Genomic DNA, 126,613 nt, shown 5'->3' on the forward strand with positions numbered 1-126,613 from the left:
GGGGAGTGAAGAGGACGTGAAACTTTGATGAATTTACCTGAGAGTCGCGTGTTAATGCGTGCGCATATTTTTTACGGGAATTAAAAATGGCGTCCACCCCGCAGCGAATGCGTCGCTACCCGTTGCCAGGGGCAACCGCCGTGGAAAACCAAACGGACCAATCGTGTCTCGCAAATCCCTCACATTTCGTCCAATGAAACTGCGTATGGTCCGGCGACACACAGACACACACACAGACAGACAGACAGATTTGCGATTTTATATATATAGATAAGGATCTAACCCACGACCTCCTTGCATTCCAGGCGACGGAGTTAACACATTCCTGCGGAGGGAGCTGGTAGGAACGTTGGGTTGCTCGGTCAATGGCCAGGGTCAACGGCGGCGTGGTGTATTCCGCAAATATGCCCGACTGTGAGGGCGGGCACAAGCCGGCGTGAGTAGGTTAAACGTTGAGTTTTATAAGGGCACCACGGAGTGACCAGCCCCTCCCCACCCAGCCCCTCCCCACCCTCCCCACCCAGCTCCTCCCCACCCAGCCCCTCACCACCCAGCCCCTCCCTCCCCACCCAGCACCTCCCTTCACGACGGACGGACACAATAATCCCCTGTGGGCTGGTGTAACCAGGAGGTTCCTACCAGTAACATTTCTCAGCCACGGCTTTAATACCATTGCAGAATTACATTGCGTCCCACCCCTCTCCCAACCTCACACCACGGGCAATTTCAGAAAATAAAACGGAGTAATTACGGGTCCACTGGTCGTGCTCGTCTCTTGAGGAAGTACAATTCAAATTAATGTACCGCTTAAGGGGTTTATGTATAAAGGGGGGGAGGGGTGGAGGGGGAAGGGGTGGGGGTGGGAGGGAAGGGGTGGGGTGGGGAAGAAGGTGGGGGGGAAGGGGTGGGGGGGAAGGGGGTGGGGAAGGTGGGGGGGGAAGGGGTGGAGGGGGGGAAGGGGTGGGGGTGGGAGTCCAAAGGCGTAGCTAGGGGGGGGCAGGGGGTTACATATGTCCCCGGGCGCCAAGGTAAAGGGGCACCAAAATGAGGCTTACAACGTTACATGATAACTTAAAAGTTTATATATCTCCCCACACACAGCCTACATGTCATGTAATTACATTTTGGTACGCGCGCCTATTAAGAACTTACATGGAAGAACGTCCCAAACAACAGACAGGCGCAGTCTTTCAGCCTTAGTCACTGGCCTGTTTCTTGGTGGCGGAAACTACGATGGCCTGAAACACGCTGGAGTGCACGATGAGAAGCTGTTAAAGCTATCTATGAAGGACTGGATGAACTAGTAGGGCTACTAGACAAATTATCGGAGAACGTAACTATGACGCCTGAAACCAGAAGTGATGCAGAACAGTTACAGGCATGCGTATTAAATTTAAACTTCATAGTTTTATTACATTTTCTGGAATGTCATTCTTGGAAAAATTGATCGTGTTCAGAAGCACGTACAGGATCCTACGATGAATTTCAAGGAAGCAGAAACTGATCTTGAATCTTTGGAGCATGAATTTGTCAAGCTTCGTGATGATTTGAGCCAAGTTGCTGTAGAAAACGCCAAAACAAGATGCACAGCCTGGGGGATCGATGTGGACAGAAGAATTAGGCGAAGTCGGAAAATGCCAGGAGAACTGGCAAGAGATGCAGGACTTTCAGCAGAAGAAGAAATTGTGCGCGTTATGAAGAGCGTATTTTATCGACTTCAACAGGAGATGTCAACACGGTTTTTACGACTAAAAGACCTGAACACAAAATTTGGATTTCTGCTGGACGTCAAAACTCTTCTATCCGACACAGATGTCGATGCAATTCGTCGAAATTGCACAGATTTTGGAAATTTCTATGACACCGACATCAATGGCCACGAACTTTTCACAGAAATTGGAGATTGCAAAATGCTGCTCAGTAACCGGAATGAAGTTCTACCAGAAACTCCTTTGGATATTCTTGGTTTTATTGTGTTTTATGGAGACGACATATTTCCGAATTTGCGAATTTCACTGCAAAGTGTATTGACAATAACAGTTTCAATTGCAAGCTGTGAGCGGTCGTTCAGCAAATTGAAACTTATTTTGTCGTATTAGCGTGCTTCAATGGGACAAGATCGTCTCAGCGATCTTGCTCTTCTTAGCGTAGAAAGATAAACATTGGAAAAAACTGATTTTGATTACGTGATTGACCAGTTTGCGACAGTGAAATCAAGAAAAATGTATCTTAGGTAGACTATGTCCACCAATCTACGACAGTGACTGAGTGAGCCATGTAATATAATTTTTCTAAATTTACTTCTTTAAATACAATGTTTCATTAAAATTGTTATTCCTTATTCGATGTAATAGGAAAATGTGATTAAACGGTGGGAGGCGCCAATTTTATAGTTCGTTCCCGGGCGCAAAATATCCTAGCTACGCCTCTGGGTGGGAGGGAAGGGGTGGGGAAGAAGGTGGGGGGTGGGGGGGAAAGGGGTGGGGAAGAAGGTGGGGGAAGGGGGTGGGGGGGGAAGGGGGTGGGGGAGGAAGAATGTGGGGGGGGAAGGGGTGGGGGGTGGGAAAGAAGGGGTGGGGAAGAAGGTGGGGGGTGGGGGGGAAAGGGGTGGGGAAGAAGGTGGGGGAAGGGGGTGGGGGGGGAAGGGGGTGGGGGGGGAAGAATGTGGGGGGGGAAGGGGTGGGGGGTGGGAAAGAAGGGGTGGGGAAGAAGGTGGGGGGTGGGGGGGAAAGGGGTGGGGAAGAAGGTGGGGGAAGGGGGTGGGGGGGGGAAGGGGGTGGGGGGGGAAGGGGGTGGGGGGGGAAGGGGGTGGGGGGGGAAGGGGGTGGGGGGGGGAAGGGGGTGGGGGGTCACCACCCGTACCCGGCTACGGGTAGCCGGGTAGGGAATCAAAACCCGTTTGCGACCTCTGCCTGACGGAAGCGGGCGAAGCCACTTCGCCGAGTTGGAATCGCGCCCGGACTTTTGACAATAATTAAAGCGAGACAACAAGAATACATCTACAATTAAACGCACGTTATAGGTTCCGCTATAAGGTGGTCAGTTACACATTGAAGGATATTTCATTGCTGGTGACGTAACACCTCGTTATAATGGGAGATACGCAGGTGAGATCAACCCCAATGGGCTTACTCGCCCTTATCGTGGCCGCAACGCAAATGTTGAGTTGTTTTCTTTTTTTAAAGTGAAGTACCGTGTTTGTGGGAATGTACAATAATTTAAACCCGTGATAGGCAAGTTGCCGCTTGTTTGATGTCGCAGTAACGACGCGAGTAATGTGTTTAGTTTACAAGTTGCAGGCCAAAATGCAGTGAATGTACATCGACCACAGCTGTAGCGCCCAGTTAAGAGAACATCCATGAATGACAACCCATCTTAGCAAAGGTGCTCACGGCTGTAAAGTTACACAAGTTTCAGACAACCACAGACACTCATGGGGCTTTCTCGTCATTCACAGTCGTAATTTTTAGCAAAGCTGATGGAAACCATACTCTGGTTCTTTCGGTAAAGTCACGTAGGTATAAAATCAATTAAATTTAATCACAAAGCTGATGGAACCCCAGGGGGCAGACTTTGCAGTGAGCATTTTGGTGACTTTGGTCCTCGTGAGGACGAAACCGATCGACATTAGTACCTTTTGGCGGTACTCCTGTACAAATGTTAAATGATGGGTGCTTCATCGGTCATGGAGCTAAGGGGATATAGGGTTTAATGTAGGTTACAGCCACTTGTAATTTAACTGGGTTCTCAAGTGCATTTGATGGTCTAAGCCCAGTCACCAATGACTTTATTAAAAATTGCAGGGAAAATGTTCTATTTCATTTGGCTGAATAGCAGATCTGTCATGATAAAAATACTATCTCATGGCTGCACACAACACCCATACACAAAACACACTCATTTGGTTTTCACTTACTTTGCCTATATTCCAGCATTGAAAGCTTAAACATCGGTTTGACTTTCATGGGAACTCATCGCAGGGTGCATGCAGGATGTCTCACAAACTCGACCACGAGTTTGTGAGACATCCTGCATAAAATAATGTTAACAATTCTACTGTGAGACTTCCAAATGGCTTCGTCTCATCATATGGCGCCACGACCTTTAAATAAATTGGACGGAACAAAAGATCATTTTTTTACCGTTTCACACGCACACTTTATGGTAAACAGGCAGCGATTCTCACTCATCTTCCAAAGGGCATTTAGCGACGCTCTTGCAACGCTGTAGCCCACGGTCCATCCGAACAAAATCACTATCCTCAGGGAGTGGAACGATTAACTCCACTGCCCGAAAAAAAAGTGTCCCAAATATAGTTATGGGACACTTTTAGGAGTATTTAATTGCCCCGGCTATTTTATGATTTCGTTCCCCGGGGTACCCCCAAAATAATCCTTTGTCATTGACGGGAACACTGTCGTCGGCCTCTCGGTCACATTTGCTCAAATTAATTTTGATGGTGACCAACGTCAATAAGCACCACAATGAAATTATTCAGGAACCGCCGATGTGTTTTTGCATAATTGCATAGAGGCTGTGTGCTTTTGTTCCACGTGCACTAAGTCCGCTTAAGCTGCAGTGACCCACCAACACGACGCACAGAACAAACAACTCTGTTTTTGTGCAGTCTTCTGTAGAGCTCTTTAAAACACAAGCGATTGTTTCCCTCATTAAGGAAATACAATCCTAAAAGGTAGCCATGTACCTGCCTTGCCCAAGTGCAGGGTCGGTCAGTTCATTGTAACAATACGTGAACAAGTAAACAACTAAACAACTGCATCTCTTGTACGTTTTTTATACGTGTAGTTTTGTTATGTGTGATTCACTTAAAAAGACGTGGCATGTGAGATGTATGAAACAAAGTAAATATTACCAGATTAAAACTGGGTTTCTATACATTACTGTATGCCTGTTATATTAAATCCCATAAGATATACAGTATATGTATGGCCAAAACGAGTGCCTTGCTATTTCTCGAAACCGCATATATCACCTCTTTGTCCTGTGAAAGTAATACATGAAGGCGATGTCTTGTGGCTTACCTGATTCTACTTGTCCTAAAGGGAAATGATCTGTTTGGATTGGATGAAAACATGGAGCATCTGCTGCAATTGGAGGCAGTTAGACTGGAGATGGAGGCAATGAGCCAGATGGTATCAACTCTCTCTGGTATGGCATTGTTTTGATTATAAACCATACGTAGCTTCACTCACTCTGCTGTTTGAATACAAGGTGGAATTGCTGATTTTTGCAGACTGTTGTAATATTTTTTTTCTCCCAAACAGAGCAAGCCCACCGTCTGATGATAAACATAACATTTATGGATTCTGATCCGTTTGGGATGGACTCCATGGAAGAACATAAAAACATATGCAACGACTGCAAGGAAAAGATGGAGCAGGACTGGTTGAAGGTCATCCAATCCTGCGATGTTGCCACAGTTGCCATTCCACCTCCGGAGAAGTGAATACATTTGCCTTTGTACACATTTGTGTGTTGTTTAAAACTTCTGGAGCTATAAAAAAATGTTTGGTTAGTTGGTAACCAAAATGGTTATGTAAAAGTTTATTCTGCATGTGGTATAAGGGGCCGTCCTTAAATAACGTCACGCGATTTTGGACGATTTTTGACCCCCCCCCCCTCATCACACGGCGTCACAAAAAGTCAGACCCCCCCTCAAATGACGTCACGAAGCTCTGTCCCCCCCAAAAAAAACATGCTTCAAATCGCTTTAAACTATTGTCATTGTCGTGCGTATTTAATGTGGCGCTGCACTCTGATGTTGTAGGCGAAAACATATATTAAAAGTCTATTTAATTAAGTAGAACGTGTTGTCTATATTGATTTAAAGTTGCGCATTTTGATGTGACGTCACATTTCTCAACCCCCCCCCCCAGGTGCGTGACGTCATTTATGGACGGCCCCTAATAGAAGTGTTTCATCATTTTAATAAGTACAGTATGTGATGTATTTCCTTCTGACACCCTAAAGCTCTATCCACCCCTTGTATCTCCTAATTTTTCTAGCAATTAACAAGCACACATTTCCAGGCATTTGGTGTCAACACAAATGTTTTCCGTGGACATTTTATTTTAATCGGTTTAAAAATAACATGGTATTTTGGTCACCATAAAATATTGCACTTAAAATGTCTTCAACCACAAAAAAAAATATCCAAAGCCTCAAAATAATTTAATTTACAGGTTTCACAAAAGGACATTGCTCTGGATTTAACCTATAACTCATAAAAAATTACATTTAAAACTTTATATTTAAAAGACAGACCAAAATACAAACCATTGATTTGAAACATTTTTACAGTTTGTGCACGTCAAACATTGCAATACTGTAAAATAAAAAATATAAATGGTTTTCGTTACTTTGTTGAATACAAGCCCTTGTTCTTGCTTTCATAAATCATTCACACCTTGTTACATTCATTTTTGTTCAAGTTACCATCCAGGCAAAGTTCAACCATTTTGTGGTTCCTGGAGGAACCATTACCTCATTATTAGGCTTCTCTGTGCCTATTAACTGTTATGCACTGTTGTTAGGAGTTACTTAAATTTGTTCATTTGCTGTGCCGGTTCATTTTTTCTTTGAAAATACTTCATCACCAACAACAGCAACTCCATGTAGAAGACTGTGATTAGTTTCTAGCCCATCCTTCAATATATGCGCTTTGGATTTTGCACGACTTTTTTGCATTATATTGGACATTTCTTTAACAGTACCTCCGAGATTTACATAGCCCATTTACATTTACCAATGCTTAGGACGTTTTGTGCTATTGTCATACGGACTGAAAAACTATGTTAAGTCAGGTCTTGAAATGGGTATATAGTTGGAACTGTATAAATTATTGTATGTTATTTCCTGCAGCTTTAACCAAATGATATGCCATATGTACAAGTTGTCATCCCCAAATCAAATGGTTTACTTTGATCGTACACTTGTCACACCTATTTATGCTTAAGACTTTATTATTTAGTATAGGTGGTGACAATTAGTGGAGCATTCCATTAATTTAGAGGTATCCATATAGTTAAGGTGTTCTGAAAGGTAGCCTTAGAAAAGTTAACATTGAACAAAATAGTATTATTGTACAGGTCTCCATAATGAGCATGTAATGTATTCGTTTTGGTAACATACTGGTTGGGAAAAAAATATTTTAAAGAAAAATTGTAAACAGACAAGCTGCCAGTATTTAGAAACGGTCCTGGCCTATTAACAGCAAAAGATTCAAGTAAAATGTTAACATTTATCAGGAAACTAAGCAGTGAAACATTAAGATAATTTGATTTGTTGTAACTCAATGTAACCAGAAAAAAGCACAGACAAAATTCTGCATGTATGAATTTGTATTATTATACACAATGTACAAAATCTAACCAACCCCAGGTCAACATAGAACAACCAAAAGCGCTTATGTACTAGAAAATGAGTTGGAACGCAATCTTATGCCGGAGAGGCTGTGTGTTCGGGAATGCTGGCGAATGACGGGGATTATGGGGGGATCGAGTTCTGCAAACAGTGCAGCCTGGGCTATCTCCTCCGCCTCCGGCCTGAGTGACGGGTCTTGAGCCAGCAACCTCTCAACCAGCTGGTGCTGAAAGCGCAAAAGAACACGAGTGAACGTGTTGCGTATTTTCAATACGGTGCAAGTTCTTGAGTGTAAAATGCATGCGTAGAATTGTGCGTGTGAGAATTGTAATGAATGCAAATGTTACGCTAATACATTGCATACTTAGGCAAATTTAATTAAGGCAGACAATACAAATGCAACAAATAGATGATTGAATTGTCAAAATTCCAGAGCGTGGGGGTTAGGAAGGGTGAACAACAACATTGTTTTACCAGTAATTACCCCACTGTAAAACCTTACAAATACACAATTATTTGTATAGATTACACTTTGCAACAATGGGGCACATTAAATTCAAGGAACTATCTTCACACAATTCATTCACAACACTTACCTCATCCACATTGCTCGTCACAAAAGGATCAGGGAATATGCGATTTCTGGCGGCAGAAAGTGTCTGCAATGACAAAAAGGAATGATTTAATTCCCAACGTGTATACATGTTTATTTATTAAAAATCCAACGCATATGCATGTGGCAGTAGCCAGAATCCAGGACTTAAAGTAAGAATTGCACATGCTCACCTTGATTCTTTCCATTTGTGTGCCAAAAGGACACAGCAGCTCAAACAGAATGAGGCCCAAAGAAAATATGTCCACCTTATGAGAGTATGCTCTGCCAGCAAGCTGTAACAAAAAATAAATATGACTTTAAAGCATAAATCAAACGGTGTACAGAAATACACAGCACTTAATAGTAAACTGACAAGACATTAAATATGAAACCCTGACAAATCGGTTGTAGCCAAAACAAAATTGTTCTAACAATGTTGCACAAGTTTACTCTATTGTTTCATGCCATATGTTCAGAACTTCAATAATAAACAACAGTTCAAAGGTCATGCATGATTGATGTTGGCAAGTTTTATTTGTGTTTGCCCGTTTGAAATAAAAAAAAGAAACTCCATGTTGGTAGTGCTGTGTCTCTACAATACAAAACACTTTACTCTTAAACAGATACTCTATGGTTTGTAAGGATCTTTATTCTCAACAGCCATAGACACACAGTTGTGGCATTCGGGTATGTCAACGATTCAATAATGGGTAAAATGTCTTCTATAGTTTCTATGCTGCTTTAACATGAACACAATAAGCTTTTTCACGTAGACTGGACCAGGCTGTTGTGCATTTGCATGCTCTTTGCAGAGGCCTGAAATCTATTTTGTTTTCCACTGTCAATACCAAAGTCTCCATTACATTACAACACAAGCCAACTTGGATTGTTTGAAGTGTCCTTAATATGTCCGTCGGTATATTATGCCGTAGCAAAATAACGTCAAGTACAGCAAGGGTAGATTGGTAAAATTACACATCTATATTATTTAACGTTATGCTTGTAGGAGTTTGTAATTACATAGGAAGTAGGATAAATAAAAAAACAAGGCATACAAAATACTCAAATAGGTGATGGAGAAGATATGGCTGTAGTTTGGATTTCAACTCGGAAACTTCAATTTGTTTTCAGATCGCACCACGTGTTTGGCACAATAATATGTTTTGCTCCATATGCTGGGAATCTTCTTGAGGAATTAAAATTGAGAAGCTCTCTTTCGCACGCTGTATAGCATTGCTTGCCGATACAGAGGCACAGAGTGAACTGCTTAAATAAGTTTGTGAAGAAGCTCCAATATCGTATTAAACAACACGTGGTGAAACCCAAAAAAACATCAGATAGCACTCCATCAAAACCTACCCACTAACAAGATCAGTTAAATAGATGAATGGGGGGGATAACAGTTTGACAATTGAACCTTATGGCGGTACCCCGGCTCTCGCATAATGTCCGTGATGCAGTCATTTTTAGTCTGTTTGATGGTCGGCGATGCGGTAATCGACTCTTCTCGACGAGCTGTACACGATGCACTATGGTGCATACGAACGTCCAGGGTTTCAGCACAACCGTCCTCGCTGCGTTTCGACATCGCGGAGTAGCACCGATTTCGGATTGATTGGTACCCCAGTTGGAGTTAGATACATCCCTGGAAAAAATAGTGTCCCAGAAATAAAATATTTAATTGCCTTGGCCATTTTGTATTATTCGGTACCCTGGGGTACCGCCATAAGGATCAGTTGGAGAGCGTAGGAACACACTGCCTATAACACAGCGAATGTGGGAAGTAGTTGCAGGTGTGAAGATGTCACGAGCGGAAAGGGTTGTTGTCACAGGTGTGAAAGAGTCTTACGGATAGTGATCGTGTTCACTTGCACACACCTGCTCAGGGCTCATGTAGAGCTTGGTGCCGACCTGGCCAGTGTGGTGAATATGACCCGGCATGGGAGTCAGCACCGCCCCTTCCTCCTCGTGCTCCGTGCCCGTTACCAACCCAAAATCTCCGATCTTCACAACTCCATCCAGCGAGAAAAAGATGTTTGATGGCTTTGAATGCAGAAATAAAGAACACACAAACCAAAGTTATACATTAAGGTTAGATCGCAATGCTTAATAGTTCAGAAGATGTAAATTACCTCACCCCACAACACGCAATCTACCGATTAACTTTTACGAACGCAATCTTGCCAAGTCGCTTCAACCACCACTCCATTTGTGTGAAGCTGACAATTAGCACATTTAAGCTGATGTGGTTTTGTACCCAGTGTTGTATGTTTAATTTGAGGGCAAAGTCCGTGCGGCACCTTCAGGTCACGGTGCATGAGGCCGGAGACGTGCAGGAACTGCACGGCGTTGACAATCTGCTGGAAGATGGTCAGGCACTCAGTGCGGCTGCGATCGGCGGCATTTGTCCTGCTGTTGAGCCACTCCTTGAGGCTGTCCTTACGGCACAGCTGCATCTGGATGTAGAGGAAGAGCCGGGGTACCGGCCCTGTCTCCGTGCTCGCGTCCACGTGCGTCCTCGCCGGCATCGGCGCCGTGTGCGTTTCGCTCAGCAACAGCGACGTGGGCCTGTTGGGCTGGGTGGCCGTGGAGCTTGCGCTGGTGCTCGCGGTTTCGACCGGAGGAGTCGCCGCTTTGTTGGAGTCTGTCGAAGAGCTGGAAATAAAAATGTGAAAAGAACCAAGTTTGCAAATGTTCCAACAAGGAATGGCAACCTCTCACAACCATTTTCATAATTTGGTCAAGTGGTGGTACACAGTGGTGAGTGGTTTGCCACCTGGCATCAACTCCTGACTACGGCTAATACCAATGGCGAATGATATGCGAACTGGTCGGTGTCCCTGCCTCCCACCCTTTTACCAGCGACCAGTGTTATGATAAGTGGTCAACTAGCCCTACGACTGATATGGTCATTGCGGATTGGTGAAGCAGGGGGGGGGGATCAGGACTGGTTTCGATATCACTCACCACTGATGTTAGCCGTGCAATGCCCCCACCACTCCTCATGAATCTTTGTAAAGGGGGCAGGGTTAACAAACTCACCCATCGGTGGAGGTGCTGCGCATGTGGGACTCTTCTGGGTTCCCCACTGCACCAGAATTCGTCTTCCTGCTGGGCTTCTCCCCACACCCCGAGTCCTCAAATACAATGTCCAGCGAGTCGTCCATGTGCTGCGCACCCCTCACAAGGCTCGTATCCTGCGATGTGGGCCCGGATTCCTCGCACTCTGTGAGGAGGCTGTCGTCCTGACGCTCTAGTGGTTCGGGCGACTTCTCAGTGATGAACGAGAGGTCGGAGGACAGCAGCGAGCCCTGCGTGTCGACCGCTGATGAATTCACGAGGAAGGAGATGGAAGGCAAGTCGAAATCACTCCACGAGCGCGACAGCGTAGTGCTCTCCCGTGGTATGGGCCTCAGTGGCAGATGGGAAGGGAACTTCTCCGATTCCACCGGGCTTTGAGAACTGAGCACCCATTCACTGCTAAACGAGAAACAACATTAGTAGCGAGTGATGTATTAGAAAATAGAAAGTTTTCAACGAGTCGAGTTTTGCAACTACAAGAGAATACTATTACTACAAAGACATACAAATTCGGTAAGTTATAAACAGAATTCTGACCTTTAATCATGAAGTAACAAATGTTATTTAGATGCGATGGAAGATAGTATAAAAATATTTTAAAAGAATTCAACTTGTTACATAATAGAAAATGTTCACCTAAACACAACAACGTATGACATTCTTATGAAAGCACAAAAACTAACCCATAAAACTGCCCGATTGTATTAAGCTTATTCTCTACTGGGATTCGAGCAGAGCCATCAACTCACGTTATTGACATTAATAGAAAATAGTGGTCGAGTGGTGGTGCAGTGATTAGCAGTCTGTGCTAGTACTTGTCGACCTGAGTCCGATTCCCAGTCATGGCTTACAGCAATCCAGAGTTACATGAACCGGTCCTGGGGTATAAGCCCCCTCATTACCCTTCACCAACCAGTACTGACCAGGAGAGTAAAGCAAGGCTCCACAACCCTGATGACCAACATGTTCACTCAGCAGTGAATTGACAAAGGCCTGTAAATTAAAAATGTATTAATGGTGGGGAACATATGATGAATGGCTGCAAAGCAATAAATTAATTAACTCGCCTGCAGTCACTGATCCACTGCTTGTCCTTCTCCTCCTGCCAGTCCTGTGGCGGCATCTCGAGCCACGCGTTGAAGTATCGAACTACGCCCTGGTGTTCCAGCTTGGCCAGAGCCTTCACCTCACGCATCACCTTCTCACGTGCTTGTATCCTGGGCGAGACAACGAGCACGACAAGGTACAGTGTATTTGTAAACAGTAGGCACTCAACGACGTGTGGATTCAATCGAGTAAAATATCTGTGCCTGTTGCGGCTGTACAGAGCTACAGCTGATCCAAAAAAGAGGCGCCGGTGTGGGCAATTTCCCATCACCGGGTCGGCCTCTCTTCTCCGAGTCGCCAGTTATCGTGCGTGTGGATTTACAAAACAATACATCTTTGTTATTAAAGTTTTTCTGCTTTCTGTGCCAAACCCTGGCACGACATAGCAATGACTGTATGGTGGCATCTGAATGTGTAATTATAATAGTCCGTTTATATAAAGTAGGCATTTAACAACACTCATTCATCAATTAAAATCGATTCTTATGAAACAAGCATAAAATAGCGCATCTAAGAATTAATTGACAATGGATGAAAATAATATATTAATATTATGTTAACGCTTAACGAGCGGATGAAAGTGCACTATCAAGACAAAAAACAACAAAAAATATAAATGGGACTCGAAACGAAATGGTCACTTAACGGTGTCAATGTGGAGGTTCGTGTAAAGGAACACTCGGCACTTACAGTTTGCTAAGGGGATGGGGTGGGGGGGTGAGGGGCTAAGAAAGACCAGTTCACCCGAATAACATCAGATAACAATCACTGGAATGAAGATAAGGGTGAAGGTTCCCTAAGGCGAGGATCAAACCAAATTCAATTTAACGTGGTTAACTTCACGTTTATCTGATGCACTTGGAGCTCTATGCAGCTCCCAATGTCAATGATCTTTCCAAGAGTAAAAGAAGCACTATTTCAAGCGCATCCTCCTACACAACTGGGATGTTTCACGCGCTTTCTCTAAGTTGGCCTCATTTCGGACGACACATGCATTACCGAGATGGGTTTCTATCTATGGACAGGGTCCTAATTATGCTTCAACATTACTGATTTAAGAAGTTAAAGCTTACTCCTGACATTTACTGCTGGCCACCATGCATGCTCGGTTGTTACAGGCTGTGGGCTATGCGGTGGCCAGCAGAGGTGGTGCAGCAAAATGCATAGTTGTACTACACCGATTCTTACAAGTCTATGCTCCTTCGCGCGTTCACCAGCATGGTAAAGTTTGGTAAAATAACGCTCACGCATCGTTCAGACGTGAGGGTTGGTGGTTTATATGTTGTATACAGTGCAACGCCCTCGTGTACATGGTAATGAAATCTTTCTTTGATTTATTTTAAAAGCGGTGGTCATCTTCCACTCTCCTCAATGGCCCATACAGTTACTGTCTCAATAAGCCCACTCCTATTCCTCACATTGAAGGCACTGCCAATTTATCGGTGTCACAGGGATCTTGGTGTAACGGCACAGGGCGTATCAATAGGTTCTTCCATTTTCAAGGGACTCGGCCTGGCTTCACCCATGTAATTGGCGATTCAAATCACACCTTTTTGCTTCAGGTTTTAAAGGGGTTTTTAATATTTGTATCCCCTATGCCAGCGTACACGCACGGTCCTTTGTCGGTCTACTACTGTATCGGAGGGTGGTTGTTTGACCACACCTCACCATGCCGGTCAGTGTGGGTTGGTGAAGGCAATGAGCATAGACATGGGAAAAGATAAGAAGAGCACAAACATGTATTTTGCTGCACTTCTCTATGCTGCCCACTGCATTTCCTCGCAGCAGCCTACGACAACCAAGAGTGAATGTGGTCATGCATTCAGGCACATCCAGGCTTAACCCTACTGAGCTTGAGGCCTGATGAGATTTGGTCATAGGCTCTGACCTAAAGACACACACTAAACATATGCTTTAGCCATGTAAATGTGCCCTCCCTTGTGATTTGATGAATGTTACAACTCGATTCAAGAAAGTAATGTTTTTGTTTGCTTTTCACCATCTCGTTTTTAGCATTTCTCATTTTCTGTTTCATTTGTACATCAGCATAGAAAAAAGACAATTAAGTAGGATGATGCTAATAATGTGAAGGGCCTGGCTGGTACCGGTTGGGCAAGCGGATCCTCTTGATGGCATAGTGGCAATCGTCGACTTTGTTCCTGGCCTCGAAAACGACGCCGAACCCTCCGCGCCCCAGACACTGCACGTGCTCGAAGTCGGTGAGGTACCTGCGGGAGCAGAGAAGTATATAAGGGGATGTGTAAAGGAATTCGGAGCCTTTGGCCACTGCCTTAAAACTGCCCTTCGGCGGTTCGTGTTTTCAAGACAGAAACCTGATCAAGACTCTAGCTGTGTGCTGGAACGCCTCTACATGAGCATTCTAACAGTGTGCTCGGTTTAAGATGCATATTTTCACAAGGAGCTATAATTAAGTGATCCTATATGATAAAACTGCTGCTAAACTGTGAAAAGGCTGTCGTGTAGAAAAATGAGTTACTAGAGCTAAATTATGTTTTGGCTAAACTGCTAGATCATGGCCGATGATCTATAACAGTCTTTCTCAACTCGAGTTCTGACGACCCCCATGGTACACAGCTTTTGGTGATTACAAACCATCAGGTGCATGCAGTGCGCACTGGTATAGTTTGCATATGAATAGAAAAAGATGTAATCAAGAAACAGCCATGCCAGTAGGGATTATGCCCACTGCAGTTGAGATACACGGAGCAAAAATATCATATTCACACAGACGACAATGACTGATAATATGAAGATGGTAATGGTCGATTGCCACTGATTGTAAGTCTTTTGCAAATATTGTTGAGAACTTTCAAGTTATGTTGAGGAAACATCCAAAAGTTAAGGAAATTATACCGTACGCAGAGACTCGCAATATTCCTTTAATTCCGCATCACACAAACCCCTAAAAACCGTTGCACGTATTCCAGTAACGTACCCGAGCTGTAGAGAGATGTTAGTTACGTTAAAACACGTCTTAATTTCCAGAAATTAACTGCCAAGTGTATGCAAGGAACCGGCTCAAAATACCTGCTGACGTAGGTGGTAAGATTGTCTTCCGCTTGGGCTGGGTGGTTTGGCATCTTTGTCAGGATGTCACACACACTGTCGGTCTGCGCCTCACTCTCCGACGACTGACGTTTCTGCAGCGCGCACAGGGAACCCCAGGGGGCAGTCAAACCTACCTAACTGCTGCGTCCAATTGCACTTTTTCTACATATATTTATGTAAATGTTCAAGTAACTAATGTATTGGTTTCATGAGCATCTTTTCAATTAAGACAGGAAACGTTGCTCCTCTAGGAACGAAATAACTAATGTACGTACCAGATATGAATACTCAACTTTATGCATAAGACATATTTTAATTAAAAAAAAAACTATTTTGGGACAGTTTAAACCGACAGAAATTAAAATAAATGTATTCCCTTAAGACCCTTCTAACTCCTCCCAAAACACTGGTGAGGCTACACGCAATACTATTATCATGAGTTCCAAAAGGGAAGATGACACCGCAACATATAGCTCTTATCTTGTAGATATGTATTTGGGCTTTGCATCATGGACTGTGAGATAAGAACGTCAAGCTATGTTATTGAAAAAAAAGGACTTTGAATTATGGTTAGGTATTATATTATAGCATAATATTAAGATTACTGCATTGAAATATCAAACTGTATCTGTCAGATGCCACTTAAGTGATACAGTAGTGCCCCTGATCAAAACTTCAAGTGCCTTTTCTCCATTAGTGAAATTTTATTGAGTGCGACAGATCCAGGTACAATGCCTAGGAATGTATCTATAAGATAGCATCTATTTGCTTTTCAGAATTGCATCTTCTTGCAATGGCGCTTAAGTGCCCCACCATGACCAGGGTACGGAGCGCACATGCTGTCTTTTAACAAACCGAACGTACTTTGTAGGTTTTCACAGTTGAGCTGTATAGCTCACCAAAATGTTTCAGGTTATACCACCCGTTGTTAAGTGCTATGTCTAAAATTCTCTCCAAGCACATGCAGCAAAAGATTGAACATCACGCCGAACAAACGCACGGGTACAACACACCGAAGAGCATTAACTCCCCTTCCAATGTAGAAGCCACTTTGGTGACTGCGTGTGCACACGTGAGCGAGCGAGCAAACGTACCCGTCTGATAGTGGAAAACGAATTCCGGCAGTATACGATAATGACGCAGGTAGCCAGCACGACGGTGAGCACCAACGAGGTGAGCACCTCCATGGGACGGAGCGACGCCTCGAGCGGCTCCGGCTTCACCTCGAAGTCGATGAGGGCGGGCGGCGGGCGCAGGACACTGCGGCCTGGCACAGGGTCGGGACCGTCGGCCACCAGTCCCGCTGCCGCTCCCTGGTCCATGGCCTCGTAAGTGTGCAGGAAGTAGAAGCCGTCATCTGCACAAGCAAAAAACCGAAGAGATATGATGATGGGTGCCGAGAGGCAACGGATGCTTTCTTTTGTTGGCGAGAAATGCGGTGATATTTTTGACAGCAAAAAAGAGCGCCGTAAGATGTGGTCGTCAATGGTGAAACGGTAAAATCAACAAGTCTGTAGTTTTATTTCGTATATTATCACAGAACTTACGTAACATAGAAGTGTTTTTTTTATGTTTTACTAGGCCAAACACATTGTCAATGTTTGTTGGATTATTTTTGGTGCAACAAATATCAAACTTATTATATAAAAGTGTGTACACATTACTGTTAATGCACAAGAGTATTTATTTGAGTGGTAGAGCAGACTCACATCCAGTGGTGAAAACTACATGCAATCCCACAGCGCCCCCTAGTAGAGAGAGAAAGGTAGAACATGAAGAAAATATTTACAGAGGCACCGAAAAGTTGGAAAAGCCTTCCTGTAATTGAGCACAGACGCGAAGTAAAGCAATGGAAGAAAGATAAGCAAGCTTGCAGGCCCCTGTAACAACATCATCATTAGCTTTTCAAATGCACGAATTTACAGCTCACAGTCACATTCAAATGGACTATTTTTTTCAACCGCTTAAAGGACCAACAAATGATGTTGCTGGCGTGTGCAGATAAAGAGCGGTGAAGAGAACCATCGGACCTTCCCCCACACCTTCGATTAGCACGGTTGGCTACGTACAGTGCGAAAGAAGTCCAACATACATACACAATGGTGAAAGGGGGGCGAAGTGAGCAGGGCATTCACGACTCACTATTGGACGAGGCGATGACCGAGAGGGCACCAGCTGCCGACTCGCCGCTCGTGTCGGCACCGCCCCCATTCATGCGTCGCTCCAGCTCGTTAAAAGGCACGTTGGCGGGGGTCAGGGACGGGGCCGTGGCTGCGGGTTACACAAACCACAGCACCAGAGAGCAGCACAAGAAAGCCAGCGGCTTAAAAGTATTTACAGACCAATCAAACGAATTCAGTTTTTTTTTTATCCAACAAATATTTATTTCACAATATTTATTCCAAGCCGAGTTGCAAAAGGAGGTTTTAGTGATTCATGATCCTTGAGAACGTACGATAAATGCCAAGGAAAGACAAGCAGCAAAGGCACACCCCCCCCCCCTACATGAGTGGGAAACAACCAGGAAGATTAATTTGCCAATACCATTTAGAATTCTAGATAAAATACTACACACTCATATAACACAGATGGCATTGTGCATTTATACATTTCTTGTGCATTTTTTTCAAGTGTTTACTTTCAGCTGTGCACAATTTGCAGTTTGCATAAGTTAGGTTGGTGCTTGGAAATTATTGCCACCTAGGAACCATACTTGAAACCTTGTACATTCTCCCAATATGAATCAGAATGAATCAAGTAAAATAAGGGCAGCAGCTGGATAATCTGGCCAGCCAAAACGGTCAAATATCCCTTCTGGTAGAAATATCCCCAAATAGTTCAAACTATAAAATCCTTTCCCTTCTACTCACTCACTCAACATTAGCTTACAATAAATGCACTTTGAAGGTGCTCAGGAAAGATGTTGTTTTTATCATGATGGCTGGGCTTGGCTCCTCACAACTCACCCAGCAATGGTTTCCACTTGACCCTAGGCACAGAGATGACAGCGTTGGAGTTGCGGTCTCCGTCCCAGGCGTACTTCTGGGCCACCCGTGATATCTTCTGCGCCATGGTCAGTGAAGACTGGATGTACATCTGTCCCCTGTACATGCCTGTAAAAGGGAAAAGTGCAGCCTTGCAACTCCACTCTCAAGCCATTGCCAGAAAAAGGGCCACCACGAGAGAGAGCTCTAGAGAGCCCCTACAGAGTATATTTGGCCTACTCTTCCATGCTGACCAGACGTCTTGGAAGGGGTGGGCATACCCACACACGACCCACAGACCGGCTAACTGTGGTGAACCATTTTGCTGCTGGGTGGACAGGGGCGGAGAGACACAAAAAAAAACTTGGCCATTATTTGAAAATGCTGAGCCAGGATATACAATCAAACCAGTGACCTCTGGATTCCAAGTAGTGTGTTTTAACCATGGCAGCATCCTTGTAATGCCTGTTGAACGGCATAACAAATTTGTAAGCACGAATTCTGACCCGGTGAGTGCAGAAGGATGCGAAAGGGTTGCATCGTCACCGCGTGTCATACCAAGGTAGACACTGGGTTCGGCCACGCCACGTGCTGCCTCCACCATGTCCTCTTCCTCATCATCCTCCTCGTCCTCCTCACGCTCGTCCGGCTCCAGAGCCGGCACCACCTCACGGTCGAAAAGACTGACGGGCAGCACCTGGCCATCTTTGAGAAGCCACGCTGCCGCCACGGGACTTGAAAACTGCAAAAGGTACCACAGTAGAAAAAAAACACACACATAAAGCTACTGGGCCGCATTCGTCAACAAAACGTCAACATGGGACTCTGACATAATTCGAGTAGTCACGTCACAATATCCGTAAGGTATTACTGCAGTATGGTTTTATTTGTATTATTGCTTCATACGTATATTCAATATGTAAACAAGTGTGAAGTCATAAGCAGTCACGACAAAAAGCAGATAAACAGTATATACACACACACATGCCAAATGGTGCAACAGCGCACAAAGCCAGAAGGCACCTTTAATGGTAGCATGTTAAGGCTAGAAACTCAGAAATCCAAGATGAGGAGTGGCAGAACCAGGAGGAAGTCAACTGGTACTCTTTTGTACTTACAAGCACGCGCAGCACAATGCTGCCACCGTGCGCTGGAGTGAAAGTCTGTATTCACAATGGCGAGTGATTGGTGCCATGGCAGTGGCGCCGTTACCTTGTGCTCCCAGACCACCTCGCCGGCACCCGCCTTGCGGAAGGCCAGCACCTTGCCATCCGGCACAGACACCTTGAGGGCCACGTCCATGGTCTGCAGCAGCTTCACTGGGTCAGGGCTCTCATCCTCCTCCTTCTGGAAGTTCCCCTCGTTGCCACGGTAGAACATGATGTCGTACTGTCCCACGCTGAAATTCCACCTGGAAGAGATGACAGAAATGCCACGTTCATTCATTTACTTCAGACGTGGACTTTTTCCTTTCATTAAAGGTGCCGAAAGCGAGCCCTGGATCTACTCACTTGACAGCTATACGTCAAATATCTAAGTAAATAAAGTTAATGCAAAGTCCTCTGTCAATCCACTGCAAGATGACGAATCACCACACTGTCAGTTGTGGGGGCCTTTTAACAATACTTCACCATGGTCAGTACAGGTTCGTTAAGTCGAACAATGCTACAACAAAATAGCAAGTAATGAATGGGACATTACTCAAAATGTCCCATTCATTACTTGCATAGTTACAATTGTACTTTTTGCTTGTTGGACTTTGTATTTGTTTAGTAATTTACTGTAGTTAATTTCAGCTAAAAAATTACTTCAAATATTTGAGAATAATGCTGCGAGGACTGCACCAAAATGTTGAAGCTTAAATCAACTTTCGTCCCAAATATCATTTAGATTTTATTTTATTCATTGTGATATGTATTTTTTTTATATAAAATTAATTATGCTTTCATCTCCACTGTATACCACGACAAGAGCCTAATGAAAGACACAAGCAAAGTCCCAATTCATTCTTACATAGAGAGGAGAAGTAGCTGTGCATCCCAGGTTGTTTGACATAAGTTTGAGGCTTTATTGGTGGGATAAAGTACCGATGGCACTAGTGATGTTATCGTCAGCAGGAACGTGAAACAGAACCATGATTTTTTTTTCTTTAAATGTCTCCTTCAGGAAGCTTCAAACTTGTATCGGACAGTCTGGGACACGCAACCTCAGAACCCACCTACATTATTAGAGCTATTAGTTCTCAAAAGCTACATCCCTATTGAAAGTCTAGTCATCTCACTGTCAACAGAATTATCTTGCACCTGACCATGATTTTAAATACATTTTTTTCCCTCATTAATAACGCTTAGAACTTGTGTCCGACAGCCCGGAGATACCCAGCCTAAAGACAATGATGCCAAGCGATAAGAGCTCCGTTTTTTTTTCTTATTCGTATTTTGCAACGTACTTCTCGGCGCCACTGCGTGGGGCGACGGCGCGCACGGTCTTCTGCACGCGCTGCACCAACACTAGGTCGTCCGCATCCACCTGCTCGTCCTCCTTCCATGGGCGGCAGCCGGCTGACGTGCAGCTGTACTTCAACTACAGCACGGTGTGCAACACGGCCAAGCATTTGCGTAAACAACTGTACCAAAACGCACACAGCAGCAGCACACACTAGGTAGTTTTTGGAAGAAACGTATTGTGTAACGTCCACTATGGCACGACACAAAGACAAATGTCCCCGCGAAGCTTTTCAGACTGTTTACCATTATCATTATTATGATAATGTATTACTTATATTGCACCTCCCGCAAAGTGCATTTCCAGATGCCAGAATGAAGGTCTATTTGAGACAACAAGAAAATCTGCAAATACAATGCGGGATATAAAATACACTTCAAAATATGTAGATAAACATAAGCGACTGTTGGGGCAAGTTCTGTTAGCGAGCACCTATGAAGACCGCCATGGCACACAAAGGGGTGGAGGCGGTCATTACCACGTCCGGCCAACTTTGTCTCCTCAGTGATGATGTTTACATAGTGTACCAGGTACTGTACTCATGTGAGGTCGAGTCCACCTAAGGGAGACCCAGTACTGGTTCAGCTATGACTTTCCACACGCAACCACACAAATGCATCCGCATGTTCACTCATGGCAGGCGGTTGCACGAAGATGCCAAGGAGAAAGGACACAGCAGCAGCCGCCCCCCCTGTACCTTGCCCGTGTCAGCCAGGATGCCGTAGGTGCTGATGACCTTGCCGCCCATGAGCACGACATCGTCACCGAGACGGGATGACGAGTCGAGCAGAGACTCCACGGTGAAGGGCAGCGCCTTCATGCTGTCGCCGTCCCACTGGAACAAACTACCGTCCAGCGACGGGATGATGAGCTGCCCATTGCGGAAATCCTTCAGTGGAACCGGGGGAGGGGAGGGGGGATAGTAGGGGAAGAGTGGCAGACAATGCGGATGAAACACCCGTAGCACAGTAAAGCGGGACTTAATACAAATGTATAATTCAGTCAACTCTCCATGCTCCATGGTCGTGGATGGAGGTAAGAGGGGTGGCCCAGTTGAAACAAAAACACGGATATTTAAAACCACGTGAACATTTTTGTTTACACTCTGTAGAATGTGTCATCTATTCGCAGTTACGTGGGCAATGAGTGGAACTGCTAATAATTAAGCCAGAGCAATGTTATAAAATGTTATCACAACTATGCTCAAGCCGCAAGCTGTAAAAAAATTGTCCTTTTCAAGCCACCTCAAGATGAAGGCTTCCTCATGCTGTCATTTCTAAGTCAACACTTCACCACACTGGTCAGTGGAAATTGACAAAGGGGATGAGGAGGGGAAGCAGAACCAGTACAGATTTTACTCACCACTGATGTTAGCCAAGGCCAGAAACCAAACTCACTTAAGTTTAGAGTGCAATGCACCCTGGACTCTACTTGATTACTGTGACATCGTATATAAATCAGCCCCCAGTACTTTACTGAAGAAGTTTGACTCAATGTATCACTCGGCCTTAACATTTGCATTGAACTGCCCATGTAGGACTCACCACTGCGATCTCTACATTGGGTCAAACTTAACATATCTTAATGATCGACGGCTTGTGCAGATCGTATTTATTCACGATGTACTTACAAAAAAATCAGCAGACTACCTTCTGGATCTCCTCACTGTTTCGAAGAACAAATGTGACATAAGGTCTTCGCTCATTAACCAGCTTCACATTCCTTATTGCCGTACAAATACTGGAGGAAGGGCCTTTTGTATTGATGCCCCCAGGGTCTGGAATGCTATCGCCAATAAACTGCAACTTGGATCACTACCTGTGAGATCTTCACTCAAAACTGCTCGAGAGGAGTTGTACACCCCTCGCTGCCACTGCTATTCAGAATGGCCTGAAATCAAATGTATCATTCCGGATGACCGCTGCAAAGTATGATCTTGAGTTTTGATCTTTAAAGGTGTATTGGAAAATCTTGATTCTGCTACTGATACTCCTGCTGTTATGGAGTGACTCATGTAGCCAACTATGGCTGCAAAGTTTGGTCGTACATGTTATGTATATATCGTTTATTGTTAAATTTGAATCACAGTTCCTATGATCACTGTTACATTGTTTTTATAGCTTTATTTTGGTGATTTTGAAAACGTTTTGGTTTAGCCATGTTTGTTTGTTGTAGTACAGAGTAAGCCTGATAACTTTAATCTACATTGTCTTATAATTGTTATTGTTTGACTTGCATCCCACTGGGATTTTTGCACACAGCGTTGAAATACGATGCTTTTTCTGGAAGACTTTGCTGTTTTTTCCATGATCTTTATGTTGCGTGTAGTCACTTTAAGATGTTTCTTGTTCATGTTTTTGTTCTGTTGCAGTTGCACCCGAGTCAAGAGCCGCATGGCTCACAGAATTATCTCTAGAAATATAAAAAGGAAATTTGTGATTATTTGTGTCTGTTCAAAATGTTTAACGTACTTCTCGAAATGCAACAAACTCGAAATTTGCCATGTGGGTACTTTCCAGACTGTACACCATGCAAAACATTATAAAAATACACTTTTGTATTTTTTTTTGGGGGGGGGGGGCTCAATAATGCATATATTTTTTGCACGGCAAGTGAGCTGTGACGTCACATCTGTCATGTGACCCGTATGCGGAAGCGAAACGGAGTGTGCCTGCTGATCGCGGGTAAAGTGCCATACAAATGTGTTGCAGGTCTAAGGCGTTCTTCGCGCAGCATTGCTTTATTATTTCAGTCGTTTACTACCGTACGCACCCTGAAAATTGTGTGTGTCTGCAGCAAGCGCGTGTATGTGTACATATGGTTAGCGCGCTGCGCTACGAACCCGGCGACCCGAGTTCGATTCCCGCTCACGGCCACCACCCGTGACGATTATTTGAACCTGGCCTCCCCTAGGTCGACTCAGCCTCAAACGAGTAACTAGTGTGGAGTAACTAGTGTGGTGTGTGAACATCGCCACTGGGGAGACAAAGGCGGCCGGCCGTGGTGAATCCAAGTCCCGGGCAAAGCCGGGTAGTAAAGCTAGTACCTAATAAATGAAAATGAAACTGAAACCACTGCACGACCACTCCCCCATTTACTACTATATTGACCCAAGAATATCAGTGTGTAACGTGCGTGACGTCACTCCACGTCAACCAGCCCCCTTCATGAATAATCATGAACAGGTGACGTCCTCCAAATGGACACCCCCCCTCCCCTCCATTAATAATAATTCGCGGCTGACGTCACTCCCCATGGGGGGGGGGCGAGGGGCCTCCTCCCCCCTCCTCAGAGTCAACTTACAAACCCTCACTACAAAGGCAGAACCCTCACGTCACGCGATCTTCATAACGCTATTGAGACAGAAGTAATAAGGACGTCATGATGAACAAGGGATTATAACCTTTAAATTAAATAGGTCCGTGTCACCGCTGCCTTACAAATTGCACACGAATGGATGCAATGAATATCACGTCGCGGTCTGCTTTTTCGCTTACAAGTTTCAGATTTCCTGAAATACACCCCGTCCTTGGACGGGCAAAAGTAGAGTCCTTCTGAAGATGCATTGACCAATTCATTAATGATTAATATTTTCGTAAAATGTGTTTAATTCAAACGAGTTTAAGCTCAAACACCCAGTCCAGAGATATGCTCAGACACCACAGGACAATAGCCTTACCTTCATATGTTAACCCCTGGGTCAGCCAAAGGATATTAACAGGTAAGTAAACAGTAGAACTCTGCTCATCCGCTCTCATAATTACGCAAAGCCTAAAAAGTCGCGGCACCACTGCGCAACAACTCCCGTAATACAGAGGGGCAGGGATCCTTTTGCCGTGGAATTTTGGATCTCTTCCGGAAGAACATAATTCCACCCATAATGTGGGGCACACCGTCATGGTGAAATATATTGGTTTTTTTCCCCGTGTGCCGTGGACTTCCGGATCTGCGAGTTATAACATTGTTAGGAGGGGGTGTAAAACAATGCATGCATTCATAGATTAATATCGATTGTTAATACAGTATATGCATCAACTAATGTGTTTAAGAAACAATGTAGTTCGATTTGTGCTGCAAAAAGTCGATGTTACCTCTGCAGCCAACAGTAGCCACTACATCATCACAATGTTTTAAATGTTTGAATCAAATCTCGACCTTGAATCGTCAAAGTTCATCGAATCATCAACAATATAGAAATAAAATTAGAGTAAAAGGACATAGGTTGTTTGCTCATCTTCGTGGAATTATTGAAAGAAAATAACATTTAATTCTTCGAACAATAGGGCCTTGATGTTATGTTTTCAAACGGATTTTGTTTAAGCAAGGCAATATTGATGCAGTTTCAACTTCAATGAGTCTCACCAACATGGTTTTATTCGTATAATGCTGAACCATTATTGTAAAGCATAATTTTCTGATGAAATTACAAGCCCAGCTACCACAGGTAATATGTTGTTTAATAGACTACTTTACAATCGGTTCCATCACTTCCTTTGATTACAACCATCGTGTAGAATAGCAAATAGAACAATTAATCTATTTACGAGGGAGACCCGAGATGAAAGTGCCATGTAAAAAAATATTTTTTTATTCTACAACGCAGTATTTAAGGCAATATAAATTAATATAATTCGTTATAGAAAATATCATTGTAAATAGAATAGCCTCAGTAAAATGTATATTTTATATATAACAGAATAAAAATAAAATACTAAATTAAATGAATAATATACAAATCAAAGGTGTAGCTAAAAACCTTTACAGTCTACAACTTCAATGTAATGGTTCATACAGGGGGACAGCACTTTTTCATGGTTTAAACGTCCTGCACAAAGCACAAAGCGACGAATATGGCACTGTAAATTCTGCACTTGGATGCTTACATTTCCGAACTGAATGATGATCAAACTCCATCTGCATTTCCCCACTTAAAGCAACCAAACACACACACAATTCGGTGGTTTATATGTCTTAAGAGAAACAAACAAACACATTTACGTTCGGGAGCCACATTCCTGACGGCTCAATTAACTAGCGGCAGCAAGGCTTGTTTCAAACGCACCATTACATTCGAGGTGTCCGCACCTCGGCAATACAATTATAAACATTTTTAAATGGGGAGGCCAAAGGGTTGCCGGTGGGGGGTGGTGGGGGGCAATGTGTCTACTCATTTACAGCCCTCTTCCTGTCCACAAGCGTTGGTGCAGTCGGCGTGAGTGGCGGCGTGGTGCCACAACAAACAGCTTGGGAGTGGATTAGGTAGGGGACCGGAGCGAGTCATCGCCTAAAGGGGGACGCATTACCTCATTGCTCCTGCTGGGGGGGGGGGAGACTGGCACGTGATGTCACCCTGAGCATGACATCACCCCTCCTCGGGCGCCAGCCGCCGGGCGGAATCGCTGATCAACCGTGGCCGCCACCGATTTTTTTTCTAAATGGGTTATTGGGATGTATGTCGGTCGGTCGGTCTACCCCCCCCCCCCCATCATCTCCCCCCACTGAGAGTGTTTAATATTTCATTCGTTACTATGTAGGTCGTGGATAAAAGCATGTTTTTGCAATGGTTGAGAATGCTTACATTTGATATTGACTGAAAATTGCTGTTGAATGAGATGTCTATTAAGCAGTGAGTGAGCGAGTTTTCTTACGTTTGACACTTGGAAAGTATTTGACTGATGTACTTTTTTTCCAAAAGCATAAAATGTAATTAGCCTCCAAATGGATCGTTTAACATCGTGGCCAATGAAATATATAAATATTTTTTGGTTATTTTTGTTCATTTACTTAGGTCAGGGGTCGGCAACCTACGGCTCCGGAGCCGCATGCGGCTCTTTACGGGCTGCTTCTTGACAATATGTACGTATGTACAGTATGTACTCAGATGCATTGCGGCTCTTGAAATACTGAATTTTGTACCGAATTGGAAAGAAATGGCTCTTCTTGTTATTTTGGTTGCCGACCCCTGACTTAGGTGAATAGGCCAACTAGTACCCTACAAGTGTACATGTATAACCTTTATAACAAGGGTAAGAAAGGTTAACTTTATTTACAACGTATTGATAGGGCAGTCTCTATACGATTGTGCAATCAGACCTGTGCGCATCGTCACCCTGTCAAAATAAAAGCCCCGTGCATTCGCTCTTGCTCAGCAGAACCACCCTTGAATGAACGCATCAATAACCGGAGGCAACAACGTGCTTTGAAATGGCATGTTTGGCCAAGTGAGTCATCGACATGACATCTTCGGCAAAAGGTGACCAGAACAAAGCACAACAAGTCAGCACCACTTAAACATGGTTTCTGATGAGAAAATAACTACAATAAAAACATAACATGTTCAGTATTGAGCCATCTAGATCGCCAATAGCGCTTGTGTTCTCTAACATTACGAGGGAAATGAATATTGCATACAGATTATGTGGATTCTGATCGATTGGACACGATGTCATCTTGATAAGCAATCAGGAAGCATGACGTAATACGTCTTCCTATGGAGTCTCCCCAGTGCACTGGGGAAGGCATTTTCTTTGATAGCCAAGGAACAATTTGAGGCAGGAGGTCACGGCACTGCCATACTGATGACCTCTAACAGTGGTAAAACGTGAATTTCCACAGCATGTTTCTCCAGGTACTGCTCTTTCCTCACAAACACACAAACAATCCTTGCCAAGAATCTCCACTCAGGACTCTCCAGAAAAATAGTCGTATGACTCATTGATGATTCTTCATAAATAAATTACACAGTAACCTACTACTGCAGCAAAGTAAAAAAAACATCACACATCCAGGGCCCAATCCACATGTTGCTTTTAATATTTTTTTCCCGACTAAAAGGTTCCAATGTCTCCATTACCAATCATGTGGAAAATTACCAAGGCAGTGTGATTCAGCTGTTAAGTCGAGTTGTGAAACTGGCCCTAAAAGCTGGCTTTTCTAAGACCCAAGCTGTTATGCACCGACAAGCCAACAGAGGGCATGCAGGATGCCCCGTCAGCTGCTGTCACATTCACTGGAGCCAACATCTTGGTGTGCATTAAATTAGAAAAGAAACACGACTTCCATCCATTTGTCAATCCTACTGGATGAAAGCCTCCCCATGCTACATCGGTTATGCGGGTTGTTTCATCAAAATATTTCACCACGCCGGTCAGTGCGGTTTGTGAAGCGTGGACCCAGGACCCATTCAGCTGTCACCATAGATATTAGCCATGGCCAGAAATCAAACAAGGGTTGGTGCGTTCATAGCGCAGTGTAAAAACTATTGTGCCACCACTCCCCCCCCCCTCGTGAAAATTAAGGCACAGTAGACTGTACAGTCGTAGGATTTTGCCGTAATTTATCTCTCGGCGATGAGACAAATTGTTATCATTCAGAATGCAACTGAATTGGACCTATTTTACAAACACGTTTATATTGTCTTGCTTCGTCCATCTGGTTTGTATCCTGTTATTTATTGCATTATCCTAGAGTTAACATCATTTCATTTGCATGCCATTTACATAAATTATAGGCAAACAATTTGTACATGCTTGATTCCATTTACGTACTCTTATAACAGAAAAAAGCCATTTAAAGATATTAACCGTTTCACAATTACATGCCCAAAACGCAGCTGTGACGAGTGTTGAACTATTTAACTACAATGGAGGTTACCTGTGAAGTTAAAATGTGCACGATTCCCTTTATATTTACAACATATTAGGCAAAACAATAAAAATCGAAATGCTTTCTCTGATTTACCACCATTTATATTCACTAAATAAACCCAAAATACAGAATATATAAAATAAATCGTGTATTTCTCGAACTTGATTTTCATCTGTTAAATGTTGAATGTTCAAGCTGGCCAATAAAAGTAATAAATTACAGTAGTCACAATGCACATTTTAAGTTCACTGTTATACCACGTACAAGCATACTGAATACATACCCAAAAAGATGTGTAGTCTGGTGTTTCGTGTTTACAGTAACAATTATAAGAGTGACAAACATACACAGTTGAGCTCAATGTTGAATATCTTTACATTGGGTAGATTTGAAGAATAATTTCGTTTTTCTGATTGCAAGTGCTAACTTGATACACTGGTGGATAATTGCTTATTTTTCAAAAGCGACACTGGAGATGATTAATCTGATTTCCAGCACCTGGTGCCAAATTATATAATACCTCAAGGTTATGCATGACGTTTTGAGCCTAAGCATGGAACACTGCTTGCTATTGTATTGCCCACTCGAGGTGGTGTGTCTTGTCTTGAAACCGTGACACCATTCTAGATTTGAAGCTTTCGTGACTGCAAGGATCCATAATCTTTGGTTTTTCTGCTTGCTATTGTATTGCCCACTCGAGGTGGTGTGTCTTGTCTTGAAACCGTGACACCATTCTAGATTTGAAGCTTTCGTGACTGCAAGGATCCATAATCTTTGGTTTTTCGGCAAAGTCACGTAGATGAAAAAAAATGAAAACTAAATAAAATCATTTTTATTTTATTTTCATCTACGTGACTTTTCCGAAAAAACCAAAGAGTACCGTGACACCACTGGAGGAAGTTTTTTCCCCACTCTTGTTAAGTGTTTGTGAAACATCTCTTAACATGGGCCACAGTCTAGTGCAGACTCAGGCAAAATCTCATTTACTTTGAACGTGTCCTCTTATACTTGGGCATTCATTCGAATGCGTAAATAAATATACACCTTGCGATAGTGTGGCTGCCTCTGACAAAGTTTTTTAACCCCATGCGTGTGCCCGATTCCCACGAGATCTTGGTATCTATACAAATATAAATGATCACCATGTGGGACTAGATTATGGGCAGCAACGGGAACTTGCACTTGAACTTCTTTCTCACCGTTACATCGCCAACCGTGCTAATTGGATATGCGGGTGAAAGACAACAAACTAAACACTAAAATAAGTTCTAAAGAAATTAGTGTTCAATTTAGATTGAGAGTGCATAGCAAAGGTTCAGTGGCTACCTAATAGTGCACCAGAATGCATTGTTGTTCCTTATTTCTATGCTCCTAAGTCACCACCTTCACGAACCCGCACAACTTGCACGGTGGTGGAGGGAAGACCTCATCCAGTCGTGGATTGACAAAAAGGCTGGGCATGATTATGCAATTAAAGCCACAGAGAAAGCTCCAACCTCAAAACGGGTCTGCTTATCTGAGAAAATGTTAAGTGAATCATTGTCAATGGATAAATGTGGGATAAAAGCCATAACAATAACCTACTTGTGTAAATATAATATACAGACAATAACCGACTGGTGTAAAAAGCAACGAGTTATGTTTAACCCACATGACAAAGCAAATGAGTTTATGCCAAGAAATATTACTTGCCTTACCAGCAAGTACATCAACCATTTAGCTGGTTGGCAAGGCCATGCATAGGTACCGGTGACTCATTGCTCAAAAAGGAGCCAAGCTGTTCTTCTTATCTGCTTAGAAATGGCTTCTCTCTACCTTGAAACTAATCCGATTACAGTATTAAATACAGTTTGTATTCCACCCTAGCATCTGCATAACTCCCAACATACAAAATATTTACCTTCTCCCTTATGACTCATTGAATGTATTTAACACATGTTTAACTATTAAAAAAATATTAGTATAATTCTCTTGTTCACAGTTATTTTTAGACGATTTGGAGTTGCAATTAGATTCAATAATCAACTCCTTTAATATAGTTTATCCCATCTCATATACCTGTTTTATTGTTTTAGCCGTCTCATTTGTACAATTTAGTTTGCTACATTCGCCTAAATGTAACCTGAGCATATCATTTGCATAAATCGTAACTTATCCATTCTGAGTGTGTCCCGAGCATAATAATCAATTTCTGTTGACAAATCAATCGGTGCCTCGGTATGTGCCGTTTTTACGGCACTTTGAGCTCAAACTATATTTATAATGTCTATGAATCCAAAGTGAGCTGCAATATATTGTAAATATATAAGCTATGGATTATGACCAAACAATGTGCCCGATATCAACAAATCTCAAAAGCTAAGCAGCCGAGCTTGGAATGTGCACAAAACAAGAGTCATTGATTGTTCCGAATCTACGCTGCCAGCAGAAGGCAGTGCAGAAAAATCTATTGTTGTGCTCAACCATGCTCCCAACTGTCATGTTCCCCCCAACATTAAGTATGGATAAATAACCTCAGCGAGACAGAATCAGAATCTCTATTTATACTGGAGGAATCCGCTGAGCTATGAAGCTCTTTTACACAGATGTCCAGTAGAGGCGGGTCAGAAAGTTACAACAAACTATACAAACACACCATAGAGGTGCAACGTATAAGAAAGGTAAGCAAATCACGAAAAATTTATTTTTATTTTACCAGATAAAACCCACTGAGCTATTAGCTTCGGTTTCAGAAGCAACCTGGTCACAAATAATATCTCAATAAAGTGGCTTATCACGTGGACATCTACAGCAGCCAAATAATCTACATAATCTAAAACGCACGTTTCACGTGGGGAGCCCCTAATCCAGCAGCGGACAAACGAAAAGGCCGTGTACAATTAAGAGCGTATGCGTTCTCATCAAGGGCTCGCGATCGCACTCTCACCTGGTTGGTGCTGATGCTCGATGCGAGCAAGGAGCCGGCACCGGCATCGAGACGCCAGCGCAGCGCACCGCCACTCTCCGCATCCAGCGCCGTCAGCTGCCCGTCCAGTGTGCTGATGATCACCAACGAGCTGCGAAGCCCCACAGCATACAACAGGTTAACCGCCGCCGCCATCGACCGCCATCGCCGTGTCCAGGAGCACAGAACTTTTTGCTGCTTTTATTTACACGTGTTGGTGCCGGGCTAGATTGCAGGCAGCAACGGGGCACTGTGGAAAAGTCCACTCTTGTACTGTACTTCTATGTCCCCACATCTATTCTCCACGCCGTCCCTAACCTACACTGATAAGCGTAGTTAAGTGTTGTAAAAAAAACATCACCCGCATGCTGTGGGAAAGCCCTCATCCGGCTGTGGATTGACCAAATGGTTAAAATGTCTGTTCGTGTACATGCCTTAACTTCAGCAAACTTCTCACAAGGAGGTTCCGAGTTTTAATGTTTCCATGTAAAGACATGCAGAGGCAAAATGCTTTTGCGTGTCCAACAACGGCAAAACAATCGTATTGTTACACTAGCCTCGGTGGCACATTTGGCACTCTCACTGCCACAGCCGTGCCTACAGTTGTCAATTATTCCCTGGAATATATGGATGATGGATGAGTGGCACGTAAGCCCCACTCTCTCTTCAACTCATTCAAACATGCACTGTTGCACAATCTCTGTGAAGTCACTCAAGACATTGCATATCTAGACACCCTACTGATTTACAAGGGCCCTCTTATTTTCTTCTCAATTGGTGCTTGAATATTGTGAAGGCAATGGATGGATGGCTTCATATCCTAGAGGAAGAGTGTTGTAAAATATTAAATAGGAATATTGAGATTGGTGGCAGACATGTAGAGGCTTTGAAATAAGATGTATTCCCCCTATCATTTTAGTCGGGTATTTTCTACATGCATCGTGCGCTGTATATTGCTTTGCGACTTGCAGATGGAATTGAGGTTGTAGTCAGTCATACAGTTGCTATTTATTTCTGTTAAAATAATTAAAAGTGCGGGTCAAATTTTCTCCAAAAAATATATATATATTGCATGCTGGAAAGGAGACTTTTTTGCTTGCCTTAAGGCTGCCAACACAGGAATTTTAGGTTCTCGCGTTAAGCGGAATGACAAACTTATTTCAATAAAATCAGTATTGAGTGTGACTATAGTTTTCCAACATGCACCATTTCAATTTGTAAAACACATTGCATTGGAAAGCAGATTTTTTTTTCATAGCGCTTGTTGGTGTATTGCTTATCCTAGTATATATAGTGTCTTATCACGTGGAAATGTATAGCAGCCAAATTCTCTAAACGCATGTTTCTAAATGTGGATTGAAAAACCGGAGGCCACGGAGAAAAATCCACGCGAGAACATGTAAACTCCAAATATACGGGCATCAGGGTCAGAATTGAACCAACGACCTTCTGTATACCAAGCGAGGTAGTTAACATCTCGCCACCGTGGCACCCCAGTCACAACTGTTGTTTCTCGACTTTTGAAGCAAATGGCCAGATGTATTTGAATATGTCTACAGCAGTAGGAATATGAGATGTGTGTACACGATAGGTCCACCCATGGAATAGATCACATGACTGTGAGAGATGGCTATAGCATAGAAAAGGCTTTCATCTAACAGTGGATTTGTCATGGCTGATGACATTGTCAGTGATATTGGACAAGGTTAGTTTGATTTATTTCATACAAAAGTCAAATCCAAATTAATGGAGCCAAGTCATCAGGTGAAAGAAAATGCCTTATCGGAAATACGCAATATCAGCAGAACATGACATGAATGAAAGGCCAAGTGGATAACACAAAAACATTTCGATCTTGTAAGTAAATAAAACAGATGGGATAATCGTTCCATAGTTTGGACCCACAAAAATGTAAATATTTTACATGTAAAAAAAAGGAAAGCCAATTTATGGCAACTACAAAATTGTATAGTGAAACATTCAATCGGCAGTAATGCCGTGTTATTTTTTGACCATTTTAATTTCTGTATGAGAAGCAGACATATTTTAGACACCTTATGTTCACTAAACATCTCCTTAGACTGAATTTAGGTTTTTTTTAAACAAATCTGCTCAACATGTACAATCTTGACTTAAAGCTTTCGTGACTGCAGGAATTCATATTCTTTGGTCTTTCGGTAAAGTCACGTAGATAGGTTCCAACTAATAAAATAAACAAAAACTACGACGTTTCGATCACAACACAAGCGATTGGTCTTTTTTCCTCCTGATGACGATCGCTTGTGTTGTGATCGAAACGTCGTAGTTTGTTTATTTTATTAATTTGAAACTATCTACGTGACTTTACCGAAAGAGCCAAAGAATATGCTCAGCATTTAGTTCATCTTCTTTCACTTCAAGTTGTTTTCTTCTTTCCAGAGTCCATGGTATTTACGGTTTCATTCCAGAACACGTTTGAGACATGACACAATAAGCCATGCTTCTTAACCCCGAAGCGACACGTCCCCCTTTCTTACAGGAACCACGCAAACAGTGACGCATGTTGACACTGTACTCGTCAACAGCACGGGAGAGTCAAACAAAGCATAAGCCAGTTGTCTAAAACTACGAACAACTTATGAAATACTGCCAGGAATTTTTAACAAGGCATATCATCATAAAAATTGCTGAAATGCAGCAGGTAGACAAACGTTTTTTACGGACATACTAGTTGGAAGGAAAGGAACTTGAGCTAAAACAAACATCTCTGGGTGTAAAACTGACAGTCGACAATACAGATACCTTTAGCCCTTTGTCATAACCAATCCTGAACACAAGTCTCCCCATGGGGGCTGTGTGACGATACTTCACCATGCTGGTAGTGAGGGTTGGTGAAGGGGAGGTTCAAGCCTGGTTCCGCTATCTGATAACTCGCCACCGATGTTATCCGTGGCCAGGAATCGAACCGAGGTCACTGGGTTCCAAGGGATTTGCGCAAAACCACTGTCACCGTTCCCCAAAGAAATACATTCATATTTGGAAGGACAATGCCCAAGCATCTTCAAGTCAAGACTGTGGCCTAACCCAGGAGAACACACATTTACACACTATACTCGGCTTACATGCGCTGTAACGTGTGGGTTAATGGACGAGTGGGTCACTTGATGAGGCTGAACAGGTTAGAATAAATACGAGACACCACTGCATCAATGGCTCTATTTTAAAAACTATGAAAGTGAGAGCAAATTCAATAAAGTGGAATACTAAACGTAATAATCATCACTTTAATCTGTGATTTATTTTAGACAGAGCAACACCAATGTCGTCAGTGATCACGTGTCAGTTAGCCAAATATCACGGGATGGATACAAGTTACTCAAAATGTCAATAATACAAGCATGCCTGGAAAAAAGCGATGGGGTTTTCTTTTTTTCTTCAAACTAAATTAAACCAATCGTATGTCCGAAAAGACAAACATCACCCACACGTAGATCCTGAATTAAATGCAAACAAAAAACTGTAACTTCTGACTTTTCAGATGCTGTAATTTTCTTTAAACATAACTGGGTTTTGTTTGTTATTAAGAACGGCAGATTTTAAATAGACAATGCTTGTTAAAAGTGCACATCTAGTCATGTGTCAATATGCACTTAGTCAATGTCAAGCCGTCAGGCCTTATAAAATATCACAATTTGTTTTTTTGGGGGTTTAGCTGAGACACGATTCAATTTCACTTGTAGCGATGCAAAACTAATTATTTGGTGACCCTGCATTGGCAGTGGTGCACAAGCACAATTAACAATCTTGAGCACATTCGTCAAGAACAGTTCTAAAATAAATACGAGTTTCTTCACAAAAGGCTCTTCTTCATAGCAGAAATGTCTCAAACATGAGCCGAATCATGTTCACTCTGTGATAACCACATGTGTAATGCTGATTAATAAGTGATGATCTTGAGTTATGAATACTCACAAATCTAATATATTTTATCTTAATCACCCGACTTGGGCCTGATCTTTGTGGTCTTTAAGAAGCTATGCAGAGTTGAGCCTGGTTAATACTTTCATGGGAAACTGCTTGGAAATACTGCACCAGGTGTTCTAGGTTTGGGTTGCGAGCTCTAATCAATCTGTGCAGAACTCGGAGTGTTATCCCAAAGTATATTTCAGTTTCATCTCAGATACAAAATATTAATTGAACGTTCATTCTAGTGTATTGCCATCCTAGAAAAAAAGTATTGAGACTCGGCGAAGGTTTACTTAGTTTATACAGCATTAAAGTATGATTACTATTATATATTCTTTGGTTCTTTCGGTAAAGTCACGTAGGTATAAACATTATTAAATAAAGTGCATACAAATATCTACTTTTTTTTTAAAACCCACTAATGTAGACTGTAGCCTGGTTCTTAATCGGAGTGTACTACGGCAGTGGATAATGTAGACTGGTTATTAAGTTTGGTGAGTGTACTGGCAGTCTGTAATGTAGACTGTAACAATGGTTAAGCTGGGTGAGTGTACTGGCAGTCTATAATGTAGACTGTAGCCTGGTTCTAAACCTGAGTGAGCATACTGCCAGTCTATAATATAGACTTATTCTTGGTTCTTTCTGTTTTATATATTTATTGTATTTTATTCCCGAAAGAACCAAGAATAAGTCTACATTATAGACTGCCGGTACGCTCACTCAGGTTAAGTTAAGGCAGCCACGAAAGTTAAGTCAAAATACTATTCTATATTTAACAACCCAAACCAAACCCCCAATCTTATCCATAACCCTGTAAGACTTCTAAAGTAGCAACATCCACTCCAATTACTGTACTACATGAATTGAAAACTCAAGAAGTGTGATCTGGAAAGGGCAGCTAACAGACAAAATGCACCCCAAGTACGGTATGTGATTGACCAAAAATTAATCTGTTTTTTTTTACATAAGCTCTGGAAAATAATGCTCATAGAGTCGAAACCACTTGTCAATTTCCACTGCAGGCATGTAATGCACAGGGAGCTGAACATAAGAATGTAACAATCACCCTCCCAAAAGTAAATTGAAAGGTAATGTACAAACAACAGGAGGATTTGCGTGTGCATCCCATTGGGAGGTTCATGTTATGCAGCTAGTTTAACATCAGATTTAACAAGCACAAACATCAGCACAATGTTTAACCCCACTTGGCAAATGCAACAATAAGTACCATGTTACATTCGATAGTGCGCACACAGACTCTATGCTGCGCTGTGCCAAAGTGTAAGAAAACATGTGCCAACCCCAACACCACAAGGCCATGTGACTGTGCACATGGCCTTACAGTTTGATTAAATTACTGCACATTGCATGACTAATACTGTACCCTACACAGTATTCGGGGTTACTAGCGTTATTTAAACCAGGTGGGGGAATCCAATGGAATAACATCTCATTTTGTAAACAAGGCCTAACACCAGAAAATAACAGTGTGTGTGGTTATAGTGTTGCACAAGACACTTGAGTACAGTAACTAAGTCTTTAACGTCATAAAATGAACTTTTATAAACGGGAACATTAAAAAAAAATAGTTAACTAGTTAAACATTTTTATTCCCTTTTGAATTATCTCGCCTTACTCCGAGATCGTGGTATACACCGACTAATACAGTATTACCACAGTGCGTGTCTTCAACAATTATCTTCAGGGTACATTCAAAGACGTTTAAAAGTTCCTCAATTGTGTATGTCTGGCCAAATTGTTTTTCTTCATGTTTTAGTTGTTACAGAGTGCCTGTCCCCGTTGTCTTTGGGAAAACGCCGGGTGGCATCAGGCGCGAAGATCCAACTTACTGCTCACTCCTTATATATTGAAAAAAAGGTATTTGCAATCGTGAAGTTTTGCTCGTTTCACAAATCTGTGATCTGCCAACACTTGTACAGGGAGAGCTGTTGGATTAGAACCGCGGATAATTCACGGGGTCACCCCCACCCCCCCAGGGTCCCATTACATTCGCTCAACTCGCTCGCATGGCTCAACCGCGTGTTATAATAAATAATACACGTGGACAATAAACACACACGGGGCACGGTATCTATATTTTTAAAGTCTGGTCAAATTTTTGTATTAATGAGTACGCAAACGAGCGAATGTTAAATGTTCGCGTTTCGTTGTACGGTTAACGAAACTGCGTTGCGGTGTGCGTGCAGACGACGGCGTTCCGAACAATGATGGTCGGTGGTCTTCCCCCCCAAATTAACTCTCTCTCGAGAAAGGAGATGAGAGAGAGACGACCTCGACTGACCTGGAGCTCGGCGTCTTGCCCCCAGCGAGGATCCCAACTCCACCACGGCCCGAGTCAGTCGGTCCTGGCCCCAGATCTTGGTCCGGTGCATAGCCAAATACCAGCGGTGGCAGCAGCAGCAGCAACGATAGGGCCCATACACACAGGGCCCATGTACACAGGGCTCCCATGAGCAATTATTCACTTGCTCATAACAAGGGGGGTGAAACGAGGCGGATGGTGGTGGCACTCCACAAGCACCGCTAACTATAGCACCTATCAAAACGTGAAAGCACCAATGGCAGATTTTTTTTTTAAAGCACCAATTTTCACTACAAACAACGATGATCAACTCTTAACCAGCTACCAACACTATCCGTAAACGCCTCCAAACAAGGGCAACCACAAGTGATGTGCATGTGCTCAAGCCAATTCACACACGATGCCACCTATTACAATCAACAACACACACGAAGTGCAAAGACGAATCGATAATTACTGTGCCATTCCAAACCGAGTGTACAATCCCACTACAAGCCACGATACGCAATCACAAAGCAAAGGCGACACACAACGCCAGTTACACCGACCATCATCTAACAGTGCTTCACTAACACACGTGTTCCACCACAACCACCTGCAGCTACGAAATGGCTCACAGAGCACTTAATATCCACAACTTTCCACCACTTAACTGCACCACCATCGCCTGTTACCCACTAAACTGCACTACCGCCACCACTTGAAACAAAACTGGGTTTCAACTTCATAAACAACTCAAGAATTCTCGCCTCCCCCTCCCAGCAAAATCAAAACGGAGGACCCGAACCGCAACTCATCCCAGCCACACCCCTCTAACGTTAGCCGCTGTTGTTGCTTGCTACTGTTGCTGCCGCTGTTGTTGCTTGCGACTGCTGCTGCTGTTGTTGTTGCTGCTTCCCCCAGCGATTGTCATCAAGGTGGCAACTGCAAGCGCGAGTCAAGTCCAGACGCGTGTCGCGCGGCGCTTGGTTGCCTCTTCCACACGCAACGTGACGACAGCTCAAGCCACGCCCATCACGCGGGTAGACACGCCCACTACGAGCCCTCCCTCCCCTCCCTCCATCACCGACTTCCCATCCCTCCCCTCCCCTCGCCCCCCCCTCTCCTCCCTCCCCCTCGCCTTCCTCCCCCTCTCCTTCCTCACCCCTCTCCTTGCTCCCCCATCCCCCCTCTCCTCCCTCCCCCCTCCCCTCCCCCTCTCCTCTCCTCCCCCTCCCTCCCCCCTCTCCTTCCTCCCCCTCCCTCCCCCCTCTCCTTCCTCCCCCTCCCCTCCCTCCCCCCTCTCCTTCCTCCCCCCCTCTCCTTCCTCCCCCCCTCTCCTTCCTCCCCCTCCCCTCCCTCCCCCCTCTCCTTCCTCCCCCCCTCTCCTTCCTCCCCCTCTCCTTCCTCACCCCTCTCTTTCCTCCCCCCTCTCCTCCTACCCCCCTCCCCTTCCTCCCCCCTCTCCTCCCTCCCCCCTCCCCTCCCTCCCCCCTCTCCTCCCCTCCCCCCTCTCCTCCCTCCCCTCCTCCCCTTCCTCCCCCCCTCCCCTTCCTCCCCCTTCTCCTCCCCCCCCTCTCCATCCTCCCCCCTCCCCCCAGAACGTGTTAAAGGGTCCCAAAACACTGCACCGGTAAACAGCACTGTATCGACTTTTAGGTAACTATTCATGTACCGGTTAAAAAATATAAAAAACTGTTCCATCAGGAAACATTTCTGAAATGTCATTCTTATCAGGACCCATGGTGTAAAATGTGCAGTCTCCAAACTCTTATTATCCGCTCTATCTCTCTGCGATGAGGGTCATTGCCCGAAACGTCCAATTGTGTTTTTTAATTCCCGTCTCTCTCTTTAAAAGGCCAGGCAGCGCGTTCTTGACGAACGCGTTGAGTCTCTACCTGTTGTTATCTTCTCCGAATGATGGGGCCACTTTGTTGAGCTATCATTTGTGGCCAGGTCGCTTCTGAAAAATAAGTTAACACCTCAGTGGGCTTCGTCTCGTAGCATTGGGGGATGGTTGAGTGTTGTATTTGTCAGTGTTTGGGTGATTTATTTACATTTCTTGTACTTTGCACTCCTATAATGTTTTTTTGTACTGTTTGTTGTCGTAACGTTCTTATCCGCCCGACTGGACGTCCGTGAGAAAGAGCTTTACAGCTCTTCCGATTCCTCGTGTCCAATGCATTCTCATTCACACGTGCGGGCCAATCAGCGAACGCTCTCGCCACCGGAAGTCTTCATGAGGCCCCGCCCCCCCATTAAACCCCGCCCTCTTTGAACACCACCACGCCTCCTCCCTGCTGTAAGCCCCTCCCCCTTGAAAGGGCTGACGTCATTTGCTTGTACGTGGCTCGGAACACATGGCCAGAAGTGAGTTGGAGCGGGTGGGAGGGCACTGGTGGTGATTGGTGGCTTTGTTCATTTTCCGTGCGCTGCAGATTTTACCTCTTCTCTGCCACCACTCCCCCTCCAGCCTCAGTTTCTACGCACACAGCCCCGGTTATCTCATGCGTGAGAGAAGTGGGGAGTGGAGGGAGGGGGTGTGAGTGAGGTCAAGGCGGTGTCCCCCCGTTGCTCTTTTACGCTCCGTTAATTGGTTCGCCATTAACAGCCGACGGTGGTCACGCAATGGGGTCGATAGAGCGAGTGGTGTTTACTGCCGGGTGATTGCGAAATACGTCTCAGACATAGAATACTGGATGAATCCGGTGAGCTGCAAAGCTATTTGTGACAGAGGTCCATTACAGTGGCTCGTCGTAAATTCATTAATTTGGATAACGTACAGCTCAAATATAAAATGTACTTTACCTTGTAGACACGAATTTGGCAGTGTGTTCAGGGCCGTCCGACGCCAGTTTTGGAACTTGGTGAATGAGAAAACATTCCAATGATCTTGTTATGGGGCTTTTATATAACAATGTACAGCGACTGTCAGTCACTTCTAGGATGTGAAGGCTTCCCATTCCCCAGCCTTCGGGGCTTGTTCGACCACGATGGCCATGCCGATTTTGGTGAAACGTGAGAAGCCCACGGGGTCGCATCTCCCACTATCAACTTCGTCACGTTCAGCCAGGGCCAGGACTCAAACTTGGGTGGGCCAATTTCGATTTAACGCTTTCGTGACTGCAGGGATTCATCTTCTTGGTTCTTTCGGTAAAGTCACATAGAAGGGAAAAAATAAAATAATTAAAATAAAACATAATAAAGTAAAATTTTCACGACGTTTCGGCAACAACGCAAGCAGCCGTCCTCAGGTGACAGCGTCATTCAGACGCTGTCTTTCCGACAGACCTGTTCTTCACCTGAGGACGGCTGCTTGCGTTGTGGCCGAAACGTCGTGAGAATTGTATTTTATTATGTTTTATTTTATTATTCCCCTTCTACGTGACTTTACCGAAAGAACCAATAAGTTGGGTGGGCCAGTTCATGGGCGGAAGTTGCTCCAACGGTTGAGCCATCCGTAACAGCACGAATGTGACTGAAAACGCGTCCGGCGTCTTTAACGACGCTCTAGTATCGTTTTAAATGGGTCACGTATGTTCTCAAAGCGGTTACCGGTTTTAGTTTTAACGAGCCGAGTTAAAAAGTCACTCTTCACCGACACATTCTGGGTGATGGGGAATCCCCCACACCTCTGTATGGCCACATAACAACAACACGTTGTAGGTTACGTGGATCTTGACTTACAATTACGTCGACGGCAACATTTGTTGAACTCGGCAAAAATCTGAACCGCTTTAAAACCGGTATCCACAACAGTAACAATATTTGTTTTTTTACATGCATATCTTTAAATTCGCTCATTTCATAAGCCATGTGCTCGAGTTCAAGTGCAGACATATCCTTGCCTTATACGTGCATTGTCAAATACATCATTAACTTCATTTTCGGTATATTACCAGCCCTATGTCACTGTACGATCACACACTGCTGTATACCACACAACCTTGTCCAAGACTGACCTAACCACGCCAAACCTGCACATCACCTACCACAGCAACTCGATCGGGTTACCTCTTGCCACGGCCGTAATTATAATACATTGGGGGGGACACATACAGATATGCTCAAAATGCCCCCCCCCAATATATTGCTATAAAAATTAATATTTTTTTAATCATTGCAATGCTATGTAAATAAAAACAACAATTTGCTAAACCTTGGCCACAATATCTGGACTTGTCTTCATATAACAATGCATAGATTTCTGTTAATATGATTGTGGTTGTACTTTATTAATCCCTAATCTCTGCCATTACATACAATGAAACAAGAAAAGGTAAAAAAGCAATGTAATACATTCTAGATTTGAAGCTTTCGTGACTGCAAGGAATCATATTCTTAGGTTTTTTCGGTAAAGTCACGTAGGTAAAACATCAAAATTAATGAAAATAAAATAAAACAAAAATCACGACGTTTCGGAGGCAACACAAGTCTCCGTCATCAGGTGGGACCGTCACAGCCAGATTAGCTGCATCAAGTGAGGCAATGATTCAAGATGTAATCCCTTATCAGCAAGTTGGAGGGGGGAGGAGAGGGGGGGGGGAGCTCATCAGAATGGCTACCACATTCTGATGAGCTCCCCCCCCCCCCTCCTCCCCCCTCCAACTTGCTTATAAGAGATTACATCTTGAATCATTGCCTCACTTGATGCAGCTAATCTGGCTGTGACGGTCCCACCTGATGACGGAGACTTGTGTTGCCTCCGAAACGTCGTGATTTTTGTTATATTTTATTTTCATTAATTTTGATGTTTTACCTACGTGACTTTACCGAAAAAACCTAAGAATACAATGTAATACAATACACTATGAGGCATTGTCAAAAATAAATAAAAAGTCCATCCCATGTGTTAGTGAATTTTTAAATATTTTAGGCAGGAAATGTTTTAAAATTAAGATTTTTTTTCTGGGGGTGACCCCCATACCACCTGGAAGATTTGGTCCCTCCCAATGTTGACTCAATGGCTACGGCCTTGCCTCTTGCTGAAAAAAATCGAGCAACGGTGCAGCACAGAAATACGATTATTTATAAATGATCTATTAAAAATATTTACACTCACAATTTCTCATTTATCTGTCCAAGGGCAGAATATCTATGGCTGAAGGTCCCTCCATCATAACCAAACCCACCCTCTCACCCCGTAACACAGGTTCTTGAGCAGAAACGAGAGGACATTTGAGTTGCTTTACCATTGCCTTCAACACTCAGCAGGCAGTTTAGCGTGTAATCATCAGTATCACGCGCTTAAAGTGATAGCTCAACACATTTTACAATAACTGTGCCCTGAAAGGAAAACAATACGTAGTGTTAGGTTTATTTTGATTTGTTAAACGGATGATCCCGTTTAGCCAGTTGCCCGTGGTGCGTTTGAGCAGCAGCAGCAGCAACAAAACAAAAACGTGAATATTGCAGAGAATGCGATTAGCCACCGATGGCTACGAACGGTGCGAAAGAAGTTCAACACACAGAGCACAAAGATAAATGGCGCAGAATGTGCCCTATTGTGTACGTGTATTTGTTTTGCCCATTGTGCCTGTGCATCTCTGCCAACGGAACATCGGCATCGCAAATTATTTCCGTTGAAGCTTCAAGTGGAATTGTTGTGTGCAACGTCCCTATTGGACAATGTTGCATACTACATACACAGCAGAAGGGCGCCGAGTGTAATGTGATCCCAATTGCTTTGAACCTCTTTGCCGATACCGATTTGTACTACTTCGTGGTTTTACCGCAAGGGAAAAATATCACGTGATTTCCAGACCTCAATCATCAAGATAGGGTTCACCAGCGATTAGGAAAACACGTGCGATCACGTATGGCCCTGCAAGTGTATACATTGTACTTGATGAAACTCTTTACGAAGCTCTATCTACTTCTGGATGGTGCTGTGTTGACTTTGTTCCCAGACAGATATGATTGGTTTTGGGAATAAATACCAGTTAAGCTTTCCCATTAAAAATATATTCCATTAACTTTTGGGTTTTTATTAGTGGAGCATATACGAGCCCTGGATAATGATGGATTGGTGACCACGATGCACAATACTGTACAGTTATGTGGAGGGCACCAGAGGCCTGGGCAGCAAAATCCATTGTTGTAATGTACTATGCTCTCACGTCTTTGCTTCTTGCCTTTAGCCCGCACTGACCAGCGCTGTAAGGTTATGGTTAAATAACCCCAAAAACTCGCATGGGCAGTGGTTTGACGAAAGGGCTGGACATGTACAATGCATCACTAACAGCAACCTTTAGTGCCAATGCAAAATAATTTGAAGGTATTGGAAATGTAATGATTCCCAAACACGTGGCCTCTTGCTGCAGTTCTGATCATATATTTTGTTACTACTTAAAAAACAAAAAATTGCAAGGTTATTCTTGACAAAATGAACAACACTGCCTCTTACTTTTACGGAGTTATGTTAAGCAACGTTAAAAAACCACCTGGTTCCAACATACGTGGCTTTGCACACCCATCGCACCCCACGCACCACTTCATACGACTTCAAAACAGTTGCACACAGACGCTCTTAACCACTTCTCCAAACAAAAATGAGAAGTTAAATATTTATAAATACCCAAATCATTCCACAGTAATTGTTTACATGTGATAGTTATCAGAGAAGAGTAGATTTATATATCATTGCATCAGCCAATGAATCATTTTAGTTTGTACTGTCCACAATAATTGTAAGTTAGAAGTTAAGTTTCCGAGTCAAGCCAATTGAGCTATACAGATCTTTTTCAAGGGCGACTCCCCCGGCAAACAGCAGCAGCATCGCGTTACAAATGACCAATTGCGCATACTTTTCCAAAATAAAGAATTATTTTCATAATACTGTACAGAGACTCCTCTACTTACAAACATTCGACTTACGATCTTTCAGAGATACGGACCTGTCCGTATGTCCAGTTGCCTGTTCGAACAGAGTCGTAAGTTAAACTGCCGCGCAATAGATAGCGGAGGTGGAAACTACACCTGCAGAACATGAAGAACCAGTGGCGTCTACATCTAAAGGAGATTATACAACTTGTAAAACCATTCCCCGTGTTTAGTGCCATACAACGGGTTTGCAATCAACAGGAGTCAAGTTGAGCTTACGAACAAATCGACTTACGAATAGACCTCTGGAACCTACCTCTTTGTAAATAGAGGAGTCCCTGTATTACCTTAAACACAATTAAGCACATTCACATTTGAAAATGTGTGATGTCAATTGGGTCTGTTTAAAAGAGTACTTTACATAGATGGCAAAATGGATATACCAATAGAAGACGCCAGATGGTTTCAAAATTTTTGGAGCAGCTACACTTTTAAACCATGGCGAGGACTTATGTAACTGCTGCCGTGCAAGGCTCCTCCCGCTCTGTGGACATCTGTGAAAGGGCTCCCACTCTGTGCTCCTGGACATCTGAAAAAGGTTTATAGCTCACCGGATTCCTCCAGTATAAATATTCCGTTTATATCCCGCGCGCATTGAGATCGGATTGCAGCCCGAACTCCGTGGGTGAGGGCCTTAGGCAGCAGGGAGAGCAAAGAGGCCCAGGACAGGACAGTGTGACGAGGGGATCCATCCCTCCCCATCACCACGTGCAAAATAAAAGCCAATCACAACAGTAGGTCCAAGGTCAAGATCGAGGCGAAGGGTGCCGAAAAGATCTTCAGACGTGGACATTCAGAGCTTTGTGTAGAAGCACTCATTCGATTAGAGGAAATATATTGCTGGAAGGATTTTAAAATCTGACAACGCTCTTCTGTCTGAAAATTTTATATTAGTTTTACCACAGCACAGGCGGGAGGGCATGAGGCTAGAATGAGAGCATTGGAGAAGAGTTGCCAAAGTTTGGGGTATTGTGTCAGAAGAGGTTAGCGTTTTTATCACTCAATTGGAATTACACATAGCGATGATCAACCAAATACTGGCAGCCTAATGTCTGACTGCAGGCCAGGTGCCACATTGTGCCCACAGGGACGAGCTTGCCAATGTTTGAGACCCAGATAAACTGTAAAGCGCTCCAAGAAACTATTGTTCATCATTATTACTAAATATTTTCAGGGACAAAACCAATCGACGTGTGCTATTAAGGGCCGTTGGCCAAAATGTCACCTTTTATATCTATTCATTTTTAGGCAGTGTTATGATCACATATACAATAAGTGTATTGTTTTATAAATCCGCCTCACAAACATAAAAGCAGCACACACACACACACATCTTTCCTGCCTTAATTACTACTCAGGAAATTCGGATTAATCAAGTGCACATTTATTATGTCATTTCTGTAACAGCACACAAAAATTACACTCGCCAAACTCGCAGATGAAAACGAGAATGTAATATGCTACAATTTCTCACATTTATCTCCAGCTACCAGTGTCCCACACTTCCCCCTCCTTGATAGCTTTGAATAGCCACCCAGGACTCTCGGGTGGCTAGAGTTTGTGGCACGGCATTGTAGGGACTTAATTTAATTTGCGTTTACACTCAACAGACTGCCCCAAATGCAATCCATCCACTTATATTCACACCAGTCAACATCTTCTCCAGCTGTGACCTCAAACACATATTGGCCATTATAAAGTCGCATAAACAAACACACATTTTGAAAGCAATTCATATTTTTCTGAGCAGGGCTGACAAAAAAAGCCCTCAATTGGTCCAGTATATCGGTGGCGCGCGAGTATGAATTAGTCGACAATATTTTAATGCAACCACTTTTTAACAGAATCGAAGGCAACCCGGGCCAGCCTGGTCAGATTTGGTGGACGGATCTCTCCCCGTGGGGGGTGTTCAATTGGATGTGTGGTGGGCGAGTCGGGCGGCGAGCTCCACCAGAGTGCGTGTGGGACGCCCCGCCATGCCCTTGCTCAGGTACGGCACCTCGTCCTTGTTATCCATCACACCGGCGATGTCCAGGTGGGCCCAGTGCTTGGCCGTCACGAACTCCCGCAGGAAGGCAGCGGCCGTGCAAGCGCCACCGGCCCTGCGCTCGCACAAACACCCACGGCGGCAGCACCTTGTATGTGGACGCGAGGATCGAGTACAAACCAGGCATATCGGCGATTCACCCTAAACAAGCATTTAAATGAAATGTCATGATTCTGAGTAGCGATTCGATTGAATAATCTACCTTTTGTCTGGTTTGTTCTGCCTCACTGTCTCGTAATGTTTTTGTCTGGTATCATCTGCCTCCTTTGTTTTAATATCCTAATGCGATATAAGCATGGAATTGGCCTATCATCATGAATAATAAATCAATGATTTATACTCTTTGGGTCTTTCGGTAAAGTCACATAGATAGAAAATTACAGATCAACCCGTAGCAACTCAATCTGCAAATCCTGCAGTACCGGTTGCGGAGCAGGCGTCCACACTCCATGAAACACACAAGAGGGGTGCACGCATGCACACGCGCATGCACGCGTGTGCGAGCTCTCACCGGCTGTACTTGCCAACGTTGTTGATGTCAGCGAGTTGCGAATCGGCGATTTGTTTGGTGTAGTGCTGGAAGAGAGGCATCCTCCACACGCGGTCCCCCGTCTGCACACTCGCCTGCCAAAGCATTTCCACATCACACGCAGACAGCAGGTGGTGAGAGGCGTCATTGGCTATTGCCAAGATACCTCTCCAATGAAGATAGCATTATGAAAAATCAGAGGGTATGATGTGGCCATCGGTTCAAATATACCATACTTGCCAAACACCATCCTATATAGTAGGCCGATTCATTCGATTCACCCCCATCATGATTCGATGGATTCATGGTCATAATTCAAGAATAGGAGTCATGTGAACCGTTTACATCAATTATACAAATCTAAAATAATGGTTTCACAAAGAAGATTTGATGCATGTACTGACAGCATAAATAGTACATTTGCTACAGAAACAGCTGGATCATTACACGCCTACTATTCAAAGAATTGTCGCAAATCAGGGCTTCGATTTGATTCAAGAATGAATTATATTTCGTCTCATTGTTATCATCATATTGGTATTATGTCTCATTTGTTCAGTTTTGCGTTCTCCAAAGAACCTTAAGAGTTAATATTAGTCGATGGATATATATATTGTTACAACCATACTATTTAGTATTTATAGCAGATGTGGAATTATGAACCTCTCTTTCAGTAGATGAGCCAGTAACCTTACTACACTGAAATATGAAAGAAAGTTCAGGGAACAAAATTGCGTTGATAGGGAATTCATCCTCAGTGTTAGACAGGTGATTGGAGCAAGAGTAATATCTCACTTTAGAGGTCAATCAATGGCACTTTAAAAAATAAATTAAGCCTCTAGCCTTTGAATACAGATGCACGTGGGGGGTGCGAGGAATTCCGTGGAATGATAGGCAACTTAGAAAACATGAATATATTGTAACAAGAGAGCATTGCAGATGGAATTTAGAGGAGATGGTTGCAATGGATGGGATACGTGTGCAGCAGGGTGGAAGAGGCCAGGTTAGCGAGAGGAATCAGAGTGGCACCCCCCGAGATCGGTGACCAAGAAGAAGCCCTAAAGCCACATGGTGGGGGCATAGTGCAAGCAAGCACAGACTTTGGGAGGTCACGCGTTGACTCTGGAAGCTGTAGGAGCTAGCAGAAGCCATAGGGAGGTGTACACGCGTCAGTGGTATTTCCCCTGCACACACCCCTTGACCCCCATCTTTGCTTGTATTTACTCATGAAGCTGCTGGATCCTTACCTCCATCAAGTGTGCCCACAGCCAGTCCGAGTTGGTGAAGACACCGGTTGCTGCAGAACCTAATGCAACGCTCATTGCTCCTGCGCAGAGAACAAAGTCGCACGCCACCACCATCATTCACCACTGAGTAGCGGTGGTGATGTCACCAAAGTGTTTGTGCCAAGCTAGGCGCACTTTGTGTCCATATGCCTACTTGCATACAAAATGTAATACAATATAATTCGTTCTTAAATAACTCTGTTCATGTAGAGCATCCCAGAGAATGTTATAGCAAAAAGACAACTGAAAAAGCAATTGGTCAAGAAATCCGGCAAAAAAAACTGAAACTGAACAATCTCAATCCAGCCTTAAAGTTTAGTTACTAATCAAACAAATAATAAACTATTTAATAAAATTAAGAGGATGCATTGTCCCAACCCCTGAAATTTCCCTGAATAAAAAGAAAGATTTATTTTATCTACAATGGCTTAAATTTTCTGTTGCAAAACATGAACAGTCAGCTCCACTCTAACTCCTAATTTCTAAACTAATGACCTGAACACTCAGCAGTTCAGCAACACTGCCCGACTGCCAAATATACAAGACTAAATTGGAAAAACACTTATCAAACCTGTCTCTGTGGCCACAGACGTTCATGAGGTGTGGTTGACCAGGCATCAGAGGTGAGCTGTGTACCGGTAAGTGTGGCCGCATCCAGCACTGCCCGTGGCTGGAACGTATCCGCGTAGCACAGTGCGTCCGCCAATATCAAACGTCCCTCTGCATCCGTGTTGTCAACCTGCAATGTAAAAAAATGAAAAGCCAATGCACCGTGTTCAACACTATCAATCAATTGCTAATATTGAATAAGCAGCCAACCTGCTGAAACTCTGCACAACAGAAGACTAAGTTAAAGCTCCGACCTGAATGGTCTTGCCATTTTTCGCCACGACAACATCTCCGGGTTTCGTGGCCTTTCCACTTGGCATGTTCTCACACAGCGGCACCAAACCTGCCAAACAATTAACCCAATCAACCCTTGGGTACAGCAGAAAGGAACGCCACCCACAATGGTGCATGAAAGAGTTGAGCATCGTAAGGATGAATGAGACAGTTTATTTTCTATTTGCAGCAACATTTGTAAGTAGCTCTAAAGATAAACAGTGAAAGTCGAGCAATATTCTTCCCAAAACAATGTCCGTGTGGCTCCTTTAAAAAGGCATCTATGAGTTAAAAAATTCATATTTTTGTGAAACTTTCTAATTTATTCAAACTCAAAAAATGAAATGTGGTGTTGTTGCTGCACACGCAAAACAAGCACTGATTGGCTGGCTTTGGTCACATGGTCCTCCTGGCAACCTGGTTCAATATGGCTGAATTATGCATATAGGGGCATGAAGATTTTAAAATAATACTGGTCCAATATTTGTGAATGTATATAGCACACGAGAAAACACATTTCTTACATTTTCATGTTATTGCCTTATTTATTTCTATAAAATGCCTGGTCATTTTTTTTTTAAGCCAACCCAGTGGCTTTTCTTGCCTAGATTCCCTGCCTGATGCCCTAGGCTGAGCTGCCCAGGCAAGGGGTGAGGGCAGGGGTCAGGCCTCTCACATATACTTGAACAACAATCATAGACATCAGCCGTTATTAAATCTAATGGCTTGGTAACACGAAACTGTGTTGCCAAAACCAAGAAACAAAGACGAATAGTTTAACATGACATGGCTCAATAATTGAAGAATGCAACAAAGTAATGTGCAGAAAAGTTGCAGCATTTAACCTTGGCTTTAGAGCAAAGCATAATGGATAGTTACGTGTAGCGGAGGGTGAGGTTAATACCGATTATGTGAATTGGCAGTTGCAGTTTGGCAGCTGTGGCAATGGCTGAGCAAACGGTCGCCGCACCACCCATGTCCGCCCTCATGGCATCCATGCCGGAGGAAGGCTTCAGTGAGATGCCACCACTGTCGTAAAGTTACAGGCAGAAGAAATAAGCATCACTGTCAAGTATTATTCCTGCCACCTTTAAGTAAAGCAATTACTGCGTCAAGCCAAACACTTTATACCAATAAATGTTGCAGTTGAAGGACAAAGACCAACACAATTTGTACAATCTGTTTTGATTTAAAAATGAATTCATGTTAATCCAGCGTTTTAGATTCCTCTGTTTTTACGTTTTACCCTGTGAAACAATGTGTTGTATAAATAAGTCAATCAAGGTGCACTTTTAGTCTCTTTACGCAGAATTGCATCATATAAATGGATCCCTGCTTATAAATCATCCAATTATATTTTCACACTTACACCTCGACTGTAAGACCCAGCAAACACGCTGAAATGTCATTGCATACAAACATTTCCTCGTGCATTTTGCAATCCAGAAAACGCAAGCACAGCAGAATTGGGTTCTACTGAGAGAATCATTTTCAACAAATATTGTTGGCTTTGGCCAATCAGGAGAGACTCTGACCATGAGTCATAAATAATGTGACGATGCTCTTTCGTCTTAACAAAGTTTCCTGACAATGTTTCCAATAAAATTTTAAGGAATACGTTTCTGGAAACACGCTTCCACCGCGTTTGCCAGGATTTGGCCAACCTGTCAAACGTGACGCCCTTGCCCACATATACAACGGGTGATGGCGCACCACCACCCCCCGCAGAGGCCCCGTGGTAGTGCAGCTCAAGGAACAGGGGCGGCTCCTCGGAGCCCCGCGTCACGCTCAGGAAGGCGCCCATCTGCTGCTCCTCGATCCACGCGCGCGGCCTCGCGTGCACCTCCACGGTACTTAGGGAGGACAGCTGCTCCTGGATGACGCGCCCGAAGATGGCGGGTGTCATGTGGTTGGCTGGAGCTTCCATAAGCCGACGGGCTAAGTTCTGCCCCTCCGCGTACACCACTCCTGTGGCCCACGCCGCTGCTCCCTCGCTGCTCATGGCAGAACAGGTGCATGTGGCAATCAGTATGGTTCAGGTAATAATCATTGCATCAGTATAGGAGCAGAGTAGTTGTTTCACTTGAGGTCAGCTCCTTCATGTTATTATTACAGAAAACACTGCCATGTAGACTCGTGGTAACTGAAATGCTTAAAATATGCATGAAAATTATGAATTCCTAAATAATATATTTATTTGTAACTCTTTATTCCTATAGAGTGGTTGAACGTACAAAAAATAGTGAGCCGATTGGACATCCATTGCTATGCCAAATAAATGTTACGTCTGTCTGTATATCCGTCCGATGAAGGTTCACATTTTTGTAAAAAATACAAAATCCCTAAAACCAATCACTATGAAACTTACCACAAAGCTTACCAAAAACAACGTCCAAATCTGTATTTTTTTGGGGGCAAGAATGACTAACATATTTTGTACGAGGCATTCATAATAAATTATGCCAAAACACGAGCAAGCAGGCGTTAGAAGGCACATGCGTCGGGTACGAGCACGCGCACTCACCGTCCGTGCAGTTTGGCAGCGACGCGCGTTTTCTTCTTCTTTTTGAACTCGTCGTATTGAAAGAGAGCGAGCACTGAGCCTTCAGCGGCAGCCTGCGCATCTCCACACGGGTCCACCTCCACCTCCGCGACCTCCAGCTCCTGCAGCTGCCGGCACCCAGCTGCACCCGCAGTCAAGTGCATCGGTACGCAGGGAATCAACACAAACGGTGTTTCGATTGAATTCGAGTGACTCAGAGACCAAGCTGTGAGGTGAATTAAATAATTACATAATTTACAGCCTATTGTCAATTCACTCCTGGATGAAGGCCTCCCCCCCATGCTGTGATAGTCACGGAAGTTGCCGTGACCATATTTTAACATGTTGGTCAGTGTAGATTGGTGAAGGGGGGGGGGGGCTCACGAGACAAGTTCAGACATCACTCGCCATTGATATTATCCAGAGCTGCAAATTGAACTCGCCCGGTTTACAGTGCAGCGATGACCACTGTGAAAGACATGTTGCTTGAAATGGGGCGACAACCGACGGCCCCAATTAGTGATGTAACGTGGTAATTAAAAAAAAATTGCGGACATCAAGTTCTATATACGCGAGTACCCATAATAAAGGTTTTTTGGTTAGATCGCGAAAAAATATAAATGTGTCATTAAACCCGTCGCCACCCAACACAGCCAATTAGTAAGGTTTGTCACAAAAACAAAACATGCCAATTCCTTACTAGTACAGCACACCGGTGTGTTGGAGAGTAAATCCACAATATTTACTGGTCGCGAAAGCCTACGTGTTATACGCGAGTACCTTCCGCGTAACTTTGCTTTGCACATCTACGAATATTTCATGGCCACGAACCGGTTCTTAGCCGTGACCTACCTGCCGCAGCTGCACGAATGGCTTCCTTCTGCTCATCCCACTGTTCCAACTTGTTTATCGGGGCAGATTTTTTTCCAAGTCCCACAATGACGACGCTGGAGAACTATCATGGCACAACACAGCAGACGGTGGTGATGGGTTCAGCGAGAATACAACGCACACTTTGCAGCTGTGTCTTCTCGTCTCAAATGTTGTATGTCTAGGACAGTGAATATATTTAACTTTAAATGTACAATCGTTTTTCAGTTTTCAGTTTCATTTATTAGGTATAGCCCTGCGAGCCATTCGGCTCTTGAATCGGGTGCAACCGCAACAAAAAAAAGACAAAAACATTAACAAGAAAACATCTTAAAGTGACTATGTGACTATGTGCAAACAGAAAATCCAGGAAAGGCAGATATAAGAATACAAACATATATTGTTAAACAGATGTTTTCGAATACAATATCCAAAATGTTACCTCATGCAGACCATGGAATATTCTGCTTTTGCCTTTCTTCAGAGCAGGTCCAGACCTTCAGAACGAAGCAAGGATTTTTTAAATTATAATTCATGATAGTGGATGTAAACAAATTAGAATTATAGTTTTGTTAATGAATTGAAAGAGATATGTCATTCTGCCCACAGCTCAGCTGAGAAAACATCACACTGCAGTGCTATCGATTTATTTTACGTTGTCAAAATAAGAATGAGTTCACTCCTCTATGCCCCGCAGGTAGGCATCACGTGTACACGGCCATAATGTTGAGACACAGCGCCACAAGGTGCCACCGAATCTGGCTCACGACTTAGAAATCCTACCACTTGAAAAGCTCCTCCACTCAATTGCAGTGTTAACAAACAAGACAGGGTCTGGAGATTAGCGCACTCGGTCATTTGCAGACCTTCATTTCCCACGAAGTGAAGGCAGGCATTGAACCGACAAAATTTGCTGAGTACTGTACTTTATATTGTACAGCTCGACTTGAAAATCCACTGCTGGATGAGCGCCTCCGTAGCGGGGACCATTGCCGTGGGTGCATAGAACAATAATGATCAATAATAAAAGGTGTCTTTGGTTAGATCACGTAAATATAAAAGTGTCGTTAACCCACCACCATCTAAGCCTACGTGTTAAACAATAATAACACTGTGTAACACTTTTTTTTGTTCCTGGGTAGTAAGTGTTATTTCCTAATGGCTTATGCCTCAAAAGTACAGAAAATTGCTATTTTTACCCACAAACTTTGCTTTTGTGACCAGGACAGTGATATTTTGAAATGTACCTATTTGCAATGCGAAAACAGGCGAATTTGTCTTTTCATTCACATAAAGTCAGAAAAAAACAACATGAATCAAAATTAACATGTATTTATACTAAAGTAATACAAAAATGACTACAAAAGCTTTAGACACCAAGGTGCACTACCACAGGCGGGACTGGCCACAGCGGACCGAGTTCTCTGTGGGGAGGAACAACGTCAAGTGAGAGCCACTGGTGGACCCCCGGAAGGTGCTGATGCCACCACTGCACATCAAATTTGGGCCTTATGAAACAATTTGTCAGAGCTGTAGATAAGGAGTCGGCAGTCTTCAAGTACCTTCAAGACTTCTTCCCTAAGCTGTCTGACGCCAAGGTCAAAGCCGGTGTCTTCGTCGGACCACAGATAAAGAAGATCCTGGAGTGCAATGAATTCCCCAAGAAGCTCACTAGTAAGCGGCTTGGGACAGCTTTGTCGCAGTGGTTCGTGGCTTCCTGGGCAATCACAAGGTCGAAATCTACGTGGAGCTGGTTGAGACTCTGGTGAAGAATTATGGCACAATGGACTGTAGGATGTGTCCCTCAAAGTCCATATCCTTGATGCTCATCTTGATAAATTCAAGGAGAACATGGGAGCGTACTCGGAGGAGCAAGGCGAGCACTTCCACCAGGATATACTGGACTTTGAACGCCGCTACCAAGGACAGTATAACAAGAACATGATGTGGGAGACTACATATGGGGGCTGATTCGTGAAAGTGATTTACAATATAATCGTTAATCTCGAAAAACTACTCACTTCTAAATCTTTTGTAGTCATTTTTGTATTACTTTAGTATAAATACATGTTAAGTTTGATTCATATGTTGTTGTTTTCTGACTATGTGAACGAAAAGACACAAATTCGCCAGTTCTCTCATTGAAAATAGGTACATTTCAAACTATCACTATCCTGGTCACAAAAGCAAAGTTTCTGGGGAATAATAGCCACTTACTATACTTTTTAGGCATAAGCAATTACGAAATAACACTTACTACCCAGCAACAAAAATTGTGTTAAATAGTTCAATGTGTTGTTGCACTGCCCTCTGCTGCTCGCTAAAAGGGCTACCCAGGGCTGTTCCATCCATTCTCAAACCATAAAACGGATCAAGAAGAGGCCTTCTTCCTACGCCGCGTTGTTGACGAAGGCTTTTGAGAGTGGACTTAACCAAATTTCTCGGTACAGGTTTGGGTTAATGTGGGGTGGAGAGGCCACGAACCAGTTCTTAGCCGTGGCCAGGAATCAAATTCGCGTCGCCGGGTTCACAGCGCAGCGCGCCAGGCACCGCACCAGCCTCTCTCTTCCCCTAAGCCCTGAATCCCAACAACGATATCTTAAAAGTGCAACACGACAACGATCCCCCGTGCAGCCTGTAACAGACTGGGGAGGGGGGCTAGTGCTGTTAGCGAGCAGCACCTATGATGAAGACCGGAACGGTACACGATGAGGTGGAGTGACCAGCAACCACGTCCGACCGCCATCGCACCCAGGTACTCATTTGAGGCCGAGTCGACCTAGGGGAGAGCCCGAGAACCGGTTCTGATAATCGCCGCTGATATCGGTCGTGAGCGGGCAATCGAACAGGGAACGACCCCCCATCACCTGTGGATTAGCTGGGTCAGTCCGCCCGGCACGCGGCTGCTGAAGGCTTCTCCGGCCGGGGTGAAGAGGCAGAGGGGCCCCGCTGCGTCGCCTTCCCCCGCCTCGTACACGCCCAGCACCAGACCCTTGCGCTGTCAACAGGAGGCAGGGGTTGATGTCAGGGTGGTAAAGCGACACTTGGGCTCTCACCTGATCAAGACGAAGGCGTAAAAGTCTTGGGGTTTTAACCCCATGGTGTAAAATATGCAGTCTCCAAAATCTTATTATTCGCTCTATCTCTCTGCGATAAGGGTCATTGCCCGAAACGTCCAATTGTGTTTTTATTCCAGTCTCTCTCTCTCTTTAAAAGGCTTGAATTACTTGAAGCAAAACATCTTTAGCGGGGGTAGAATGCAAGGAACTCCCCGATGTCGGCTTAAAATCCTCCATAATTGTCGGATTTCACAGCGTCGTCTTTTACCCCCCGAGACCATCCCCTCCCCCATCTCCACCCAGTGCCGTCCGTGACCTTCCCGCATCTCATTCCCCTGGGAGAACTCTCTCCAGGGGTGGGTGGGTGGAAGGGAGGGTGCTGCACGCTGCTCTCACTGACAGAGTCTAATAACGACCCATCAAAAACACAAAGAGCACGCACGCCTCACTTCACCTTCTTGCCGCTGTCGTTCGTCGCCTCCGCCGCGGACGCCGCGCTCAGCTTCCTCTGCACGCAGCCGCCCAGCAGGCGACGGTGGCCGAGCGATCTCAGCTGCGGCAGCAGCAGCGGCAGCAGCAGCAGCGGCATGGCCTGGGCAGGGTGGGGGGAGAACCACGTGGAGTGACGACCCCGGCTCTCTCCGCGACCACGTGGGTCACCGCGCGCGCGCCGACGTCACCACGCGCGTCGACGACGTCACCACGCGCGTCGACGACGTCACCACGCGCGTCGACGACGTCACCACGCGCGTCGACGACGTCACCACGCGCGTCGACGACGTCACCACGCGCGTCGACGACGTCACCACGCGCGTCGACGACGTCACCACGCGCGTCGACGACGTCACCACGCGCGTCGACGACGTCACCACGCGCGTCGACGACGTCACCACGCGCGTCGACGACGTCGGATGATACAGGGACTCCTCTATTTCCGAACGAGTTGGGTTTCAGAGGTACGGTCGTTCGTCGATTTGTTCTTAACGCGGTGTACGGCGTGTACACTGAACACGGGGAATGGCTTTAATCGTTGTATAATCTCATGTAGACGTAGATGCCACTGGTTGTTCTTCATATTCTGCAGATGTAGCTGCCACTGGTTCCTCACGTTCTGCAGATGTAGATGCCACTGGTTCTTCACGTTCTGTAGACGTAGATGCCACTATTATTTGGTTCTTTCGGTTAAGTCACGTCTAAAGATAAAATAATAAATTAAATTAAATAATAGAATACGACGTTTCGATTGCAACACAAGCAATCATCATCAGGTATAATGAAATAGCGACATAAAATCTAACCAGAAAACTATAGACAGACATATTAGCAGACAGATATCACCAAGATACATAGCGAGAGCAACACAGGTAACAGAGAGGGGTGATCGTCTCTGTGGGGTGGCCTTAAATAGACAGAGGGGGGTTAGAGAAAAAATTAGCATATCAATGAGTGGTCAACAGACGTGGTGCTGCAAGTACGATGACACGGCAAGCAAGCCTGAAAATCAGGAGGACACACTAAAATTAAATAACCTAGTAAAATATCGAAATGTAATGTAATACAACACAGAGGGTCGGTCAACACACAATTAACGCATAGCCTGGTTGATTACGTATTTCAAAGTTTGCTAAGTTAGAATTTAAGTGTGAACATTCTAAAGAGGACACAGGCAGAGAAAACAAGTCGCCAGAGAGAGAGAAAAAAGATAAACTTCCCCGTAGAAGTGGTTCAATCTTAATTTTAGATTGAACCACTTCTACGGGGAAGTTTATCTTTTTTCTCTCTCTCTGGCGACTTGTTTTCTCTGCCTGTGTCCTCTTTAGAATGTTCACACTTAAATTGTAACTTAGCAATCTTTGAAATACGTCATCAACCAGGCTATGCGTTAATTGTGTGTTGACCGACCCTCTGTGTTGTATTACATTACATTTCGATATTTTACTAGGTTATTTAATTTTAGTGTGTCCTTCTCCTGATTTTCAGGCTTGCTTGCCGTGTCATCGTACTTGCAGCACCACGTCTGTTGACCACTCATTGATATGCTATTTTTTTCTCTAACCCCCCCCCCCCTCTGTCTATTTAAGGCCACCCCACAGAGACGATCACCCCTCTCTGTTACCTGTGTTGCTCTCGCTATGTATCTTGGTGATATCTGTCTGCTAATATGTCTGTCTATAGTTTTCTGGTTAGATTTTATGTCGCTATTTCATTATACCTGATGATGATTGCTTGTGTTGCAATCGAAACGTCGTATTCTATTATTTAATTAATTATTTTATCTTTAGACGTGACTTAACCGAAAGAACCAAATAATAATTCCTGCAGTCACGAAAGTTCTAAAATTAAGATTGGTAGATGCCACTGGTTGTTCTTCATATTCTGCAGATGTAGATGCCACTGGTTCTTCATGTTCTGAAGATGTAGATGCCACCGGTTCATCACGTTCTGTACTGACGAAGATGCCACTGGTTCTTCACGTTCTGCAGACGTAGATGTCACTGGTTCTTCACGTTCTGTAGACGTAGCTGCTACTAGATCTTCATGTTTTGCAGATGTAGATGCCACCGCCACCATCTATTGCGCGGTGGTTGAACTTACGACTCTCGATCCGAACATTCAACTGGACGTACGAACAGGTTTGTTCCTGTCTTCGTAAGTCCAAAGTTCGTATGTCGAGGCGTCCTGTTCCACTGGTGTCACGTCCTCTCATCAGCACCGCCCCCTTCTCGAAAACGTTCGTGATGACATCACAAGCGGCATAGGTTACGTCACACTCACGTCACGTGTTCGTTCATTCCGTAAATCGGACGTTAGCCCTTTGCCGCATGCGGCAGTAACCGGTCTATTGCCTGTTATACTTTCGCGATTATTTGAAGAGCTTTCTAACTCAGATTCCTCCAGTATAAATCCAGATTCTATAGTTTTTAAAAAAACGTAATGATTATTGCAAATGTTATTCAATGTATCAATTATTAGTTACATGATTTGCCAATGGAAAACCGTAACACTTAAAACATTTATGCAAGTTGAAGTGCTTTGCGTTCAACACCACATGCTCTATTTTCAAAATGTGATTGGAAGACATACAAAACCAATGTAAAATGCAAGTGAATTGTATCAGTGTATTTTCAAACATCGGACGAGTTCAGTTTGTTTCAAGCGTCAAATTACCCTTCCATGAATTGTCAGTCAAGCAAATTCGTAATCTTCAAACTTCACAAAAACGCTGAAACGTGCAATATTTAAATCTTTTTTTATTTACTCTGAAAAATGAGGAAGACCTCAATCTTTCAATTTCTCGTTGGGTAATAACACCAGGATTTCTTTGTACGTTCAATGAAATACAATGGCAGAACCCTGGTATTCATTGTACAACGAGTTCACAGACCACCGGACAGTGTTGCCAGCCCTGCCTTGGGCAGCTTTAAAAAGCCGAACTTAAAATTCGCGAGAAAAACCAACTAATGTGTAGTCACCGTTTTGCTTCAAGACAGCTGTGCTATAGAATTAAGCACGCAGCAACAGTGGCCCCTCAAACTCCAAATAAATATGCGCAATTGTGGACCATCTTGTAGTTTTTTTTCGGGATTGGCAACAGAATGGGGACTGCACAAATTATAGGTAGTCTACCGTCAATTAAGAAAATTAATAAAACTGCAAGATGGTCCTTACCTCACTGCATTAAAAAAATGAAAATATCCTACTTCCATGTTGTAGATTTTGGAATACTCTGCTCATAAATGTTTACAATGCAACAGCAATTCACACACATCAACAATGCACCAATAACACTGTGCAAACAACAACTGCCTTCTTGATTGCAGGCAAAGCTCCTTTTTTAGTCCTTCTGGCATCAGTTCTCCATTCCGAAAAATATTGGGCCATGGACGCAGAGATCTTCATTCTGGCTCCGTTCTGTGGTGCAGATTGGTGTGATTTAGTTCATTTGTGGTTCGTTAAAAAAAAGGGATATCCTCAGCATTCGTGAAGCTCCTGTTAGTCTGTGTAACGACACAGGGTCGGTGCATCCTACGCAAAAGCAGCAACTGCCAAATGTGGCCCATGTGGACCAATAGTCCCAGTGATTTCATAGCCGCGCACACAAAACATGCGCTTACCCCAAAGGGACACGTATAAATTGGTTGGCAGTCAATGTGCATATAAGAAACCACGAGAAGTGCTCAGTCTAGGCAAACCAACACTACTTAAGAATGTCATTGGAAGAGTTTGGATGCAAAGGAGGACAATGACCAAAACCTTTGCAAGGAGGCCAGGCTTTTGTTGGCAACTTGCAATTTGGCTGAAATGGAGACGAACCGCAGGTGAAAGGGAAACAAAGTAGTTACACAGACTAAGTTTTATTAACAGGGTGCCCGCTGGATATGTGCAACCAACAATAAGGTCGTGGGACAATATGAACAAGCAGTCTTTCTTTTCCTTTTGTCAAGTCAGGGTTCAGGCCTGGCTCAGGTGTGCGAGACTTATATCCGGCGGGGTTATTAATTTAACTATTTCTCAGAAGGCAGGGCTGGGCGGGTTTTGGTTGTTGGTTTTCTCCCAATTGCCCCCGCGGTGGCCATGTGTACTCTAGGCACGTGATTGAAGCCGGAGGCGCCGAGCCCGTCCCTCAGTAGTCGTCCAGATTGAACTCCTCGTCGTCACCCTGGAAGTCCATCCCCTGGAAGTCAACCCGGTATCGCAGGATGCCTGGCAGAAAACAACACAGCAGTGTCCATTAACTAGGATTCAGATATTCCCAAATGTCACATCTGGCTCAGTCAATTCTCAAACATATCCTGGGTAATAGAAGGGAGCGGTGGGCTGCGATAAAACAAAAACAGATAATTCAATAGATTTTAATTAAACTCTAAAACATGTATTTTCCTCAGTAATGGCATGTGTAATAAACCAGTGAGCAAGTAAAAACTAATTTTTGCAAGCACGGTTAACCCATAGCCCAGATATAATGTATAATTAATCATAAAAATAAGGAAACCACCAAATTTCAAACGTATACAAATTGAAATTGTTTACCAACTCATATGTATTTCTAAAACGATGGGAAATAATGCAATCAAGAATATTGTCACAGGTTTCATCACCTCCAATGCCTCCAAAGCCCCTGACAAACTGGGAGCCTTCCTGGGACTTGTCCGTGATGATTTCCAGCGTGGCTCCAAACTTCTTGTAGTTGTTGGCAAACCACTCGAGCAGTGGCATGTTCTCAACCATCTCATGCTCCACCCCCGTCTGTTAAAAATAATGTACCAACAAGCAAAACACAGCAGCTTATTCTCTACACTTTGTCCTATACGTTTCCCTTCAACCACAATAGATAATGTTTTAACTTCCAAACAGAGAACAAAGGCTGTTAACTTGAACACAAAATATCTGGAAGTCAAATATGGTACTTTAACCCATGTAAATTTAAGGATTTGCAGTTCTGCTCTGATATTCATCCACTGCTGTTCAGTTATTCCTGATTGATGTAAATAATTGTAGTGTGGTACACCAAGGTTGCAAAAGTTAAAATTACAAACCTCTTTGTCAATGAAGTGTGACTTGTCCTTTTCTTGCTCTGGCGTTAAATACAAAACCTTCTCCGGGTCTTCAGCTGTTATAAACATGTCAAGAATTTAGATTTCACATGGCCAAAATTGAACATATTTCAAAGTCTGTGTGTGAAGTTGAGTTAGAAATTCGAAGTTTAAGCAGGTGCTTTTGCAAGAATGAGAATCCATTCCAATTTCAACAAGGATTATGCGCACCGTTTGCTTTCAATTAGCATCGATGGTTTATCACGAAGCTTTTTTTTTTTTAAACCAACTAAGTGTGAAACGCTAAATATAGACGGCATTATACAACATGCATTTGTAAATGGTGATAACCCACATGCAAAAATAACACATCAACAACAAACTGCATTTTTGTATAGTTCAAATCCGCTGATCCAGGTGGGTGTAACGCAACCTACTAACCAGGCCCAAAGCGTTGGATTATAGACGCTTGTCACCACACAAGGTTTGTTTCATTTGTATTTCCATGCGCTGCTAACCTTCAGCTGGGTTGCACCTCAGGACGTATCGCGTAATCTCCAGATTCTCCCATACGATGAGGATCTCCACCGCGCCCATCTCCAGTGCCCTCAGCGTGTCATCCACCCCAAAGCAGTACTTTCCCGTGTCCTGGCTGATCTCCTCGAAGTATTTGCCTGAGTGGGCATGGCATGATTCAACATCACATGGGCCACATGGGATCGATGCAGCAGAGGTTTGGCTCCACCTTTATTAAGTTAATGCAAAACTAAAATGTTATATAACAAGTGCAAATACTGAAAATGTTATGAAAATATACCACAATTTTAGGGCAGTGATGAGTCTAAATGTTGCCTGAAGGTATATACCCCTGGCTTCCAATCAAATGGAATAATTTATTTGTGTAACTATAACGTTGCAAATGTAAGTTGTGGGCACCGCTTAACAGCTAAGCTGCTAGAAGTGAAATATATTTTAAAAATATCTATTAAACAATGATGCATTTTCTAAAAAGATTAAATTCTATTTGAAAACGAGTGTGCAGTTTGCCAACAATAAGGAGTAACAACCAATCACCAAAACCTCATACGCACGATAAGAATATTTGAATACTCATGATTTTTTTTGCAATAATCTAACAGCTTTATTCACCCCATTCAACCATTAACCAACTGACATACATATTTGGAAACCCGGTGTATTTCATTCAATCACTTACCAATGAGCTTCTTCTCTTGGATGAATTTGACACTTGTGAGCACCTCCTGAGACAGCTCAATGGCCTGGTTGAAGCCATTTTCCCCTCCATACGATATGTCCACAATCTTCAGCACCTTTGACTGCAACCTCTATTAAATCATAAACAAATACATTCAATAAATTGATTATGCCAGTGTAATTTTTTTTGGGAAAACCAATTAAAAATGTCAAAGCGTAAAAAATATAAATTGCTTTTGCGAATAATAGCTCCAAAGAGCAACTACAAAGAACTCGTGTCATTGTATTTTTTTTTATCCATGCTGATGAAACAGCTGTACATTTCCACTTAAGACACCACTCCTCCTCACCATCTGCTGTCACACCCTGTCTTGATGCAGTCTCACCATGGACTCTCTAAATTCATCAAGTTAAATATACCCAAAACAGAAATTTGCCAAATTGGCAAACAAAAATGGCCTCAACAAAGAACCCATCATGTACTCCTCTTTGGGATCAACAAGCTTGGCATTGTCAATAATCTCAGCATTATCCTGGGTCTATAACTCTCCTTCCCGAAGCATCTCACATCGAAAACCTTGACATTATCCTCGGTTTAGAACTCGGCTTTCTCACCCTAACGTCTCAACTTGGAAAGAATATATTTATCCCACACTTGTACAAGATTTCCCAGATCTGCCACTTCTATTCCCTCACTACAGCCAAGACCCACAACACTGCCTTCATCACCTCTTGCCTTGACTATGTCACTCCATTCCAAAATGGGCTCCCCAAAGCCTTGACCTCCAAATTGCCGATGCAGAATGGCACCATAAGACTCCATACACCCAACTCGGACGTCCATACGCGCAAATGGGCAACGATAACAGATCACACTTCAATACCCACTCATTTTCTAGCCAAATAAACCAAATCAAATGCAAAATCATCCTCACCACCATTAAGTTCCTCCATGGACTCATCCGCACTTACTCATCCTCACTTACCTCTTCTCTAACATCTCACTCTGGCCAGTTACACGACTACAGTACTTTCAGACACTTTAAAGATTTGTGTAATTATTAATATAATTATAAAGCGGCTTAATATCTCAACCAATTAAAATCACACCCTTCACGTTAAGAGAATTATTTAAAATTCCGAGTTTGCCTAATTCATGACACTAGCTCAACTGTTCTCCCCCATTAGCTCGACCACAGTAACCACGACCTTATGCAAGAGACCTCATTCAATCTCTGCTCGGTGATCAGTTGCCCCACTGGTGTCCCTGTAGTCTGGAATTCCCTCCTGTTGGTCGTCCACACTGCCGAGACACTTCTGCAATTCAAGTCCAAATCATTACCCCAATTTGTCACCATTCTATCCCGTGTCTTTTCTCCCACCCACACAGTTCATGTAAAGACTAATGAATTGACCGATAACGCCTTATTATGGAGAGGATCGCAGAGATTTGTAGGATCTTGGTGCCGGCGTACCCGGTGACTACCATTTTTCCCAGTCTCCAATTCCTTGCACCTCTCAAGTCATTCTCTCTCTTAGAGAGCGAGAGATTCCTGTGCGGATTGCAAGTTTAATTATTACTTAGAACTGTCTTGTCCTAAAACAACCTTGTTGAATCCTCCCCCATTCTCTTTATTACCATCATCCCATTCATTAATACAAGCTTTAACAGGCAGGAATTAAACAGCAGCTTGAAAGAACAAAAAAGTCTTAGGATCCTGACAAAAGGCCAACACTGATGATGACGTGCGGCGCAGTGAGAAAGGCAGTGAATTCCAGACGACTGGAAGTTGCAACAGAAACGACGTTGGCCTTGTCTGTTTCCAGAGACATGCTTGACAACGAGGCCAGCTTGAGGCAGATCGGAGGTTGCGTCGTCAAAAGAAATGGTTGCGAGCGAAAAATCACCGTTTCAAACAACTCAATACTATTTTCCCAGATTTAGGCTTTGAGCAGACTGCTAATTGATTAAATAAAAAACACAACACCATTTTGGCAACAAAATTATGGGAGCACATAAACTGCGGCTGCTGCACTAACATATGCTGATGGTGGAATCAATGTCAGGAGGGGGGTGGGGGGGGTGTCATACTAAGTAGCAGAAAAGACCACTAGAGATGACAAATATGAAATCGGTCTATAACAACCCGGGATGGAACAACAACAAAAAAACCCACCGGGTCAAACATATCGGACTGGCTGAGCTCCGTCTTGAAATCAGCCGACCCTGCCAGGATGAGGCCCACTACGTTGGGCTTGTCGTTGGAGATGAAGAGCTGCACGGCTGTCTCCGCCACCTTTCGCACGTAGTTGTGCCGCTTCTCCATGCGAAGCCGCGCAAAACGCAGCGCTGACTGACCTCCACGTCCTACGAGACAGAGAGAGAGATAGATTCAGTAAGCAGGTCACATGAAGCAAGCGCGAGGGAGGTGACCTCGGCTAGTAACAACCACCAGCGGTGGAGGGTAGAGAGCAATGTTTGTAAACAAGACATGACTATGACAAAACACAGCTGCCCACGCAGATAAAATGAAGTCATAGGTAAAAAAAAGCTGTTCACAAGAGATTGAGGTAGAATTTCTCGGGAACAAACGTGGATTTTATTATTTACTAAAACCAAAATAGAACAGTGTAAGACACATTTTATTTGTGACTCAAGCTGATGCAGGTGCCAGCATATGCTGTTGATGAGGCCTGTCAGCGATTACATTTGAAGATGAAGTCTGATTATAACCCCATAAATTCCAGGGACCTAAAATCTTGACTTAATTAAAGCTTTCGTGACTACAGGAATTCATATTCTTTGGGTCTTTTGGGTAAAGCCACGTAGATAGAAAAATAATAAAATTATCACGACGTTTCGATCGCAACACAAGCAATCCTCATCAGGTGAAAAAATATAGCGAGAGAGCTGCTAAATACGTGGCTTCACCGAAAGACCTAAATAATATTTTAGGGACCTGTTAAGAGGTGTTGGAAATCAAAAGTATGGTTAGGAAAAAAGGTAACAGCAAAGCTTTTACATTATTCATTTTCAAACCTGCTGTTAGGTTTGCACAACTGACCAGTGAAATGACAAAGGCTAAGCACAAAATTTCAGCAAAAGTCATGTTTTCTACAATGGTTTCCATATGGTTGCATGCAAAATAATCAGCTTCTCAATACACATTGCTTATTCATGTTGTGACCTCTGAGGACCTGAGTGGAAATGCTGACATTTAACGGCTTGACCAAATCAAAGCTTGGTTCAGCTCACTACAGAATATGTGGGAGTTTCTTACAGGTGTGCAAACACACAAGCATGTAAACACGTGCTATCTGCTCTTTTTAAGTGGATGTGATTGGTTTTAACTGGATTAAGTTTCACTCGTGTAAAAAAATAAACAGATCAGATGTGGAAAATCCAACAGGATCATCGGAAAGCTGCTTATATCCTCGATGCAAATTGGTTTCATTAAGCAAGCTGCAGTACAAGTGCATTAATCCAGATTACGGTGCAAATGCAAAACAACCCTGCACACAACTCAACTCTGTCAGGCGATGCTTTTTTTTAACACAATCACAAAAAAGGCTGTTTTAAAAAGCCAACTGGGTAATACTTAGCAGTGTGTTCGTAAAAGACTGACCGTGCTTTTTGGGGAGGTCCACAGTAAACTTGTGCAAGACCTCTCGAGTGTTGCCCTGCAGCGTGCCAAAGAGTGCACCATTTCCATCCATCACGATGAAGCCAAACTTGCTGTCGTCTGATAGTAGCGCCGTCAGAGCCTGCATAGAGACACACAGCATGGCATTTTATCCACCTCCGGGTCCAAACGGCATCATTCCAACACACACGGTGGTGGCCCTCCTACAAACCTTTGGGAAAACACAGGACGTACAAAGTAAACGCCAGAGTTAAACAAATTCTATTTTATTTCTGGTTTACAGAAGTAAGCCGGGGTTTTTATATCATTATTACCTATTTCACTCAATTAAAAAAAAACTAAACAGATGTAATTTTTTCTGCAAGATGAATACAAAAGCACCATGAAAACATTTTGTAGCTCTAAAATGAAAGCTTTTGAAATGCACGTCCAAGTTAGATAGAATCTAAAGACTCCCGACTCATACCATTACATTAAATAACATAGCAATAGCAGCCACACTTACGCACCTCTGTGTGGAACTTGTTATCGCACAAGTAGAGCGAAGTGTTGATGGGCTTGAAAGGCTCGAAATCGATGTTGACTTTCTTCTCTTTACCCTCCTCTGTGACGATCGTGCCACAGTAAACCACCAATCCATTGGGAGGGACTGTAGATAGGGAAACACGGATCAAGGGCTATACCTCTCATATCAGGTGTGGTAAGGAAGCTACAGGACATTGACTGCATGTTGATCAGAAATATTCTGAGCAAGGAACATGTAAATGCCACAAAAAACCCATAATTAAAATATCTGGCCTGATTGAACATTACAAGCAGCCTGTCTCACAGCATGGCTTCCTTTGCTAATTGCAACAGAATACCTCCAGCATATATATATATGCAATTTACATAAGCATACTGTATAAATAGATCTGAAGCCTTTACACATCTTGCAATCACAAACTGAAACCCACCACAACAGCACAACCCATCAAGTGTCACTGTTGTCATATCGGCATTTTTAAGTTAAACAAAACTGCAGTAGAATAAAAAATGGAATGGATATAATAAAACACAAGCAGCACTATAGAAGGAGATAACCTTTAACCAAATAGGAGATTGAGAAAAGTGCCTGTGTTAACAGGGGACGAGGATGAAGCGCTGAGTAAAACAATGGAACTAAATTATTGAAAATAAAAGGTCAGCCAGGAGCTGATTTTTTTTTTCAAAAAAGAAAAATCAACTTTCAGTCTTAAGCTGAAACTAAAAATAGTGTTGTCTCCTGAACGGACCACCACCAACTTTATGCTAAAGGTGAGCAATTACATGGAAACGTACATTTAACAACATACAGCCTTCAGCCATTTTACACTTGTTTCGCAAAGCGTCAAGAGCCAGAGGGAAATAAAATGTGTGTCTAGTGGCTGGAAATCTCGTTCCCTACCATGCTGCCAGATTTATTGCTGTGGGGCATCAGAGAGGCACACGCGCAGCTTACAGTCATCAGTAATTGAGCCATCAGTGCACGGTGCACACACTTTCTGAATGCACACCGCCATGCGTGACAGGCATGTGGGCACATCCCCACCACTCCATCTACGTATGTGTACATGTACAGCCCTTTTGTTAATCCACTGCTGGATAAGGGCCTCCCCATGCAGTGCTGGCGAGCTTGTAGGGCCCATGCCGTGTGGGTGATGGGGGTAATAGGACTAGTAATAGGACTATACTTCACCACGTTGGTCAGTGCAGGGTGGTGAAATGGGGGTGGGGGGGCTAGATGTGACCATAGAAGTACAGCACAACAATATAAACTGCTGTACTGCCTAGAACATCTTTTATACATGATAGATGCTCATCCAAGCTGAACCCTGCCTAACTTTCAAAATGCGAGGAAATTGGGTGTATTACTGGCAATTTGGCACAGGCAAATACTCCATGCACAAACACACCAATATTCCAATGCCATGCTAACAGCTTATCTAAACCCCCAAAAGAATCTGCCACCACAGGAGAAGCATAAGCAGACACCCTTGGGTATATTAACTAATGGGCAGTTTCAGGAATTTTCCTTCGCTCAGCAAGGACATATAATTGCCGTGGACATGGTATAAGTATGATTACACACAGGTAGCCCTGGAGTGGTGCCAGCGGTTAGAAGCGAGAGAACCCCAGAGACCACACCAACGCCGCTGTCACCTTTGTTGTAGAGCTTGAGCCTCTGCTGTACAGACGTGATGGCTCCGAGCACGGAGAGCCTGTTGACGCGCGACTTGATGTTGGAGGCTGTGCCAAATTCGTCTGCAAGCATCTTGGACACGCGCGAGATCTGGTCCTTGGGTGGGATGATCAGTGAGATCATGCTGGTGCCATTCCTGGGGATCACACAAAAAACGAATAGATGAATAACTACCATCACAGGCCACAAATTGGCAATTAAGATCAGCCATTTTATATGCGCTTGAAAACAAAGGATTCAAACAATTGTGGTGTCAAAGCCTGCAGTCCTGATTAGCTGCACTCCATTTGTTATTTTATCACTCAATATTTTTTTAGTTTTACTCCCTTGGGGGCATTCTATAAATTGGCTGAGAGTCCATCACTGCTTTGTAATCAATCATCTGTTTCACCAACGTGGTGTTCATGTGTATCCAGCAGCAATTAAATGCAGTGCTTGAAAATGCACACATACATTTCACAAGAAAACTGTGACCTTGTTAAATTTACTCCACCTAAACGTTGCACATATGGCCTGAAAACTAGCTGCACTGAAAAAATCCCAAGTTTGCAGACAGGAGCAGGATAAATGCAAAATACTCTAATGCACTGTCTCCATGAAACCCCCACCATCCCTTACAACACGAACCATGACAGTGTAAATTATTATATAGCATCTTAAACCATTACTTTCACACCATATGTTTTTAAGGCAACCTTGTAAACAATGGGTTGTTTGCGGACCAGCGAAAGCACACGTCAATTTGTAGGATACACATTTGGAATGTTTAGCACGTTAAGACGTCACATGTATAATAATTCCTGAACATTTCTGTGCAAGTGCTGTGTTTTGTTCTGCACGGTCTTGTAAAATTACTATTTTCATCAGTATACGGGGGCAGGGCATAATTTCTCCAACGTCACCGTCAACTGCACAGCAACCTACCGGCACAAACTGAGCATTATGTGCGACAGCCTCAAGGAAGGAGGAGAGGGTTTGTTTTTGTGGGATTGTACTGGCACTGGGCTCTAGCCAGTAATGCCCCACGACTTTGCCCTGTGTCCAAATTGGACTCGTGTCTCGAGCATTCCCGCTGCCTTGCAAACCCTCAAGATGCAATTCTGCCTCGTAGCGACCATTAAGCGTGTGCAGCATTGTCTGCCACCCACTGTGCCTCATTTAGATATGGGCTAATGGCCAATAATTTGGGATGTAACGCTGACACATTTTTATTAATTTTAATTTGAGAGTTATTGTTCAGTGTGTTTCAGTTAACTGAGCAATGGACTAATAATACATCGTCATAATCTATTACACGACATTTACACACAAGTACACATTATAACTGAAAATGCAGTAGTTATACATTCCATTACCTGGGAATAACTACATTTAAACCCCGAAGCAGTGTTTGTAAAAATAAATAAACCATCATATTAACTTGTCAATACAAAAAGTTAATTACCAAAGCAGATGTATTCGTCAGATGCTTCACCTGAGATTGGCTGAAAACAAAAATAATGAATGCATCCACCTTGGTAGCATATCACACACTCAGTACTGCATTGCTAATTAGCCTAGAAAAGATCCAGATGCAGCTAGATCTGGCTAGTTTAAAAAAAAGCAGTCACACGGTTTTTGCCACACGACTGCTGTGTTGGGGCAAATTAGACGAAAATTCACCTCACACATGCACAAGGAAAATTACGTGTCCAGTTCAGGGCAAGCAAATTAGGGCAGCGTATTTAAATCCCCCCCCCCTCGCCAATTCAAAATGTTGGCGTCAGAAAACCATGTCAGCAGCTGCCTCCGTCAGCCTTTTCTCTCATGCCACTGTATATAAAGTGTATTTATATAGAGCATTATATAATTACGAAGACAAAAATAACCATGGCATTTGATAAGTTACTATTAAGACAATGTACATATTAAAAAACCTACTATGCCCAGACTTAACAAAAAGCTTTAAATGTAATTTCAACTAGTTGACTCATTCTAGACAATGCTCCTGCAACGAATAGACCACCTAATGCAGGGTGAAAACGGTGTGTGACACACATCAGACCATCACAGTATGCCACTCGACCAAAAAAGCTAGTTCAAAGCAAACTGCATTATATTTCAAAAGATATATAATCTTTAAAACCAAATACACTGATTAAGTCACAGAGTTGATTAAAAAACACAGCAGGATGACCCTAGCAGCCATTGCAGCGAGAGGTGGCATTCCAGGAACAAATTAACGAGTCCCACCCACATTTATGAAGCGGACCGCTGTAAATTCCCAGTTTTCTGTAATAAGCAACCAAGTACCACATTTAATATCGTCGTGTTGTACTTGGCAAACCCGGGACAGAGCCACGGGGCCAGTGTCGCGACGCGCTCTGCCGAAATGCACTGCAGTGTTGCTGCTTATTGTGCAAACGTTATTCCAAAACCCGTACCAGGCAAATGTTTGTTTTAATACGCCAAACCAAAACTGCTGTGTGAACAAAATGTTACAAGCCTCGTTCGCAACTGAAATCTGCGGGTGTGGTCACGATACAAATCATGAACTCATTTTACTTGCTTTGCCAATCAAGTAATAGAGAATTTTAAAAAAACATTTGCAATAAATGGGTGCCCAAGACGTACTCTGTACGAGTGCAGACGATACAGTCACAAAAATAAGGTATAGCCATTTCCTGAAATGATAGCCCAAAAATGCCTTCTTTGGCAACATATGGCAAAATCGAACAACCTAGACCGAGAGCACACACGCACAGAAGGAAAATACACATTTGAGCAGAGCCGAGGAGGGGAGGATTGCTGCTGCATAGCAATGTTGGCACTGGCACAATGGACCTTCATCGAGCAGTGGATATAGTGAACGACTTTTTTAAAAAGCGGCCTTAGTAGCATGGGGGGGGTAGGGGGTGGTAGCCGGAGGCAGGTTTTGCTGTTGCACAAGCCATCCGTGTTTTCCTTGCGCCTGTGGGGGAATGAACCGCACCACCTATTCGGCGACGCTTGCTTCATTTTGAGCAAATAAGTTCAGAATTAATGCGTCGTGTTAATTCGACTAAAGGCAATTGGTGCCCCGGTGCTGTTTCGACACGCTTACGGTGCTGTACAGTTCAGCTGCCCTTGTCAACTGCTGGTCGGAAAGCAGCCGAGATTGAGGGCGAGTCTCCATAATACTGTACGTAAAACAATTAGGATTTATAAAGCGTGTGAACGTGATACATGGGGTGGGGGGGGTTGACACGCACATCTAGAGAGTGGGAGAAGGGTTTCTACGATGTATTTTATAGGAGGGAAATAGGAGTGGAATTGGATGCTGTAATGAAAAAGTGCAAATGAAGATGCAAGAGGGGCACACACTAAAAATATAGACATCGCGTAGCTGCTTTACAACGCAGTCGAAGGGCACACGTGTTGTCCGAGTTATCAATTGGGTGTCCATCTGAAAAACACGACCTGATCGCTGTAATAAGGAATATTTTGAACCATTAACTACGGTACACAAGAACACGTTCAACAAGCCAAAATCCACAGCCTTGAAAGATGTCCCAGTTGAAAGCGACTTAAAACATGAATTATATTAAAATTAAATACATTATCATTATAAATACAAACATTTGTAAGGCCCGTTGACAACAACACCTTGCTGAATTGAGGCTTCCCCACGCCACTTCAATCATCGTGAGGGTTGTTTGACTATTTTACTTTGATGGTCCAGCGAAGGTATGGCAAGCACCAGGTTCTGGAATCGCCACTCACTATCGATGATAACCGTGGCAGCCTGGTTCAATATCGCAGTGCGCTACCTATCCACTGCGCTACCTTCGAACTGACCACGAGCCATGGTAATGGGACAAACAACGAACCCTCCTTCCCTAATAGAGCCCCAATAACACGCCTTACATGTGCCAGGGCCGCAAAAACAGGTGCGCGGGGCCGTCGATTGACGCTTGCGATTAGTGTGTCAATAACACATTCTGACAATTGCCCAAACGCATTAGCTGCGTTGACAATCTATTTTAATCCACCGCAAGTCACACGGCACGTCTAATTGTCATCAACGGCTAGTTCATGGCAAACGTGGTCATAAGAGTGGCGTAAAATCCCAAATTTGCATGTGCATTCTCAAAATTGGTATCAGAGGGGTTGCAATTCATGAATCTCGTCGATTTTGGGATGACCTTATCTGACACACATAAAAGCCCGATAACCAAAATGAACACTGAATATTGTAGAGGTATTTATATTAGGAAAAAAACAAGTCGAGTCTCGCGACATTAAAAAAACCACGAGGCACTTAACACGAAAAGGTCAAACGGAGCCACCACATAATTTCACCAGGGGTCGCGACAACCCGAGGGGGGGGGGGGACCAACACTCATGTATGCTCGCCATCACTGGCCAAGGGAGCCCGTACACACCACATCCATCCATGTTGGGGTAGAGAGAGTAAACCACCCTTGGCGTGGGCGGCAACTCACGGACATTCACCAGCACCACGGCCCATTACACAACCTCGTGAGCACGAACAGCCTGGGGAAAGACGACGATCTCCACCCCCCCTTACCTCGGCACATACACACGTGTGACACGCGTACCGATGGCGAACGCCTATAAAGAACGACACCGCGCACATGTGTGATGTGGCCAGTACCCCACACGTAGGCCTGGCGACCTTTGCTTCATCCACAATGCCAACGTTGATTAAACACCGCATCACGTACTCGTTTTAAAGCCAAATAATCGCACCGAGGGAGGGAGGGCCCAGGAGAAGGTTCAAACACCACGTGCCACCGACACCAGCCGTAGCCGGCAATCACACGGGGGGGGGGGGGTCGCCGGGTTCGTAGCGCAGTGCGCGCACCGCTACGACCACGCAGACCCACGTGGCGCAGAGACACGGCGAGAGACGACGGAACGGAAAAGGAAGCCCCCCTCGTTTTTCGGCTGCGTCACTCGCCCGCCTCGCCACTGCCCTCGGCCTCCGCGTCGCTTCCAGCTAAAACCCGGGCTACCCCCTCACCCCGCCACACCGCCGCCGCCCTCCCTTCCCCACTGCTGCTCGACTGATGCCGCCATCGCCGCCACCAGCGCTCGCCGCCTCACCCGCGCGCCGCCTCGAGGCTCTTGATGAGCTTCTTGATCTTCCAGATCTCCACGTTCCTGTCGGCCGCCGTCGGGTCGTCCGCCATGTTCGCTCCTAAAACAATGAAGGCGGAGGGAGTGGGAGGAGGAGCAGGGCAAGAGGGGAGACGGACGACGACGGCGGCGGCGGCGATGAGACGCGGGCAGCTGTCCTGCGCGGAAGGCAAAGACCCAGCGGACGCGGCTGAAGTTCGACGCGCTCGGCTAGGGGAGGGAGGAGGAGGAGGGAGGGAGGGAGAGGCGGCGGCGGCTGCGCTCACTCGCGGGGCCTCGCTCCGCAGGCTGCTACTGCTATTGCTGCTGCGCCCGGGAGCTCCAACATGTGTTGCAACCTGGCGTGGCGCGCGACGTACGTCACGTCCGGGAGTGGCGTCACGTCCGGCGCGGCGGTGACGTCACTGCCGGCCCCCCTCTCTGTCCACCCCATACACCCTCCCACTCGCCCCCTCCCACTCGCCCCCCCCCTCTCTACCCCACCCCCTCTCTACCCCCCCTCTCTACACCCCCTCTCTACCCCCCTCTCTACCCCCCTCTCTACCCCCCCCCCCATTCACACCCCCCCCATTCACCCCGCCCCACTCACCCTCCCACTCGCCCCCCCCCCCACTTGCCCCCCACCACTCACCCCCCCCCCACTCACGCCCCCACACACCCCCCACTCACCATCCCACTCACCCCCCCACTCACCCCCCCACTCACCCCCTCACTCACCCCCTCTCTCCCCTTCACCCCCCCCAACACCCCCCTACACCCCGCCCCCACGCACCCCCCAACACCCCCCCCTACACCCTGCCCCCACGCACCGCCAAACACCCCCCTACACCCCGCCCCCACGCACCCCCCAACACCCCCCCCCAACACTCCGCCCCCACAAACCCCCCTACACCCCGCCCCCACGCACCCCTCAACACCCTCCCCTACACCCCGCCCCCCACACCCCCCAACACCCCCCCCAACACCCCGCCCCCACGCACCCCCAACACCCCCCCTACACCCCGCCCCCACTAACCCCCCAACACCCCCCCCCCACGCACCCCCCAACACCCCCCCCTACACCCCGCCCCCACGCACCCCCCAACACCCCCCCCCACACACCCCCCAACACCCCCCCTACACCCCACCCCCACGCACCCCCCAACACCCCCCCCCCTACACCCCGCCCCCACGCACCCCCCAACACCCCCCCAACACCCCGCCCCCACACACCCCCCAACACCCCCCCTACACCCCGCCCCCACGCACCCCCCAACACCCCCCCTACACCCCGCCCCCACACACCCCCCAACACCCCCCTACACCCCGCCCCCACGCACCCCCCAACACCCCCCCTACACCCCGCCCCCACACTCCCCCCAACACCCCGCACCCACACACCCCCCAACACCCCCCCTACACCCCGCCCCCACGCACCCCCCAACACCCCCCCTACACCCCGCCCCCTCGCACCCCCCAACACCCCCGCTAAACCCCGCCCCCCCCAACACCCCCCCCAACACCCCGCCCCCACACACCCCCCAACACCCCCCCCTACACCCCGCCCCCACGCACCCCCCAACACCCCGCCCCCACGCACCCCCCAACACTCCCAACTTCGCCGCCGTCTGTGGGGGAGCCTGCGGCGTGACGTCATCGCGGTGGGCGAGGCTCTGCGGCGTGACGTCATCGCACGAGGAGCGGTGGGCGTAACGTTTGGGGGAGGGGGCGGTGATGTCACGTCCGTTACGTTTTAATTTTTCAGATACAATTGGAAAGCGCTTCTAAAAATCATCACGAGCGTCGTTGCGGCGAATGTCATACAATAAGTAGAACTAACGTGTCATAATTCTTACTATATTAGAAGAAATAAATGTTTGCTGCCTGGATTCCTGGCTGGCTGGCGCGCGGCTTCGTGCGTGTGCGGCGATGACGTCACCGCGCCCGACAATGTCGAGACGGCCACGTGCGTGCTGACGTCACGCCCCCCCTCTACCAACCCACCTTGAATCAGATTCTGTATTTATACTGCAGGGGGAATCCGATTAGCTATCAAGCTCTTATTCTCGGTTCTTTCGGTAAAGTCAGGTAGAAGGGCAATAATAAAAATCAAACAATTAAAAATGTAGTTGAAGTCTTCAGCTAAAATGTTCTTGCTGTAGTTTTCACACCTGATGATGATTGCTTGTGTTGCAATCGAAACGTGATAATATTTAACAGGACCCTGCGGGGTGGGCTGGTAGGAATAATACTTAGTACCGGTACAGGGATATCGACCGGGTATAGAGGAGTTAAAGAAAAAATTACTGTATTCTAGTGTAACGTTAATTAAAAGTGTTTGTTTTGACAAGAAACGCTGTGAGATTTAAAGACTCGTAGTCTTTCATTTCCAAACGATCACATCTGAGATTAATTGACCTTAGATGGGGAAACTCGAATGCATTTACTAGTATAAAGGTGAAATAAAATAGAAGGAATAAACGGCACCTTGGTGAATTTTATGTCGTCTACATAGAGTTGAATAAACGGGCGTTTGGCATATTCATATAACAGTACTACATTGAGCAGTGTTTGTTTGGCACTTCGAGTTTTTATTCGCGCGCACGACATGGATACCGAAAACAACCACGACTTTGAAGACCCCAATGGTTGTCTGGTTGTCTGGACGCCCACGTTGAAAAGATGCTTGCTGAAACAGAGACCGCATTTGCTGCTGGAACCCTTTACAAACTCGCAGTGAAAAGCGTCGTTTCCATGGACCCAGAACCAACCGCAGTTGGTGCTGCTATAACGGTAGCATCGCCACCAAACATGCAGCCAGCAGCTAAATAATCAAAGCACAAGTAGAAATACTTGCGTGTGAATACGATGTAGTGAACACGACAGAGATGTGGTGAACACGGCAGAGATGTGGTGAACACGGCAGAGATGTGGTGAACACGGCAGAGATGTAGTGAACACGACAGAGATGTAGAGATGATAGTGAACACGGCAGAGATGTAGTGAACACAGCAGATGTAGTGAATACGGCAGAGATGTAGTGAACACGGCAGAGATGTGGTGAACACGGCAGAGATGTGGTGAACACGGCAGAGATGTGGTGAACACGGCAGAGATGTGGTGAACACGGCAGAGATGTGGTGAACACGGCAGAGATGTAGTGAACACGACAGAGATGTAGAGATGATAGTGAACACGACAGAGATATAGTGAACACGACAGAGATGTAGAGATGATAGTGAACACGACAGAGATGTGAACACGACAGAGATGTAGAGATGATAGTGAACACGACAGAGATGTAGAGATGATAGTGAACACGGCAGAGATGTAGTGAACACAGCAGATGTAGTGAACACGACAGATGTAGTGAACACGGTAGAACTATAAGCGAGTGAATAGCAGCAGCGACGAGGCCTCTCGCTGCCTCTGCTCTGCCGCTGCCGGGCTGCAGATTCAGCCGAGTCAGGTACCACTGCCAATATGCACAACAACAACAATAAACGTGCTGCGTTTCATCTCTGTGTTAATAAGCCTGCTGCACTAGGCCTCACGAAGCCTGCCGCACTAGGCCTCGTGCCGTGCTTTTCGTGCACAAATAAGGCGATTAAATGTATCTCGTCTCTGTGTTAATAAATGTTTCTTGTCTCTGTGTTATAAAAACGTGTTGCGTTTCAGTAAAATAATTGTTTTTAAATAAACGTGCTGCGTTTCATCTCTGTGTTAATAAGCCTGCCGCACTAGGCCTCACGAAGCCTGCCGCACTAGGCCTCGTGCCGTGCTTTTCGTGCACAAATAAGGCGATTAAATGTATCTCGTCTCTGTGTTAATAATTGTTTCTTGTCTCTGTGTTAAAAAACGTGCTGCGTTTCAGTAAAATAATTGTTTTAAAATAAACGTGCTGCGTTTCATCTCTGTGTTAATAAGCCTGCCGCACTAGGCCTCACGAAGCCTGCCGCACTAGGCCTCGTGCCGTGCTTTTCGTGCACAAATAAGGCGATTAAATGTATCTCGTCTCTGTGTTAATAAATGTTTCTTGTCTCTGTGTTAAAAAAGCGTGCAGCGTTTCAGTAACGTAATTTTTTAAATAAACGTGCTGCGTTTCAGTAAAGTAATTTTGAAGCGAAGTTTAAAGTTTTGCCGTGATGCGCCGGAAGCGACGGCCATCTTGTTTAATTCACATATCGCAGGGGGAGCGGGCGGCCATCTTGTCGGACAGGGTCATGCCAAGTGTTTGCAGTAGGGGGCGATGTTGATACACGGACGGACGGACGGACAAACGCGGACGGACGGACGGACAAACGCGGACGGACGGACGGACAAACGCGGACGGACGGACAAACGCGGACGGACGGACACATTAATCTATTGGTGGTCTGGTCCACTTCGTTCCTACCAGTATTATTTCCCTTCTACGTGACTTTACCGAAAGAACCAAGAATATGAATCCCTAGTCACGAAAGCTTTAAATGGAAATATAAAGCCCTTTAATCACAATTGTTCAGTAAAGGCACGGGGTCATAACGTCACAACAAACAATACAAAACACGATTCAGTATACAGAAAACATGCCGATTCTTTAGCGCGTGTGGCCCTCGGGAGCCGTACGTACTTGACCGGAAGCACGTGGCACATCACGCCTGAAGATGTTGAATTACATTAAGAGGGTAACATTTAAATATAGTTCAATGTTAATTTAACACGTAGGCTTTCGTGACCAATAACACATTCCTGCGGAGGGAGCTGGTAGTAACGTTGGGTTGCTCGGTCAATGGCCAGGGTCAACGGCGGCGTGGTGTATTCCGCAAATATGGCCGACTGTGAGGGCGGGCACAAGCCGGCGTGAGTAGGTTAAACGTTGAGTTTTATAAGGGCACCACGGGGTGACCAGCCCCTCCCCACCCAGCCTGGTGGGGTGGGGCTGGGTGGGGAGGGTTGGGCTGGGTGGAAGGGTGGGGCTGGGAGGGGAGGGTGGGGAGGGGCTGGGAGGGGAGGGGCTGGGTGGGGAGGGGCTGGTCACCCCGTGGTGCCCTTATAAAACTCAACGTTTAACCTACTCACGCCGGCTTGTGCCCGCCCTCACAGTCGGCCATATTTGCGGAATACACCACGCCGCCATTGACCCTGGCCATTGACCGAGCAACCCAACGTTACTACCAGCTCCCTCCGCAGGAATGTGTTATCGGCATAGGTGCGATAGAGGCTTTTTTTGCCGTGACTATCGACGAGACGACCGATTTGGGGCGATTGACTGAAAAAACATAAGGAACCTAGGACGCATCCCCTGAGAGATGCCTGCAGCGGATGTAATGGCTGGGATTGAGGATATTGGTCTATAAATTGCAGCACCATCACTTGGACAGAAATGCTGGCCTATTATTGGGATCTGCCATTGTCATGGGGCCAAGGAGGATGTTGTTGAAGGACTTCTCTGTGTATGGCCTGGCAAGTTACCAGGAAGACCCTTACAATTAACGTGGCTGCTGATATTCTGCACATAAACTGGCTCTGTGCAAGTATTTAAAAAAAAGAAATACGGTCGACATTCGTGAGGGTTAGGTGCATGAAAATTTGCACAAATGTAAATACTATGTTTATTTGGGGGAAAGGGGGTTAGAGGTTCCCGTGTCCGACTGAACATCTGGGAGAATATGAAAATGTTTCACAACATTAATCCTGTACTGTGCACAAATAACATCCATACCGTTAAATTGTACAATGGAGATAGCGCACTACAAAAAAATAGAATAAAATAAAACATTAAATACTGTAAATAAATTTTATTTCCCGCAACAAAACGTCGTGAACGTTAATGATGCGCCATCGAGGTGTCCAATATAGCTCATCGAGTAGCCGGTTAGATGCATCTGGTAACGTTTGCAACATGTCGAGTTTTTATCCGTCCCCGCGTGGATCTCGGCGTCCGTATGACAAGTCTTCAACGAGTGGAGGACGGCTAAGATGCATACGTAAATGTGCAGTGCGTGAGAATGTTGAGTTGTGTTACAAAATGGCTTGGGAGCGCATACGGGGCCCCATAATCCTCCACTGTGCAAGTAACCCCTCCGCCACGATGCCATTTGCCAAATCGCGAATAGTAGAGGGACGGGGGCGCATACACTTGACCTGGTATATACAAATAAAACTCGAGAATAACTGAATACCGCGAAAAAAAATCCACGAATGAAGGGGTTTAAACTGTAATAATTTTATATCCAGTGTTAAGTTTAATTCTTTAATTGAACTTTTGTTTTACAAAATATTTTTTTTACAATGTAGCCACTGCAACAGATAACACGTGACATTTGCTGGCAGAGTGAATACTGTAGTCTCAACCAAAAACAATGGAAAATTAAAGCCTTTCAGGCATATCAAGTGGTGCTTTAGAATTTTTTTTTATTCATCTATTGCTCGCAATGTAGAGTTATAAACACCCTTTTATAAGCTGCATGCTTTAAAAACAATCAAATAATTTCCATTTTTTCACTTTTTATGAATTGTGAAATTTCGAATTTTCATGCACAAGCCACAGCAAAATTCAACTGCTCTTCTGATTTGTAATTATTTTAAATCACCATGCCAGGTGCAAGGGTTTGCACACATTTCAAACATACCCACTGAAATTATGACATTCACCCTCACTGTAAAAATGGTTCATGAGCTTTAACATGGCAATGCTTTGCTCATCTCCCACAATAAAGGATTTTGAAAGCACATTCTCCACCAGATACACTCACTTCCTGAATACTCAGGAATTGTAAAGGTATGTTGCATTAAAAACAGTAAAGGTTTTTACTGTTTACCTCTGAAGATCGTACTGTACACACGAAACATTCAACATTACAAAACTCAGACTGCAGGAAAAAGTTTGCTGCCAACATTTGTAAGGCCATGCCCAAGAAATCAACGCATTTGTCAGTTTGGAATTTGAACAAAAAAGAGCAGACCAGAATACAAAAGTGAAATTGACCTCACTGTGGACACATACCAAAAAAAAGTGACTTCCCTCTGCCCAAACCAGATGGACAGCATATTTATGTATTTAATGGGCCATCTTTATAAGTTGTGTGCAAGATGATTAAACACAAACCAGTGTGTATGTACGCTTAACCACAACTTTACCATGCAATTTTAGATAGTGAAAGCAGTCAAATTATTGATCACGTCCAAGGTATTCATCACCAAGTTTACTGGCCGCTGGGAACACTGCAAATTTCATAAGGGATGCTAAATACTATCACACGTGTTAAATTTATGTTTTCTGAACCTTCTATTGTACGAAACTAACTTAAGGTTCTAAATGCTTTCCCATAAGGTATACACTGTAAAAGCACCAGTACAAAAATATGACAACAGCATGTTCTCACATTTCTAAGAAGAGCACATTACAAAAATGTTTTTCTTTTTTGTAGATGGATTTAAAGATTTTGGACAAAGTAAACAATTTTTCAGTTAAGGCCGTATTTTATGAGCTATATGCTTTCAAGAAAGAAATAAATAGCAGACTTCTGCAACACGGATTTTAAATATTGTTGCCTGAAAAAAATATTTAAAATGATGAATGAAACAAGGATATTTTTTAACAAATGGCTTAAGGTCATTAAAGCTGTTGTGAATGTCCGGATATTGTTATGGGTCAAGAATCCTGTAGGTCTTTCTTCTCCAAATATTTTCTGAAAAACAAAATTACGAAAAGCTTTGCTTAATAATGCTTAATACTCATTGATAAAAATGGCAAATAGTTAGGTCATGGACTTAACATAAACCGTATTCAATATTGTACTTATATCCGTTTACATTTTTTTCTTTCCATTTCTTACAAGCACGAGAACATAATTTTCGTTCATGCTATTGCATTTTTTTCATCAAAACAATTAAAGGTTTGATTTAATTTTTTCAACCTGTAAAACACGGAATACATGTACTTAAGAGAGTTAACGAAGGCAGACCGAAATCAATATGATCAAATAGAGACAGATGACAGCAGATAAGAGTGCTTTTGGAAAGCTGAACTTGGTAATTAAAAGTAATATACCATTCTAAAAAAAAATGTAATCATTGTGTACCTCCTGCTATGACATGGTTGAGAAACATGGTCATTCATAAAAAAAAATGTAATAAATGTAAAGTGTGCAAATAAGCATTGTGAGATGCATGCTTGGAATTAGATTGACATAAAGAGGAAAACATGACTTAAAGAACAAACACAAGTTAGAGACATATGTCAAACTTTAAAATAGTAGGTTTGTCCATGACCGCGATAAATAGAAAAGGAATGGCAGCAAAGAAATAGAGCCGTGTCCGAAAGAACTTCTATCAAAGATATGGAGTGATGAAATTAGCTCATGTCCCAAGTGCTGGGTGGAATGTTGTATCGTGGAATCGTGAAGGATGGAAGCAGCTTGGGGCAGCCTTCATCCAGCAGTGGATTGACCATGGTTAATGTTGGTGAATAATTTACACAATGATATTTAGTAGCAATGGAAATATGATCTCTGTATGAAGCGTCTAATGCTTTGAACTCAGAATTTGTAGTCGCAAATTATACTAAATATGCTTAACAATGTAAATACTGATGCAAACCATAGCTTTATGCAGCAGAAAATATGCTGTGTCAAAGCATACAATAAAAATGACTAAGATCAACATTCTATATAAACATCTTACAGCAGTGCAGCCACATCAGGTATTATGCAAGCCATCCATACTAAATGCATTTTGCTTGTGTGAGCTATATATGGAGATCACAATCCCACAAGGTTAGTTTTACAGACATCTCCATCTTATAGTGATGCGCTTTTCAATCACCTGCGTGCATATTCATACAGTGCAGCCTTCCTCTCCTGCAAAGATAGGTGCCTCTGACCAGTTGATTTACCAAACAGGGAGGCAGATGTTACAGGGCTCAATAACTGTAGAAAGAACAAGACAATGTCAGACAATACTTTCCTAATTTAAATTGCGACTGCAACAAAGCTAAAATCTCTTTTACGGACTACTTAGTTTCAATTAAAATCATCGTTTTTTTATTTACCTGGAGTAGGACATTTTCTGGTGTAAAACACTTAAGGCCATACATTTTCGAATGTGAAAGAAGAAAATAATTGGGTAATGTAAAAATGTGAGTCTCACCTGTGAGCTTTTCGAGCTGTATGCACCAGATGGTGAAGGCGTAGAAGCTGGTGGCGAGGCAGATGGCACAGACGGTGGTGGATCCTCGGGGGTGAATTTGACCGTCCCTTCCAGCAGGTTCGTGATTGTGGTGTCGACGCACTTTGTCACTGCTGTGCAGCGAACATTTTATCAACATTTTATTACAATTATTCCACTGGAAAAAAATTTTGAATTCATATCAATGACAACTGTGATGATGATTGGAAATATGTACAAATATATTTACTGGATTATTATCCAAATGTATCCTGAAAAATGTAAATGGCTTTGGCATTATCCAACAAGCACATTACAAGCGCATAACCATTAACATTAACGAGACGCATTAGATTCATAAGAACAGTAATGCAGTCCGGTTGACAAAACATCACAGCATTGTTTTATACCTAAATAAACAAAACTACAACAGAAAACTGTAACATATGGTTAACCTTTCATAATCGTCATCAGCCACAATAAAAACAGAGGGATCAAAGCCTCCCAAAGTTGTGACCATCTCAGTCTGTAGGAGCCGATTTATTCATTACACTTCAGCTGTGGAAATGTTTACAGGCATTCCCCCTTTGATTGCCACGATCGTTTATCTCATCTGCCAACCATCATCTCTTCTAGTAACATGGGTCTCCTTACAATCTGCCTCGGCATTGCTTTCAGGTTTACTATGGCGACATACCGATGTCACTGGCGATGACAGCGAGAGGCACGTGTGGCAACACCTCCTTGACACGCTGGGCCATGGTCTGGAAGGTGGGGTCACTTCTCGTGTCCTGCTGCCTGGCTGTCCTCCCCACGGGTGCGCCACTCGCCCTCCCAGCAGCCACAGGCCCTGCCCCACAGCAATGTTAACTCAGTCTGCAACGGTGCTTTTATTACCAGAAATTATTTATTTTAGTTTTTTAATGGCTATGATCCGATACTTTCGTTAAGCAGTACTTGCCGAAATTGTGACAAACGTGGGGTTTTGGCTTTATTACATCATGGGTAATTACCCAAAGCTATTCGTGTCTGCAACAAGATTCAAAATTGATTAACTTATGAGTGTTATATAAGTTACTGTTATAAAGCATTGGCTATGTATGTAAGTATTTTTAACTTCTTTCACACTGTACGTAGCCAACTGTGCTAATCGGAGGTGTGGGGTAAGGACAACAAACTAAACACAAAAAACATTTCTAAACAAATGAGTTTCAATCTAGATTTTAAATTGCATAGCTCCAGTGGCTTCCTCATAAAAGATTTGTAAAAGAAGGTGTGTTTTTGCCCATGGACAAAAAAACCTACTTATTTTACATGGAGACAAATATTTTTTTTATTAATTATTTGGTCATCAATCTTATAAGGCCATGTATGAAAATTATATGAATATTTATTCGAAAAAGCATTATATATCTTCATGTTTTAAGACCAGACTTTATATATGTCGTGAAGAAACTTGTAATTGATATCTGCATCACTGCTGCAAAACAGGTAAAAATACTCACACACTATAAAATACCAATATCCGTAGTAATGTGAAGATCAACAAGCTTTCCCTGAAATCAACAGTTTGCAATTCGCTAGACATTTACACTAATTAACAATTACGTACATAAAAATATTTTTTTGAATCGAATAGTTAAGTACTTTCACTTAAACTCTGGTACACATTAATACACAAGGGATGTCTCCAAATGACAAGCTGCAGTTTACCACCATAATAGAGGTGTCTTAGGTTAGATTGCGTAAATATAAATGCGACATTAAACCCACCACCACCCCACACAGCCAATTTGTAATGTTTGTCACGAAAACAAAACATGCCAATTTGTTACTAGTACAGCACACTGGTGTGTTGGAGAGTAAACCCACAACATGTTTGTGACAAACCTTACTCATTAGCTGTGTCGGGTGGCAGCGGGTTTAACGACAGTTATATTTACGCGATCTAACCCAAAAAACACTATTATGGATAATATTGGTCATCAAAACCTACGTGTTAAACTGCAGTTTACATTACTCTTTGGTTCTTTCGGTAAAGTCACATAGGTAGAAATAAAACAAAAGAAATCACGACGTTTCAATAGCAACACAAGCCATCATCTTGTGGCAGCAGACATCGTGCTGCTCGAAGCAGACATTGCGGCTATCGCGATTTTCGCCTTAAGATGATGGCTTGTGTTGATATCGAAACGTCGTGATTTCTTTTTTTTATTTCTACCTACGTGACTTTACCGAAAGAACCAAAGAGTATGGATTCCTGCAGTCACAAAAGCTTCAAACCAAGATTGCAGTTTACCTGTTTGCCTCAACACACGAGCCAGTCTCTTGACATGCTCAGTTTTGTCTGCTTTGCTGTATGGTGTAGACACAACACCCAATTCCACAGCCATCAACTGCAACAATAACCAAGCCACAATGGAAACTCAGCCTGAGGCACAGTAAAATTACTCCACTGTTAAAAAAGGCAATTGGGTACAGTTCTCGAAAAAGGACGTGCGAGCAGTTAGAATTCCCGTATGTTAAAGTAAGATCTTCTATTGACACATTTTATCTGTAGACTGGTATATGCGATCCTTGACTGAATATATAAGTATCTCTGTCAGATAAACAAAACATGTAAAACGTTTAATAGTAAACATTTAAACTTAGCAATAGTTTTTCTATAATTCAAGTCATGTGATATACTGTACATCTTTAAAACATCGAGTATATTGGCATACAATAACCTATGCAATATATTTGGGTTTTTATGTAATAGCAAAAAAGGAGAGTATTGTGTGTGACAGCACCACATACAGGAAACAATTAGCATGAGACGTGCCAAACAAGAAGTACATGCACACGCAGATACATTTCCACATAAATTATACTAAAACTAAATGTTCAAGCAAATAGAAGATATCTTCCCAACCAGTGTATTTAAGAAAGTGGGTCAGTGCAAGCTGCCCAAGTTACATAAACTGTGTTTATTATTCTTACAATTAAATGCACATGCTAAAGGCTCTAAAAACCCAACTGAGTTGCTCCCTTGTTTATAAAACAGTCTTCATTACATCAAATTAAATGACATTACTGTGCAAGGGATAAATATCGTATACCGTTTGAAGCAAACTGATAAATTAATTTTGACTTAAAACTTTCGTGACTGCAGGAATTAATATTCTTTGGTTCTTTCGGTAAAGTCACGTAGATAGAATAAAAAATAACAATAATAAATAAAGTGAATAAAAATACCACGACGTTTCGATCGCAACACAAGCGGTCGTTATCAGCAACCGCTTGTGTTGCGATCGAAACGTCGTGGTATTTTTCCCGAAAGAACCAAAGAATATAATGAATGAATTCTAAATGTAACTGACTTGCACAATGATGATCCCTCTGAGATGTAAATTAACATGAGCAGATGCTAATTAAAACAGCTGTCAAGTTTATTTTAAAATCTTTCGTAGAAGCGTTAGTTCACTTTATTTTTAATAAACTTGACCACCAGGTATCGGAGCTACATACCTCTTGCACTCTCTTTGCAAAGCCATCTTCCGTTTCTCCCTCGTGTTGAGACTCAGTTGGGAGCCACCTAATTGGACAGAAACAGCAGGCAATGGGCAGGAGTTGTTTCATCAACGTAGTTAAGAGTGCACATATTATATTCAATTCTAGGCCAAAGATTGCATGCAACCTTTATTGCTCATTAAATATAATAAAAACGTTGTTTTCCCATTATTACACAAAAGAGAACATACACATTTAAATGATAGTTATAGCTGACACCCTGCAGTTATAAAGGTTGCGATTTCCATATAACGCACAATGTATATATGCATCCACTTATCATTTGCAAGTTCATAGTTTATGTTTGAATGAAAATGTCCACAAACTGTAATAATACAAATAGACTCTTAGCTTTGATTTACATACATGACTTAATTATGTAATCCGATGTGCTATTTGGCAAGTGTGATATTTTCCATAGCCAGGCACTATATTTAATCCTCATAAGTGTTGCCCAATGTTAGCGCCTAGGCTTCCTATACTTGTGATCATGTAAATGCACCACAGCTTCATGGCAATGAAAAGTAGAAATGTATACGATAGAAAGAAATGGTAGTACCTTACTTGGTAATGCGTAAAAGGCAAGAAAAATGTCCAAACCAGATCCTGAAGCCAAGAGGATCCAATCACATTCTGTAAACAAGAACATTATTTCGCATTACAATAAGTTTATGTATTGAAAAATGCATCGTCTCTAAATACAGAATAATTGTTTGTTAAAAGGAGTATCCAGGGTAAATACAAGTATGCATAACACAGCAGGCATCAATCAATCTGTCTTTCTTTTATGTGCCAATATCTCCCTCAATAAAGTAGGCAACAATTTACATAGGCATAAAACGCAAACGGTACATGGGCATAGTTCTTCAAAAAAAGTTGCCCTTCTTGGAATGGCATGATATTGAAAAATAGAACTCTTCCAAACACCAAGCAGCGATATGTAACACACAGGCAGGCACAGCATGGCTGCCAAGTGCAATACTAACCACGGCAACAGCTGGTCTGCCGACGGAAAGGGCCACTGGCTGCACAGATGGATTTATGCTGAAAGGCCAGGTGCTGCATGCCAGTAAATGGCGCACAACAAACAACAGAAGGAAACTGTAGATGTTCATAGCAAAAAACAGATTGAATACGCAGCAAACTCCACTTAAAATGTGGTTGGAGTGTGTTACATTTTGTCTAATTACATTTTGTATCTGTGCGGAAACACATCAAATTTTTACAAATTTAAAATCGTTATCAAATAATGACACGAACGTTTAAATATATATCATGCTCATGAATGTGATGATAATAATACATAGAGCAATTTGTCATAAAAAGCAACAAGGCAGAGTTAAAAATAGATGGGAGCAAAATGTACCTGAACTTGAGTAGCCCTGCCTGACCACTAGTGGTGGCCTCCTCGGGGAAGAGAAGAAGAGGAGGGCTACCCTCTTGGGAGCAGAGTTTGCGGCAGCTGGAGAGCAGTGTGGGTCGGTGCGATGGACCAAGGTCCGTGTAGCCTCTAGCCCATGTCAGCACGGTCGCTGGCGAATCCAGCAAAGGCTAGTTAGGGAGGTAAAGAGTAAAATAGTGTTTAATTTTTTTTTTTATAAAACTCGCAATGAATATAATTCATATGTCTATGATGAACATAAATACAGGCATGAGCAGAGGGTGTTATGAGTGAACACTTCTGAGAAGCCTGTAAACAGCTAAGCCCATCAGTTCCTGTCTGGAAGTGGTTATCACATATTGCAAACAAAATACAGACATGTCCACTGGCCTAAGCTGACAATGTTTTTCAATGTTATGAGGAATTCATTTTGCTGGTCAAGGGTCACATGCTATTTCAATCGGAAAACCTGCAGAGGTCCACAATGTAGACAAAGAAGATCACATCAGTTTGCACTTTCACTCCATTATGGTGAGCTTTTATTTCACCTATTTTCTACTAACACAGGCTAGCATATTGTTGTCAAAAGTACAATGTCCTTTTCAATGTTTAAAAGTCGAGGGAGTAGAAATTAAGATCCTCCTCCGAGACAAGTTTGCTAGTTTTATTTCTGCGCTACAGCTGACACAAAACAATAAATTGGTAAACATTTAAAACAAGGAGTAAGAATATTATTCTCGAACCTGTCCGAGGGCACTTACAGTGACACATGAAAACAGTAAGTTGAGCACATTGTGGTCAAAATCTGTGACATGGTTGCAGATGAACACCCTAGCAGTCTTGTCGCGCTTCCTGGGGTCATCCTGAGACACGAACAGCCCCAGCACTGAGCACATCACCCGCACAATAAACCTGCACAAAACCACACGCACCCATTGTAAACACATACAGAAAATAAAAAAAATTAACAGTGGTACTTTATTATAAAGTATAGCACCATCACAATGTAGCTGTTGTTCAATATACTGCAATGAGATGAATACATTCGTGTGCAGGCATTATTTCTAACAATTGGCAGTCACCAAATATGGATTACACAGTACATAAAACCACGAATTATGGAGTACAAAAAAAAAAATTATTGCAGTGCAATATTTTTGCATATTTTTCTAAAACACAATTAAAACCATTTGCCATAGGAATTCCTAGTGCTGGCCACAGGTAGGGCCGATGTGTTGTTATGCTGTCATTTGCGTACCGCCGAACGAGGCTGTCGGGCAGCGCTGAGGCAATCAGGAACACATGTACGCCGATGAACGTGCGCAGGAGCAGCAGGCACAGGCCAAAGGGCAAGTACAATAGGAACAGCAGCAGTGAGAGACTGTCACCAGGCAGCCTGCAGAGCACAAGTACATAGGCAATTTTAATCGTGAGAAACACTGCATAGGTATCCACACCACCTATAAAGACTTGTTTCGCATTGGCAAAGGCAAATTGTTCATGTTTGACCCTACATGCACTCCCATGAGACATACATGTGTAAAGTACATCATACAACTATTACAGAGTTTGTTTGATTCTTTTTATTCTTACACATTTTATATTCCACTTTATTTTGCATTTAATCACCCCCGAATGATTTTAAACTTTCATGAGATATGGTAATCGCAGACCATAATACATTTTGTAGTTTCAGGAAGATTGTTTTTTTTGTTTGTTTCACTTTGTCACCCATTCCCAGTGCACTGCCAATTACACTGATTACGGTAAATTGATGTTACCACTGTAAATTACATTGCCAATTACATTGACAGTGGTAACAATTTAATATTTTAGCTTTTCTAGGAATTGTTGCTTAGAACCAGTTAATAATGTTCTACCCCCTAAATATATAGTTGTTGATGTTAAGTGCCTTGTTTTTCGTGATATTAGCGTTATCCTCTCCAGCAATGCTAACATGTAACTTGCATCACAACAGCCTGTGATCACGTTAAGATTACATTTGAGGACAGAGACAAGTCGGACAAACTGGGTTTTGTGAAAAAGAATCAAGGAAGTGTAATTTTCAGTTCTCCGTTTGGACTGTTGTAGGTCCAAATTTATAAACAAATGTTTTCAAAAGGTCTTCACGTCTCTGCTTGCTCCAGACGAAAGATCTCTTCTCCTTAGCTCCTCTCTCCAAAACCAAATCTACCAATCATCCTCTCTTCTCCTTTTACCTACTATTTAAATTAATTCATATGACGGTATAGTGTTTTGCCCCAATTTTCATTTTGGTTAACTTCTTAATTATGTGGTCAACTCCTATATCTTTAGGCTTATTGGGAAAATGTATTTGATTTACCTTTAATATGTAGTGGTTTGAGAGCCTTATTGTTATCTGAACAGCTTTATCTCAAGTACTTTTGATTCCTAAAACGTTATGATGAAACCTGGAGATATTAAAATTCCCACTCCTTCATGATTACAATCATATCTCCCTGTGATAGAAAATATTGCATCTATTAGTTAAAGACATATCCTAATGAGTTCTCACCTGGGCCAACTACTCTCCGTTCCAAGTCTCCCTTGTAAATGTGCCAATTAACTCTCACGTAACTTTACGAATTATCTTAAATCCCACGTCTCATCTTAGGCAAAGTGTCAGTGATCAGTTACCTTAGTTACACAATCTATTTTCACGTGAATGCCCCGTCACCTGGGTTAAGTGGGTAACTTGTACTTGTGAATGTGCAGACTTTTTGTCAATCCACTGCTGGATGCAGCCCTTACCACACCGTGCGGGTTGTGGAGGTTATGCGACCATAATTCTCACCATGCTGTCGGTGCAGGACTTTGAAAACATGAGAGCATAGAAGTATATTACAGCAATACTACAGTTATGGATTTTGCTGGACTGCCCTCTTGTGTTCATTACCTACCCCCGCGGCCTGTAAATATGTTGTAGTGGTCACCCATACAAGCATTATCGAAGTTCAAACCTGCTTTATATTCCGAGATCTGGCGCTTTCCGGGTTAATGCAGTCATAGGCAACTTAGGCAAGTTAGGTAACTTAAGGCACTCTGTACAGCTTCTGAAACCTCAGTCCCACACAGCAACGACGATAACACCGAACCTGTGACCATGGAACCCCTCTCTTGAACCAGCGTCGCGATTTCATTAACACCTCTCCTTCGCAAAGCTGTCAACCCATACGGTTTACCCCGTGTTCTTGTACAGGGAAATCGAGTTTTCGGGTCCTTACAACGTACAGCCGTTTGAATGACTTTGTAGGATAAACGTTGAGATTTATAAGACCACGGGGTGACCAATGAAGTCTGAATTGGTCTGTAATAAGGTAGGGCACTGATAAGGAATTGACAGATACGCCGTCGCTTCCTTCTTGCTGCCATAAAACCCAAAGCCGCTGCTGTGGTTGTGGGCGCTGGTTCATCAAACTAAAATCACCTCTCACAGTCTCATCGTAAACGCGGACAACCCCCATTTGTCAATCCACAGCTGGATGAGTATCCAGCAGTCATGGGGGTTAATTTGGCTGTAATTCACCAGCGCTGATCGGCGCAGTGCGGATTGAAGGCACGGGGGGGGGGGGACGGACGAGACACAGCCAAGGCGACCACCAACCGCGATGCGAATCCACGGCGTAGAACTTCGTGTACCGAGAGTGACAGACCCACCACATCGTGGGACACGAGCCAGGGGGGGCACGTGGGGCCCGGGGCGGGTTGGGGGGGCTCCACCATCCGAGAGGCCTCGACCGTAGGCCGCAAACACAACACCGTGTGGAGGTGTGTGTGGGGGGGCGGTACGCACGGTCAACGCGCGTTATACTCGGGGCTGCTGCCGGCTCCTCGTGACGAGGAGTGTTGAGAACGAGGCGCTGTTTACCTGTCGTAGATGAAGAGCTTCTCGATGTTAATCGACTGCATTGTCCGTCCCGCCGTGGCGCTTGTCCACACGGGCGCCGTTGAGAGTGGGGAGGGGGGGTTGCTCCGAGGACGTCACCTCCGTAAAATGACGTCACTTGTAGTATATGACGTTTTGAAATAACACTTGTGACGTCAACGCCGCTCCCCGGCAAAATGACGTTATGACACAAGGGCTCGTTACGTCATGGGGGTGGGGGGGGGGTTCGATGACCGGCGTGTGGCTTCGTCAACGGTGACGTCATAAACGGGTGACGTCATTGCAATGACAAGCATATCGGGGCCATCCATTTAGTACGTACGCATGGAGGTGGGAGGGGGGGTTAGGGGCCGTCCATAAATGACGTCACGCACCTGGGGGGGGGGGGGGGGTCAGACATTTGTGACGATGTGTGACGAGGGGGGGGGGGGTTTGAGAAATGTGACGTCACATCAAAATGTGCAACTTTAAATAAATATAGACAACACGTTCTACCTACAACATCAAAGTGCAGCGCCACATTAAATACGCACGACAATGACAATAGTTTAAAGCGATTTGAAGCATGTTTTATGTTTTGGGGGAGGGGGGGGGGCAGAGCTTTGTGACGTCATATTTGAGGGGGTCAAAAATCGTCCAAAATTGCGTGACGTCATTTACGGACAGCCCTTGGTGAATTGCAGTAAATCTGAAACTTGCAAGCGAAAAGCAGACCGCGACGTGATATTCATTGCATCAATTCGTGTGCAATTTAAAGGTAATAATCGCTTGTTCATTATGACGTCATTTTACTTTGATGTCTCAATAGCGTCACGGAGATCGCATGACGTCAGGGTTCTGCCTTTGTAGTGTTGAGTGACGTCACCCGCTAATTATTATGGATGTGGAGTGACGTCACCTGCTCATAATTATTAATAAGGGGGGAGGGTCCATGTGGAGTGACGTCACGAGCGTTAAGGACAAACATTCCTGGGTGATTGTAGTTGGTATGTGCACATGCGACCCAAACCATGGACTATAATAGTAAACTCAGAGACACAGATAACCATCGTGACATGGAGGAATACATTGAGACTCAGAGATACACAGAGACCCATAGAGATACATAGAGACTCAGAGATACACAGAGACCCATAGAAATACACAGAGACTCAGAGATACACAGAGACCCATAGAAATACACAGAGACTCAGAGATACACAGAGACCCATAGAAATACACAGAGACTCAGAGATACACAGAGACCCATAGAGATACACAGAGACTCAGAGATACACAGAGACCCATAGATATGCACAGAGACTCAGAGATATACAGAGACCCATAGAGATGCACAGAGACTCAGAGATACACAGAGACTCAGAGATAAACAGAGACCCATAGAGATACACAGAGACTCAGAGATACACAGAGACCCATAGAGATACACAGAGATACACAGAGACCCATAGAGATACACAGAGACTCAGAGATACACAGAGACCCATAGAGATGCATATACATGTAGAGACACGTCGAGACAGATAGGTTAAAGGCAAGCCACAGTCGTGTGATAGTGGCCGTTCAACCCAAACTATGGACCATTTAGTAAACCCAGTCTCACAGAGACCCATCGGGATGTAATGGATGTCAGGGGAAGGATTCCCACCAAAAGGAACGGGGAGTGGGACCTTAACAGGGATGTGCATGTATGTTGAACTTCTTTCGCACCGTACGTAGCCAACCGTGCTAATCGGAGGTGCCCATAGAGAAACTCATTGAGACGCGTAGAGACGCATTGAGATGTGTTTAAGGAGAAGTCACAGTCGGGTAATTATGATCGTGCAAGGCAAACTATGGGTCACTTAGTAATTCACTGTCGTTGCGCTCATTAAACTATGGAGTAATAGCAAGACTTACTAGTCGTAGGCTTTAAAGTATAATATAGCTACATTCCTGTCAACAAAATTATTTGTCAACTGCAATGAGTAACAACTGATCGAAATCTCGGGATAGGAAAAGTATGCCAATCAGCACATTTGGCAACTGGCATCTATTCTGGACTCGGTTAAACATTTACAGATGTGGTTAAGCCATCCCCTCTGCTCGAGTCACGAAGCTGCCATTTCACATTTGGAGTTGGTGGCCCGATGAGAGGGCATTCTATAAAACGCTCACCTATTGTAAAGACTGTAAGAATTACAACATACACGAATTGTCATGCACGAGAAATATGATGCCGAGGTGGACAAGATTCTCAAGAAATTTCACATTTCGAAAACATGTGGATTTGCTCTGCCGGATCCCTTGGTAGGCTATTACTTTTATTTGAATTCACAGATACCACCAGCAATGCACAACGTGTGGCAATATTTCTCGTGCATGACAATTCGTGTATGTATAACTCTCTGTACTTTATATACTTTGTATATAATTGCACATTTACAACCTGTGGTGTAAAACAAAACGTGACATGTTTTTGATGAGCGTGTGTGCTGTGGTACTGGTCCGTCATGCAAGTTAATTTGTGGAATGTTTTTTTGGTAATGATGGGGGGGGGGAGTGTGGCTGGCTTCACCAAAGGCGATCAACATCATTTTTCTCTCGTTTTGTAAAAAAAAGATTGTCATTTACTCTGCTTATTCGGCATGCTAAAATATTTTTTCTTTCCTATTAATGCTGTAAAAAAATGTTATCGCATTAATTTTCGCATATTGAATGCATGGCAGTACAGTATACTGTAATTACAACAATAATTTACAGCCCTTCGTCAGTCTACTGATGGTTGAAGTGCTGCCCATGCCATATGGGTCATGAGGGTTGGTAAAGGGGGGCCCAGGAACGGTCAGACAGCACTTGCCACCGATGATAACCCCATAATTACAATACCTGTACAGTACTGTGCTGCAATTGATTATAATTTAAAATAGCTCATGATTGTATCCTATATTGTACCACTATAATACCATCTTCATCATGGTGTATCCACTGCCATCTCTGTGGTGGATATCTTCTTGGGCGTGTTTCATCCGTTGGCTGCCACTCTGTCATTAACCTTGACCACTGACCATCATCCATTACAGCTCTTGAGTCCTGCTCACGCTTGGAATTAATGACCTTCCACGACGCAAAGAGAAATACGTGGATTCTAAAACATACGCAAGTTATAATTTTGATATCACATTGACTGTAAGTGGGCTTGAGCAACACGGTGCTAAGAGGGATGATGACTTTTGATCGAGACTAATGATGAAGGAGCACCCAAAGAGGTCACGTCCATCATCGAGCAATTAGATGAGCTCGTGTATGGAAGTGAGATGAAGGCTCGGGAGGCCTTCATCCAGCAATGGATAGATCATGGCCAATGGTGATAACCGTTTCCTGTTAAACTAATACTGGTAGGAACCACCTGGTTCCACCAGCCCACAGGGGATTATTGTGTCCGTCCGTCGTGTATCCAAAAATGGGAGGGGTGGGGCTGGGTGGAGAGGGGAGGGTGGGGAGGGGCTGGTCACCCCGTGGTGCCCTTATAAAACTCAACGTTTAACCTAGTCACGCCGGCTTGTGCCCGCCCTCACAGTCGGGCATATTTGCGGAATACACCACGCCGCCGTTGACCCTGGCCATTAACCGAGCAACCCAACGTTCCTACCAGCTCCCTCCGCAGGAATGTGTTATGACCATTCTGTGTCGGTGATGTTACCTGCAGACCAGCCTCCCTGAATACTATGCCCCATGGATGGAGCTTGCCGCCAACCTTACAGAGCTCATAGAGACACATACTCTGCGGGAGCGGGTAATGCAGGTATGGTATATTTTGAAAACACCCCATGAAGTAAATTTGGTACTTGTGTAGCACTTACGAACATTAGAGATCATGTCCAGTTCGGTAGTTTCATTGTTTTAAATATACAGGGTGCCTAAAAAAAATGTTAACACTTCCGAGAATTTGCAACATTACCACAAGGAATGTGCCTCCAGGCTCTGGAGACCACCTAGAGAAGATTCCAGGCATGCGTTGACAATGATGGCGAACAAGTGGAGACTTGTTGAAGCTATGAACATACATTTGTTATAATGTTACAGTGCATTATCCGTTCTTTTTCCATTTTTGAAGCACCCTGTAGCATAATAAAAGGCTGCTTAATCTTAGCTTTCTCATCTACTTCCGCCCTCTGCATCACAAGGCTTCAGTTTGAGCACCGTCGTTGCCTCCCAGTCCACAGCCCGCCCACACACTCACCATGGCCCCCCCTCCCTCCATCCCCGCGACTATATAATTCCTCGTCACAGCCATCTCTAAGACACACTTAAGCGGTTGTGTTTTCGCTACGTTGTCCCCATCTGACGAAGAACGCTTGTGTTGCGCCCGAAACGTCGTGATTTAATTTAGTTGTTTTCATTTATTTTATTTTTTACCAACGTGACTTTACCGAAGAAAAAAAAGAGTATGAATCCTTGCAGTCACGAAAGCTTCAAATCTAGAACCCTGTAATATGCCATGGGCCTTTGGTGTCGGCATGCACACACCGATGGACGTGCCGACTTTTTCCTAAATTCCAACTCGAAACCTGGACTAGATCTCATAGTTCACATGGTGCGCGTGTCTGTCCTTCACGGCTTTCCACTGGTACTGACTGGTTGTTACAACATTGACACAACGTTTGAGCTTGTATGTTGTAAATTTCTAACACGTTGCAAATTGTGCTTTTGCATATTCCTACCGTAACTGGCATGCCGTAAAATGGCTAATGTATCAGCACATTTACAGTGATGTTATTTCTTTTTTGTTCTCAATCTTTTATACAGCACCATTAAATAGCAGCAGCGTCTTCTTGAGCAGTTGCAGTGGTGTAGCTATCGAGCGTGCAGACGGTGCAATTTCATCGGGGACTATGAGCTGGTGGGGCACAGACATCAAGCTACGAAGAAGGGGAGAATGCAAACAAGGGGCTTTATTTCTTGTATCAGGGCCCATGCCAACCACGCTATGCCAATGAGTAATTGTACAGAGCGAATATAAATATCCCTAAAAGGTATGCTTAAAAGTATGGTCATGGATGAAATTCAGAGCTGCGTAATATATCCCGCACCTCCAATTGGCATGGTTGGCTACGTATGGTGCGAAAGAAGGTCGTACTGTACATATATATAAAATATTACATTTTGCATTCATATTTCCACAGCATCACTTTGCTATGGGTTTCAGGTCGATACAATGCCAAGCATAATCTGGTGTCTCAGTCGGGGTGTGAGAAATGTTTGCCCATTACGAATGTAACTCTTCTAAAAAAAGGCTTAAAATATAATGAACCACATAACCAAAACATACAGCAGTTCCCATTTAGAACAAGCAGCAAAGGTCTGAAATAAAAAGCCAAACACTTCTCATTCACAAGTTGCCGTTAAAAAATGACTACATTGGGTGTTCTCGGCGTTGTACTGATTTGGAATGAGTGGAAAAAAATAGAATTAGGAAGACAGACCCGACGTGAGTGATAAAATAGTTGTGAAGAAGAAGCTGTTATACTTATTTGGCCACACCTGAAATGGAACAATGTGAACCCTCTGGTGATCTTACGGTTCTTTGTGGGTTTCTAAGCTCAGTGCTTAACTCATATGTTGCCACATGGGGGCATCATTGCACTGCCGCGTTACATTCTAACGGTTAGACTGTATAGTCTGCAGCAAAAGGTCATCTGGATAAACCTCCTTCTTTGTTCCATGTGGACATATCAGCTATTACTCCATTACGTAACTTATATGAACACGTGTACGTGTGCAGTTGTTCACCAGTGTTGTCTACAATATTCTACCGGTGTCCTCCAGATGCCTGAGCTGAGCAGTGGGCTTCTCCAAAGCCATCGCCAACTTCGTCTCGCTCACCTGGTGCTCAGCTTCATCACGTCAGGTGTTGTGTGGCAAGAAGGAGACAAAGCCCCCACCAAGGTCACTTTATTCCTGCACCCTTCACCCTCAGTCTCCCACTGCTCCTCATGCATCATTTCCTTGTCACATTGGCTTCTGCCCAGCAAAATAAATCCTCTCTGAGATTTGGATATCGCCTAAAGGTTCAGTCATTCGATGAGCCGTTATTTGTTTAATACTGTAAAATAACTGTTCAAAACCAACAACATACCACATCCACAGATAGCTATTGCCCAAGTTAAATGTAACAACTACAGAACTCCTTTTATCCATTACCCCATTACTCCTGACTCCTATTATTAGGGAGAACAGGTGGGTCTGTGAAAACTATAATTATCAGTGATACTATTCTTCCAATTATCTACGATTATCTCTGTTTTCCCTCAGTTATACGCAGAACGGCTTCCTATTATCGATAATGTTTTTTTGTACAAAAGATAAGTTACGTTGCAAATTAACCGTGAAGTTTCATCCCATGGAAAAATGGAGTAAAACCACTAATAACCCTCGTTGATTATAATAGGATCCGCGATATTGGTCCCCCACATCACCATGCATAAGTTATCTTTTAACTTTGAAAGCAATGCACTTTCAAACGTACCGAAAAAGGCAGCTTGTTACGTCTCATGCTAAGTTAACCAACTGATTATCGTGATGATGATGTTTTGTAAGCCCATGTGTCTCTCCTTATCAAATGAACACTGCTCTGGGTACAGGTGCTGCCCCGAAGCGTGGCGGTTCCGTTTTGCGCTGTGTCCAAGTGCCTGGGCCTCCCTCCCATTATCGTGCACGCCGATGGTGTCCTTGCCAACTGGAGGAGACGAGATGCAGACGGGTATTGTCGGGCATGGGGGCCCGATTCTCACCCTTGACAAATGCTTATTTTGGATCAACCTTTGGACTCGTCTTATTTTATTTTTTGAAAAACACAATGATTCACCTCCATGGCCGTTTATTTGTTAATAAAATTCGCTAAGAGTGATGTGCCTCGACCATGTCTTTAAAATGTTAATTGAGGTCCTCCTGCCCAAATTATATTTACACAGAAATGCATATGTAAGCTTCAGTAGAAATGCATATAACAGTACCGAACGTGTTGTTGCAGCATTTAAAAACACAATGCATTCTGTAACAACTGTAGTGTATGACACTATATGTTTAATAACGTTTGTCATATCGTATTCGTTGCAATATAGAGCAATATAGAAGTGCACATAATTACTTAATATAGGTTATTCTGCATATTGAATAGACTTTGTTTTGCACATTAGAGATATGTATTTTTGTAAACAAATAAGGAAAGTCATGTGTCAAATCATAAGTTTGTGGAAAACATTTCAGTGTACTGTACTCTTGAGGTGAATAATATTCCTTACATTTGCTGACATTTGTTTGATATTTTTCGAGCATATTTTTTACCGCTGTCTTTTTAAAGTGTACATTAATTGTTTTTCTTTTTTTGACGTATCCTTTTGGCCCTGAATGAAGACCCATGACGATCGAGTAAGTGGGCCACAATTCTATTTTAGACACAAAAGACACCATTCAATAAACCAACTACGCACATTCAGATTCAATGTCCTCACTTACAACCAATCCATAAGGTGGCAGCACTAGATTCCATTGCTCAGAGTCCCATCTTTAATTGCATTAAAGCAAATACTTTCTTCTCTGCATTATCCAGTTTCCAAAGCGGGATAGTGTCGTTATTGATGTATTATGTATATTGAACTTCTTTCGCACCTTACGTAGCCACCCGTGCTAATCGGATGGTGACACATTATAACCATGGCACACGACCGTATCCTATGATTCTTAGTTCAAACAGGCATGTGCCAAGACACCATAGTGTGGTCACGCTACAAGGGATGATGGTTGACGGACGAGACTGGTGACACAAAATGGCAGCCATCGAGGGATCTCATCGGAGACTGCTGTAACGGCTGTGGAAGACAGAGCAATGAGATCAGCTCCTGCGTCAGGGGACTGTGCAGAGTAGCGGCGACATGGGTAGGCCTTCATCTAGCAGTCGATAGATCAGTGGCGGCTCCTGCAAAATCTCTCAGGGGGGGCAAATGTCTGGATGATTGATAAGGATAAGGTCCACCCATGCAATGGATAAATTAACAGCTTAAGCATGTAAAGGCAACTTCACTTCTTTAATATTAATGAAAAATAAAGTGACTCTTGCAATACATCTTGTTTGTTTCTATACTCACTATTATTACAATCCACTCAGTTTCTTTTATTAAAAATTCCACTAGGTGGCGACAAATAATATTGTTGACTGAAACGTGCTTACGTATGATGACGTAAGCACGTTAGTGCGAACCCTCCCGGAAGCCATAGAGAACGCATTGCAGCGCCCGCCGTTCGAAAAAAAACATCTTTGAATGTAAGTCTATGGGACCACTCTGGGTGATTCTCAGCCGGAGTGAAATCGCCCAAAAAGAGGCGGTACTCCACAGAACGTGACATGACGCTGATTGAACTATATCCAGAGGCACAGTAACGGCTAGCATGATTCTGTGGTTGAATGAGATTGGTGGTGCGTCGCCCAATCACCCTAATGAAGAAACCGCCCCTGCGATAGATGGTTGATATTTACACAGACGTCCTCTTGCAGAGCAACCCCAGTACTAGCGAACAGGTTTCTGAACTGTTTGGAACTTCAAATGAAAGTACGGGATGGACTTCATGATGATCAACACATCACTATCCACATTGCATGTATCATCATAGTCATCACCGTCAGCATTGGAGGCCAACAGTAGATCAATTCACTCCTGGATGAAGGCTTCCCCAAGCCATTTACAAATAGCCTCATAACGAACAACAAAAACGTTATGGAAATATTCTTTCTCCATTTAATATTAGTGCAGAAAGTGTGATCAAACATTCCGAATAACACAATTTAATGTAATTGCCCTTGAGAATCTGAAATATTGTAAAAAAAAAACTATTATTTTTATGTTCCTAATTATGAAATCCAAGATGGATTAGCATCTGTACTGAAATATCCACAGGAGGGAGTGGTGGCACAGTGGATAACGCGCTGTATTGTGAACTGAGTCAAGATCGATTCCCAACCAATACTTAACATCAGTGGCGTTTGATAGCTAATCTGGTCATAGCCCCCCCCCCCATTCACGAACCCGCATTGACCAGCATGAACCGTGATCACACAACCTCCATGACCATCGCGGCGCAGGGAAGCTTTCACCCACCAATGGCTTTGCAATGGGCTGTGCAAGATGTTCACAGTTCCAGACTTTACTTACTGCCTGTCTTGAACTCTCCGTGACCTCCGTCCCCGGTTAAGTAAAGTTGCCCTATCCCTTGTATGATGCCGTGGTCAGGAACCTGGATACGTTGGTGAGACTCCCAGGTGGGGCCAACAGTCGATACTTCTTCCTCTGCACCGTCATGGTGGAGTTCGCCGCTGTTCCGGGCCTCATTGTAAGTTAATGGTGATGCTGCAGAACGTCAATAATTATGCATACATCATGGTTGAGAAAGACACTGCAGAAACTGAGCCCCCCATTACGAGAAACGGGGGAACAAAGCCCACAGTGTAACACATTTATTGCCACGTTCCTTGGTTCAAATCTAGTTTAAAATACAGTACAATGCATTCTGAAACTAAGCTAATCTCAGCGATGTCACCGAGATGACAAATCTCTGCTCATGTGCAGAGATCATGGCTGACTTTTAATGGTAACAATGTTGCCTCTTTTCCCACCTCCGATTCCTCCCAACGCCTGCACATTCTCACAGGGCTTGGTGAAATGTGTGGAGGCCGTGAGAGCTGCAGATGAGGCCACGCTGAAAGAGTCGCTGTTGGAGGTGGCCGAAGCGATACACGGCATGATAAAGGCCTTGTCCACCATGCATGGTGTGCCTGCATTACCTCAGACTCGAGCTATTATAAACATTGGCATTGAGCCCATCTCTTTACGAGCTCACAGTGAGCATGATATTCAAGAGGGCTGGCCTTAAGGGTAGATGATCCGAGTGGAATCCCAGGAATTACATCTGTTCGAGCTGTCAAAACCTTAAGCAAACAGAGTTATTCAAAGTTGCATTTTTTGAAACCAATGTCTCATGAAATTATTTATTTAATGGGGGTTGCTGAGCACAGGCCCCCGGTTCGAAATGTCAACTAACCAGTTAACACGTTTCTTGAATTGAGTGAGGTTATAAGAGCTTCGGGAAATAAAAATGGAAGGGAATTCCAAAGTCTGACAGTGCGAGGGAAGATTTAGAAAGATACGTGCTTGACGTGCAGTGTGGTGCTTGAGCACAGTACGGATGAGACAAAACCGGCAGCCCGGTAGACTTATTCCTGAACATGAATGAAGTGATCAACAAGTGTAGGTCACAGGCCCAGTAACCATTGTCGTGGTGATAGAAGAGTACCAAGGAGGTGACTGGCCGCCAGTGAGTGAGTGGAGGTGACTATTACTCACTCACTAATCGAAGGTGACGCACCTCCAATTCAACATACATACAATGAGGTAAGGAACTGGGTTCCCCACCGCAGATATGACAACAGTATTCCAAAATTGGTGCTTTATATAGTACAGGGGTAACCATTTGTTCGGAGCTCAATAAAGCTTTGAAAAGAAAACAAAGCCTTTTTATGCATCCTTAGACACAGTAATAAAGCCGTTCTATGACAGGTTAGATAAAATGCTATGCTAGGCAGATTACTGTTTTTGCCATGGCAAATAATATCATTAAATATGATGGGAGGAATTGTGGAATTGCCAGCCTTATGTGATTATATCTTCGATGAGATGTTTTTGAGTTGTGTACTGTGCTGCATTTGTATACAAATGTAAAAAAATACAAGAAAAAACATGACATTACAGTATGTTTAGCCAACATCAAAAATGAAGAGAATAAATAAATGGGAGTAAAATTACCACATAATAGAAATATGTCAGTAACCCTGCCAACTTGATGTTTACATGCGATTTACGAATGCATACTTTTAAAGGTTTTGTGATTGTGTTTTTATAGATCACGTCGACCCTGCAGTATTTTTTGGAGTAATCAGGATCTTCCTGTCTGGGTATTTGCTAAAACACAGTGTGCGACACCACGTTGAATCTATGTACTTGCCAATCATTGCTATCTCATAATAACAATTTATAACTTTTTGTCAACCAATTGCTGGATGAAGACCTTTGCGTGCCATGTCAGCCATGGAGTTGTTTGGTCATGTTGGGTTAGTGAAAGAAGAGACCTTTGTAACAATTCATATTTCACTCGCCACTGATATTAGTTTGCTTAATTATATAAAAGTCAGTTGTAGCATGGTACAAAAGCTTATATCTTATATCTATTCACTGAAATATTAATTCACTACAGTAATTTAGCTGTGGCTGTTCCACCTGATGACGGAAGCTTGTGTTGCCTCCGAAACGTCGTGATTTAATTTAGTTATTTTCATTTTATTCTTTTTTTCATCTACGTGACTTTACCGAAAGAACCAAATAGTATGGATCCTTGCAGTCACGAAAACTTCAAATCTAGACGTTCGTGATGTTTAGCATACATCGTGTTTGTGTGTGTGTGAAACAGCTGGATGGATAACCCGGTGCTCGATGGGCTGCATTACGAAGGAGTTGGAGACACCCCCTACAAGTATTCTGGGGGCAGTGCAGCACAGAGCTCTCTCTTGCACTGTTTTGATGCGGCCCTGGGCATTGAACACGATCCAAAGCATGGTACCAATCAAAAACTGCACCCGCACCGAAAACACACACCCCGGTAAACTGACAACAGCTTCTGGTCAGCATCTTTGCCTCTCAACAGCTATTATAAAAGCCCGGCATTGCGTTTGTCAATTTGTTTGTCAACTAAATTATAAGAGCCTTTCAGAAGCCCTGAATCAAAAAGTAAGAGAGAGTGGGACGCACCCTCAGATGTGGGGGTAAAAAGCTGATCCAACAGGATTCCAAAAAGTTTCGACCTCCCCTAAAGAAATGTGTAACCCCCCAACCCAAAAAAACCCCAAAATGTCTTTGTACATACAATGGAGTCCAGATTTATTTTGTCGGCAGGAGCTATAAGGCAGTCGTAGGCCGCCGAAATTCACACTGCAGTACATGCCGTCTACCTACGTGACTTTACCGAAAGAACCAAAGAGTATAGAGACATAAATGTGAAGATTTTTTTTTCTTTATGGCCAAGGCACAACATAATACTGAAATATTAATTGACACTTCTAAAGCGCCTTTCACCTGGAGGTCACAAGGCACTGTTCAAAACACAAACACTCAGACTCACACCAATAAAATACAACCCCAGAGCAAAGGATTCAATGAATAGAAAATGCGTTAAAAAATCATTAAGTGCGTCTTAAGACCTTATTTTAAAAAGCGCGGCGTTCAGCAGAGCGAATGTCCAGGAGTGAATTCTACACCATGGGGGCGACACGAAAAAAGGCCAGTCACTCATCGTCATACAGAGAGAGAGAGACATGCCCTTGGCGAACAGAAAACAGGCTAGACTCGAAATACAGTACAGTTGTGGAAGTTGTGGAAACACATTGGGGAACGAAGTCCTGTATGAGAGGGCAGCATTATTTAGAGTCTTCTTAGGTTTTTTCGGTAAAGTCACGTAGAAAGTAAAATAAAATAAAAAACAAAAAGACTTTACCGAAAAAACCTAAGAAGATGATTCCTTGCAGTCACGAAAGCTTCAAATCTAGAATTATTTAGAGTCTTGTAGGTGAGGCGAAGATGATTTAACTCTACTAAAAACCAGACCAGCACAGGGGTAATGTCAGTGCCGGATTCACCTCGTAGCAAAAGCAGATACTACATATGCTACGGGCAAGGCACTTTTAAAGGCCCCGCGCTAAATGCGTTCAAGCTATGAATTCCGGTTCAGTGATTCTGCACTCGCTCTATAACTATAGTACTATACCGCCTTCAACTTTTACGAACGACTGGGTGTTTAAGGTTAGCGATTTGTTGTATTATCTGGCTGTATAGCAAATGAAAAAATACAATTACTTTACTGTGCAAGTTCAAAATTTGTGTTTTAATATTTGTGTGTTTTTTATATTTAGGGCCCCTTTATAACATATGCTACAGGCCACGCACTAGCTTCATCCGGCACTGGGTAATGCGTTCAGCGTGCACTTAAGAATTCTGGCAGCCGTTTCTGCAGGTGTTGCAAGCGACCATTTACAGTATTCATGGGGGGTGCCATAAAACAGTGACTTTCAAGTCAATACGAGATCAAAACAAAGCATGAATGGGGCACAGCCTAGTTATATTTTTTTAATATGAAAAAAGGAAGCCTTAGTGATCTTGTTAATGTGTGCTTCAAAGGTGACGAGACATCACGGAAAACACCAAGACTGCAAACTGCCTGAGCAGCACCAACATTGTGGTTATCGATTGTCAGACGGACCGAACCAGCATTGGAAAGTTGGTGTGGGGACCCAACAAACACCTCCGTCTCATAAATAATTCAACCGAAAGAAAAAAATCGGATTTCATACAAGACTCGTCTAGAGTAAAATCCGATGCTTGAGGTGAAGATTTTTGCACGAATGTTAATTTGAGTGTCATCAGTATAACAACGGAAGCCGAGGCCGAGTTTGTGCAAAACAAGGTCGAGTGGGGTAATATATCAGAATCAGAATATTTATACTGGAGGAATCCGATGAGCTATAATGCTCTTTTCCAGAGATGTTATTTTATTTTATACCTACGTGACTTTACCAAAAGGACCAGAGTATGTCCAGTAGAGACGGGTAAGAACATTACAACAATAAACAGTACAAACACACGATAGTAGTAAAAAGTATAAAAAACGGTAAAAAAAGCACCCAACACATAAAACTAAACCATCCCCATCCTACCAGACAAAAGACACCTGAGGCATTCACTTATTTTTCAGAAGCGACCTGGTTACCACAAATGAAACACAACAGTGGGCCAAGCACCGAACCCTGAGGCACACCGAAGGGAATAGAACACGTGTCCCAATGTTGACCTTCAGTGCCAACAAACTGCTTTTGATCGCGGTGGTAGGAAGTAAACCAGTGCAAGGCAATGCCAGAAACACCTATGCAGCCTGAGCAGCACGGCTCAAGGGTGGCACAGTCGGGTTTTTTACAATCGGGTTTAATTGTCTTTTTATATTAAACCCGATCATCTGAGATTGGGAGAAATCTGGTTTAATTGGTTCTAATTGCAGAACCGCACTTTGCCAACTTCTCAACGATGGGCTTCATCCATTCCAAGCTAAGGAACTCACTGGTGCCCACGATTGTGGAGGAGAAGCTCGTGTTCATCAAGACCAACCTGCCCGCCGCATTCTACGACTACCCCGTGCCCGACGGCCCCCCCGAGTACGATAGCAGCACCGATGAGGAAGCAGCCTAAGCCTTGGATCAGAGTTTCGTATTCATTAAACCAGGTTTTACTTCCCCGAAATCGGGTTTAATTGTATTAAAGAAAAAACCCGATGCCTGCCGCTGGAAAAATTTGGTTTTTTTCCACCCATGGCACGGCCACACCAATGAGCTATAGGCCCCCTTGCAAGGTATGCTGGACATGAGCCGTGGCGGGTTGGTTGAAAAGGTCTTCGAGGTAGATGCAAACCACGACGGGCTGGTCCTGGATTGCATCTGGGCACATGTTAAAGGGATGATTAATTCGAAGCAAAAATAATCGTTTACCTGTTCAGGGAACTCGCCAAAAGACCTGCATCTTGGAATGACTGGAAATGTGATGTAGAGGCGTTATTGTTGCACTGTAGGGATACCGTAACACTGTCGTGAATGGATGATGCAACCGGCACTGTTTCGTTCATGCTGAAATTCAATTTCGTTCATCGAAAAGTGTCCATAATTTTTCAATTGCGTTCACGCAAAATATCGCACCTCTGATTAACACGTTTGGCTACGTACCCTGCGAGAGGTTCAACACACATCCGTAAACCGAACGTTCGTAAATCCAGGGATACCTTGAGCCGTGCTTAGATTCATACACTTATCCAATTCAAAATGTTATTGTATCCTTTGTGAACACAGGATCATTCCTGGTCCGAATGCGGGAGTACATGCTACCGCAGCACAGCGCCTTCATTTGCTGGCTCGCCGATGGGCCCTCCATTCGCCACTTTGTTTCGCGGTCCACACCGCGTGCGGCGTACAACGCCTGCGTGTCCGCCCTGACGCGGCTGCGCTCGGATCACGTTGCCATTGTGACGCGGTACATCACGGTGCAGTCGGCACGAGCGAGGCGGGAGGCGACCTCGCCAGCCGGATTCGCCCTGGCGGAGAAGGGCACGGGTGGCACGGCGATCCTGCCCTTCCTCAAAGGAGTCCGAGATGCAACAGCTGCCGCACTAATCGAATAAGTCCTCCACTGAGTTCAAGGAGGGCTATCCCGTACTGAATGAAAAGCTGCTTATAGCAGCCTACAGCTATGGAGACTTTTTCAGCGCCTGTAGTATGGCAGGGTTAACAGGGGTAGATGGAGGCAAGTTGTTCCAAAAAAGAAGTTATATTTGTTTAGCGATAGTAGAGATGTCTGATTATAACAGTTACATCTGTCAAAACAAATATGCATTTCGCCAAATGATAACTATATGCATAATACAAGGATGCACGGTCTGCAGTTTAACTTTAAATATGGTTGTAACGTGCTTTAATTGTCCATTAACAATATGGAAAATACATATCCTTATAGATCTTGGTGACGGTCACCACTCTTAATGGTTTGGGTTTTGAAAACCTGATACATTTTAAAATGTGTCCAATTTTTTATCTGACAATGCTTTGTTCTGGATTAAATGGTCAGCAAGGATCAGTGACTCAGGTGCTTTGATATTATCTGAAAACAATAGGAAAGTGATTTATTTTAAGGTTATGACAATAATTATTTTATAACACCACTGTAATAAAGTTTAACTCTAAACTAATCTATGATATGAAATGTTGCAGTTACATTTGTTCACGAATTTGTAAACAAAATTAAAAGCACGTGTGCATTTGTGAAAATAAACACGCTTATAATACTATATTAAACATTTATGGAGCATGTATTATGATGTAAACTGAAATTACAATTACATAGATATGGCAGAAGTAGAGAATTGTGTCATTCTTGAAAATATAATGTGGTGAAAGAGATATGCAATACCTGGTGCCACATCCGTGGAGGAGGCATCCATTTGATAAGTTTGATTCAAATGCAATGCGTATGTATTTCGCAAGGTTACTACATGATAGGGATACTGCCATGGTGTCATGGTTATCAGTCTGGACGTGCAATCCAGAGGCTTCCACTTTGATTTCCTAACGTGGCAAGAGAAAAAAACTGGGGCAAGTTTCTGAAATCCTCACATCTCTGTCCACCCAGCAGTAAAAATAGGTACACCACGGTTAGTCGATCGACAGGTCACATGTGATGGAATTAAAGTATAAGTATTCCCACCTCTTCCAGCGTAGAAGGTTGGGTCCAAATATTGCTCACGCAAACAGTGGCATGAGCAAGGGTTTCTAACAAAAGCATCTTGTGATACCACGACCATGATACAACTTTAAGATATCCACCCATGTGATCATTAGCGAGTGTCCTGAATGATTGAACATTTCTCTAGGAATACTACACTTATGTTGGCAACGACCATGGTTTGTGGAATACTTCACATCGGTATAGATAAAATATGCGAGCCCACCAAACGGTAGCCCACCCAACACAGCTTACCAAAGGGTAGACCGCTGGCCAACAATGAAGGCCATCAGGACAGCACATTGCTAGGGAGCACAGTAGCAGACAAGAGACCATACATTACAGTCACCAGCTTTGGGAGTGACTAAATCTTAAGTAAAAATCAGTTTTTATGTCATTTTAGTGCAAGTCATAATTATATCTACAAAAAAACCTTACATCTATATATGAATGTCTGTGTCCAGATGTACTAGTTTGAAGAAAATCAGTGCAATAGTCCAATGAATAAAAAGTTTTATTTATAAGTGGAGATACAGAATGGAGTTCTGCTTATATATGCTGTTGAAATAATACTTATGAGTAGTGGCAGGCCGTGTATTTTACACCTAGGCTTTCAGTGCTATCCTGCCACAATTAAACCACCTTCGAATAACCTCACCATGACACTAGGGCTATAGACTATTGTTATAAGACATAACCACCCCATATTGAGTGACAGTAACCTTTATCGAGTGTAATAAAGTTATTTAACACGAGGCTCAACACCTATGAGAGTTACAATACACGAATTGCAGAGATATTAATACATGGTGACTGAAACCATCAAGGATGTACCACTATTACGCAGTATGACAGGATGCTGTCAAATAGACATCACATCGTCCAAATCAATGTCATGACCAAAGAAACAAGAACAAACTCACAGCAACCAGTCACATTTACTCATACGACCACCAAGCAAACAAAAATGCCGTAAAACACAAATAACACAATCAGGATTCAACAGGCTTCCCCACAAAAAAAAAAATCTAAACGTCACGAAACAAAGTTGTAATAAATCTTAGATTATGCTACGTTATGTGCTAGCTAGTTTTACTTCAGTATTCAAAGAATACGCCCAACATGGCAAACTCGAAATCTGATTGGTTAAAGAATATGACAATCAACAACATCGTTCCCATTTGCTTCACCAGCAGAGGGGATTTACTCGACATTCTGAAGGCCTCAGGGTAGATTTTTCACCCGGAGAGGTGGAGACAGCACAGGTGGAAAATCTTAATTAGATTAAAGCTCTTCATTTATGAGCTGCACTGAAAGCAGCGCAAATGAGGGAGAGAGTAGCAATGACATGACGTTAATAGACTGATGAGAACGAACTTTGTAAAATACATATAACATTAATGAAAATATATATCTAAAAACATAATTTTCTGATTCTGACAATCTCTAGGCCAGCAGAGAAGGCCTTGCTGGCACTGACGGGGGCCCGCCTCTACTTATGAGTGACTGTACAGGTCTCTGAGTGATGCACAGTTGTCTCAACGAAGCAGTCTTTTTATGAGCACTCATTGTCGTGTTTAAATTTAAAACTGCTAAAAGTAATTGCCCAGTCCTGTTGCAGCCTCATATGCATATACATTTCCTGAAGTAATGAACTTAAAAGAGAAACCACCATGCATTTATTGCATTTATGTACATTGCCAGGTTATAAAAGAAAGTAATATAATTTTAGGAGTTGGACTTTTATCGCTGCAGATAAGATTGACAAGAGAGATAACTTATACAGATTGGTAACTTATCTTTTCGTAAACTCTGCACTTGAATATGTTTTGTGGTCCCACAAAAAATAGAGGTGGGGTTATAGGTCTTGGCACATAACCTTGTCATAGGATATGTCTACCAGGGAGCCATGTGGAAGTGGTCATCACCATTATTAATAATTTAAGTGAAATGTGTGATGCAGGAATTTTCATGTCATGAAGTTGCATGTCTACAGTAAATGAAGCTGTGGGCTATGCCATATTGAGTAAGTGAATACATTCATAAACATATAACTCTTACAACATAGGTTATCACGAGCACATATTGTTTATACATTGTAAATACAATTGTACAAGATTAGTGCAGTTGCGATATTTATTTATTATAGCTCGAGCGTCATGAACTTTTTTTACTTCTATAAATACCTTTTTAAGGATTGACAAAGAGTTCCAAAATCCTCATGTACAGCAACATTAGTGGAAGACGGGACAGGAGGCCATCCAAGGGAAAAAAAATGGATAAATAACATCAATGAAGATGGTCTGGAATTGGCAATCATATTAAAAAATTATACTGGATAGGCAAAACAGTTGACTGGAATTTGCAATAATATAATCCCGGAAGTGGCAAGGATAGCCATAGACAGACACAGTTGGAAGTTGGCCATGGGTTGGCTGTGAAGGAATGCTGATCTGTAAGTCACTGAGGCATTCAATGGAAAAAATGTACTTCCCAAGGGCCCGTATTTCTACATATTTAATACACAGTATTTACAGTATATCATATAACATATAGAAAGTGGAAGAAGAGGTATTGCTGAACTTATACATGTGTAGTGACATAGAATTGATCACTACGTAGCATAGCGCTGGTTGCTGGTAGAGAAGGGGATCTGCTGTTGCAGCAGCCCTGACTGACAGCAGGTCACGTGATAAACCAGAGATAGGGATGTAGGGGAAAGGTTACGGAGGGGGCCCGTGAGGGAAGCCCGGGAACTGACGAGGAGGTTCGAGAAAGGGAGCGTGTCTGGGGTGGAGCGAGGCCACGCTGGGAGGATAAAAGGGGACACTGAGCGGGAGCTCGGGGCTGTCGCCTGGAGTGGAATCCCGTCGTGCTGCTGGAGTCTTCGTTGCCGTCTACGTCTTCACCTTTTCGGCGTCGTCAGTCAGGCAGTCTGCCAGCTGTCCTGACTGGGAGCTGTAGTTACTTTGTGTGGACTGTGAAGGCTTTCATTAAATAGAGTGTCTCCTACTTTTAGTATCTCTGAGTCAGTCACTACACATGTGTAGTGGCATAGTGCTGGCTGCTGGCGAAAAAGGGGAACTGCGGTGTACGGCAGTATTGCAGTCAGCAGGCAGCACAAGGGCTGCGGGAGAGGAGGCGTGGCCGGGGCGGAGCGAGGCCACGCTAAAGAGTATGAGAGGGGCCCCTGTGAGGGACCTCGGGGCTGTTGTTGGAGTGGGATCCCCATCGTGCTGTTCAAGATCGTTTCCATCGTCGCTTTCGTCTCGTCGCCATCGTCGCTGTCATGTTCACTCGATATTGCGCTGCTAGATAGTTGTTGGCTGTCTCGGTTCAGCGCTGTCCGTGTTAGGCGGTTAGTGTTTTGTATAGGCTAGCAACCCACGTAGAGTTGTGTATAGGCAAGCGACTGGAGAGTGTATACCCACGTAGGGTGTGTCTAATCCGATGGTGCTCGTTAAAATAAAGAAGTGCCTCCAAGTCTTATCGTCTCCGAGTTAAGTCACTACACATGTGTAGTGTAATAGCACCGGCTGGTGGACAATGGCGGCTATTGTAGTGGACAGATAGAACACACGCCGGTGAGGGTGTGCATGGTGTGTTGGCAGAGAGGAGGAAATTGGGTAAGGGTCACGGAGGACCCTATCTGAAAGCCCCTGAACCTGCTAGCGGGTTCGAGAAGGCAGGCGCGGTCAGGGCGGAACCAGGCTGTGCTGGCAGCAAAAAAAGAGCCGAGAGCGGCAGCTCGAGGCTGCCGGTTCTGGGAGTGGACTCATCTCGTCGTTGCTGTCATCTCGTCTCCGTCGTCGCTAAACGTCTCCGTTAGATATTGCACTATGAAAGATAGTAGTTGGCTATCTCAGGCAGCGCCGTCAGTGTTAGAAGGCTAGTGTTGTCTGTCTCTGAATCGTTGACACGACACATGCAATTTATATTGTCAAAAAGCAACCAAATGTCATGACATTAGAAAGAGACTGTTATATAAAAGGGGAGACCTATGCAAGAGGTATGTACGACCATGACATTAAGGATGAATGTAGCCCAATGTCGTTTCCAACGTAAATGCAAGGGGGGTGGGAGTGTGGTGGCTGAGTAAGAGTTTAAATAAGGTTAACAGTGGTTGATTCTTTAACGGCATCGGGGGCAAAACGGATTGCGGGTTTATGCTCTCAATGTACAACGTTCAGTATTAACTGCCGAACCTTACTTATACACCCATCATAATGCTGTTTGATGCGACACCAGACGCGTTTCATTTGCCACCCATCCTTATGCCCCTTAAAGTCGTCTTCAACGTGTGAAACCACTGCGTGCAAGAGTATGGCCTATTTTTGGAAATGTAACGGGTGTGTTATTGCCTCATGTAAGGGTGGTGTAAGGGCAGCAGGCACATGATGACTAACGCCAAAATTAACGGCTGGTACACGACTGGGCAGAAAAAAAACATGGGGTTGGTTGCTGGACATGAGGAGAGGGGTGGATATTAGAGGAACCTGCTGGAAGGTTCCAGAAAGAGCCAGGAAAGGATATATAAAGGGAGGTGTGATGTGTGTGCTCTGGGATATTGAAGAGATGGCTTCCTACGAGTGTTCTTCTGTTGAAAGTCCTTACCCGAAGATTGCATCGTAGTATAAATTGGGTGGTGCTTGGAGCAGGTCCATGGCCTATTCATGCGTATGCCAATAAGTTCAGAAGCTAAATGCCAATATCGGGGTATGTATGTGTAGTGCTGAACTTCTTTCGCCACTGTACGTAGCCAACCGTGCTAATCGGAGGTGCGGGGGAAGGACAACAAACCAAAGACAAAGCAGTTCTAAAGACATTAGCCCTCTGGCTACCATCAAAGGTTTGTACACGAAGCCATCCAGATATACAAACACGGACATAATTTCAACCGTGATGTTGGGTACAAACTGAGTAATCATTGGAAAGATGTTATTTACCATGCAAAAAAGATTTAACTACACATTTTTGGACCATTTTATTTGACTGGCACTATTTTACTTTACCGAGTGTTAACATCCCCAGCGTTTAACAGTACTCTCCTTTTTTGTATTTGATTGTCAACCAACACTGGGTAAAACAACATGGGCATTTTCTTTCTCTTATAGCATGTGCACCAACAGGTGCACCAACAGATGCACATGCACTCTCTTTTAGCCCCCCCCCCTCCCAATACGTTCCATTCATTGGCTACCACATTCAGATAAGCCCCTCCCCCCTCCTCCCCCCTTAACTTTTATTTGTAGTGACATAAGAAGGGAGGGGCTGCTGGGGGCTCTGGGTTCCCAGGCGAGTCCAGACGCTTAAGCCTCTGGGCGCCAGGCGCTGGGTTCCCAGGGGGTCCAGACGCTTAAGCCTCTGGGCGCCAGGCGTTGAGTTCCCAGGCGCTTAATCCCCTGGGCGCCGCCAACGGGGGGGGGGGGGGGGGGCTGTGTGTGCTCTGTGGGATGTCTGGTGGCGCACACGGCCCCACCCTTCGTTGGACCAGGCATAAAAGGAGAGCTCCCTGGACGATCAGGGCCAGTTGTAACTCAAGACCCAAGACCCACGACCAGCCATCTGAAGACCCTGGGATGTTGTGAGAGCGAGTGGTGGGACTCTGGAACTCCCGACTCTACGACCTTGTGAGGGCGAGTTCCAGAGCGTAGCCAGAGTAGAGTATCTAGGCTGTGTACCTAGGCTGTGTACCTAGGCTGTAACAGAGTATCAGGACTGTTGGAGTGTTGTGTTGTAATAAAGAAGTTACCTCTACAAGTGTCTCCGGAACCCGTTACATTTGGCGTCAGAAGTGGCAATGGAGACAAGAAGTAAGCCACGTACCTTCAGTCCTGACGGCGATGTCGAGGAACAAGCAGCGATGGGGCGGCCAACGCCGGCCGACAGCGACGCTGCACCGCCGGCCGACAACAACGCCGCACCGCCGGCTGAGCAGCTGTCTGCTCCGCTGACCGTCCCCTCTCCAGCGTCGGGAGCAGGGATGGAGGAGGCGCTGCTTCGCCTCGCAGAGCTGCTCTGCGCCACCGCCTCCCTCCTTGGCGAGATGCAGTGCTCGCGGGCGATGGCGGGAGGGAGAGAGGAGGCGCGGCGCTCACCCGAGCCCGCCGCCGCCGCCACCACAAACATGGTGGACGCCGCCGCCATTCCCGCCACCGGCGTCCCCCCCACGGATGTGAGGGATACTTCCGGGAATGACATCACTTCCACCGGAGGAGCAGTGACCGCTGGGAGCGACGTCACTTCCTGGCCCAGCGTGGGCCAACCCGGAGACGCCGCGTCATCAGCGCTGCGTCCCTCACCGCCGGGTGACAGCTGTTTGCAACCTAGCATACCGCGTCATCAGCGCTGCGACCGGACAGTGAGGGCGCCATTCTTACTGTAACCAGCGCCGGGGCCGGCACATCGACCGACACGCAGGTCGCCGCCTTTGCTGCTCTGGCCAAAGGTTGGAGGTCGGGAGACCAGGCCCCTGACACTTCGTACATTTACGCGCTCTGGATTAATGATTTTTTTGTTGATATTCTCTTCGTTGTCGTCGGGGAGTCGTGATTGTTGTTGGGTAAACTGTGTGGAGCTTCGCTCGTGAGTGTTGTCAATGTGTGTGCGAAACTTTGCTTGTGATTGTTAACAATGTATGGTTTGTATTGAGCTTTGTTCGTGATTGTTAATGCATAGCTTGTGCTGTCATTGTTAACGATGTATATACTGTATGGGGCATTTATCTTGAGATGATGACATACTGCCAAGGATTTGGAATTGTCAGGCTGGCTCTCAAATATCTTGGGGTGCAGATCCTGACCAGGATGGCCCAGTGGGTGTTGCGTGTCTAACACGAGAGTTGTGGTCCCGTCATGCTATGGCTGACGGCTTGACCCGACAGCCCGGAGATAGAGACACTCCGTGGCATGTCTAGCCTAGTGGGCTGTGTGCTCACATGGCTCAGAGAGTGTGGTCCCGTCATGCTATGGCTGACGGCTTGACCTGACAGCCCGGAGATTGAAACACTCCGTGGCATGTCTAGCCTAGTGGGCTGTGCGCTCACATGGCTCGGAGAGTGTGGTCCCGTCATGGAGTAGCTGACGGCTTGACCTGACGGCCCGGAGGTTGAGACCCTCCGTGGTGCGTCTGGAGCAGTAGGCTCGCCCTGACGGCCCGGAGATTGAAACACTCCGAGGCGCGTTGAAACAGTGGGCTGGAGATTCGTGGTGTTCAGGTGTAGTTGTCCCGTTACGTTGGGACTGTATCCCTCAGTTGTTAGGGTGCATGTTGTGCAGGGAGTGAACGATGGGTCGTCTCAGATCGGTCGGTACAGCTATATGCTGCGATGCGAGTCTTGGAGAGAGATTGGGTCTCAGATCGGTCGGTACAGCTATATGCTGCGATGCGAGTCTTGGAGAGAGGTTGGTTCTCAGATCGGTCGGTACAGCTATATGCTGCGATGCGAGTCTTGGAGAGAGGTTGGTTCTCAGATCGGTCGGTACAGCTATATGCTGCGATGCGAGTCTTGGAGAGAGATTGGGTCTCAGCTCGGTCGGTACAGCTATATGCTGCGATGCGAGTCTTGGAGAGAGACTGGGTTGAAGCCCCCCGATATGGCCGACGCGTGCTACTGGTTGTGATGCCGCGTCAGAAAGGCGGTGGGGTGGTAACACGGAAATTCCCCCCCGATATGGCCGACGTGCGCAGTTTTAGGATGGAGGCGCCACGTTGGAAAGGCGGGGGGTGCTAACGGTTGACATGTAATGTCGGTGGTGGTCCTCATTGAGGGCTGCTGGGACGCAAGCACGGGATGCCTTGGAGATGCGGTTCGCGCATTGCCGCCACCATTTATGGACACGAGCAGGCAGATTTATTTTGTTTGTGTCATGTAAATTTTATATATATATTTAAAAAATGTAGATACTGGAGCAGCCCTGAAGTGCGACTTCTTTGCCCAGTACATGGGTCGGCCCTGAAGTACGACTTCTCGACCCGGGATGTAGACAGACGTCCGGATAAGTGTGTGTAGAGGGGTGCTAGACATGTTGGTCTTCGCCTTCTCACCACCTGACGGATGGGAGTGTGGCAGGGTGGTGTGGATCCCTGCCATCCATGCGGTGGTTGTGCATCCAATGCGTCGGAATCTGTATATTTGTTGTTGTTAATTCCCCATTTTCTATGCGGATCCCGAGGAGGGCTAGGTGTGCCGCGGGTCGTTTGTTCAGGTGTCATTGCTTCACCTTTTTGTTGATTGATGCTTGTATATAGTGTAGAGTTGTACAGGTTGGTTATGGTATTTATGGTTGCTTTCTTGTTCTCTTTTCTTTTCCTGTTGAGGCTCGCGTATTTTTTTTCTCTCTCTCCCTTTCGTTAATTTAAACTTTCTATCTTCTTGGCTCTTTCGGTAAAGTCACATAGAAGGGAAGTAATAAAATAATAAAAATAAAACATAATAAAACAATTCTCATGACGTTTCGGCTACAACGCAAGCAGCCGTCTTCAGGTGAAATTAAACTTTCTAATTATTGACAGCCGGGACGGCTGGAGGCTACATAGAGGGGGGTAATGTAGTGACATAAGAAGGGAGGGGCTGCTGGGGGCTCTGGGTTCCCAGGCGAGTCCAGACGCTTAAGCCTCTGGGCGCCAGGCGCTGGGTTCCCAGGGGGTCCAGACGCTTAAGCCTCTGGGCGCCAGGCGTTGAGTTCCCAGGCGCTTAATCCCCTGGGCGCCGCCAACGGGGGGGGGGGGGGGGGGGGGGGGGCTGTGTATGCTCTGTGGGATGTCTGGTGGCGCACACGGCCCCACCCTTCGTTGGACCAGGCATAAAAGGAGAGCTCCCTGGACGATCAGGGCCAGTTGTAACTCAAGACCCAAGACCCACGACCAGCCATCTGAAGACCCTGGGATGTTGTGAGAGCGAGTGGTGGGACTCTGGAACTCCCGACTCTACGACCTTGTGAGGGCGAGTTCCAGAGCGTAGCCAGAGTAGAGTATCTAGGCTGTGTACCTAGGCTGTGTACCTAGGCTGTAACAGAGTATCAGGACTGTTGGAGTGTTGTGTTGTAATAAAGAAGTTACCTCTACAAGTGTCTCCGGAACCTGTTACATATTTAAGAAATTGTATCTTGGAATCTTTGCCTCACTTGATACAGTAAATCTAGCTGTGACGGTCCCACCTGATGACGGAGACTTGTGTTGCCTCCGAAACGTCAAGATTTATTATTTTATTTCTATTATTACTTTTATTAATTTTAATTTTATTTTTTACCTACGTGACTTTACCGAGAAAACCTAAGAGTATGAATCCTTGCAGTCACGAAAGCTTCACATCTAGAATACATTAGCTTTCAATATATTTAAAAGTGCATAGCTGCAATGGCTTCCTAATATCAGAAGGTAGAACATTCCAGATGGCCACAGAAGCGCACCTGAAAGAGCACGATGTCGTGACCGTCTTTGTTCAATGATTATCCAAAAAGATCTAATAGCCACGAGAGGGCTTCATGACCTTGGCTGTTAAAATTAAAAGTTAAATCTGCCTATTTCATATTACAAATGCGGCATCATTAAGTTAATTCTGCTCGGAACTCTTCAAAGAGTAAAACGTCGTTCGTGCGAGGACGTGAGGTCATGTGTAGTGTAGCAGCTAAATACTCTAAACGCATGCTTATTCTAAATGTGGAGGGAAGAAGCAGAGGACCCGGAGAGAAATTTGCACGACCACGGGGAGAACATGTAAACTCCAAATATACAGGTGTCAGCGTCTGGATAGAATCCACGACCTCTTGCATACCAGACGAGGGAGTTAACATCTCACCACCACCCTCTCTGAAGTGATCACGGATAGTTTCATCATGAAGGGGAAATCTGCAACACAACGCAATATACCATCGACATAGTGTCTGGAAGTGCTGTTGAACATGTGTTATTTTCAGGTAATTGACCGCACATTGGATGGAGGGTTACAGCAGTGCCCGCCACCCGACTTGAGTGCCCCAGTTATAAAATAATTCTATCGATCACAAATAATTTATACATTTTCCCACTCATAGGGGACATGACAACCATATAAATTACACATTCTGAAATGTATCTACTTGACATGAAACAAATTAAAACGTGCGTTCATAATAAAGGCTTTTGGGTTAGATCGCGTAAGTATGTGTCGCAACCCTCCACTAGCCGACACGGCCAATCAGTATAAAATGTGTCACCTTAACAAAGCGCTAATTAGTTACTTATTCAGCCCACCGGTGTTTAAAGCCAGTTAATCTTACCTATAAACGTCACTTTTTGTCTGTCCGTCTGTCCGTCTGTCCGTCTGTCCCTCTGCGTACGCTCGCTTTGGAGGGATTTGGCGCTCGGGCCGTGGGGTTTAGGAAGAACAAATTTTGCAGATGGGCACGCCCCCGGCCCCGCGGTGAACGTAGGCATTTCCGATTTTTCGTCCGTCGCCTTTAAATCGGTCCGATTATCGATTTTGTGCGATTTCGCTTTATTTATTTATTTACTATTGCCGATCGGCGCGGACCACGTCGGTTGCCCCTGGCAACGGCCAGCGACGCCTTTGCTGCGGGGTGGACGCCATTTTTAATTCCCGATACAAATATGCGCACGCATTAACACGCGACTCTGAGGTACATTCATCAAAGTTTCACGTCCTCTTCACTCCCCCCCCCACCCCAATGTGTGCAATTACTATCATAGGGTCGGTAGATAATAAAATTATAGCGATTAGACAGTATTATTGTAGCGCGGGGGGGGGGGGGGTAACGGCCCCAGTACCCAGCCTCAGCCGGGTGGGCAATCTAGGCGAGGCCGGAGGCTTTGCACGGTACTAGGCCTCGACACCCCACACGTGTCAAGCGACGACTTTGTGGTATAAACTCGATATACCCAGCGTTGCCCGGGGGGGAAATACATTTAAAATCTTCTGAAAACTTTAAAACATTACATACCAATGAAAATACAACTGTGTAATTACTTTTAAACCCGACGCGCCAAGAATCGATTCTCTGAATCGCGCAAAGGAATCGAAGGTTGTAGTTTCCTTTAGAATCGGACGATTCACGTTTACTATAAGTTGGTTATAGTCGATATAAACTGCTACGAACGGGAAATATCCGACGTTGACCGGGGCAAAATGTAATTAAAAACTCCTGAAAACATTAAAACATAACATACCAATGAAAATAAAACTCTGTCATTCAAAATGTAAACCCCCAACATGCCAGGAATCGATTCACAAAGGGTTAATCGAAGGTTGTAGATTACTTTAGGATCGCGCTGTTCCCGTTTAATATAAGATGGTTATAGAGTTGATATAAACTGCTACGAATGGGAAATATCCGGCGTTGACTGGGGCAAAAATATAATGGTGAGGGTGCGATTGGTGAGGATGAGTAGTGAGGGTGAGTGGTGAGGGTGAGTGGTGAGGGTGAGTGGCGATTGTGAGTGGTGATTAGTGAGTGGTGAGGGTGAGTGGTGAGTTGTGAGGGTGAGCGGTGAGCGTGAGTGGTTGTTGTGAGTGGTGAGGGTGAGTGGTGAGGGGTGAGAGATTGGTTAGTGGTGAGGGTGAGTGGTGAGGGTGAGTGGTAAGGTTGAGTGGTGATGGTGAGTGGTGAGGGTTAGTGGAGAGTGGTGAGGGTGAGTGGTGAGTGGTGATTGGTCAGTGGTGATTGGTGAGGATGAGTGGTGAGTAGTGTGGGTGAGTGGTGAGGGTGAGTGGTGGTTGTGACGGTGAGTGGTGAGTGGTGAGGCTGAATGGTGAGTTGAATGGTGAGAGTGAGTGGTGAGGGAGAGTGGGGAGTGGTGAGGGTGAGTCATGAGGGTGAGTGGTGAGGCTGAATGGTGAGGGTGATTGGTGAGAGTGAGTGGTGAGTGGTGAGGGAGAGTGGTGAGGGTGAGGTGTGAGTGGTGAGGGTGAGTGGTGAGGAAGAGTGGTGAGGTTGAGTGGTGAGTAGTAAGGGTGAGTGGTGATGGTGAGGGTTAGTGGTGAGGGTGAGTGGTAAGGGTGAGTGGTGAGGGTTAGTGGTGAGGGTGAGTGGTGAGCGGTGAGGGTGAGTGGTTGTTGTGAGGGTGAGTGGCAGTTGTGAGTGGTGATGGGTGAGTGGTGAGTGGTGATTGGTCAGTGGTGATTGGTCAGGATGAATGGTGAGTAGTGAGGGTGAGGTTGAGTGGTGAGGGTGAGTGGTGAGGGTGAGTGGTGGTTGTGACGGTGAGTGGTGAGGGTGAGTGGTCAGGGTGAGTGGTGAGGGTGAGGGTGAGTGGTGAGCGGTGAGGGTGAGTGGTTGTTGTGAGGGTGAGTGGCAGTTGTGAGTGGTGATGGGTGAGTGGTGAGTGCTGAGCGTGAGTGGTGAGGGTGAGTGGTGAGGGTTAGTGGAGAGTGGTGAGTGGTGATTGGTCAGTAGTGATTGGTCAGGATGAATGGTGAGTAGTGAGGGTGAGGTTGAGTGGTGAGGGTGAGTGGTGAGGGTGAGTGGTGGATGTGACGGTGAGTGGTGAGTGGTGAGGGTGAGTCGTGAGGGTGAGTTGTGAGGCTGAATGGTGAGGGTGAATGGTGAGAGTGAGTGGTGAGTGGTGAGGGTGAGTGGTGACGAAGAGTGGTGAGGTTGAGTGGTGAGTAGTAAGGGTGAGTGGTGATGGTGAAGGTTAGTGGTGAGGGTAAGTGGTAAGGGTGAGTGATGAAGGTTAGTGGTGAGGGTGAGTGGTCAGGGTGAGTGGTGAGGGTGAGTGGTGAGGGTGAGTGGTGAGCGGTGAGGGTGAGTGGTTGTTGTGAGGGTGAGTGGCAGTTGTGAGTGGTGATGGGTGAGTGGTGAGTGGTGAGCGTGAGTGGTGAGTGGTGAGGGTGAGTGGTGAGAGAGTTGTTAGTTTTGAGGGTTAGTGGTGAGGTTGAGTGGTGAGGGTTAGTGGAGAGTGGTGAGTGGTGATTGGTCAGTGGTGATTGGTCAGGATGAATGGTGAGTAGTGAGGGTGAGGTTGAGTGGTGAGGTTGAGTGGTGAGGGTGAGTGGTGAGGGTGAGTGGTGGTTGTGACGGTGAGTGGTGAGTGGTGAGGGTGAGTGGTGAGGCTGAATGGTGAGGGTCAATGGTGAGAGTGAGTGGTGAGTGGTGAGGGAGAGTGGTGAGTGGTGATGGTGAGGGGTGAGTGGTGAGGGTGAGGGTGAGTGGTGAGTGGTGAGGGTGAGTGGTGACGAAGAGTGGTGAGGTTGAGTGGTGAGTAGTAAGGGTGAGTGGTGATGGTGAGGGTTAGTGGTGAGGGTGAGTGGTAAGGGTGAGTGGTGAGGGTTAGTGGTGAGGGTGAGTGGTCAGGGTGAGTGGTGAGGGTGAGTGCTGAGGGTGAGTGGTGAGTGGTGAGGGTGAGTGGTGAGGGTGAGGGGTGAGTGGTGAGGGGTGAGTGGTGAGGGTGAGTGGTGACGAAGAGTGGTGAGGTTGAGTGGTGAGTAGTAAGGGTGAGTGGTGATGGTGAGGGTTAGTGGTGAGGGTGAGTGGTAAGGGTGAGTGGTGAGGGTTAGTGGTGAGGGTGAGTGGTCAGGGTGAGTGGTGAGGGTGAGTGGTGAGGGTGAGTGGTGAGCGGTGAGGGTGAGTGGTTGTTGTGAGGGTGAGTGGCAGTTGTGAGTGGTGATGGGTGAGTGGTGAGTGGTGAGCGTGAGTGGTGAGGGTGAGTGGTGAGGGTGAGTGCTGAGTGGTGAGGGTAAGTGCTGAGTGGTGAGGGTGAGTGGTGAGAGATTCGTTAGTTTTGAGGGTGAGTGGTGAGGTTGAGTGGTGAGGGTTAGTGGAGAGTAGTGAGTGGTGATTGGTCAGTGGTGATTGGTCAGGATGAATGGTGAGTAGTGAGGGTGAGGTTGAGTGGTGAGGTTGAGTGGTGAGGGTGAGTGGTGAGGGTGAGTGGTGGTTGTGACGGTGAGTGGTGAGTGGTGAGGGTGAGTGGTGAGGCTGAATGGTGAGGGTGAATGGTGAGAGTGAGTGGTGAGGGAGAGTGGTGAGTGGTGAGTGGTGATTGGTCAGTGGTGATTGGTCAGGATGAATGGTGAGTAGTGAGGGTGAGGTTGAGTGGTGAGGGTGAGTGGTGAGGGTGAATGGTGAGAGTGAGTGGTGAGTGGTGAGGGAGAGTGGTGAGGGTAAGTGGTGATGGTGATGGGTGAGTGGTGAGGGTGAGTGGTGAGGGTGAGTGGTGAGGGTGAGTGATGACGAAGAGTGGTGAGGTTGAGTGGTGAGTAGTAAGGGTGAGTGGTGATGGTGAGGGTTAGTGGTGAGGGTGAGTGGTGAGTGGTCAGGGGTGAGGGGTCAGGGTTAGTGGTGAGGGTGAGTGGTGATGGTGAGGGGTGAGTGGTGAGTTGTGAGGGTGAGTGGTGACGGTGAGTGGTGAGGGAGAGTGGTGAGGGAGAGGGGTTAGGGTGAGTGTTGAGGGTGAATGGTGAGGGTGAGTGGTGAGGGTGAGTGGTGAGGTTGAGTGGTGAGGGTTAGTGGAGAGTGGTGAGTGGTGATTGGTCAGTGGTGATTGGTCAGGATGAATGGTGAGTAGTGAGGGTGAGGTTGAGTGGTGAGGTTGAGTGGTGAGGGTGAGTGGTGAGGGTGAGTGGTGATTGTGACGGTGAGTGGTGAGTGGTGAAGGTGAGTGGTGAGGCTGAATGGTGAGGGTGAATGGTGAGAGTGAGTGGTGAGGGAGAGTGGTGAGTGGTGAGTGGTGATTGGTCAGTGGTGATTGGTCAGGATGAATGGTGAGTAGTGAGGGTGAGGTTGAGTGGTGAGGGTGAATGGTGAGAGTGAGTGGTGAGTGGTGAGGGAGAGTGGTGAGGGTAAGTGGTGATGGTGAGGGGTGAGTGGTGAGGGTGAGTGGTGAGGGTGAGGGGTGAGTGGTGAGGGTGAGTGATGACGAAGAGTGGTGAGGTTGAGTGGTGAGTAGTAAGGGTGAGTGGTGATGGTGAGGGTTAGTGGTGAGGGTGAGTGGTGAGTGGTCAGTGGTGAGGGGTCAGGGTTAGTGGTGAGGGTGAGTGGTGATGGTGAGGGGTGAGTGGTGAGTTGTGAGGGTGAGTGGTGAGTGGTGACGGTGAGTGGTGAGGGAGAGTGGTGAGGGAGAGGGGTTAGGGTGAGTGTTGAGGGTGAATTGTGAGGGTGAGTGGTGAGGGTGAGTGGTGAGGTTGAGTGGTGAGGTTAAGTGGTGAGGGTGTATGGTGAGGGTGAGTGGGGAGGGTGAGTGCTGAGGGTGTGGTGAGAGTGAGTGGTGAGGGTGAGTGGTGAGGGTGAGTGTTGATGTTGAGGGTGAGTGGTGAGGGTGTGTGGTGAATAGTAGGGGTGAGTGGTGAGAGTGAGTGGTGAGGGTAAGGGTGAGTGGTGAGTGGTCAGTGGTGAGGTTGAGTGGTGACTAGGAAGGGTGAGTGGGGAGGGTGAGTGGTCAGGGGTGAGGGTTAGTGGTGAGGTTGAGTGGTGAGTAGGAAGGGTGAGTGGGGAGGGTGAGTGGTCAGTGGTGAGGGGTCAGAGTTAGTGGTGAGGGTGAGTGGTGAGGGTGAGTGGTGAGGGTGAGTGGTGATGGTGAGTAGTGACGGTGAGTTGTGATGGTGAGTGGTGAGGGTGAGTGGTGATGGTGAGGGGTGAGTGGTGAGGGTGAGTGGTGACGAAGAGTGTTGACGTTGAGTGGTGAGTAGTAAGGGTGAGTGGTGAGGGTGAGTGGTGAGGGTGAGTGGTGATGGTGAGTAGTGACGGTGAGTTGTGATGGTGAGTGGTGAGGGTGAGTGGTGATGGTGAGGGGTGAGTGGTGACGAAGAGTGGTGACGTTGAGTGGTGAGTAGTAAGGGTGAGTGGTGAGGGTAAGTGGTGAGGGTGAGTGGTTACGGTTTATGGTAGTGGTGAGTAGTAAGGGTGAGTGGTGATGGTGAGGGTTAGTGGTGAGGGTGAGTGGTAAGGGTGAGTGGTGAGGGTTAGTGGTGAGGGTGAGTGGTCAGGGTGATTGGTGAGGGTGAGTGGTGAGGGTGAGTGGTGAGCGGTGAGGGTGAGTGGTTGTTGTGAGGGTGAGTGGCAGTTGTGAGTGGTGATGGGTGAGTGGTGAGTGCTGAGCGTGAGTGGTGAGGGTGAGTGGTGAGGGTGAGTGGTGAGGGTGAGTGCTGAGTCGTGAGTGGTGATTGGTCAGTGGTGATTGGTCAGGATGAATGGTGAGTAGTGAGGGTGAGGTTGAGTGGTGAGGGTGAGTGGTGAGGGTGAGTGGTGAGGGTGAATGGTGAGAGTGAGTGGTGAGTGGTGAGGGAGAGTGGTGAGGGTAAGTGGTGATGGTGAGGGGTGAGTGGTGAGGGTGAGTGGTGAGGGGTGAGTGGTGAGGGTGAGTGATGACGAAGAGTGGTGAGGTTGAGTGGTGAGTAGTAAGGGTGAGTGGTGATGGTGAGGGTTAGTGGTGAGGGTGAGTGGTGAGTGGTCAGTGGTGAGGGGTCAGGGTTAGTGGTGAGGGTGAGTGGTGATGGTGAGGGGTGAGTGGTGAGTTGTGAGGGTGAGTGGTGACGGTGAGTGGTGAGGGAGAGTGGTGAGGGAGAGGTGTTAGGGTGAGTGTTGAGGGTGAATTGTGAGGGTGAGTGGTGAGGGTGAGTGGTGAGGTTGAGTGGTGAGGTTAAGTGGTGAGGGTGTGTGGTGAGGGTGAGTGGGGAGGGTGAGTGCTGAGGGTGTGGTGAGAGTGAGTGGTGAGGGTGAGGGTGAGTGTTGATGTTGAGGGTGAGGGTGTGTGGTGAATAGTAGGGGTGAGTGGTGAGAGTGAGTGGTGAGGGTAAGGGTGAGTGGTGAGTGGTCAGTGGTGAGGTTGAGTGGTGACTAGGAAGGGTGAGTGGGGAGGGTGAGTGGTCAGGGGTGAGGGTTAGTGGTGAGGTTGAGTGGTGAGTAGGAAGGGTGAGTGGGGAGGGTGAGTGGTCAGTGGTGAGGGGTCAGAGTTAGTGGTGAGAGTGAGTGGTGAGGGTGAGTGGTGAGGGTGAGTGGTGATGGTGAGTAGTGACGGTGAGTTGTGATGGTGAGTGGTGAGGGTGAGTGGTGATGGTGAGGGGTGAGTGGTGAGGGTGAGTGGTGGCGAAGAGTGGTGACGTTGAGTGGTGAGTAGTAAGGGTGAGTGGTGAGGGTAAGTGGTGAGGGTGAGTGGTGAGGGTTAGTGGTGAGGGTGAGTGGTTAGGGTTTATGGTGATGGTGAGTGGTGAGGATGAGTGGTGAGGGTGAGTGGTGAGTGGTGAGGGTAAGTGGTGATGGTGAGTAGTGAGGGTGAGTGGTGAGGGTGAGTTGTGAGGGTGAGTGGTGAATGGTGAGTGGTGAGGGTAAGTCGTGATGGTGAGTAGTGAGGGTGAGTGGTTAGGGGTGAGTGGTGGGGATGAGTGGTGAGGGTCAGTGCTGAAGTTGAGTGGTGACGGTGAGTAGTAAGTAGTGAGGATGAGTGGTGAGGGTGATTAGTGAGTAGTGAGGGTGAGTGGTGAGGGCGAGTGGAGAGGGAGAGAGTGAGTGGTGAGAGTGAGTGGTGAGGGTGAGTGGTGGTGGTGAGGGTGAGTGGTAAGCGTGAGTGGTGAGGGAGAGGGTGAGTGGTGAGGGTGAGTGGTCAGGGTGAATGGTGAGAGTGAGTGGTGAGTGGTGAGGCTGAATGGTCATGGTGAATGGTGAGAGTGAGTGGTGAGGGTTAGTGGTGATTGGTGAGTGGTGAGGGTGAGTGGTGAGGGTGAGTGGTGAGGGTGAGGGAGATTGGTGAGTGGTGAGTTGTGATGATGAATGGTGAGGGTGAGTAGTGAGTGGGAGTGGTGAGGGTGAGTTGTGAGTGGTGAGTGGTGAAAGGTATTGTCAAAGCCCACCGGGCTTTGACAATACCTTAGTATCTGTGTATATATGTAAGGTTATTAAGAAATATATTTTTCACCCGGGCAACGCCGGGTACTTCTGCTAGTGCATTATATGCATTAACTGGCTTTAACTACCCGGCTTCGCCCTGGACTTGGATTCACCACGCCCGGCCGCCTTTGTCCCCCCAATGGCGATGTTCACACACCACACCAGTTACTCGTTTGAGGCTGAGTCGACCTAGGGGAAATAATCGTCACCGGTGGTGGCCGTGAGCGGGAATCGAACTCGGGTCGCCGGGTTCGTAGCGCGGCGCGCTAACCACTACACTACCGCTCCAAAGACAAAGATCCCCCATATAGCCTTAACATACTGGAGGGGCAAGTGTTGTTAGCGAGCACCTATGAAGGCCAGAACGGTACACGAGGGGGTGGGTGGCCAGCACCACTCCCGACCGCTTTTGTCTCCCCAGTGGTGATGTGACGTCACATTTCTCACCCCCCCCCCCCTCGCCACAAATGTCTGACCCCCCCCCCCCTAGGTGCGTGACGTCATTTATGGAAGGCCCCTTAATATACGTCACAGCCTACCTCCCGATGACCAACCGCTGTTGTTCTTCCTCACCTGGCACCTCTCCCTCAACTTGATGACATCTCCATGCCATTTGTCGTTCACATCCCTCTAACAATCAGCAATCGTGCCTTAATTATCACCTTCATTGTGCATGCACTTAGATTGCCGATGCGCCTTCCTCTCCCCCCTCCCACACTATCTCTGTAATTTGCACCACCTTCCCCTAAATTACAGCGCCCACTCATCCCTATTACTCACTCACCCCCCGATTCTGTTGGTCGCTGGGCGGCTCCCCCGACTCGGAGGCCCATTCCTGCGCATCCTTATCTTAAATGTGCCAAGAGGTGACAGCTTTAAATCACTTGAGGATCATCCAAAGTGATCGATCCAATGAGACCTCCTCGGGTCCCATTAAAACACCTTTCAGAATAAACGCCTCATTTCAGAACCAAAACATTGCACCCGACTTGAACATTCCTCGAAAACAATGGTGTACAGGTACCATCAACTATATA

General features: G+C 44.8%; 5 protein-coding genes and 1 long non-coding RNA gene across 11 annotated transcripts; 2 read left to right on the top strand and 4 right to left on the bottom strand.

The window, feature by feature from the left end:
• The first annotated feature begins 2,898 nt into the window (after positions 1 to 2,898).
• On the top strand, positions 2,899 to 5,821 carry LOC144721647 (uncharacterized). The gene is made up of 3 exons (XR_013585941.1): positions 2,899 to 3,107; positions 5,064 to 5,169; positions 5,286 to 5,821. It is a non-coding gene; the product is annotated as an uncharacterized LOC144721647 (long non-coding RNA).
• Positions 5,822 to 6,072: 251 nt separating this feature from the next.
• On the bottom strand, positions 6,073 to 38,588 carry EIF2AK3 (eukaryotic translation initiation factor 2 alpha kinase 3). 3 transcript variants are annotated; one of them, XM_078599458.1, is made up of 19 exons: positions 37,563 to 38,588; positions 31,298 to 31,427; positions 21,422 to 21,613; positions 20,669 to 20,802; positions 19,432 to 19,630; positions 18,778 to 18,961; positions 18,202 to 18,348; positions 17,378 to 17,506; positions 16,945 to 16,983; positions 16,330 to 16,592; positions 15,215 to 15,327; positions 14,272 to 14,394; positions 12,127 to 12,276; positions 11,021 to 11,455; positions 10,279 to 10,633; positions 9,857 to 10,021; positions 8,170 to 8,271; positions 7,980 to 8,042; positions 6,073 to 7,609 (listed from the first exon to the last, which is right to left on the bottom strand). In XM_078599458.1, the coding sequence occupies exons 1-19, from the start codon at positions 37,730 to 37,732 to the stop codon at positions 7,427 to 7,429; spliced, it is 3,276 nt and encodes a 1,091-aa protein (XP_078455584.1). In that variant the 5' UTR covers positions 37,733 to 38,588; the 3' UTR covers positions 6,073 to 7,426. The 3 variants fall into 3 exon arrangements, with proteins under 3 accessions (XP_078455584.1, XP_078455583.1, XP_078455585.1); XM_078599457.1 differs by having other exon boundaries at positions 11,021 to 11,458; positions 37,563 to 38,587; XM_078599459.1 differs by lacking the exon at positions 16,945 to 16,983 and having other exon boundaries at positions 11,021 to 11,458; positions 37,563 to 38,586.
• A 7,224-nt stretch (positions 38,589 to 45,812) lies between these two features.
• LAP3 (leucine aminopeptidase 3) lies at positions 45,813 to 56,384 on the bottom strand. The gene is made up of 12 exons (XM_078599460.1): positions 56,114 to 56,384; positions 55,468 to 55,598; positions 53,043 to 53,097; positions 52,583 to 52,685; positions 51,713 to 51,872; positions 50,853 to 51,182; positions 50,093 to 50,217; positions 49,170 to 49,258; positions 48,943 to 49,045; positions 48,268 to 48,347; positions 47,003 to 47,115; positions 45,813 to 46,546 (listed from the first exon to the last, which is right to left on the bottom strand). The coding sequence occupies exons 1-12, from the start codon at positions 56,246 to 56,248 to the stop codon at positions 46,354 to 46,356; spliced, it is 1,617 nt and encodes a 538-aa protein (XP_078455586.1). The 5' UTR covers positions 56,249 to 56,384; the 3' UTR covers positions 45,813 to 46,353.
• Positions 56,385 to 58,893: 2,509 nt separating this feature from the next.
• ETF1 (eukaryotic translation termination factor 1) lies at positions 58,894 to 73,762 on the bottom strand. Its single transcript, XM_078599461.1, has 10 exons — positions 73,362 to 73,762; positions 68,234 to 68,409; positions 66,562 to 66,701; positions 66,035 to 66,173; positions 64,586 to 64,776; positions 62,410 to 62,539; positions 61,712 to 61,867; positions 61,197 to 61,270; positions 60,759 to 60,906; positions 58,894 to 60,363 (listed from the first exon to the last, which is right to left on the bottom strand). The coding sequence occupies exons 1-10, from the start codon at positions 73,445 to 73,447 to the stop codon at positions 60,284 to 60,286; spliced, it is 1,320 nt and encodes a 439-aa protein (XP_078455587.1). The 5' UTR covers positions 73,448 to 73,762; the 3' UTR covers positions 58,894 to 60,283.
• Positions 73,763 to 79,577: 5,815 nt separating this feature from the next.
• AUP1 (AUP1 lipid droplet regulating VLDL assembly factor) lies at positions 79,578 to 91,482 on the bottom strand. 2 transcript variants are annotated; one of them, XM_078599463.1, is made up of 12 exons: positions 91,346 to 91,482; positions 88,715 to 88,852; positions 88,218 to 88,368; positions 87,442 to 87,626; positions 87,062 to 87,134; positions 86,635 to 86,708; positions 86,034 to 86,100; positions 84,823 to 84,919; positions 83,221 to 83,373; positions 82,506 to 82,657; positions 82,182 to 82,285; positions 79,578 to 81,046 (listed from the first exon to the last, which is right to left on the bottom strand). In XM_078599463.1, exons 1-12 carry the CDS (start codon positions 91,384 to 91,386, stop codon positions 81,010 to 81,012), a joined length of 1,272 nt encoding a protein of 423 aa, XP_078455589.1. In that variant the 5' UTR covers positions 91,387 to 91,482; the 3' UTR covers positions 79,578 to 81,009. The 2 variants fall into 2 exon arrangements, with proteins under 2 accessions (XP_078455589.1, XP_078455588.1); XM_078599462.1 differs by lacking the exon at positions 82,182 to 82,285.
• A 1,966-nt stretch (positions 91,483 to 93,448) lies between these two features.
• Positions 93,449 to 107,325, top strand: LOC144721653 (indoleamine 2,3-dioxygenase 2-like). Of its 3 annotated transcripts, none has more exons than XM_078599465.1 (10): positions 93,449 to 93,652; positions 95,052 to 95,147; positions 97,172 to 97,291; positions 97,987 to 98,105; positions 98,759 to 98,773; positions 100,630 to 100,729; positions 101,048 to 101,165; positions 102,296 to 102,347; positions 102,860 to 103,005; positions 106,332 to 107,325. In XM_078599465.1, exons 1-10 carry the CDS (start codon positions 93,563 to 93,565, stop codon positions 106,658 to 106,660), a joined length of 1,185 nt encoding a protein of 394 aa, XP_078455591.1. In that variant the 5' UTR covers positions 93,449 to 93,562; the 3' UTR covers positions 106,661 to 107,325. The 3 variants fall into 3 exon arrangements, with proteins under 3 accessions (XP_078455591.1, XP_078455593.1, XP_078455592.1); XM_078599467.1 differs by having other exon boundaries at positions 105,494 to 106,350; XM_078599466.1 differs by having other exon boundaries at positions 93,486 to 93,534.
• Positions 107,326 to 126,613: the final 19,288 nt, after the last annotated feature.

The sequence above is a fragment of the Lampetra planeri genome, chromosome 12, assembly GCF_965212315.1.
Source record: "Lampetra planeri chromosome 12, kcLamPlan1.2.h2, whole genome shotgun sequence".
Lineage (NCBI taxonomy): Eukaryota > Metazoa > Chordata > Hyperoartia > Petromyzontiformes > Petromyzontidae > Lampetra > Lampetra planeri.

Bases quoted from the DNA above. Each gene is read 5' to 3' on its own strand.
- EIF2AK3 (XM_078599457.1), bottom strand. From the start codon at position 37,732: ATGGGAGCCCTGTGTACATGGGCCCTGTGTGTATGGGCCCTATCGTTG. The intron at 19,631-20,668 runs GTACGTTGCAAA...CATCTCTTCCAG, and splicing joins CCACGCAGTGGCGCCGAGAA to GTGGAATTTCAGCGTGGGAC. The intron at 14,395-15,214 runs GTATTTTGAGCC...CTGCTCCCGCAG, and splicing joins CTTACCACCTACGTCAGCAG to GTACCTCACCGACTTCGAGC.
- LAP3 (XM_078599460.1), bottom strand. From the start codon at position 56,248: ATGCCGCTGCTGCTGCTGCCGCTGCTGCTGCCGCAGCTGAGATCGCTC. The intron at 53,098-55,467 runs GTGATGGGGGGT...TTCGTTCTGAAG, and splicing joins CTGACCCAGCTAATCCACAG to GTCTGGACCTGCTCTGAAGA. The intron at 51,873-52,582 runs GTAGGTCACGGC...CTGCGGGTGCAG, and splicing joins CATTCGTGCAGCTGCGGCAG to CTGGGTGCCGGCAGCTGCAG.
- ETF1 (XM_078599461.1), bottom strand. From the start codon at position 73,447: ATGGCGGACGACCCGACGGCGGCCGACAGGAACGTGGAGATCTGGAAG. The intron at 66,174-66,561 runs GTGCGTAAGTGT...GTCTCTATGCAG, and splicing joins ATAACAAGTTCCACACAGAG to GCTCTGACGGCGCTACTATC. The intron at 62,540-64,585 runs GTGGGTTTTTTT...ATGATTTAATAG, and splicing joins AGTCCGATATGTTTGACCCG to AGGTTGCAGTCAAAGGTGCT.
- AUP1 (XM_078599462.1), bottom strand. From the start codon at position 91,386: ATGCAGTCGATTAACATCGAGAAGCTCTTCATCTACGACAG. The intron at 87,627-88,217 runs GTAAGTGCCCTC...CTCCCTAACTAG, and splicing joins TACTGTTTTCATGTGTCACT to CCTTTGCTGGATTCGCCAGC. The intron at 83,374-84,822 runs GTAAACTGCAAT...GCTGTGGGGCAG, and splicing joins TCGTGTGTTGAGGCAAACAG to GGCCTGTGGCTGCTGGGAGG.
- LOC144721653 (XM_078599465.1), top strand. From the start codon at position 93,563: ATGCACGAGAAATATGATGCCGAGGTGGACAAGATTCTCAAGAAATTT. The intron at 97,292-97,986 runs GTCACTTTATTC...CTCTGGGTACAG, and splicing joins GAGACAAAGCCCCCACCAAG to GTGCTGCCCCGAAGCGTGGC. The intron at 100,730-101,047 runs GTAAGTTAATGG...ACATTCTCACAG, and splicing joins CCGCTGTTCCGGGCCTCATT to GGCTTGGTGAAATGTGTGGA.